Source organism: Thermobia domestica, chromosome 5, assembly GCF_964235325.1.
Source record: "Thermobia domestica chromosome 5, izTheDome1.hap1.1, whole genome shotgun sequence".
NCBI lineage: Eukaryota > Metazoa > Arthropoda > Insecta > Zygentoma > Lepismatidae > Thermobia > Thermobia domestica.
Window position 1 is genome coordinate 170,288,786 of NC_137458.1, and position 125,054 is coordinate 170,413,839.

At 36.4% G+C, this 125,054-nt stretch overlaps 2 protein-coding genes across 3 annotated transcripts; one reads left to right on the forward strand and one right to left on the reverse strand.

Moving 5' to 3' along the window:
- Nucleotides 1–12,980: 12,980 nt before the first annotated feature.
- LOC145686271 (uncharacterized) lies at nucleotides 12,981–24,474 on the reverse strand. The gene is made up of 3 exons (XM_081759401.1): nucleotides 24,185–24,474; nucleotides 15,594–15,784; nucleotides 12,981–13,344 (listed from the first exon to the last, which is right to left on the reverse strand). Exons 1-3 carry the CDS (start codon nucleotides 24,314–24,316, stop codon nucleotides 12,984–12,986), a joined length of 684 nt encoding a protein of 227 aa, XP_081615527.1. The 5' UTR covers nucleotides 24,317–24,474; the 3' UTR covers nucleotides 12,981–12,983.
- Nucleotides 24,475–31,558: 7,084 nt separating this feature from the next.
- Nucleotides 31,559–103,987, forward strand: LOC145686272 (uncharacterized). 2 transcript variants are annotated; one of them, XM_081759402.1, is made up of 5 exons: nucleotides 31,559–31,676; nucleotides 47,916–48,044; nucleotides 71,721–71,822; nucleotides 76,071–76,373; nucleotides 101,986–103,987. In XM_081759402.1, the coding sequence occupies exons 4-5, from the start codon at nucleotides 76,132–76,134 to the stop codon at nucleotides 103,772–103,774; spliced, it is 2,031 nt and encodes a 676-aa protein (XP_081615528.1). In that variant the 5' UTR covers nucleotides 31,559–31,676; nucleotides 47,916–48,044; nucleotides 71,721–71,822; nucleotides 76,071–76,131; the 3' UTR covers nucleotides 103,775–103,987. The 2 variants fall into 2 exon arrangements, 1 of the variants encoding a protein (XP_081615528.1); XR_014131573.1 differs by lacking the exons at nucleotides 71,721–71,822; nucleotides 76,071–76,373; nucleotides 101,986–103,987 and adding an exon at nucleotides 55,510–56,019.
- Nucleotides 103,988–125,054: the final 21,067 nt, after the last annotated feature.

Here is a 125,054-nt window from a genome sequence, read left to right on the forward strand (position 1 = left end):
AAGCAGCATTCATTAATAAAAATACTTGTTCGCAATAAGCATTACTACTTTGTATGGAAAGAATACCGGTATATGAATAGACTTTCTTCAAATTCTCAAAATTATTTTCCTTGGTGTTTCCGCACGTTCGAAAAGTTAGTACCTTTTTTGAAAAGTTGTAGAGTTCTTGAACATATCTGGGGTTGAAACGTCTTGAAACGCCTTGAATACAACTTTAAAAAAAAAAAAGGCACTGATAATAATTTGAAAATTCTGAAATGTCCGAGACAGAAGCCATGGAGCCATTATAATAATAGAAAGTTAAACACCTATAATGAAACAACTGAAAAGCAGGATAAATGGGCATCCGGCTCGACGACTAAGCCAGGACACGACCTCCAAAAGCCGGACGATCTGGCCAAAAGCAGGCATCTGACCAGGCTAAAGTAACCATGTCTTTGTCGCCAACCACAACGTAGCAAACGAACATTTTTGCTCTTGAGGTAGTAATGAACTGTTACTACTTACACCTGTTGTCACTAGAGTCAATCCATGTTCGCACTTCAAATTTCATATTCCTATACATACATAGAATTAAAAAAAAAAAATTCCTTTCATTTTTAGCATCTCATTCAGCCGCCGTGGATGTTCATTAATTTTAGTGACTAGGTTGTCGAATCACTGGGTTATTTGTGGTGCAGTCTGTTGAATTAGGTGAACAGACAAAGTAAGGGAATGTGTGGATAATGTTGAGATATGATTGTTAGTGTAAAAGTAAGTGCATTAGCGCCGTGGCCTATCATCTATTTTCATCCAGAGAGAATATGGTGTATATACAGGATGCATAATTTATTTATTGAAACGCTCTTGCAAATAATGACGTATTCTGTAACACTATCAGATCAACAATGCTGTTAATCCAACATAAAGTTGTATTTTTTTCAAATGGCACTACGTCAGGTTATTACATATTTCAAATCTACATATTTTTTTCTAATGGCACTACGTCAGGTTATTACATATTTCAAATCTACATATTAAATTGTTATACTACTAAATTTGTTATTCATTGTTTCACAGTAATGATGTCACATCATCAAAAAGCAGTTTAAATACTTCTACAGCAGTGATCACGCTGAGACGAACTGGGCAATACAGGTCTAAACTGCTTACTGTGGAATGCATGATCATGATAATGGTATTTCGGAGGAATACGACGGAACAAACTTAAAAAGAATCGCAAGAGTTTTCGTTCAATATGCAAATCTGAAGTATGTAATAACCAGACGTAGTGTCACTTAAAAAAATAAGTTGGCTGTTACTCTAGTGGAATGACAAACAATGTTCTGTCGATACTGGTGGTGTTCAAAATCTAATTTATTTTATAGTTCACATTCCCATGATTATGCTTCAAGGCTAAGGGAGTCCGGGATGATGAACGAAATAGTGTAATGAAAAAAAGTGGGAAGAAACAGGAAAACCTCAAGAAAACTCAAGAACACGATGTTGTCCACCTTAAACTCATATGGTCTGGGATTAAACTAAGGACCCCGTGTCTCCGTGGTTCTCTAAACTGACTATTCAGATATTTTCTGAAAGCTTAGCACTCACATTACTAGCCTCAAATATACATGATAAATGGTTTGTTGCTTCCAAGGCTTTATTCGATGCATAAGGTACCCAGTATTAAAAAGAACGAAGAATGCATCATTTACTCACGACTGTACGTAGAGATTCGACTATTAGTGCAATAGGTCTAAATAGTATCCTCCTTTCCATGGAAGCTGTGTGTGGTATATCCATTCTCTTCTACGGCGATGCTTCCTTTTAATCCTTCATCTTCTTTTGCGTAAAACTTTTTTAATTGAAAAATTTTGTGATGAAACGTTAACATTCGGTCATGTGACCATACCAGTACCTTTGAATCAAATTAGAGTACATAGTGGCTCTGGAAGTCTGATCACCTCTGACAAGGGATTCCTTGTCAGATACAACTAATTAGATCTTTTTTTTTTTTTTTTTTTTTTTAGTTTGTTCCACATTCGTGCTTCGAAACAACGGGAGAGAGGGTGATGGTAACAATGGTGCAATGAAGAAAGTGAAAGAAAATGGAACAACTCCCAGAAAACCCGCGCACACGGTGTTTGTCCATGACAAAGCAAACTGCGCGAGGTGGAATCGAACCAGGAACCCGTGATAAGAGGTGAACACTCCACAGCTGAGCCACCGCTGACCCGTTTTATGCATCAAGGTTTAGGAAGACCACCCTGCTATTGAGTCACAGCGAACCACATAAACGGAATAGTTTGATCTTGAGGAAACAGAAATAAATTTAAATAGGTAATAAATAAATCACAAAGTGCATTGCAGAGAAGAACACAACGCTACGGAATTCGATCTTCAAGTTGACTTCCTCACAAATATGGCATTCACCGTGTTCGTAGCCACTCTGAGAAAATCTGGGTCTTTGAATACTCACAACGAAATTAAAAAAAAAAAAAAAAAAAAAATCTTGATAGTTTTGAGAGGGCATCGAGTGCAATTTTCGTCCCAAACTTTTGTTCCTCTCTGTGCAACTCCCTTACCTTAGTGAATTTATTTGCCGTAGTACCTTACATACTGTATTTATCAAGGCTAATAAATTCCACAAGATGTTAAGAGGACAAAGGTTTTCAACAAACACCCAGAAGTTGTCAGAAGATATATTAGACAAAAAAATAAAAGGCACTTAGGCACGTGAATAGTTTATTTGTTGATTAGCTAAAATTGCAATAGCATACAGTCACTGAAGAAAATAGAAATGAAAAGTGATCCTAAAAACGAAATCATGTTCGCAAAAAAGTATACTGGTAGTGGGAAGGGGAAAGCATACAAGATAGCTTCTAATTCCTCTACTTTATAATATACAAGCTGAAATACCCATTCTTCGCATGGGTCAGATAAAATATATATTTAAAGAAACTGAACAACGAAAGGAAACAAATAGGTTATTTTCTACTACTTGTACATATCCCGATAAACGCCCCCTGAGACTCCCTGGTCCTAATTTTGAAGGAAGAAAAAAAAACGCCTCTGGGCCCCAACCGATGGGGGCTGTATTTGGAGCGAAAGACTTCGTCGTTTCACAATAAAGTTACATGCTCATGTTGCAAGTTTTTTGTTGCGGACTGTACCATGTAAGTAAACCATACGGAAACCATGATAAAGTATAATGGCCTCCGAACTTAGTGTGCTAAGTCAATATGTTATCATAAAAGTCGAGTACTTCCACACGTATAGCTTGCGATTTTATGCCATGAAGTTTTTTCTATTGTCTTTTCCATGTGTATTCGCTCCATCGACACGTCCACTGCCTACGGATGCAGTCCACTCCGTTCCTTCCAGTGTTGCCTCGGTTAGATATACATCGTCTTAGCAGCCACCTAGCACGTGTGTGTTTTTTACAGTATATATCATCATGCTGTAATTCTAACCATAACGGTTAAGTTCCTGAAGTGAATGTGCATCGAGGAATGCAACTCCTCCAGTAGGAAATAATCTTTAAAGTACATTTCCTCAATAAATAACTAAATATATGCTTATGCATTCTTCCGTTACCCGTATTCATTACTAATGCAGGTTTAGTCAATATTCAGCAACTTTGACCACCATAGCTTCTATTCTGTTTGAAAAGTCCATTGTCTACCTTACAGAACACCTCTGAACTGGATGTATGGGGTAAATACTGATTTCTCTATAGGTGTGAATTCAATTATATACGAAGGGTAAAAATACACAATTGGACCGAGAATCAAACTTGAGTGTAGAAACGTTAACTACTATGTTACTCTATTCACATGCCATGCATTCTTCCAATCTCGTTTGTTGAAATCTGGCGCCTCATCTCGGCACCAAAGTTATATGAAACGTGAAATCCGAACCGTGGAATTGTAGTCTCTTCAGGTCAGTAATCGGCACGCTCATACTGCATGGCATTTACTACAACTTCTTTCTTACTTGAACAAATCAGTATCTATAGATCAAAATACCCCTGACTTTGTTTCTTAGTTTCTCTTACAACTATGCACTGAGGCTGAGGGAGGGAGTTATAATGAACAAAATGGTAGAATGAAGAAAGTGGGAGAAAACCACACAAAATCCACGCACACGATGTTTGTCCACTAGAAAGCCCACTCGTCAAGAGCTGCAATCGAATCAAAAGCTCAACGCGCCAGAAGTTAACGCTCTACCATTAAGCCATCGTAATTCCACCTCTCAGTTGAATTATATGTATGACAAAGAAAGGATTTTTTTTTTTTTTTTTTTTTTTTTAAATATCACACTTCCTCCTCAGACAAGAATTCCAAAATATACAAGGAGTGTAAAGACACGATTGAACCGACAATCGAATTGAGGACTCAGCCTTACCGTGCAGATAACCTCTATGCTACGCCTCCTGTCTTCACCCTGCAGATATTGTTTTTTTGTATTCTATGTTTCATTGAAATTACACCTGCAGAGGAGTTAGTGTGATGTTTTTGAAAAGCTGTTATTTCCTACATTTTTCACATAATATTTTATAAAGAATAAAATCTAAATGTATGTATGTTTTCGATGTTCACTTTCCTTACAAGGAAGGGTCACGCAGTGGCTCCGCTGGGATCTGAACGAAACAACAGTGTTTGTATTTGATATAACTAGACGAATCCCAAAGTTATACGTGTCACCGAGCGGAATGTCGTGAGTTAGAACATATTTTGTAATATAAAAGCTACAAAGCTGGCAGAAGTTTCAACCGAATCATTTGTTCGGAAACGGTTGAGTAAATGGAAAACTCGGACAATACGTATCAGTCCGAGATAAAAAAAAAAAAAAAAAAGTTTGCCCCAGGGTTCCAGACGGGGTCAACTCAAAATTTTCAAATGGCAAGGGGTATTAATTAGCACATCGTTTGAAAGCTGTTGTAAAATGAAAGAAAATGCTGCAAGTCTCGACTCTCTACGACAACCTTGTGCAAAATGGCGGAGGGTCAAAATGTAAATAAAAACTTACTTGAGAAGTCCATGGTCACCCCTATAAATCGGAAACGGTGAGACAAATGTGAAAATAGGAAAGGAAGTGTGGCATTATTTTCAAAGTACAACAATTCAAGTTAAAACGTCTTGTCCCAGGATCCCCACATGGTTCCAGGTGGGGTCCAACTAAAATGTTTCAAATGGCAAGAGGGGTTAAGTAGCTCATCGTTTGCAAGATCTTGTTAAACAAAAGTATATGGAGCAAGTCTCGACTTTCTACGACAACCCTGTCCAAAATTGCGGCGGGTCAAAATAGAAACAAAAGTTTAATTGAAAAACTATGGCCACCTTGAATCCAAGATGGCCGCTTAAAACCCATGTCATTCATAACAATACAAATCTAAACCTCTATAATGAATTTAGAAACAATAGAAAGACTAAAGAACAATTGAATTTCGATTCACTTCAACTATTATTTCATTCGGTAACAACACACACATGTTTGTTCTTAATGCACGTTCGTCACGGTTCTCTCGACATAATTTACTTGAATATAACGAATATGCGAATATAACACAACTTTTGACTTCCTACTCATACTGCTAAACCAAAGTTAAATACCTTCGGGTATTTTTTTAATTTTGTCATAAGTTGTTCATGCGTAAAGGACTTGCTGCACCAGTAGGTTGGGGGTTCTATTGTAACATATACGAGATGGTTACATTTGTATTTCATTCCTTGGTTTGATCGCAATACTTCAAGCAATACCAAATATACAAAATGAAAAAAAAAAAAAATATAATTTCCAAGATTGGCTAGTAGTACCAAACCATGTGTAAGTCATTTCAGTACATCGAGCTGCGTCAAACTTTGTTGGTTTGGTCACAGTATTCCAAGAAATGACATATTTATATACAAACTCTTTTTTTCACGCTGGCAGCCATACTGAATTACAGATTATACTCTTTGATATTTTGTGGATATCTACTAATAACCATAGACGTAAACACACACACATCTCGCTTCTCCATCACCAGTGGTGTGTGCTGAAAATGCGTTCGATACATAGTGCGGCATTTTGAACTCAAGATGTCGCGTTTTTTAACATTTCGCATATTTTCGTCACCTACTAATTAACATTAATGCCAAATTTGGTTTTCCTAGCTTCAACAGTTTGGTATGCTTATCCTTTCCATATAGGTTTTAAGCGGTCATCTTGGATTAAAGGTGGCCAAAGATTTTCAATTAAGCATTTGTTTACATTTTGACCCGCCGCAATTTTGGACAGGATTGTCGTAGAAAGTCGAGACGTGCTCCATCTTCTTTCACTTAACAAGAGATTCAAACCATGTGCTACCTCTCTTGCCATTTGAAACTTTTTAGTTGGACCCCACCTGGTACCATGTGGAGACCCTCGCACAAGACGTTTTCACTTATATCGTTGTACTTTGAAAGTAATGCTACACTTCCTTTCCTGTTTTTCACATTTGTCTCACTGTTTCCGATTTATAGGGGCGACCATTAACTTTTCAATTAAGTTTTTGTTTACACTTGGACCCGTCGACATTTTGCACAGGGTTGTAGAGAGACAAAACTTGCTGCGCTTTCTTTCAGTTTACAACAGCTTTCAAATGATGTGCTACTTAATCCCCCTTGCCATTTGAAAATTTTGAGTTGGACCCCACCTGGGATCCTGGGACGAAGTTTTGTACCCTAAAAAGTTTGTCGTTGAAAATGATGGGATACGTGTTGGCAGAGTTTTCCACTTACCCAATCGTTTCCGAACAAATGACTCGGTTCAAACTATTCTGCCAGGTAATTTTTTTGTAGTTCTTACGTTACAAAATATGTTGTAACTTACGATATTCCGCCCGGTGGCACGTATAACTTTGGGATTCACCTAGTTATAACACATCAAATGCAAACAGAATTGTCTCGTTCGGATCTCAGCGGAGCCACTGCGTGACCCTTGCTTGTTAGGACTATGGACGCTGCAAATGTATTATTGACTGGTGGCCGCGACACCTACTGGGTCCTAGCAGATGTGCTAGCAAAAATCAATAACCCATTCGTTTGGCCATTTGTCCCCGGAAAACAAAACTCAAATTTAGCCCAAAGAAGATTTTCTATCACAATTCGAAGCTCGGCATCCAGGCCTGCAGTTTGTTATCTACAACCAATCATGAGAAAGATTGAAAACCACAAAGCACCGACACAGGATGTCAACCTCGCAGTTGAGTTGACAATGATGACTACTGAAACTGAATGTAACGGCCCAACCAGAAAAAAAAATCCGTAACTTCTAAACAGAATTTTAGCGCAACGAAAAAAAAAATCCAAACAGAATTTCGAAAACTAAGAGAATGAATTTTTCTTTAGGATACGGTTGTCTCTACTTCCGGTCGCACTAAGCTAGCTTCTGAATATTTCACAGCTGCAATATTTCATTATGAACTGAGAATATTTCATATAGTACTACTCTGTTTACGTCCTGTATCCCACATACATTTATAACCCTTAATATATCTTTGACTGCATAAACTATAGGTTGGATTTTCCAATTCTGCTTAAAAGAAAACATGTTCACGGCATGTATATTTTATTTTCAGAATAACTTATATCTTCGTATAAACGACCCCTAACATACATTACATATATGAGTACCAAATATCTTATGAATATTTCACATATTATTTTGGAGATCAGCGACCGTTTCCATGAGTAAGATATGGACCTAGATTTTAATATGAGTGCAAATAACATAGTCTCAATCACAAACCGAACACAATACAAACGCACAGAAATCAAGTGAACTATATTCCTACTTCCAGTCCTTTGTAGCCAACCGAAGCCCTTGATCAAATGGCTAGGGCGAACCTTTGGTGCATGGGATCCTGGGTTCGATTTTTGGGTGGAGATCCTTTAAATTAGAACTCATTAAATGGTTTGGATTCCAACTTAAACTGTAGCGTCTCATACCGCTTCGGTAACATTGATAACTTCTAAACTGTACAAGATAGAAAAAAAAAATTACACAACTAAATTCCTGAGCTCAAGCTAGTGTTATTTGATGTGTCATACACCCTCTTCCCATTTTAAAAAATTGACTTGAATCCAAAATGGCGGCCATGAATGACATACACTCCAAAAGTTGCGGCCCCTCATCAAACCTCTGTTCCCATCTTCACTTTTTACTTTTTCCCTCGATTTTCAAACTTATGCAGGTGTCCAAGGACTTTTGGCTCACCCTGTATATTAATGCATACAAATAGCGTCTTCCTTTGGAGAATGTGATGGGCTGGAAATCTATAAACAGAAGTATTACTTTACTAAAACCCAAAATAAATCACAATAAGTAAGTTTCTACACACACACAGAAATTACAAATCTTTTTAAGTCGATTCTGTAGTAGGCAAGCACCGTGTACTTAAGTTTGCTCGAGATTCTTCCGTTTCCTCTACTTTCTACTTTCAATCATTTGGTTCATTAGTATGGTCGTCTCCCTTAGACTCGGTGTATAATCATGGAACAACATCACATAAAAATAAAAAAAGCTTTGTACTTTCTAACGCTAAATTTATTCTCTTACCAATAATGAAATTTGTAGGTAATTAGCAACCTATTTACATACATTACAGGCTCTGTCATTATATTAAGATGCAATACAATGAAACAGTTGGTTAGACAGTTATCTTTCACATTGAAAAACCTGGTTGAAATTTATGCTGCTTCGATTTTCATAAATGCATTTACAACTAACTTATTAATTAACACCATGCTTTAATAGTTCTTTTTAAGTACATGTTATTATTGAACAGAACACCTGTAAGTTAATGAGATCATATGCTTTAGTGACATACTATTCAACAACACCAACTTTCCCGATATAACTCGCTGGTAGTTTTTATTTTTATGTATATGTGTAATAAATAAAATATTTCAAATGTACTGCAAAGAACCACAGACTTAAGCGTTTGAGTGATTTGTTATTGTCATTTATCTCTCTACACCAAAGATGAAACCTGAACCGTACATATTTCTACTGGGATCAAACCCAAGTCTACGACAATAAAGTTAGAACCCTTCCTAATTATTGTGAATATGAAATGTTTCTTGAGGAATAATAAGATACCTGCAAGTACTGATATTTATATAACTAATAACCTGAAAAGCACCTTTGAACGCATATCTCTAATAAACGATATTTATCCCGTGGTACAAAAATTTCGACACATGAGTCACTTTACAAAATATAGATTAAATAATACAAACAGAATATTTTCTAATTCAGCATGCTAACTTTTACTACTGACATTGACGGTACAAGCCTTGAAAACTGCACTCATACATTCTGTGTAATTAATAAATATTTAAATAACAAGTAGGTTTTGTTTCAAAGTGCGAAATTACAGTAGACTTTCAAACTATGCTAATTCAATACTCAAACTTTTGATTGCAACAAAGAAGTAGTCACAGATGAAACACATTCTTGCGGTGCAGATACCATATCAAAAAGCTGCTTGTCGCTTCTACTTCCGTTTCATCCATTATGAACTGTATTAACCGAAATATCGTTGACGTTTATCATTTCCGTCTTCAACAGACGGAAGTCAAGGCAAAACTCGTTCTCGGGGCACTGAATATGTGAAAAAATCTCTTATCGTCTTCGCTCTATGGAAATAAGCACTGGGAAAGGAAGTACTAGTAAATTTCAACAACTTTCGGTTTTAGCAGCGTGTTGCGGGTGGTGATGGTATGTTCTCTAGGTACGTTGAATCGATTGGAAGAAGCACTTGTCACAATGAATTACCCTTTCCGTTCCATGGATAAAAATTACGTAACAGTAGCTGACAATATTTAAGACTAAATTTTATTATTCTTAGGCTGCCCTTGCAAGATCTCTATATGAATTCATACACATTCTCCAACCCAAAAGAATCACTCTGCATCTTAACTTTTCATATAACGTAGAATTTTCAATGCATTAAATAATATAAGCTACACTACTACACAATATGGTTGCTTATTGAAATCGAAGTAACTCTTTGACTGGGCATTGAATACACCGAGAAACAGTGACTATTTGTATTCTATTTGATACCTATCTCTGCGATTTTCTTTCGCTTTTTACTTGCATCTTTTTCCTAATCTGTTTAAAAAGTCTGCCGTCGACAGATGAAATGTATGTGTCTATGAAATTGACTTTGAACTATACTACAGTGAATTATTTTGTCTCCTCCCATTCTCTTTACATACAGATAAGAGAAATTCAAACCGAAATTTAAAATCAACTTAAATAGTGAAATACATATCAATTGAAATCTACAAAACATTTATAAGATATAAAACACGATAACATATCTCAACGTGGAATTGTAAGACAAATCTTCACTACATTTCGGTAACCCAGCGACAACACTTATGAAAGATGTACAGGTTTCAGATCGACATCTGAAATTAAGTCAACTGAACGAGCTTTATAATTACCAGCAGCGCGTATACAATACGAATATATGTAAACCTACAATGTAAAATGAAGTCTATGGAACAGTTTTCTAGCCAACATTCGCTGACTTCTAATATTTTGCACTCAGTAACTTGCAGTCTATCTGCAACTTTGGTCGGAAACGCCTAGTTGCAGGATGGAACTAATTTAAGATCATTAATGAAATTCTTGTCATGTCCTCGTCCTAGTAGACAGCCTCTCAGTAGATTTGCAATGCGAAGTTTGTCGTTTGTTTTGTTTAGTGTAGCTACCTTACAACCCGTTTAAATTAATTACCTTGAATTGGCTACATTTTCGTAATTAGGCGTTATTTGCTACAGTCGTACAGAAACAGAATTCAGGTCCTGAACCATATGTGAAGTTTGTTTGTTTATTTATTTAGGTTACATTATATGATCATGCCATGTAAGGCCATTCATTAAATTTCTGAACCATCACTGAAGCGTGTTGAAACCAACATATCATTTCATAATTACTATTCAGGTATTACACTACAATTAAAACTAAGTTTACATCCATAATGAAATAATATTCATTTTATACACCACAAAATGCAAGTAAGTTTTTACTGTAAAAATGTAGCCTTGACTCAAATAATTATCTTAAAATATTCGTTATTATTTACAATCTATATATACAAAAATGCACCTAACTTTCGTACTACATTAGCAACATCAAACATATTACAGTAGATGAACGTTATTTATCAACTGAAAGAAACACAATCTGTATGTGAAACACTACTTACATTTTCTTTCTTTTCGTGCCACCAGGAGTCTTGTTTTCGTACACACTATCTTCCAAGTTATGAAGAGCTTTTCTTTTCCTTCGTGGTAGTGTCCCTAATGAGGTGTAATCGTGGTCGTGTCTTTGCAAATTGCCACTGACAGCACTCAACTGAGCAGGTCGTCCCGCGATCAGTTTTCTTTTACCTGAGAGGCATAACTTCCTCCTCCCAACTGAAGTTGGTTGCACTCCAATTTGTACTCCATGCCTTTTCTGCGGATTACTTCTGGTAGTGTTTAAACGAGGAAGACCACTATACTTCCCAAATGTATGAAGAGCAGAAATCAAACCGGACTCTGTTTTTGCATATTTGTCGAAATTAAACAACAATTTCCTCACTGCAGGAACAAAAGTGTTAGGATTACATTCGATTCCACTCTTTATAATACTAACAAACTTGTCGAATTTCTCTTCTTCCTCTCGTGTCAGCCTCTCATATTTTTCGCCAATATGTTGAACGGAAGTAGCTGTTACTTGTTTGTCACTGGTTGAAGCCATGTCGCATTCCCCACTTACCATTCCCCCAGATGTTTGATTTTCTTCCAGACATAAGGGTAACAGCCACTCAGGAGGAGGATTTCGGCCAGTTGCTACGAAAAAGAATAATTTCTTAGTTTTCATATTTACTAGATTGAACGAGGTATCTACGTCTTCGCCTAGTTTTACCAATATTGCCGCTGCATGCTTACATATTTTCCCCGATTGTCCTGTGTAACAAGTACACATGCCGTTCTCAATGTCAACTGTATAAACAACATCCTTATGTCGCTGACTTTTGACCCTGTAACAGGATGTATGATCTATCACCTTGAGTATGTCGCTATCTTTAATTAATTTATGACCAGTGTCCATATTCCTCAGCATATACTTTGGACACTTTCCACAAGAGAAGTCCACGAGGCGCTTTTCCATATATGCTTCATAGCGTATTACTATAAAATCCACAAGTTGTGTCAAATTGTATGCCATAACTCGATCAAAAATATGGTCTTTTAACAGTCGGAAAACAACTTCCACATAGTTTGTGGTATTATTTCCTCGAATGGGCATGTTGGCTCTAAAACAGGAAACCCAGCTCTTTCTACAATTCCACATATTTGTAATGTACTCTTGAAAGTTAGGATATTTCTTACAGTGTTCATTTTTCAGCAAGGAATCATAATTGCGTGTGGCCTCATCTTCTGTCTTCGAACTTAATATTCTCTTAAAAAGGAAATAAAATTCTTGTCGTTGTGTTGTCTCAATGCCATGTTTCTTATTGCAAAGCCAAACCCATACTGCCTTCATCACGTGAAACTGACACAAAAGTAGCGTAGATGAGGGAAATGCGTCATGTAATGGCCTCCTCTCTTTCAAATCATTGTCTGTTAGGAAAATACATGGGAACTTCTTACCGTAAAAAGAATAATCAGGTAACATATCTTTCAGAGTACATAACGCTTCAGAGAATGCTTCTTCACTCTCTGTGTCAGTAATAATAACATTAAGTGGAATTCCTCCTGCTGCTGTTGGAGTCACAAAGAAGTAAACTCTGTGTCTCTGCCTGTCCATACCACCTGCCGCATCCACCATCACTAATTCACTGGCTTGCTGAAGTTTTTCGTGTGCTCGCAGCATAATTGGGGTGCATATGACAATGAAAAAATTCTTACTACTTGACGTTTTAGCAAATTTAATTTTGCCAATATTATCCCTGTTATAGTTTTGAATAAATGTATTTAATCCTTCAAACATCTGTTCACCCGACAGGTTACCATATTCAGCACCAAACTCTTCATAAAAAAGAACTTTGACACTTTAGAAACACTTGGGACAAACCTACCGTCACCTGCATACAGATAATAGTCATCTCCCTTTTCCAGAAGAAGATCAGTCTTTAACGTGTGTAGTGCTGATGATGGACTATGCCCCTGTCGAAAAAGATATCGTAGTTTGTCTTTGGTATCTTCAGAGACGTCTCTATACCGAAGTGCAGCAGCGCTGGACAGAGTATGATTGTGCTTATTCTTTAATTTGACAATAGTCGGCCATTCTTGAGTCAATTCATCTATCACTTTGCCTCTTGATTTCGGGATATACCTGAAATGAGACGCCTGGCATCACAAACCGTTCAAACATTACATAACATGAAAAAGGTCATGAAACAAGTTTAGCATCAGTGGTATTTCATGTGATTAACCAAACTCAATTAACAAAACTGAATCAACATTAGGAAGGACACGGTGCTATAAATTTCAGTTTTACGGGCCTCACTTTAAAATGGCTACAGCCATTTTGATGAACACTGGAAGCAGGATTCATAAATCATGTATTAGAACCGCAATAAATAAATTTTTAAAAAATGGATAAAAGAAAACAGAAGTGGGATTTTCTAACCTTCATTGACGTATTCAGTAACAACAAAACTTATGATCAAGAGTAAAACACACTAGTATAGAAATCTAGTCAACATTATCTCATCATAGAACTCAGAAGTCACTAGCCATACGGCAGAAGTGTATGAATTGCGAGTTACATCAATAAGGAAAACCTCCTTATTATAAAACGACGCGTTCTTTCCTTAGTACGCAGCGGAAAACTACACAGGCAGCTAACCTAACTCACACTTCTATCGATCCCAAACGTCAAGTATGAAATTTGTAAGTATGGAACTTCTTGCAAATTATCTTGCATACCAAAAATTTTTGTGGTTCATTTTTCCTTTCTTGAGTAATCTAATGGGCGTTATTTGTGAAGGTTGAATTCGGTACAAATCTAGTGCACTGTTTGATATATGTACCCCCCCCCCCCCTCCAGTTTAGAGAATATCATATTGAAACATTATCCACATTATAGACATGAGATTGAATAAATTGCGACATCTCCAATTTGTTAATAACAAACAATTACCTTTGTATAATGCATCCGTCTACTTTTTATTAATAACAGCAAACCTTACGTGGTCTAAAACAAATAATTCTGATGTAAAACATGTTTTCAAATTAACAATCTCTAAACGAGGGAGGGGTTAAATGTTTGCGTATGTGAAAAAAAAAAAAAAAAATCCATTAGATGAAAACGTGTCGAGCTTGACATTTACAAATAATGTCCCTTGGATTATTGAGTAAAGAAAAAAGAAAGAGTAAGAAGAAAATGTGTAATGCATAAAATTTTTGTGTTGAACTTAACGTACCTCTAATCAAAACTCAAAAATCGAGCTTCACTATCATTACAGATCCCCTTTAAAGAGCGGGTTAAGTTCCAAAGTTGGTCGTCCGTTTCTAGCAGTTTACAAAAAAAATTGATAATTTGCTCACTTGTGTGCTCGATAATTATGTAAGAGCAGAATTTTTTTTTTTTTTTTAATAAGCAGTTATAAACATGGAATTATTTAGGAAGCGGAGGGAACTACTTCGCGCAAGGTTACAGCATGGTTGGATTGTAGGAAACTAACGAGTACTTCTATTCTGAACATGGCTACAGAGAGACTCCATTTTGTATCCTTACGCAGAGACGACAAATTACACTCCATTAATTTTAACAAAATGAGTGCAAACTTCCCTACCCTACTCATTCCTTCCTTACTCTACTCTACCCTATCCTACTCTTATTATACTGTTTTAAAGCCGTCCTAAAATTTTCGTAGCTGTTAGTACGCTTTTTGTCGAAAACCAGGCGGACGTCCAACTTCGGAATAAATACCCAAAGAGCCTTTGTATTATATGTTAGTGTGTATATACCATGGTGGTAAATAAAATAATTCGCCACCAACCTGGATGTAAATGTTTTAAAATAGAAAATGAATAGTGTAACCCATGAAAATTTAAAATAACAGCATTAAATGGTCCGACTAAAATGAACACAAAAAACGACATATGTATGTATGTATAAGTTTATAACAAATTGCCCTTTTACTCCCAACCAATCCATGCCAAAACTTCGAGGAAAGAAGGAAGGGGAGACAAGAAAAACATAACCATATTCCACATTAACAGGCCCAATTATCCACCAGTTATATCGCCCTCTAGTTAATGACAATTTAAATATATATAAGAAATGATATAGCTGAAAAAATATTTACCAGAAGGGCAATAATAAGATCGCAAGTAAATTTATTACTGAACTATAAAGTATCTAAGACATAAAACGACGTTCCGATTCAACTAAACTACTCATATAACAAAAATGCTTAAAATATTACATAAAATTTTAGTAATTGGTACTGGACCAGTGAACACCGATGAATTTAAATTCACTTTTAATTGTGCACCATTATACGTACTTTAAACCTGATCTCGTTCATCTACCATTTGAGTATTATGCTACTTTATTCAAGCACAATGCCTTACCTCTTAATTGTAACCTGCAACCTAGCAGGGCAATCAGTATTCTTTGATGGGCCAGTTCCTTCAGCTCGTCTGTCAGTTGCATGCTGACATCGCAAAAGGATCTTAAAAATGTTGAGTTTGCCAGAATTTGGAAATGTTGCAGCCACTCGCCATGTCACCTTTTGGAAATCGCAAACAGCATCAATCCATTCCTATATTACAAAATTAAAACTTGTAGCAAAACATAAACTATTGCACAATAATGAGTAATCGTTATTATAGTCTAATACCAACTATCAGTAGCGTACCCAGAAATTTATTTCGGGGGGGGGGTCCAAATATGAAGGTATTTTATATTAAAATTCCTAAAATTGCCCCAAAAATTAGTCAATTTCGGCGGGGGCCAGGTCCCCCCTGCGTACGTCCCTGCCAACTATCATTACTGGTGAACAACCACTATGCCACTTTCTCTGTTATTTATAACTAAACAAAGATGTTTCCATAATTATAAATTATTTTATTAGGCTAAGCCTACACTCATTCATGATCTCCTCCTAAACAGAAAGCACAACACAGTTTGAGCTATGACTGATTTATGTCTTTGGTACAATAAAGGTGATTCCTGTGGCAATAAAAATCATAGAACTTGTCTTGTCTTCATCACCATTAATAGTGTTTGTTTTAAACACCAACATCTACGGTTTTATGTGCTACAAATGTGCAAATAATGACACGTGTGTGTGTAGAAATGAATTCTTTATTTAGAATTGTATTAAAATTTTACAAATGGTAAATGCCGCCATTTGCAATTGTTGGCCGACTTGAGAGTCAAATTGCCTGTCATATATAGTTGAAAATTGAAATAAGTTAAAACATTAAATTCAGCAGAATCTTGAAAGAAATATATATTATTTCAAAATCGGGAGAAGTATAAAATTGTCATAGTAGTGAAGTATCAAAGTCAAAATCGAAAATGAGGTCCAGCGGGACGAAGAGGGCCAGCTACCCAGTTATCAGGGTGTAAAAGTTGATAAAAGTGAAAATAAATAAAATATAAATGAAAAGAATAGTTGTGGATGAAAGTGTATGTGTTTGTGAATAAATGTGAATGTGTATGATAAATGAACACTTGTCACTTTTATCACTTCCTCTTCTCCACGACACATCAAGAGATGTTATCACTATTCCACAGAACTCCTTGCAGCTATCAGCTGTAATACCCGCTTCGAAAAGAAGACAAAGTGCTCAAATAGAATTTTTAGTGCAGTTCTCACATGGAGAACCTTGATTAACACAAATCCTCTTCTATAACTTTTTACTTCGAACAAGTGAATGTTTACCTTTATAGCTTCTTTTCTTTATAGAGGGATGATGATTTAATACATTATTAGGTACGGTACTAGTGAATGTAGCATATTTGTATAAAGCATATTCCAGTAACAGCATGTAACGCATCTCTATCACCTCTACAGATTCCATGGCCTTATGGTTAACTAGTTAGCATACGCACATTCGGCGTGGGAGACCTGGGTTCGATTCCGGCGGAGATTATGTGGTTCGGATATCACGTTAAGCTGCTGGTCCACCGCTCATACGGTCTCGCTCCTGAAAGACACTGCAATCAAATAAAAGATTCCATGGAATTTTGTCTCCTTTTTGCCTATTGTTCTTTCATTTAACAGCCCAACGACATCTTTTAATTTCATGAAGTACGTATAATAATAAAGACAATAACAACAAAAGCAAAGAAGGGGAATCACATGTAATGATATGGGAAAATACGTGATGTTAATATGTAAAACTTGGGATATAGAATAGGGCAGTAACTCTATACTTTCAGAGTAAACAGAGATGAACTACTTCCTTTGTTTTGTACTACATACATTAGGGACACTAGTGGATCCAGAAGGATCGTTTGGGGGGTGCGCTTCGCTTCCTAGAAGATGAGCGTAGCCTCAAGGTGACCAGAATTTCAATTTGCAAGAAAGACACACACATGAATCCGGGGCTGGAAGGGGTGTAAATCTGATTCCCAGATTCCCTTTTGCGACCCGAATTTTATATTGTTTTCAAATAAAAGTATATTCTTTCTGTAGATTTAAATTAAATACGCACCTCGGAGGCGTGGCGGTGTCATGATTCACTTCACACAAAGCCACGACGATATATCAGATGCGCTGTCTTGCACAAAAGAAAATACTGTAATGGCGATGGCATTCACTTTAACGAAGTAGTATGTAATTTGCTCTACTCATTTATATCTCACAAGTAAGAATATATTTAAATTTTGGTTCACTCGTGCAGACGGTTTTACCAAAAACAAAATTTTTAGGTAAAATATGGTGTCAGACATTTTCGAGAAGAGATGCGAGTTTTAATGTAATTTCTGTCATTCCACAGCATACTGAAATTGAATTTGAATGGTAATGAAAGTACTGTATGTGTAACTATTTACTAAAGCGGAAGAATACAAGAATGCAAATAGGGTAGAAATAAATGACGGGAATATCCAGTTCATACGCCAGTCATGGACATGTGCAATGGATGTAATGCAAATATACGGTTTGCAGCTTCATGGTATGTTGAAGCGTATGGGAAATGTAGAAAACTAAAAATTCAGAACAGGGGCAACACATTCACTTTTTTCTGTTGTAAAGGTAAGAAAGGAAGAAAGTGTAACACTCGTGCATCAGCTGTGATTTTTTTTTTTTTTTTTGTTTGTTTTGTTTGAAGGATCGAAAGTAACTGTGGAGAAAATATTGTCATTTGTAATACATTGGTGCATTTTGCCATATGCATCAATCCATTTCAAATCGTCCAATTTTAAACAAAATTGTTGCTCAACATTTTTTATACAGGGTGGCCCAAATGTAGGTATGGAGTACCGTACTGATCAGTTCATTTCATTTTATATCATTTCTTATTGTTATCCATCAGGTAGACTTAGTTTCTTTATTATTTGTTCTTAATGTATTTTTACTTATATCTTAAGCAAATAAACCCATAAACTAGAATGTTATACTTGATCAATGCAGGGATGTATACCTACTTTTGGGACACTCTGTATTCCTGATTTTTTCATCATAAGTTCCCTACAGGTAGATAGTCACAAAACACTGTTTGAAAAAAAAAAAAATGCCGTAGTTTTTTCTGGCAGGCATTTTTACAATGGCCGAAAACCTTTTAACGTTTATTTTCTTAGGCCAATATCTAAAAACGGACTCGTAAAAACAACTGAAAACTTTACAGAATGTTCTTTGTACAGTCCGCAGCAAAAAACCTGCAACATCAGCATGTAAGTTGATTGCGAAGTCCAGCTATTCCAGCCTAACAGCACAGGGAATTAACATAACGTCTAAGTGGCACGAATCACGCCAGGAGAAACCTCAGCGTCCTCCCCTGCACACGTATTTTGGAGTAAAAAAATTCGTCGCTTCACAATAAACTTAGATGCTCATTTTACAGGTTTTTGGTGCGGACTGTACAAATGCGAATATCTCAAAAAAAAAAAAAAAAAAAAAAGTCTCAACTACATTTAGAGTAATAGAACAGTGAATTTTAGTAAAAAACTCTACCCTTCCACACGTTCGTGCACCGCCAAGGTAGCAAAGTAGGGCTTGTTTAAATCATTCCTTGAAGAAATAGTTTTCTCCAAAACAATTAATTTATATTTTGTTATTCAGGCCTATCTTATATTTATAATTAAAACTTATTTAAAACGAGAAATAATATTTAGGGAAACCGGGTCGGTGGAAAACAAACCAAATGCAAGCAGGCCTCGCATAGCCATATCCACTACTGTGTTGGCATTATTCACAAAAAGTCCCACGAGCATTACCCGTCGCCTAGCCCAAGAATGTGGTATATCTCGCACGTCCATTCTGAAAATCCCATCTGTGCATAAGTGCATACAGATACAGCTATTCCAGCATCTAACCGAGGAAGATCCAGACCGCCGAGTCGGCACAAATCAGACAGAATCCTCGATACGCATATGACGTACTGTACTCGGACGAGGATTTTTTTTGTGTGTGTGTGTCGGGCGAGGTGAACAAGCACAATCACTGATATTGGTGTGACAACAAATCCACATTGGTACCGGTACGACGATTCTAGGGTCGTTGGCTCTGGCAAAGTGATGCTGTGGTGCGGGGTGTAGGGTACCGTGTGGTGGGTCAATTCTTCATCCAGGGCAATTTAAATGCAATTACCTATCTTAACATGCTTGAGAAAGAGATCCTGCCGTCCGTCGCATTAGAGGATGGTCTTTCCCTTTGTTCTATCAACATGACGGGGCACCACCTGATTTCCGATAATGCGACCGTGAGTACCTCGATGAGAAACTCCCACAGAAATGGATAGGCCGGCGATGATCTGTGGAATAGCCACCGTGTTCCCCAGAACTCACTCCATTTGATTTTTTTTTTCTGCGGGGCTACGTGAAATTCGTTGTGTATTCTACCAAGATCAGGGACATTAACCACCTTCAATGCAGGATTATTGACGCGTGTGCAAGCATTCCTGAGGACAGTAGGCAGGGTAATGGATGACTGGCAGCAGCAGATACATTTAATGATTGCTAAGAAGGGACGACATACTGAACAACTGCTATAACATTGATCAGTGGGACACACATTGCCCGCAATGCTCTCTCTCTCCTCTCGTCTGTTATCACTTTTTTACTAATTCTAAAAGGTTTGGATTCTATTTGGGTGTTTCCATACTTTTCGACCACCCTATATTTTCTAGTTTTAATTATAAATAACAAAATATAAGTTAGGCCTAAATAAGAAAATATAAGTTAATTGTTCTGGAGAGAAAACTATTGTTCAAGTAATGATTTAGACAAGCCCTAGCTTGGTACTGCACGAGCGTGTAGAGGGTAGCGTTTTTACTGAAATTCACTGTTCTATTACTCTAAATGTAGCTTGAGTCAGTCAATTTTTTGAGATACTCCTATTTGTACAAAGAACATTCTGTAACATTTTCAGTTGTTTTCATTCAGTCCATTTGTAGATATCAGAATTGGCAAAACCCATGGTTTTTATTTAAAAAACCAAAAAAACAGTTTTTTGTTTAAACCAGGTTTTTTTTTTTTTGGTTTAAACCAGGTTTAATTGGTTTAAATAATTTGCTCTATATATTCATATCATATATGGACAGAAATAAGTGTTTCGCCTTGATGTTATTATGCAACAGCCGGGTTATGCTGGAAGGGGTCACATAAGCTTAAAGCGGAATAAAAGCTGCTTCTCGAGTTACATCCGAAAGAAATTGTCCTCCATTTGAACTTAGAACCAGGACTAATTGGCCACAAATGCGATACGTCTGCCGACTCACTCACGAAGGAATCCTGATAAAAAAAACGTTGTACTGATCTTTACATGCTTCTTAATATAACTGTCAAGAGTCATTTCAGAAGGACAAAAAGATACACAGATGCACAAGTGAAACCATTATACAAAATTACATATGGATAATTTCAAAGTACTACGGAGTACAGAACAACTATTTTAGTTCAAGTTAGTTAACAACGACTTTTATTGGTCGAAAATAAAGAAATACAACGACTTGATTTGCATATCAGTAAGAAAAGTGTATAAAGATACGAATTATTTGAGTCCACTTTGGCTCAGACTCATTTATACATAAATATATACCAAAGATACTTCTCATTTCACTAAATGCCTCTTGTGGGGTCTGTATGATCCCTCCCCCCCACACACAAAAGTACGATATTTCGATGTATTTTATCAATAGTAAACATTGAAACGAAACAATATTTAGAATTTTTCTTTGATTGCAATTACACAACAATAATAACTACAAAAAAATCACAGAACAAACATTTATAAACTTATATAAAGAAAAGTTGCTTTTATAGTATAATATTTTTGAGTAATGAATGGGGAATTTAGGTCTGAATATAATACGAATAATATACGGGAGTGAAACGTGATAACCCACAAATGTGTGTTCATCAAGATTTTACAAACACTTACACTTTTACGAACATCTTTCGTTTTTTGGTTTAAACCAGTTCGTTTTTTTGAAAAAACCAGCTGGTTTAAACTTGGTTTAAACCACCTAGGTTTAAACCAGCCAACCCTGGTAGATATTGACCTGAGAAACATGACGTTCAAAGGTTTTGGCCATTTTGGAAAAGCTCTAGAGAAAAAAAAAAAAAAAAAAAAAAAAAAAAAAAAGCTTGGCATTTTCAGGACTGAAACTTATACTGTAGGTATTTATATATGTATTCAACATTGAAGTAACATACGGTATCACTAGTGAGTCTCCTTTCCTCATAAAAATAAACGATAGATACATTCTCTCCGAATTTTTACAGGAAAGAGTTTGACTGACACCCTTACACGATAGTAAAATTAAAACAATGTATGTAAACCTGAAGTTCATTTCATGCTGAACTTAGTGGTTTTTGAAATATTCTGATATCTATAAAGATAGCTTGGCAATTAGTTTCCGAAAACCACGTTTTTTTATTAAAATTTGCCCAAGCACCATTTTAAAAATGGCTGCCAGAAAAAAACTGGCACATAATTTTTATTTAAACAGTGTTTTGTGACTATCTACGTATAGGGAACTCATGATTTAAAATGGATTAATCCGTATCCAAGATATGAAATAGTAGAAAATGAACTGAATATAACCGCATCAACTATTAGTGGCTGAAGCTCGTTTGACGGTAAAAGTTATTACGATTATTTCAAGTGTTTGCTAATAGTATACATGAGAACCCCTTGATCTGCGTTTCTTCTGTGTTCTATTACCACTTCTACATGAAATACCATAATTTTTCTGTACAATAGTAAGAAGTATCCATGTGCACAAGACATGCGATATGCGTTAAATGCCCCCCCCCACACACACACACACATACTCATAGATAAAGTACAAGGGCACTACACATGCAGATATAAAGTACAGGTACGTTCTTTTTTATTTTCCTATCAGTCGATAAATAAATAAAAGTTGCTTTGTTACCCCCTTTGTAAGTTCGTACATATTCAATGAATAATCCCTAAAAGTATGAGCGTCCTGCTCCTTCGGGAACTGATGCAGCTTCATGTATACTATATCCGTGTTTTTGAAGGTAAGAATCATTACGGATATTTCAAGGGTTATAGTTAAGGAGCCGTACTTCCCATTTAGGGAAGGACGAGAAACGCCATACTTTCAGGCATTATTCATTCACTGTCTAGGATGTTAAAAAGTAGGTAATAGACTGAGTTCTTGCCCTTGTACTTAGGGTGTTTAGGTAGTGCAACAGTAAGATGTATCCTCGTGCACGGGAGATGAGAAGTAGCTGTTCTTAACTATTACCATTTCAAGTATTGTTCCACTATCCTCGTTTATGCATATAACCTGTATGCGTAAGCTGACGCGCCTTCCCCCTATGGACGCATCTCCTAGCTACGGTTCGGGTCCCCTGCTGCGCTCCTGCCCTGAGTCAGTTAAATAGCATTCCTGCTTTTAGTGACAACCTGGTTAGAAATTTATGCACCAGTTCATCATTTCAGGCATATTCTGCAAACAGAAACCGGAAAATGCAAGAAATGTGTAGAACACAGGTCCCCCCCCCCCATATAGGTTAGAGTATGTTTAGCAGAAGCACGTAAAAAGCACACAATTTACAGGAGAAATGGACAATGCAAGTACTTAGACGTCACATAACGTAACCAATTCTAACCTAATAATAGTAGAAATGAGCGAAATTTTAGCATTTTTTGGAAAATTACTCTGGATCCCTACACTGACTTAACCTAACCTAATGTAAACAGAAATTACGAAAATTGTAATATTCTTTTTAGAAAAAAAGAGCTGGACCCCTTTTGCTAAACATAGGCCAAGGTTGGTAGCTAAGTTGGTGCTTTCCTGTACCAAATTTTAATATTTAATTCACATAGCATTGCCGAGCGAGCGTGAGCGAGTGAAGGCGGTTAGAGCCTCGCAGGGCACGTAGTTTTCTTTATTACAGCTGAATGGCAAGGGGGACCTGTGTTCAAGAACCTTGCCGTCAAAATTTGCTAAAACCGTCTGCTCGAGCAATGACTTACATTTTTACACACTAATCTATTAATATATTACTACAAATTAACGTAGTTTTATTATATGGATCCGTATCATAAAACTGCAACAAAAATAATTTGGTAGATTTTACACATCTGTGCATCCGTACAGTAAATTTGCACTAATTTAACCATCTCTTTATAGTATTCCAGAGAAAAATACGATACAAATTACTGCAAACTTTACATGCAATTACCTTAACCGTAACTTGTTGCTTTTACACGCAGAGGCCACAAATTTGGTTTTTAAAAAACAATATCCTAATCACGATGCTGTTTTCTGTAATTACAACTCAAAAGACGGCAAAATAATATGTTTCAAGTTTTGATTTGTTATATCCAATGTTCTCTCCAAAGTTTATGGCGCACTTTCAAGCACATTTCTGTTCTCCTCTCACCGCATGTTCTTATGTTAGAAAAATAACACAAATATTATAACATACTTCTTAAATCATAGAAAGCACATATTGTAATTTTAATGTATGACTTATATGGAATTTCTTCACTTATTTAAAATAAACTCACCTTTGCAGACTTTTCGTCAGTTACTTCTTTTATTCTGAATACTGTTTCCTTGTTTGTATTTTCAATGCTTAAATACGTGTAGTTTATTGGAAGATTAGCTTCTTCCACAAGTTCAGATGCGTTCTCACACATTCTACTAAAATATTCTCCAGAAATATGAAAACGAAAATGAAAGAATAAATAAATTATACAAATACGAAAAATCGCACTCGATCAGATATATGGCGTAGCACATGGGTCCAGAGGAAAACCAAAACACAATCGTTTTGTGAGTCATGATTCAGCCAAGGATTCTTATTCATGACGTCATATATACTTGGCCAATAAGATTACAGGATACCAATCTCATATGCTGAAACGTTTGGGATCCGCAAATATGCAGGCTGTGCCACAAGAAAACCTACTTAGTTTTAAGAATCGTCTGAGACCCCTACATCACCTCAGGATAAAAGAAATTGTATGGAAGTTTGAATTAAACAACACTGTTAAGTTGTAGCCTGGGTTGAGGCCTTAGTTCAGATCCGTGTGAGACGGACTTAATTATTTCGCAAAATTCTGCTATTATTTGAATTTACTCAACCCAGCAAGTTTTAGTGGGTGATTTTTTTTTTTTTAATATTAATTGGGAAAAAAAATTCCCTCGTCCCATGCTGAAATCACATTCGTTTAGTAATTAATACTGTACGTAGTTCCATTTTCATTATCTTAATATTCTAACTCTGTTGTTAACGTAATTGTTGTCTTGTAATATTATTTGATCTCTTAATATCCGTTCCTGCCCCTTCCTGGCTACGTTATTGGCTCTGAATATCTTTCATAAGAAAATTGTTCATTGATTTAGTTGTTTTTCAGAAATCCAGTTTTTCAATTTATAAATATGTTGTATCTTTCTGTTTTGTCTTCTTTAATATACCCTAATTTTAATAATCCCAGGGCTCATAGTGTTCTGATCTCTTGTAAATAATGGAAAAGTGCCAAAAAATGGCCAAAAGCACACGAAAAGTGACCAAAATCTCATCTTGCCCCTTTTTCCCTTTGTCAATTTCTCCATCACCGCTCTCTTTGTTTGTTCTTTTGTTCCTTCTTTACTTCTTTTTGAGCTTCCTCCTTTCTTAGGTTTTCAAAGTATGTTTTGTAGTTACGGTAAGCAGACTTAGCAGATGTAAACAGCTTCTGAGTAAGTGGAACCAGTTCTGGCCTATTTCCGAATTTCTTCATCCCAGACATTATATTAACTTCGCATTAAGAGTACTCAAAAAGGTGAAATATTCAAATTCATCACCTACTCTTAAGAAGAACATACAAGAAGCATAACACAAGACGAATATGATGAACCATACAAATACACATACACACAACGTTGAACAGAGCGTTAACTATTACGAGAGAAAACTAAAAGATTATAATGATAGAAGAAAGAATAGACACAGAAGGGTTCTCAACCCCACCTTGAGAGCTTAAGCATCCATCAACCGTCCACTGTGCTTTAGAAAGAATAAAAGCTAAGGTGAGAATAAAGCTGACTGTTTCACATGTGGCAGCAAGTACTGAAGCTTTCACAAGAGTAATGAGTAACAAATTTCTGCCCTTTTCTATTTGTTTTAATATTTTTCTTAGAAAACTGCCAATACAAAACATAAATCACACGAAAAAGTCACTTTACCTCTCAAAAAAAGTAACTTTTAGTGACAAATTTGAAAACAAAATGTAACTTTTAGTGACCAACTTGAAAAAAAAAGTAAATTTTAGTTAAAAAATGACTCGCTATGAGTCCTGTTCCGCTCAATGAATTTACGTGAATAAAAATATACTTTACAAAAATTAAGCTAGCGCCAAATGCGTTCCTGCATAACACTAGACTCAGTCTAAAAATATGTATAATTCTTACTTCGATCGATCTCTTCATTTCTAAAAACGTCTTGACTACACCCTTGTAACGTCCGTCCGTTGATATACCACTTGCAGAGCAGGCTCGAAACAAGCTACAGAACTTTGGGGTTCATGAATATGTTAGGAGGGGTCAAGTCATTAAAAATTCTCTTATAAATATCTAAATTGTGCATTTTGTATTGAGCTCTGGACTGGACATGAAAAATTTAGTAAGGGCCAGGCCCTCCTTTGCTCCCTTCTGGTTGAGAGCCTATTCCAGAGTAACACTTACCAACTGAATCTGGTGTAGGCTTATTATTACATTGTCACATTTATCCTTATTGAGGAGGAGTTAGGTGAATGACAGCTCAAGACGTTGCCAATTTCAGTAATCTGCATCTGTCCATCAATCTCTTTTCTCGGAAACGACCGCGGAGCTCAGGAGGGTAGGTATCAGCGGTCTGTTTTGTCAATTGTTTCGATCGAAACACTGCCCGAAACAATGAGTTCATGTGGTTCTCGAAGCCGTACATGAGAACGAGGTCGCTTCGTATTTTGAAGTGAAATAAATAAATAAGAATATTGCCTTCTTTCCTAAACGCTAAACCTTTTTTAACTTGATGTAATAAATAACCTATATGATACTGATTGATACAATTGGATTTGGGGGAGTATTCCATTTCCATCCAGGGGAGTGTGTAAAGAAATTTGGAGGGGTGTTAGGGGGGTGTTGGGGGGTGTAGATTACTCCCTGACCGCAAGTGACAGACCAGATCTCTTCTAATGAAGTGAAATTACGAAGGTGACGAGCGGAGAATCGGGGTGAAGCGAAGGGTGACGAAAGTGGTCCCTTCTAGAGGTTTTATACTCTGCTATTTGGATATCATTGACTTAAGCCTAATGTAAGAGTCCAGTATTCGTACATCACATGATTATGATACATGTCATTACCGTCTTTCTACAATAACATTTAACAAAGAAATTTAAGAACATTGCACCTCTTATCTCTGAGTACTTCACAATGTCTTCACATGCATCGGGCAATAATCTTAACCATACATATACATATCAGTAATTTATCTACACCCCCAGCACCCTCCTAAAATTATCGGACACCCTCCCGGAAATAAAGTTCCTTACATCCCCAACTAGGGGGATGCAATATTAAAGAGATTCATTTTCGCTCTGCTGAAGACCCTCCAGGAATTGGTAGAAAATACTTTAAATGATCTTATCTTTAGGCAGAATGGAAATTCCCGTTCTGCCTAACCTTTCGAGACATGGAATTCTATGTGAGGAGGAAATTTTTAGGGATATGCAGCACCGAAAAGTTTAACTCCTAGCGTGTTTGTATGCAGATCGAAACTCATGTATAAAATGGCTATAGTGATGAGGGTGGAAACTAAATCCAAGCGGTCAAAATGCAAGAAAAATTCTGAAAAGCACAAAATCCAAGGCACAAAATCACAGGAGTATATGTTGGATGTACCAGTCCACGCCTTATATGATTATTTTTTCACTTCAATTGTCATATTCTAAAATGTTATCTGTAGTTTTTCCTCTGAAATAACTTTGTCTTTCTTTTAAAATGCTGAAAACGGAATAAAACGTAAAAATGTTACAATAAAAGAACAAATTAGCTTAAATTACTTTCACATGTGCCCATATGAAAAGTTCTGGGTATTTCTATTTATTATACCTTTAATACATTTGAAATACGTTTAACATATTACTTTAATACTATTCATTTTAATTACCAAAAGTAACTGTGATGCTATTTAGTTTTTAAAAAGTCATTCTTGTATGGTAGCATATAACAGTCTTTTATTTTGAATAATGTATACATATTTATTTTAGCCCTTTTAGGATTTTTGGTAACTTTTGTTGCCATGGCGTAAAATGAAATCTTTTGAGTTTTACGTCTCAGGCTTATGCCAGCTAGGCTAAAGGAGACTGTAATGATGAGAAGTGAATGAATGAAATGGTGGAATGAAGAAAGTGGAAAGAAATGGGGGAACCACGAGGAAACCCACGCACTGTGTTTGTCCGCCACCAAGTTCACTTGGCGGAGCTGGGATCGAAACCGGGACCCTAAGCACTTACAATAGCGTAGTATCATCTTTGATAGCTTATTTAGGTTTTATAAAAGGTATTTAAGCCAGATTTTTATTTATTGGTCAAGTCAAGGATGGACTAAAGAACACCTCAGATGCGTTTCCGAACCGGAGGTCAACTTTGCGGGGCCAAGTAAGGGCGAAGGAGCATGACTTTCCTTAAGGCAAATTTCAAAACTTTTTCACGCCTTTAGTTTTCAAGATATCAGATTGAAACTTTGCATATGGATTGTGTGTACCTCTGGGTATTTCTCATTTATTTTTAAAGATCCCTACGCGAAACCGGGCCGGGCCCGAGGGACGCAGGTATTCCGAAGAGGCGATTTGTTTTTCAAAAAAAAAAAAAAGTTTTTGCCGATTTTTCCACTTCAGATGTACGATAGTGTTACCGTAGAAAAGAGCTTATTATATTGAAGGAAATGACGTTTACTCTAATTCATGAACCATGACTCTAGGTCAAATAGTAATGACGCAGTACACTTTTGAATTATTTTTATATATGTATATGTTTATATAGAGAGATGAAAAACATGGGTCACCCTCAGACTTTAAAATTTCTCCGGATCTTAGTTTCCAAGATACAAGATTGAAATTTTGCACACGTATTGTGTAAGTTTTATATCACAATGAACTTTTTTAAAAAAAAGAATTCAGATTCCTACCTGAACCCAGGCCTGGGCCAGAAGGCCGCAAAAATTTCGAAACATATTCTTTTTCGAAAAAATCTCTCGGTTTTAACCGATTTTCATGTTTCTGATGTATAATACGGACAAGCGAGTAATGCCGGTGGATAGTATGCTTGGGATAGTGTTCAAAATTAACCTAATACAAACAGTTTTTATTATTTTCAATGTTTCTAATTTTTCCGGAAAGAAATCGAAAAAAACGGTTTTTTACCAACAGGTTCAAAATTTCCGGAAATTTTACAACACTAGTTCAGACACACTTCTACTTGGCCAGGCATTAAACTCTGATGTTAGTTCCGACGCAGTTTGGTGCCTGTTCTGTTTTACCAGTCTGCTCAGCCTACAACGTCCGACATATGTAATGAGGTGAGGGGCGCCCAACACCTTGACGTTTGGACGTCGTTTCCCCCTGGTTTCGCCACTTGTTGAAGACACTCACCATAGCATTCCTCGAACAGCTGACAAGTCCTGCATTTCCGAAATTCTTGTGCCGAGTGTTCCTGAATGAGTAATTTCTTCAAAATAATATTAAAAATTATAGAAAGATCTTCGAGACATTCGAGTCGATATTTTTACGAGCTATCTCGACTCGACTCGAAAATTCGAGTCGAGAAATGCGTTCGTCTCGACTCGTCTCGAATTTTACAAAGTCGTCTCGACTTGAATCTCGGCTCAAATTCGAGTCGAGATTCGAGACATGTTTCGACTCGTGCGCATCCCTAGTTATGAGGACCTCCACCGACTTTCAAAATTTTGCACTCATTCTTCAGTATGCCACTCCGTAAGCATGAAATTGAAACAATTTCTTGTCGGAACCTTCCTCTTCCCCTCCATATCCGACAAAATAACCGACAGGTGTTATGGGGACCTCCACCAATTTTCAAAATTTTGTACTCATTCGACAGGATATAACTCCCTAAGCACGAAACTGAAACAATTTCTTGTCGGTACCTCCCCCTTCCCCTCCTTGGCCGACATAGAATAACTGACAGGTGTTATGGGGACTTCCAACGATTTTCAAAATTTTGTTTTCATTCGACAGCATGCCAACCCCTAAGCGCGGAGCTGAGGTCTCGATAACCCTTTTTAGTTATTTTACGTCGGTTATGGTGGGGAAGGGGAAGGTTCCGACAACAGATTGTTTCAGCTTCGTGCCTACGGAGTGGCATGCTGTCGAATGAGTGCAAAATTTTGAAAATTGGTTCCCATAACCCTTGTCTGTTATGAAAGGGAAGGGGATGGTTCCGACAAGAAACTGTTTGAGTTTCGTTTTTAAGTAGTGGCATTCTGTCGAATGAGTGCAAAATTTTGAAAATCAGTGGAGCTCGCCATAACCTTTGTCGGTTATTTTATGTTGGTAACGGAGGGGAAGGGGGAGATTCTGACAAGAAATTGTTTTAGTTTCGTGCTGTCGAATGAGTACAAAATTTTTTAATCAGTGGAGGTCCCAGTAACCCGGTCGGCTATTTTACGTCGGTTATGGAGGGGAAGGGCGAGGTTTCAACTTCGTTCTTAGGAAGTTGTATGCTGTCGAATGATTGGAAAATTTTGAAAATTGTTGGAGGTCCCCATAACCCTTGTCGGTTATTTTATGTCGTTAATGTAGGGGATGGGGAAGGTTCCGACAAGAAATTGTTTCAGTATCGTGCTTAGGAATTGGAATGCTGTCGAATGAGTGCAAAATTTTGAAAATTGTTGAAGGACCCCATAACACTAGTGGGTTATTTTATTTCGGTTATGGTGGGGAAGGGGAAGGTTCCGACAGGAAATTGTTTCAGTTTCGTGTTTAAGGGGTGGCATGCTATCGAATGAGCGCAAAATTTTAAAAATCGGTGGTGCTTAAAACCCTTGTCGGTTATGGAGGGAAAGGGGAAGATTCCGACAAGAAATTGTTTTAGTTTCTTGCTTAGGAAGTGGCATGGTGTCGAATAATTGCAAAATTTTGAAAATCGGTGGAGGTCCCTAAAACCTTTGTCGGTTATGGAGGGAAAGGTGAGGTTCGGACAAGAAATTGTTCTAGTTTCGTGTTTAGGGAGTGGCATGCTGTCTGATGAGTGCAAAATTTTGAAAATCTGTGGTGGTCCCCATAACCCTTGTCTGTTGTTTTAAGTCGGTAATGGAGGGGAAGGTATATGTTCCGACAGGAAATTGTTTTAGTTTCGCGCTTAGGGAGTAGCATGCTGTCGAATGAGTACAAAATTTTAAAAATCGGTGGAGGTACCCATAACCCCTGTCGGTTATGGAGGGGAAGGGGAAGGTTCCGACAAGAAATTGTTTTAGTTTCTTGCTAAGGGATTGGCATTCTGTCGAATGAGTGCAAAAGTTTGATAATTATAATCGGTGGCGATCCCCATAACCCTTGTCGGTTATGTGGGGAAGGGGAGGTTCCGACAAGAAATTGTTTCAATTTCGTGTCTGGGGAGTGGAATGCTGCCGAATGAGTGCAAAATTTTGAAAATCGGTGGAGGTCCCCATAACCACTCTCGGTTATTTTATGTCAGTTATGAAGAGATAGGGAGAGGTTCCGACAAGAAATTGTTCTAGTTTCGTGTTTAGGATGTGGCATGCTGTCGAATGACTGCAAAATTTTGAAAATCGGTGGAGGTCCCCGTAGCCGAAGTTGTCCCAAGATAAGAAATATTTTAATATTGAATTATATTAGCGATAAATTTAGAAATAATTTTAGTAATTTTAGCTTCATTCTGTAAATCATTTACCTACATTGTGAAACCATATGTTGGCAACACTGCAGCGGGCAAAATGATTCCTTCGCTAAGCAGTACAAATATATCCTTGCTGAGAAACGTACTTAATAGTAAGATGGTAAGCTATGAACCCCTTACAACAAATCAATGTAATTACTGGGAAATGACTATTGCTCAGTATATACTAACTATACTAACCTCCGTGCAATTTTACTATGAGAAGGAGTAATAGTAGTTGTAGGAACGGGTTTGGCCCTACGGGTTGGTCGGGTTCTGCTCTCGATATAATATAGGTATATTAAAGACTTGCCCGAATTTTACTGTACATTTAACAATCTGTGGATCAGTATTTTAAAGAGTTCGATTAACACTTTTCGTTCAGGAACAATGACAATTGATTTAACATTCATTCCTCCCAGTAATAGTTTTTTTCTTTAATCTTCAATTTTCCTACTGTAATAGGAAGAAGGCCAATTGAGAATTTTGGTGCAATAAGGGCATAACTCTCAAACATGCAGTTGGAGCAAAACGATGTTGAAAATTTAAGTAGTGTTTTTTTTTCTTACATGAAACAATGTAATATGCAGTATTTTATTCCGATATTGAATTGAAATGGTACCAGGAGGCTAAACAAGCATAGCAAAAGCTAGAAATGCGTTTGATGCAAAAAGGGCGTAAAATCGGTTACACCCTTATTACATCAAAAGCCTCAATTAACTTACGTTTGTACCTCTGGGCACGGCATTCACGGATGCCGAAATCGAATGAATGGAATAAGGGTGCTGTTGTACTTTTAGCGCACCACTTTTTTCTTTCTTCTTGAAGATCTACAGGTAAAGTTCTGTACTAGATTCTATTTCCCACAGTGTGCAGAATATGCATTTTATGTTTACAAGTGAAGCATTATTAGTGTGAAACCAATACAAGTCCTATTGTAATTTCTATCATTGTAAAAACCCACCTCTTTTCACTACCCTGGCTTACACGCATACCAAACATTGCTGATGTACCTGCTTCCGTCGGACACACTCCCCTGCCTCGCAACACCCACCAGCTTCGCCCTGCTGTGACTCGATTAAATAGCATTCTTGTTTTAATGTCCACCTAGCACAGATTGGTTTGTAATGTTTGCACTAGTTTTATGTCAACCGGAAGCCGTTTATGTGCAAATCGTAAAAGTGTTGTAAATTTTCAACAATTACTTCTGGTGGCCACCTTGAACTTTTACCTGTAACAAATGAGATATTTTCGTCACCGAGCGGAATTTTTTTAGGGGGCAATCGGGGGGAGATTAATAGAAGAATTGGAATTTTTCAACAATTCTTTCTAGTGGTGAGCCAAAAGTAAACCAGTATTCGAATGGGTTGTGAAATTTTCAAAATTTGAAAATATTATCAATGATATGTTTAATTTAGGTTACGAATTTGGGATTATGTATTATGTTATGGTATATTTATTTATTTCTGAACAACACAACCGGCATAAGCCTAATTAGTGTTAGCGTATTACAAAATAACTTTACAATTGCTTTCTTAAACATATTGTAGATCATATTACGAATTCAATTCCTTTGTGTTCGTTACATGTTCTGTTATAAGAAGAATATATTCTCCAGATTGGTGTCTTCAATAATACGTTGGTACTTTTTTTTTTTTCTTTCTTCAATAAAGCAGGCAAAGTTGTCAACACACTAAAAACAAGTTGTTTTTAGTATCGGAACACGAAAATTTGTCGATATCAGATCCGTACAGTAAGACTCGTATTATTTTATGGAGAAAAATCAGATCTGTAACATTTCCCCTTTGTTCAAATGTGGGGATACAGCAGTTGGCAATATTTTTGGATTTGGGAGAAAGAAATTTTTACTTAAAATTCGTACTTTCTTGCTATATTTTCTGCATTTTTTGACGTTTAAGTTTGGATTTGTGGACTTGGGAAGCCAGAATTCTTTTCTTAAAATTTGTACTTTCTTCTTATATTTTCTGGTTTTTTGATGGTTTAGGTTAGGTTAGGTTAGGTTAAGTTAATAAATAACCTACCTTATGTAACATCATCTTATTTCCCCCGTAAACGTGTTTTTTTTTTCTTTCTTTCTTTTTTTTTTTTTTTTTTAACTGATTTTGGTCCCCAGTTCCCTAGAAGTTGTTTAATTATGTATTAACGTAAGATGGGTAGATTCCAGTTCTCTTGTATACTAAGTATTTGATTAATTTAGATTGGATTTCTAATTCCTGTTGGTATTGCTGTTGCAATGGGATCCAAATCACAGCAATATATTCCACCAGATGTAGGAGTCAAGACATTTTTGCTATCTTTTAGTCCCTCCCCAATCTTGCACTTATAACATCTCCAGCGGTATTCACTTCACAAAAGCCCCGCAGGGTTCGTTCTTTTCTGCCTTGAGCACAATTTAGACAAATACAAGGTACTCGGTTCTGGAGCCATGAAAAGTGTTGGGGGAGATTCTAAATGTTATCCGACATTGTTAGTGTGGTGATGTTCTTAAATTCTTTTCCAGTTCTAATCAGGGTGGATTGATTTAAATCAGTCTGATTTAAATCACTTGATTTTTTAAATAAAAGTCATTGATTTCAAATCCCGAAATAATTTAAAGTGAAAATAAGTAAAGTCCCGTGTCTGTTCTGTTCTGTTATTTCGATTATGGAAGATGATAATCATAATACAATGAGGATCAAATGTACAGTGTGTACAGAATAGTATAAAAACAAGTGTCATGCAGAGGATTAGGGAAAATCCCATTTTGAACAGTAACAGGGTATTCCTGTTTTCTTCTCTTCGTAACATAGGGTTTATATTGTAAATCGTTAACTGTTCCAACGGGGAAATCACCATCGACATTTAAGACGAAGATTCTTTTGTGTGCGCGTCTATATATTTGTTCCCAGATAATAGGGCGTATTTAGAAGTGACCTATACACTCTCCGAAATTTTTTTAGATTTTATAACTTTAGGCAAAATTTATGTATTTCATGCCGCAAGCTAGTTGCAATTTCCTTTAAAATATGCCCCTGCCAAATATCAGGAACTTTTGTGGAAAATAAGTGCCACTTTGATAAACGTTGCTGTACTTTTTCCTTAACGCTTAACCTTTTAAATTTTATCACCCGTTTTTAGGTGATAGGATAAAATCTTCATTATTCGATTAAAAAGTACCAATAAAGCTTTTTACTTCGTTTTTTCAGGACTGAGGGTATTGTAGAGCACGTTACATATGCTTTCACGCCTCTCTGCGTCGAGAAATACGATGTAATGACGTCATAAATTTAAAAAGATATTTTTTGTTGTGTCTATTTTTATTATTTTTTGGCGGGCCTACATTTTGCATTCAGAAGACTGAAATTCTGCACACTCGTTCAGTGCACCCTTAGTTTTTTTAAGATGATTTCAGATCTCTGCGTGAAAACAGGGGGGTCCAGAGAGGCAAATATATATATATATATATATATATATATATATATATATATATATATATATATATATATATATATATATATATGAATACTTTTATAAAAAATAGCTTTTTTCTCTATTTTCCCGCCTAAGATGGAGACATATGAATGGTACCATCTGAAAGGCTGTTCTATTCTGAAGAGAATGATGTACGAACCATGATCTTAGGATAAATAGGGATGCCTCAGGAAACTGTTACCTGAGATCCTGTTTTATACGGGAATCTAGGGTATTTGGGGATATTATTTTTTGCGGGCTTACTTTTGCATCTAGAAGTTTGAAATTTTGGACACTCATTCACTGCACCCAGGGTTTGAAAAAACCCGGGTTTTTTTGAAAAAGCCCAACCCACCTGGGCCCATGTGGGTTTTTTCGGGTATTTTCGGGTTTAATCGGGTTTTTTCGGGTTTAATTGGGTTTTTTCGAAATATTTCAATGTCTTTGGGGTAAAAGTGTTAAAATGTGATTTATATTTCAAGATTATCATTGTCACAACTTGCAACAATTTTCTATTCACTGTTGTTTTGAAAAAATGGCCGCCATTTTGAAATTTTACGTTGGATCGCCGCCAAAACATATACAGCTAATTTAGAGTGTCTCGTGCTTATATTCTAAAAATTTCAACTTAAAAGACCGAAAATTGCACTTTGTAGCGTGGATACCCGCTATATTTTTTTAAAGCCACCATTTTGAAATTGTACGTTGGTATGCCGCCAAAATCTGTACAGGAAATTTAGTGTGTCTCGTGCTTGTACCCTGAAAATTTAAACTTAAAACATCGAAGGTGCTACCTTGTAGTATGTGTGGTACAGGCAGACGATCGAATCATTCCAGAAGCCTCACTGACGTTTGCCAAATATGAACACCAAATATATTAATTTAACAGCGTAAAATAAATGGTTTTATTTGAAGGTCACTTTCGATATTTTGTGCGTTCAATTAGGTGAAATTCCCGAGCATTTGTTGCAAGACGTTTCTTTCCAGAAAATTAATTTAAAACAATTAACAAAGATGTAATTCATATTTTATCTTCCAGCGTAAAATAAAATAGTTTTATTGTTGAAGTATTCAGTTCCGATGCTTTCTGCGTTCAATTGCGGGAATTTCCCGAGCATTTCTTTCGCGACTTTTTTTCCCTCGAAAATGCAGCTTTCTTTACTGTATATCGAAACTTCCACTAGTACGGAAGTTTGAATTCAGCACTTGAAGTAGTAGGTGTTACGTAGTTTTCGGAACTCTGAGCATTAAGCTTCTTAAATTTGACAAGAATGTTTACGCTATTGTTGGTGTTGATTCTAAAGAACGCTTATTTGAAGAGTAACAACAAATAACTGAACTAAACTGTTATTGTTGAACAACTAAATTTTACTGAAGAATACTTGTGCTACCATCAAAGGTAAGAAATAATACTAATAGTTTTACTAATGCACTACATATTTACTGGTAGTACCGGCACATATGGCTTTAAACTCGTCAAACGTAGGGGAGGCCGGGGCACATTGTCACAAGGGGCATGTTGTCAAAGTAGCAATTCTGAAAAAAGCGAAAACATTAGCGCGCCGGTGCTGCTTTCTTGTTTACTTACTAGATGTCACTACTAACTGTACTCGATTGGAGATAGGCGGCAACAACGGTGCTGCGTCAGTTGAACTTTGTTTTCAGTGCCGGAATGTAAATTTTCCGAGTCCTGAAATTGCTATTTTGTGTGTTCGTGAAAGCGGTAGAAACAAATATTTTTGTGTGTGTTATGTAGGTTACAAATAGAGCTTCATAATGTGCTACTTTGAATGCACCTAATCTTGTCGTTTGGTATAGATATTTTGTAAAAAGAGTAATGGCGACGCGTGGGGCATGTTGTCACTGTGACAATGTGCCCCACTGTGTGTTCTGTATAATACAGACGATAGGGCTATCTCTGTTCCTCAGACAGTGAGAATATACAAAAGAAAGACAGAGAGGAAAGCACCACCAATGGAAGATCTACCGGTTGCAGCAAGAGCTATGAAAAGAAATAATAACCCCATATCAATACGTAGGCCTAAAGCTGCTAAAGAATTTCATGTCCACTACAGAACATTGGCAAGATTTTGTGCACGTGTTACAGATGGCGAACTACAGTTCGGCCAATGCTCATTTATATTAGGTTACTCTTCGTAATACTAGGAAGAATTACTAGTATCATACCAAAACAAGCTTCGCACATATAATTTGGACTCACTACGAAAGAGGTTCGCGATTTGGCTTACAACTATGCAAAAGCGCTAAGATTGAAATGCCTAGAGTCGTGGAACGAAAAGGCCATTGCTGGCCCAGACTGGTATCCGGTATTTCTGAAAAGACATGGTGATCTTGCTATAAGAATTCCCCAAGCAAATAGTTTTGCACCTACAAACAATGTCAACGAAGGTCCAAAGAAGATGACGATTCTTCCTCAGAGGACGACGATACATTTGTTTAGTTTATGGCGATCCATACAGTGCGAACACATGTAGCGAGAAGTGGATTCAGTGCATTCGATGTACGGAATCGGCCTACGAAAACTGAGGGAAGCAGAACTAGTTTTACGTGTATATTAACTGTGACTCTGACGATGACCTCCAGGTATGGTGCTTTATAGAAGCAAAAGGATAAACATTTTCAAACTAGTTTGGGGTGCGTACTGATAGAACGCAACTAAACTTCGTAATAATATTTACTCCTCTTCTAGCTATACAGTAGTCCTATCAGAGAAATTCTTTGCAGTTCATAAACTACAATCAGAAACAACTTAAATGCAATTGGCTAATTTTGTGTTGGCCTATTGGAGATGTAGGCTATGACTTGATAATTTCGTCATTTTGTTATGACCTTTTAGTTTGTAGTTTTGATTCCTTAGCTATGAGTTAGTTCTGTTTTCATGGCAGTTTTAGTTTTCCTACAAAGCTTGATGTAACAATAAATCTTTTAGGTTGAGAAAATATAAGCTACAGGTCCTCCTACTTTCTTTGCTATTTAACTAATATAGTTTCCCCTTTCATTTAATTATGTTTTGATTCTCTTTCAGACGCTAAGTATTTAATGCTGGTAACATTTACAGTCTTTTTGCATTAGTAATAGTTGCATTAATAATATCTACCAATTTCTGGAAAGTGCCACAAGAATAACATGTGCCAATTTGCCCCATATATTGTGACAACTTACCCCGCATATGGGGTACATTGTCACAACTGTATTGGTCATAAAACATAGTACATAAGTCCAGTTCAGAGCGAGTTACATTGGACAGAGAAATATATGCTGTGCACAAGATAACAAAGTATGTGTATACTAAAAATTATAATTTTCGGCCTTACACGAGCATCACAAGAAAATAAAACGCGAAAATTGTGACAATGTGCCCCGGTCTCCCCTATGAGGGATAACGTCCTTCGGTATAGCCGAGTCGGCGAGCACACTATTTACGGAAAGTATTTTCTAAAATATAAAACTGCATTGTTTTCAAATAGGCTATAAGCATAATCAATACATTAATTTGTTATATAATTATCTCAAGCTAAGGTAAGGTTTTTTCATTTATTCAGTGCATTCAGAACTTTATAAAGGTCTTATGTAGAATGTTGTTGTATATCTTAACGTGAAAGCATTTAATTCGCCCGAGGAAAGTCCAAAATTTGATAAAAATCACTTTCAATGTGATCAACTTAGTTGTAGCAATAATATATTAACAAAAAGCTCAAAAACCCAGGTGGGTTTTTTCAGGTGGGTCCAACCCGAAAAAACCCGGTGGGTTTTTTCGGGCTGGGCCCACTTGGGCAAACCCTGACTGCACCCCTTTGTATTTTTCAGATTTGTTTAAGATCTTGCCTTTAAACAGAGGCGGTACAGAGGATAAAAAGTAAAAAAGGGGATATTTCTTTTTTTCGTGATTTTCCAGCTCCAGATAGCCTACACGATGGAGATATTTGAATGGTACCATTTGAAACTCTGTTTTATTCTGAAAAGAATAATGTACAAATCATGATTCTAGGATAAATAAGGATACCTGAGGAAATTTTTATATTAGATCCGGATCATCTGGGGTTCCCGCCCTTACTATTCAAGATACAAGCTTGAGATTTTGTACACACATTTAGTACACCCTTAGTATTTCCCAGTTGATTTTGAGATCTGTGCGTTAACATAAAGGAGTCCAGAGGAGATCAAAATAAAAAAAAAAGTCAGAAAAAATCCCGACTTTTCTCAAAATTTTCCGCTTCAGGGACATGATAGGGAAAACGTGAATGTTACCGTTTTATAGGCTGTTCTATTCTGAAGAGAATGAGGTTGAACCATGATCCTAGGATAAATAGGGATGATGCTTGACTGAAAGTCCTCCAAAAAAAGCCATAATTTAAAATTGTTAAGAAACATTCGGGTTGATATAGGTTAACGATTGGGGATTAATTCAAAATTCAACCATAATACTTTCACTTAAATGGCATAATTGGCATCTAATACTAATTCGTAATGCTGTTTCTTCAGTTCGCGACTTGTATTATAAGAGGAGAAAGATTTGATTTAAATCAAAAAAATCGATTTAAATAAAAAAAAATCACCAAAAATGATTTTTTAAAAAAAAATCATGATTTTTTTCCACCCTGGTTCTAATTATGACTCTTAACATCTTAACACATTCATTAACTATGTTCACGACATGGTTATTAAATGTTATTTTCGTATCAAACTTAACTCCAAGATCTTTAACTGAATTTAATCTATTTAATAAGATCTGATTTATTGAATAATTAAACTCTAAAAACTTTACTAGAAACTTTTTGTTTCTAGTAAACGATAGAATCCTACATTTGTTTATGTTTACACTAAGTTTATTAGGAGAATACCAATTAGCGTTACTTTGTAAGTCATGTTGCAAATTAAGACAGTCACGGTTGGTGTTTATCGTAGCGCATATATTGAGGTCATCTGCAAAGAGCAATTTGTCACTTAATGGTACATCGTCAGGGATATAGTTCTTTCTTGAGGAAATTTACTCTAACCATTGTTTCCTATGGAAGAAATTGCTTTCTTGGCTCATATTCACTTTGGAAGACTGAACTGTTTTAAGTAGCAATACGCCAGGGTGATATCCGCCAAAAAAAAAAAACAGTAAACACAGGTGGAAATAGGAAGGCGCGTTAACAATGGAGGTTATACGCAAAAGCAAAGATAGAAGAAAAAGCGCTTGATATGACATATAACATCATGCCTTACTTGTGGAACAACTTCTTCATTTCTGTGTTATGCAGTATTACTTAGTATATTGCTTGTATTTTGCAGTATGGTTTTGTATGCGTGTGTTTTCTGGGGGTTTTCCCCCTTTTTCATTCCATCATTTTATTTGTTTCTCATCATCACCGTCTTCCTTAGCCTACACGACATAACCATAGGACGTAAAACTAAAAGATTTCAGTTCACTTAATTTTCATTATTTTGACACTATCGTATAACATGTGTTAGAGGTGAGATACCCATACCAGTATCTTACCATAAGATACCCATTTATCTTATGCTAACATACTGATCTTTTAAAATAACATTACACATTTATTCTGTGAATTTTACAAATTTGAAGTCCCTGAGTCTTAATCAGCACTATATAATTTCCTACAATCACATTGCGAATATCCCAGCATCTATAGTATGGCTGCAGACTTCTACCGTCCAGATTAAATATCTAAGACCGCTACATGTTATTATTTTACATCGCTATTCAGAATTCAAATAATACTGTAGAGCTGCACAAAATCGATCTGATGTGGACAGAAGGTAACGAGTTCCCGAAAATATCGAGTTTTACGAAATACGACGTGGGTTATTAACAACCCCTAATATTTTACTGTATATTACTGTTATAAAAGTTCAGGTTAACTTTATAATGCTCGCCCCAGCTGGTGTCTGCACAAAGGCACAAGAAATTAGAGTTGATTCATTTCAACAAAATCCGTCCAAACTTCCCTACCTCTAAGATAACTCTATGCTGCTTTTCTCTACCCTACTCTTCTTTACAGTACCCTTTAATAGTGATCGTACTTATCGATATGCAGATACAGCGTGTATTATAAACTTTACCTGAAAGTTCCAGTACAGAACAAAGAAGTATAATGTACCCTAAAATAATTTTTAACAATAATATGAAAAAAAAATTAAGGCTAGTTTTAGACGAAAGCATTTATCGCAGCATTTCTCATAGCAGATGTGCTGCCAAAGATCTCGTATAATATTCTGTGGCATAAAAGTATATTGTGCTTTTACACGGAAGCATTTTGATAAGCATTTTCTGGTGACGTAGCAAACAAATCACTGGAGAAGAGCGCAATTATGGCAAAAAACTAAAAACAGATATTTCAGTCACTATTTCTTCTAAAGCCCTTTGTCGCATATGCTTATTACGATACAAAGGACTTTTAACGATGGAGTTATACTATACAGGCCCATAGATTTTAAAATTTACACAAGAAATTTCTAATATTTTAATAGAGAGTGTATAAGTAATGGAAATATGGTGTGCACTTACATCTGAGATGCGTATTTACGTGGAAATATAGAAATTAAAGTCGAGCCTGAAATGCACGTAATCTTCAGTAAGCTGCCATAAAATTTTGGCAGGTCTGTAATTTCCCCATTTTGTATCGAGAACAGAACCCAACCAATTCTTCTGGGACTTCAAACCCGTTCCCACTACTGCTACTACTACTCCTATTTCAACTACAACCCGTTCCTACTCCTATTCCTACTACTACTACTACTTTTACTGTTACTACACCTACTCCTACTACTACTACTTATACTATGGATCCGTATAGTAAAACTACACGTTGCCAGCTGTATTGCAGAAGACCTGTTAAACTGAACCTGCACCGGAGAATGCAAGAACACATCTCAAAAATGATTGCTGAAGGTACAATAAATGAAACGAGAAAGTTATTATTATTATTATTTTTTTTTAATGAATTTCTGTGTGGATCCGTATAGTGAAACTGCACGCTTTTAACTTTGTACAAGCAAGGATGTTCCTCATATTTTTAAATCAACATAGTAATAGTATCCCTACTCCAACTCATGGTGCCTTCCATTTCAACTCAGGCAAAAAAATATAAAATTGTACCATCACCATCTCAGATATTGTTGAAACTTTTTTTTTTATGGCAACTAGACATGTTTTTAAGAGACCCATATTTTTTTGTTTTGTCGAAAAAATTTTCCCACCAAGTAATGGGCCATCAAAGACGGAGAGTACAATTTATGGATTGTAGAAGACATGGAAAATGGTCAATTTCAGAGCCTCACCATTCGGCTATGGAGACAGGTAGAGTTATAATTCTTATTGTGGTATGTACATAAGGATATAAATAAACTATATTTTATTATAGTTCGGTTTGCACATGCGTATCTTTTTGTACATAAATTAACAAATGAACGTCAGTTTATCTAAAAAGTGGAAGTTTGCGAATTTTTTTCGAGCACTTCCGGTTCGAATTTTAAAATTCTGTTTTCGCGGTTGGTAAGACCTAGCTACCCGCTTTCCGAAAAAAAAAAAAAAATTGTATCGCTTCTATGTGCAACCGTTTTGTCGCAAAAAATTCGATAAATTGTAAAATAGCAACATTGGGAACAATAAAAGTGCAATGATTTGATAATGTTTGTGGTTCACATTCATTAAATGAAGAATAAAGGGTTTTCTTGACTTTTTTTTTTTTTTTTTTAATTTATTTTATTTTGATCAAGAAGGCTCTGAAATAGTAAAATGAGTCTCCCCGTACTCCTCCGTTTTCTTAAACCGAAATAATCTGAGGTGGAAATTACGATTACGAAGCGCATAAATTTCAAGTTCACTTAGAATGGTCTTCGGAAACAAAATTTCACTGATTATTATTATTGTTATTATTTTACATGGACCAATCATTTGCTTGGTTGGTGTCTTCTTCGCTAATAGCATTTAACCGTGCAGGTGCTCCAATAGGTGTTGGCTCACTCGCAACTCGTCCAGGAGTGGATCTAGGGGGAAGAAACTTTTTTAATTTTATATATAGATAAGACCGATCTCAGAATTTGGAGCTCGTAGCTCTAAGTAGCAGTATAACCCCCCCCCCTTTCAGAAGTCCGTCCTGGATCCGCCCCTGCGTAGCACATTGTCGATTGTCACAAATGCTGGAGGTCCATGTAGAATCATAAACAGCACTTCAACTTCACGTAATTCATGATTTATTCATAATATTTCTGCTACGCACCACTGGTTATCATACATATATGCATGTAACAAAAGTTCCTTTTTGCAGATTTCTTAAATCTACACTTTGAATTGCAGTAGTTTGATTTTGGGGGAAGCATGAAATTAGTTCATGGTGACCCGTTACTGCCATAAAAACTTCGCCATTTTCCGAAAGCCAAAGATTACTTCGTTGAATACCAGTTACCGGTCGTATACTTTCCCTTTTTTTCTTCCGGAAGTCGTCGAATTCAGTTCCAGGCAACAAAACGAGAGTAATACCCGGAGTTTGTACTTGCACTATACTCACGAATTCTTCTGCGGTTTTAGTGGGGGTGCGGTGGCTCAGTGGTAGAGCGTTTACCTCTGGTGCTTGGGGTCCCTGGTTCGATCGCGCCGTGTGGGCTTTGTGGTGGACAAACAAAGTGCTCGTGGGTTTTCTCGGGGTTATCCCGTTTCCTCCCACTTTCTGCATTCCACCATTTCATTCATTTCTCATAATCACCATCTTCTTTAGCCAACCGGCATAAGCGTGGGACGTAAAACTTAAAGATTTCATTTCTTTTTTTTTTTCTTCTGCGGTTTTAATACTGTATCTGTTTTTGCTTAAGGTTATGCCGGGTTGCCACATTCTTTACACCTCCCCCCTCAATACCGTCGCAGAGACCATTGCATGGCCGGTTTCACTGCAAAACCACTGCTTTATCGGACCTGTCTGCATTTCGAACATCTGAAAGCGATTTTTAAACTGGGATGCAGCACCATCAGAAATCACTGACATGGTTTGAGAAATTGTAGACACTTATTTTCACGTATTCAAACCTTTTTCTATAAAATATATTTTCGCTTTTCTTCGAGTATTTTTAGAATCTTGTGTATGGCTATGAGTACATAAGCCGAATTGTTGTTTATTACAACAAAACTGTCCGTTGTTTCATATTCCGGTGATAACTCTGAATTTCACTTTGCAGAATAACAGTCCAGTTTTCAGCGAAGTCCACATGAAGTAAAATAGAATTTGTATCTTGGAATTTTATACGGTGCTTTTCGGTAGCAATTAATTCTCTTTGGATTTTCTTGATGTAGTCATGAATTACAATTCTTACAGTTAAACCAGCAATGTACGATACGAAAACAGAAAGTGGCGCAGTTTTTTAACGAGATTATTGTTTTCCCATATGGCATACGTAACACTTTCATCAGGATCAATAATTAAAGACTCCACACTTATTCGTTCCACTCCAGGACATTCACCACATTCTTGAAAAAGACAGTTGTCATTTTCTACGGATCATAGTACTAAAGGAAATAGGTCACTCATGACAGCTTCAATATAGGCTGCACCTTTGGTTTGTAGCAACGCAGTAGCAGCTAACTTAAAATTTGCACAATACACTCACACACATACACACTTCCCTCGCAGGTTGCGAACTGACCCTCTTTAGTCGAATACTGTAAAATTCCGAGTGACCCATTCTTATGTTGAGATTGTTCTGTTTAAAAAGTCAGTAAATTTCTTTGGAACGCATAAGAAAACGTTTAGATTTTTTAAACTTTTTGTCCTTTTTCGATCACTGTAATGACATCGCACTTAATTGAGACTGTCTGGAACATTCCAAATCATCACTGAGGTAATAGTTCAGGTTTTTTGTAGATCATCAGAATTTATTGGATGGCCATTTCAAGTAAACTTAAAAATTTGTGTGTTTCGTAATCGTAATTTCCACCTCAGATTATTTCGGTTTAAGAAAACGGAGGAGTATGGGGAGGCTCATTTTACTATTTCAGAGAGCCTTCTTGATCAAAATAATAAAAAAAAAAGTCAAGAAAACCTATTATTCTTCATTTAATGAATGTGAACCACAGACATTATCAAATCATTGCACTTTTATTGTTCCCAGTGTTGCTAATTGTGACATCAAAGTTAACGAAACTTCGCTAACTTTAAAAGGCTGCAGTGAATTCATGAGGCATTGGTCGAGAATGGTATCTGGTGTGTTTATTATTTATGTAAAGTTGAACCATCTGACAAAATTTCAGAATTTTAAAAGATGGTGTTTTGAAGAAAATGGCACCCAAAAATTGCGATTTTTGAAAATTTTACAATTTATCGAATTTTTTGCAACAAAACGGTTGCACACAGAAGCGATACAAATTTTTTTCGGAAAGCGGGTAGCTAGGTCTTACCAACCGTGAAAACAGAATTTTAAAATTCGAACCGGAAGTGCTCGAAAAAAATTCGCAAACTTCGACTTTTCAGATAAATTGACGTTCATTTGTTAATTTATGTAAAAAAGATACGCATGCGCAAACCAAACTATAATAAAATATAGTTTATTTATATCCTTATGTACATACCACAACAAGAATTATAACTCTACCTGTCTCCATAGCCGAATGGTGAGGCTCCGAAGTTGACCATTTTCCATGTCTTCTACAATTCATAAATTGTACTCCCCGTCTTTGATGGCCCATTATTTGGCGGGAAAATTTTTTTCGACAAAACAAAAACAAAAAAAGTCTAATTGCTATAAAAAAAAAGTTTCAACAATATGTGAGATGGTGATGGTACATGCTCTGCCTGAATTGAAATCGAAGGCACCTTTTCTTTACTACAATTCAATTTCCGACACAAAACAAAGAGCATGGATATTTGACACAAAATCTTTCGCTTCCTTTTAACACACCACGGCGCTGCAATCAGAGCAGAAATGCTGAGGAAAATGCTACGAAATAGAGCAGGCTCTGTCAACAGGAAATGCCTGGCATGGGAAATGCTATACCATTTGCCACTTTACACGGTAGGATATCGATGATACGATTTTTGCTACGATAAATGTTTCCGTCTAAAACTAGCCTAAGAAATGATAAAATCTTTGTAGGAAAGATATATCGTGATGCTAGATTGTCACACTGATGTTTTTGTTTGCAGCGTATGGGCGATGTTAAAGTTACTACACTCGAGCTTTTAACGAACTAAAGCATTATTTCAAAAAGCTATAATATTTGTGCTTGACCACGAAAATCGTTTACGAATTTAAAAATTGTGATCACCTAGCTGTGCGAAATATCGAGTTATCCGAATTCTACTATGCTCTATTACGTTCTAGAATGTTATTTTCTTATTGCATGCCTAAATAATTGCGTACAGGCTGATTATATACATGCAAACTGAAATTCCATAAAATCTATGGGTGCTACGGTAAAGTTCGATATTTGATATCGCGCTGGAATAAATAAAATTTCAAACACTCATCTTAATAGTGAAACAGTTATGGTTTACTTCTATTTTTGAAAGAAAATCTTCAAAATTAAACGTAGAAAGTTAAGAAATAGTGTAAGAAGGAATGAACGATTTCCAAGTAGTTCAATCGAAAAAAGTAACGTGGCAGGGATATAATTCTTCCTAATTTCATTTTCATCGATTTTCTTCCAACATTACAAACAAAATATCATATTTCAATATTTAATAATTGTAACTCATGCAGATTAAGGATGAAACAACACATACATTAAGAAATGACCCATAACACTACAACATTCACCTCGGAAAAAGCACTGAAAGAAAAAAAATTACGAATAAAAAAAAAAGTGCTGACTGTATCCTGTGACCGAGTAGCACTGACAACCACTATACATATAACATCCTACAACACCAGCCAATCACAATGCTTAAAACTTATGAATCATTATTTAAAAAAAAAAAAAAAAAAAAAAAAGTAACACTACCACCTCCGAATCAAACCAAAACACATTATCTGGAATTACATGTTAACTTGCGATCAAAATTTTGTGTGCAATGACGGAAATAAAGCAATGGGTAAACACAAAACTAACCGTTATAGTGATCTTTTTTTTTACATAGACAAGTTGACGAAAGGGAAACTAGTAAAGCGTTACTCTCGGGATGTAACTGAACAACAAAATACTTCCACAAAATAGGAAGAGCAAGTGAAACACTTGAGATTGAAAACAAGGTAATACAAGACTTAATAAAAAGTAAGTAGTTTAAACATTGAGAGTGGCAAACCCTCCTAACTTCCCAACACAAACTGAAAAACAATAACATTCTTATTTTAATAAATATTTGACTATGTTAAACAATAAAAGAAGCAGCAGCACACTAGAGTCACCAAACTACTTTCGTAATAATCCGCCTCAGAATACCAACTAACGAACTAGAACAAAATTATTACTGATGCGAAAGACGCACCAATTTATGCTAGGTGATCACTACAAACAAGGTATAGGTGTTTTGTCTATTTATGTTCAGAGCAAGGCGAAACAGGTGCATCTGTATCAGTTTGTATATTTATGAATTTGTAGATTTTACTTTAATTCTTTTTCCCAAAAATGGCCTCGATAGTATTCTGAGCCAAGTATAATCCAAATGCCCTAAAAGGTTGTTATACAGCAATGACATAATATTTCCCTTTTCATTTTCAGTGGTCTGCTTCCAAAAATATAATTAAAACCCCACTTTCTAAATATTTAAATAACTTATACGCAGAAGACCTTCCCGCATTCCATTCACAAATACACAAGAACAAATACGATGTTCAGTGAAATGACAAATGACGTATAAACGAGAGCTCCGTTATGAATTAATTGATTGCAGTTACTACAATTTACGCAGTCTCATTACTGATTCACTCTTTGCAGGCTTAAAAATAAAGAACATTTCCTGAGATGAGTGAAACTGTCACCCTTCAGAGCGCATGCCGTTTCCATATGGAGGACTCCATCATACACAACGTTTATTTGTGTTGTGTGATTTCTTCGTGGTTACAGGTATGTTGCTTGCACTAAGTTAACCAATGTTGTTTCATCCTGACGTAAGGGTATTTGGCTTTATTTGTTATTAAACGTTGATTAGTAATTAAAAAGCCAAAATATGCTAAGGTATAAGATTTCATTTCCTTATTGTTTTACATAATTGTATTATACACAAATTAAAATTCTTCACTAATTTCACGTATAGATTTACCAAATATTGGTGTAGGCTATCTATTCTTGATCGTTACTCAAGGTTTGTTCTCACGGTTAGAATAAAATACCTGAAAACGAATGTTAACAGAAAACAATCAATAAGAGGAAGTGTTGTTGCAGTCGAGCAACTGTATACTGTTGTGAACTTACCAAAGATATTATTAGTGATAGTGGCTGCAATAGCGACCACCAATGCACTTTTGGTGCCTTGATCATATATGCTTACTCGCCTGCCTCCGCTTGCTCCATTTGCAATACTTGTAATGTTTTACGAAAGCAATTTTCTTGTGTAAACATAGTAAAAAATATTAAGTCGCTGTCAAACACGAATTTTTGAAAATATTAGAAGACAATATTTTCAGAATGTTCTCAATGTGCACGTTCTTTCGTGGCCCATTGAATGGAAGTCAAGAAATTAACGGGCCAAAGTCGGCATGAAACGCCAAGACATGGGTGCAGAGGCAGTGTTGTTTTAAAGTTACAAGCCTTGAAATAAATTGGCGAAATTCAGGATTCTCTAACAGAGGATTACATGGACTAACGCTTACATCATTAATGCTATTTCTACCTTATTCTTGAATTACACATTGCACCAGCATGTGACCCTAAAGTTTTTGCACTGGTGCGATATTCTCAATATTCGCCACTTCTTTAAATATGATTGCAGTATAAGGAAAAAATAGAGCAGAGCTAAGATTACTGTTACATGCGTCAAAGAGAGTTAACGAAAGTTCAGAAAGTAAATTTTTGTTACGTACAGAGATGAAATAGGGGTCATTCCATGTGAAATCAACCAAGCCCAAAACTTCATGGTGTCAGATTTCGATGATACTTGGTGTACATATAGGCCCCTATAAGAGATTATCATGCACCAAATTATAGCCCTGTACCGCGTGTGGTTTCCGAGTATAGGGTGGTAAAAAAATGGACAAATTTGATGCTTTTTGTAGAATCTTGTTCACTTCAATTGGTCATATCTACCGTAAATATTGAGCTAGAAAGAAAAATAATATACCATTTTGAATAGAAAAAAATAGGCTGCAAGATACGTCAGAACATTTATATGAAAATTAAACATCATTTTCCGGGAAAATTTTGGATCAGTGATATCTCGGAAAGTGTCCATTTGATGTCCTTGAAATTGGGTACCATGGTAGCCCCATATGTCCGGCATAAGTGTGCCAAATGTCAACTTGGGACTAGAATGAGCCTGGAGCCTACAATGATTTTCGTGTGACCATGTCGGGAGAGACACCTGGGGTTCCAATGTGGCAACTCGCCAGTTTGTCAATACTGATGACGTAAAATGTAAGAAATACTTAGCCGTTACTGACCTACTGGAAGTGATCAATTGTCAGTGGTGCCTGTGTTGAAGCAGTCAACTCTTGCTTCTTCCATCTCTTTGTTGCTGAGCGTGTATGTACGGCCAGTTGTAGTTATGGAGCTAACAAAAGAGATGATGTCACAAGCAGGCAGTGAGAGCACATCTGGTATATCTGGATATACAAAGGAAGGTGCTGGTCCCTCCAGTCTCAGGAAATACAACTTTGCTGTTTCATGAGTCTCGTCGATTTGCAGAACACGAACAAGCTACCATAGGTGCAAGTGACAAAGCCCCTGATTCTATCAATGGTAATGGCTCTTGTGAGCCATCTGTTTCAACTACTGTCTCTTCCTTAAAGTCTGGTGTAGAAGAATATTGCCTCATTGCAACCTTTCTTTGAAACATAGAAACCACGGAGTGAAATTTACGGGTTTCAGGAATCTGTCGAGCTGCATCGAATCTGTCCTTTAGAAAGTTGGCTTCCTCTTCATGTTTCATTTCTGTGCAGTACACATACACCATTTTAGAATTCTTGCTACACCAGAAAAACATTACTGTTAGGTCAGTTACACCTTACTTCACCAGTATTGACAAATTGGCAAGTTGGTACATTGGCACTCCAGGTGTCTCCCCCGACATGGTCACACGAAAAATCATTGTAGATTCCAGGCCCATTCTTGGCCCAAGTTGACATTTGGCACACTTATGCCGGACATATGGGGCTCCCTTGGTACCCAATGTGGAAATTTTCTGAGATACCATTGATCCAAAATTTTCCCGGAAAATGATATTTGATTTTCAAATAAATGTTCCTGACATAACTTGTAGCTTGTTCTTTCCTCTTCAAAATGGTATATTATTTTTCTCTCTAGCTCAATATTTACGGCAGATATGACCAATTAAAGTTAACAAGACTGTAATAAATAAATAAATAAAAAAAAAAATCAAATTTGTCAATTTTTACCACCCTGTACTCTGAAACTACAGGGGGTACAGGGCTAAAATTTGGTGCATGGTCATGTTTCAAAGGAGCCTACATATACACCAAGTTTCATCAAATTCTAAGACGATTTTTTTTTCTGAAAATGTGATTGATTTCACATGGAATGCCTCATAGTGTAGTTGTGGGCCAAAATTAGAGATGATGTAGGAATACTGTAAGCATGGGCGGCGATTAGGGGGGGAAAGAAGGGACAGTTGCCCCCCCACTTTTTTGAAGTGACCACTTAACTCTTAAATTATATCATCTATTTTTCGGTGATAGGCTAGAATCTTCATTATTCGATTTAAAAAAGTACCATAAAAGCTTTTTACTTCTGTTTTTTTATCTCAAGCCTGTAGGCATTGTAGAACACGTTGCATATGCTTTCACGCCTTTCTGTGTCGAGACGCAGAGTGTGATGACGTCATAACCAAAAAACTTTTTTATGACCTTTTTATTACTTTTAGCAGGGCTTACTTTTGCACCTAAAAGATTGAAATTTTGCACACATATTCAGTGCACCCCTTAATATTTTCTAGATTCTTTTCAGATTTCTGCGATAAAACAGGGGATCCAGAGAGAGAAAAAGGTAAAAAATAAAGGAAAGAAAAGAAAAAAGGACCTCTTTTTAACAAAGATCCCTTTTTTCGCGACTTTCCCTCCTCAGATACATGATGGAGACATGTGAATGGTACCGTTTGAAAGGCTATTCTGTTCTAAAAAGAATGATGTACGAACCATGATCCTAGTATAAATAGGGATTTCTCAGGGAATTTTTACCTGAGATCCTTTTTTATACGGGAATCTGGAGTATTGTAGAGATATTATTTTGACGGGCTTACTTTTGCACCTAGAAGATTGAAATTTTGTACACACATTTAGTACAACCCTTAGTATTTGGTCTAGGAATTAATTCGTGCGGTTGGACAAGAGATGGCGCAACGAACGGAGCGTCCCACAGTTCCGTGTATCCACACAAGTGTTGCAAACCCCTGTCATCGCGTATCGTTCGTAGTATAGGGCAGTGGATTAAAGCGTCAACAACACCAGTTTGTAGTTAAGTGAACATGGCGCAATTTGTGCCTGATAAAGTGTTTTTGCGGGGTGTCCTGCTGCATTACTTTAACATGCAGAAAAGTGCGACTGAAAGTCATCGTATTTTGGTGGAAGTGTATGGTGACCATGCTCTAGCTGAGCGAACGTGTCAGAAGTGGTTTGCACGGTTTAGAAGTGGTGGTTTCGGCTTGGCAGACCAAGAGCGAGCTGGACAGCCAAAAAAATTTCAAGACGAAGAATTGACAGCATTGCTCGAGCAGGATTCGTGTCAAACGCAGGAACAACTTGCAGCAGCATTAGGCGTTGATCAAACAACAGTCTCCAAACGCTTGAAAGCCATGGGAATGATTCAAAAGATGTCACATTGGGTTCCACATGAATTGAAAGACAGAGACGTTGAAAGACGAAAAACCATTTGCGAATTGCTGCTTCAACGACAGAGCAGAAAGGGGTTTCTGCATCGAATTATTACGGGTGATGAGAAGTGGATCCATTACGAGAACCCTAAACGAAAAAAGGCCTGGGTGAAACCAGGTGAACCAGGTCCATCACAACCAAAACGAGATATTCACTGTGCAAAGGTTATGCTGTGCATATGGTGGGATATGAAAGGTGTGGTGTACTATGAGCTGCTGCAACCGGGTGAAACTATGAATGGAGAACGTTATCGACGACAATTAATGCGTTTGAAGCAAGCTCTGGCCAGAACACGACCAGAATGGGAGAACAGACATGATAAACTTATTGTTCAACATGATAACGCTCGCCCACATGTCGCAAAACCGGTCAAAACCTATTTAGAAAATGTCGGATGGGAAGTTTTACCCCACCCGCCGTATTCACCAGACGTTGCTCCTTCGGACTACTACTTGTTCGATTGCATGAACAACGATTTGATTGGACAGCGGTTTACTTCTTCAGAAGATATCGAAACATGGGTCTCTGACAAGATCGCTTCCAAGGATGAGGACTTCTTTCGCCACGGAATCCGTACATTGCCTGACAGATGGGCGAAAGTGGTGGCTAGCGATGGACAATATTTTTCTTAAGGTATTTATGTATTTTGTGTTTGTACTACAGCTTCAATGTGTGCGTACCAACCGCATGAATTAATTCCTAGACCAAATATTTTTCAGATTGGTTTCAGATCTCTGCGTTAAAACAGAGAGGCAAAAAAGTACAAAGAAGGAATATTTTTAAAACAAATAATCCATTTTTTTTTCATGATTTTCCCACCTCAGGTATGTACATGATGGAGACATGTGAGTGGTACCGCTTGAAAGTATGTTCTATTCTGAAGGGAATGATGTACGAACAATGATCATAAGATAAATAAGGATGTCTCAGGAAAATTTTATATTACATTCGGGTCATCTGGGTCATTGTGGGAATGTTCTTAGCTCATTGGTAAACATTTTCTCGCACTTAGTTTTCAAGATAGAAGTTTGAATTTTTGTTATACACATTTAGTACACCCCTTCGTATTTTTCAGTTGATTTTGAGATCTGTGCATTAACAAAGGGGATCAAAGTTTGAAAAAAAAAAAATAAGAAAAAATCCAGATTTCCCTCAAAATTTCCCGCCTTAGGGACATGATAGGAAAACGTAAATAGAACCGTTTCAAAGATTGTTCTGTTCTGAAGAGAATGAGTACTAACCATGATCCTAGGATAAATAGGGATGATGCTGTAGCTGATTGACTGAAATTCAATAATTTACTTTTTAAAAAGTCATAATTTAAAATGGTTAATGTATATAGTTTCATTTGGAAATGTAAAGTTTTTGCATATATTGCTGGTTCATAGAAAAAATGGCACCATGTAATTTTTGTCGTTGCGTAAGTGTGTATTGGTTATTTGTCTTTCCCCTGGAGTTAGGACAGCTACAGGAATTGCGTTTTAATTGCAATTCAAAGGAATTAATATTACAATTGCGTCGTAGCATATGCTTGTAGTATTTACTGTCTTTCATTTTCTAAGAGTAATAACATACATTTAATGGCAAGTGTGGAATTAAAAATATAAGTTGTTCATTAATCTCCAGTTTCAATATAACTTCTAAAAAACAAGCCTCATTATTCATTAGTTTGATTAATAATATCCTTTTTATTTATTGTTTTATAAATATGTTGTTAAATAATCTGATCACACAATTATCCAGACAGAATTTTAAGATGTTCATGAGCAAGGAATCAAGGGTTAGTACCTATGTGTGTTGCTCTTGTCAATTTACTCAATTAAATATGAAACATGATATACAGTATTTTAACTAAAAAATATAGTATCCTATTAGTTATAGAACCTTTCGTCAAACAAAGTGTTAGAAACAATAAGAAACACTAACATTGATATACACATATTCAGATCATATCTTGCCCCCCTCCCACTTTTAACGTCCAATCGCCGCCACTGACTGTAAGCATGCGAATACTGACAATTGTATAGTTGTAACTTATAACTCCAAGTGGTAGCATAATGACTTGTTTCTTCAAACTTGAGTTAATCAAATTGTAGTTCATGCATGCGCAAGGATAATAACTACTAATAAACTGCTTCTTTATATTAAAGAAATATTGAGTTTTTGTCTAAAGGTTCTTTGCTAAGATTACCCGCCATTGTTTCGAATTTTAGTGAATAGCTTAAGGGCATTTAAGAATACCAAAAATGTAGAAAGTTAGATAGATATCTACAAAATGCTATTGAATTAAGTAATAACTGTTTCCAGATCGTTTAAAAGCGACGAAAAAGCAGATGAAATACCAAATATCTCACGAACAGGAAAGATATCATTATCATACCAGAAGATTACACAGAAAGTTCTACCCGGCAAAGTAAGAGGAATCGGTCATATTACCAAACCAGGAGGTGCTATTACCCATGATCAACCAATACATGCAAAAGGACTAATAATATACTGGTATGCCGCAAGGAACGTGTAACCATTGTTGCCAGTCGCAAATACGAAACGTGTCCTCCAAATAGGCGCAAACACATAAATGGGATTACAAGCAATGCGGCTACGAATGTCCAGCATGGTAAGACATGGGACGTGGCGCTGTACAGCGACAACTGATTGGAAGATTGCCGGGGTACAGGTGTTAAGCAGATCACTTCACCTCAATACGCTCGTGAGCGGACAGTCAGAATCGACATAATGGTAATGGAAATCGACATATGTTATGGAGGCTGTTGAATAGAAGAGGTAACGTTTGTATGTAAGGAAATAGGCCGACAAGGCGCACAAACTACTCATGTATGGACATGCTAAGATATTGGGGAAGCAGCAGGGTTTGCCAAGTGTACCCAGCCCGAAAAAATCAAGTGGCATTATATCCATTCAGGAAAGGAGGTTACTGTGATAACCTTAGATGTCGTTGAATTAAAAGATGTTAAAACTCAGGTCAAAGTAAGAAACACTTTTTTCTTCCTCCATAAAAATACCTGGCCTGAGGTTTAGGCCGCTAAAATTGGTGCCTCGGACTCCATTTCCCACGTGCAATTTTCGGCAACATAATAATCTCTGGAATGGTTCAAGATATTTTGTTGCCCTTTGATTTTTATTTGAAAGATGATTTAATTTTTTAAATCGTATCCTTCATTTTGAAATATGTGTCTAAGTTTTTGTGCTGTAGCCTTCTGAATTTTTTCTTGAAAAATAAAAATATACATATATTTTTTTAAAAAGTTATCAATCTAAAAAAAATCGATTTTTATTTACTGTTGGGGACTACATTCCCTGAAAAAGAGAGTTATTACTTTTGAGTTGAACAGCTTTGTATGTATAAAAAAATGTTCATGTTTTAACTGCCGTAGCTAATATCTTGATTGATTTTTTTTTTTACTTTTATTTTTATTTATTTATTTATTTATTTATTTATTTATTTATTTATTTATTTTTCGTTTCAGAAACATCAATTACAAATATTATGAGAATTGTATAGGAGTTGTATCTTTAAGCGTACTACACATCCCGAAAAGGACATCACTTTGGTTCTAAAATTTTTCATGTTTTTGCAAAAAGTCTACTCTTGGACCTTGGACTAATGTGCTCAATGTGATAGAATAAATACAATAAATTAAGCAAAGTTGGAATTGATATTTAAAAAAAAAAAAAAAAAAAACATCTTCTGAATGTTCTTTACATTGTAATGAACTATCGTTTCACTGATGTTTTCTTGTTGTGCCCGTGAATATTCAAATTAATGTTTTATTTTTATTATTTTTTATCTGTCTTATGCCGAACATTTGGTGTTAACTCGTATCTATGCACTGTAAATTGTTCTTCGCCAGACACTGTGTCGGACTGAAACCGGTGTAATCCCAGATAGAAGAAGAAGAATTAAAATATAAAAATATATTATTATGAAATGAAGTAATATATAAGTTAGTTGGTGTATTAACATACAGTTTACCAAGTTTGTAAAGTATACAATATATGTATAACTTCAAACTTCAAAATGTAAACATTTATTCACCTGAACTGTTTAAGGGGATCTTATACATTTTGCCACTGGTTTCTCAGTCTCCATAAGTTAACATGTAAATTTTACTTCATGAATATCTAAGGAAATATGATACGTAACAACTTAAAATCTTCCATATGAATAGCGAAAATCAATAGAAATTAAATAGTTGTTTCAATTTCTCGCTTAATGACGTAGATCGCGAGTAATGAACATTTTTTGGTAACATTGTAGTGGACTATATATTACATAGTGGTTGAATGTATCTGCTCCAGTTTGGTCTTCACGAAGAGATGTGCTACTGACAGGCAGGGATTTCCCTCCCCCTCTCAAGTCCTTTACCAATGGGTGTGGTACAACGCCCCGGGGTGCCACCCTCATCCTATTTGTTTCCTTCGTTTCTGCAGAGCAGATAGATTTTCTTGTAAACGCCAGAGAGAAAGAACAAGACAATTTGAACTCTTTACTTCTTACGATTTCCTGCTGCTGCATTAGCTAGTTCCAACTTTATAATAGCACTGCCTCAACTGTAAAAAATATACTGTGGGTATATTTTCGATACTGTTGGATCAACAGTTCGATATAAATCATGGCTGAAATTTAGCGTTCCTTTGCAGCACTAAGTTTGCATGAGACATTTACATGAATACAAAATACATAATTCCCTCTAGTGACTGGGATTTGAAATTCGTAGCGGGTAGTTGCTTCGACTTCCTGGCAACATTATTCAAATTTTCAAGAAGTAGTGAAAAAATCAACTTTACTTCAAGATCCATTCAACAGAAACGATGGACTGAAACCCATGAAACAAATTGCCTGTGATTAAACATATGTAAGTAACATTTCAAAAATACAGCAGCACTTCCGGTTGGTATAGTGTCTAGCTCGCTCATTTTGGAGCACGGATCTCGGGTTCGATACCCGGTGGAAGAGCCTTGAAATTTTAATGCGTTACTAAGGATACGGATCCTACTGAAGGCTCCATAATCACCAGTCTCTTACAACACTGGTGCAGAAAGGGAAGCTAAATTCTAAACCCACAAAGCCAACCAAACTAATAAAGGACGGACGCAGTAATGTCACCATAATTTAGACTACGTGGGCGATTTTATGTTTCAGACTATGGTCATAAATATAAGTAGAACTAGGGCTTCGAACATTTCTAGTTCTTGTTACTCGAAAGTAAGTAAGTGTACACATGGTGTTAGGAAATAACTTTGGGAAGTGAATCTTCACACGTAAATGTGAAAAAGCCTATAGACCAATCTTGGTGCACAAATGCGTTATTTCAGAGATCTAGTTCGCAGAAAGTTGGTTGTAATGGTACAAAAAAGAAATAACTAGAGAGCGAAATGTTGGATAAGTGATTATTTTCAGCCTAGATTCTAGTGGATATAGGAAGTGTGTCAGCTTTCCAGGATTTTCCAGGAAAGGGGTTGCATTTTCTTGTACCTCTAAAAATAATAGTTTCCTGAAGGATGAAAATTAGGGGGATTTCTCGGAAACGTCTCCAACATATTTTGTTTATGTTTCATACATCAATATTGTATTTACAACCCTATACTGTGTTATAAGTTTTTAGAAAAAAAAAAAAAAAAACAAGAAGTATTTAAGTCTTGGGCTGAGTTCTTTTCTGACGATTAAAAAAAAAAAAAAAGAGACCCTGGCCATTCTGTTTGTAACCTGACATAGTGTAACTTATTTGTCCTACAAAGAATCCACGGGGTAGTTTACTCTTGGAAATAAGTTTTGATTTTCTAAAAATCATGACCCAGACAACTTTGTTAAATAAATATTTTATTAATAACCGCAATCCGGTTCAACTCGAGGTCAAAGGTCAACTAGCTCTTTTCGCTCAGAATCAAGACTTCCTTTACAAAAATGTGTAAGCGCTTACGAATTTTATTGAAGATTATGTAACCTAATTGGTTGTCATAGAATAACATAATGAAAAGTTTTATACTTCCAGCTTTATCCTAACTTAGCTCTAACCCAATCTATCTTAGGCTCTTAACTGTAACTGTATGAACCAAATAATCTCTCAGATGTTTACAATTTCTTATCCCTTATGACAAATCTAAAGTAGATTTCCTTGTTCAGACGCGCTACTCGGTTTGGCTTAGTCAATCTTGAACAGTGCTGAATGGGCAGACTAGTAAATAATATGTGCTCTACTGGCAACTAGTTTATGTATGACATCGAGTTTGACTTATTTTATGGTTTAAAAAATAGAGGCCACGATTATCCATAAGGTAAAGAAAATGGTTCAAAAACAAGTAGCAGTGCTACGTGTACACCATGCAAAGGAGTTTGGTTTCTGGGGTACGATATTTTCACAATTAATATTGAAACTGGAAATTGTACTAATTTCTACCACTTCCGGTTTTAGTAGAGAGTCTAGACTAGAGACGAAATAGATTCTTGCGACGCCTAATTGATTGCAGAAAACCGCTCTTGTTGTCTATTACAGTTTTTATTCTATAGCTATCACCGTTTAAACCGGAAGTGGTTGATTTCCATCTCTTTTGGTTTGAATAGAGGCTTAAGACTGAAGATAGTAGTTGTTTTTAGAACGCTGAATAGAAAGTAAAAAACCGCTTCTCGCTTTTACCATTCCTGTTCTATGGAAATCACTATTGAAATAGATAATTTCTATGACTTCATGTTTCAATTGAAGATCAAAAGAGAAGATGAAAGGTAGATTTGAGACGCTTGAGAGCTACTCGATTGGAGGAAACCGCTTTCATATATTTTTTACCGTTTTTGCTCTACATAGATCAATATTTATTGAAACCAGAAATTATAGTTAATTTGAATCATTTTCGGTTTTAGTAGAGAGTTAATAATAGAGATTAAATGTGTTCTTACGAAGCACAAAACCGGATTTCACAACATATTACCATTTTCGATTTTTGGTGATCAATGATCAAACCGAAACTTTATTTAAACCACTTCCGGTTTGAGTACATGGTTTTAATAACAAACTCAATTCCTGACTCTTGACTCTATATTTTGACCAAATTTGGTGATGTTCTAGGAAGTGGTGCTTTAGTTTTTTTTTTCTTTCTTTTTGTCGCACACGAACAGACATGCATGTACGGGTATGGTAAATATATAAAGGAGTTTTGGTAAACCAAACTAGTTATTTAGAAAAAGGAAAACTTGGTTTTTGCCACCCCTGTATACAATTAATTCGTTCTAACCGCAGAAACATCATACTGTGGTTTTCTGTGATGAATAATATAAAACGAAAGAAATCTATCCTTCCAGACAAGCAAATAACAAACATTTAGAATTTCTTTGGTTGTATAGTACTATAGTTGTCAGTGGCAGAGGTGAAAGTCGTTTGGAGAATCCGTCCGCTTGAAGCAACAAAAGATGTAGAAAAGCAATCGGAAACATATGTTCGATACTGAGGTTTCAAAGATCATTATCTTTGTTCTATAGTTGTCGTTGTAAAGTTGTAGGAACTCGTTGTAAAGTTGTAGGGAAGTAGGGGTAGGGGTGGGAAGGAAAATGGAGGTGGTAGACACGAGTTTCGCTCCTCAAATTGCCACAATGCATTCCTCCCCAGCATGTGTTCTTCAAAGAATGTCACCCGTAATAATTTATGAAGTATGAAAGTGGTCTTTTGACCCTTTTCCTGAAGTAGTGATTCCGTCATTACGGAAGTAATTATTACAATTAATCTGAGTCATTAAGTTTAAAATTGAGATAACCATCTCCTTTGTATTGCTCTTTGGCATTCGTATAGAAAATTGCAAGTTTCTAGGTGCAGTATTTTGTAAGATATTTATGAATTAAATTTTACATGTTACCTTATGGAGATTTTGAAGCCTGTGATGATGGGTAGACATCCCTTTAATTATTAGACTTCCAATCTATGCTATGTGTAAGTGTCGGAAGTCTAATAGAACGCCTTCGTCCGTCCGTCCGTCTGGCGACAGGTATCAGCAGAAACGATAAGAGATATCGAGACACGGTGGATTTTTGCAGTCGGTTTAGCATCTTAAGGATACCCTCAATTTCTTTCATGAAGTCTCTACTCAAACTGGAAGTGGTTCAAATTACTCATTTCCGGTTTCAACGTTTATCACCATAGAACGGAAACGGTAACAGATAGCTAGAAGCGATTTTTCGCAAACGGTTCAAGTCCTAGTGCAATGTACCATGACTAAGCCGAACACTCTACCAAAACCAAAAGTGGTTCAGATTTGGTATTTCCGGTTTCAATACTGATTTCTACAGAGCCAAAACGGTAAAAGATGCCGAGATGCGGTTTTCTGCAGTCTATTAAGCGTCCTAAGAATAAGTTACATCTTTTCATTTAACCCTCTATTCAAACTGGAAGTGGTTCATATTAGCCGTTCTAATTTAACGTTTATCGCCATAGAACGAAAACGATAACAGATGGCGAGAAGCTGTTTTTTTGCAAACAATTTAGCGTCTCAAGGCAACGTATCGTGACTATCCCAAACGTATTACCAAAACCGGGAGTGGTTGAAATTTGTTAATACTTCCGGTTTCAAAACTGATTTTCATAGAGTAAAACTGGTAAGTGATATCAAGAAGCGATTTTTTTGCAATTAATTCAGAGTACCAAGAATAGGTTCCCTTTGCTCCGTTAACCCTCTATTGAAACCGAAAGTAGTTAAAAGAAACCATTTCCAGTTACAACATTTATCTCCATAGAACATACTTGTATTAGAATAGTGGTATAGTGATAAGCGGTTCTCTGGAAACAATCTAGGCTGTAAAGAGAACACACCATCACAACCCGCAACAGCCTACCAACCAAACCAGAAGTGGTTGTAATTTGTTTCAGTACTGGTTACTGTAGAGCTAAAACTGTGAGACATTTCAAGATTTCTTTTTTTTCAATCAATTCAGCTCCCTACCAGTAGGTTTTATCTTCTCCCTTAACCTTCTGTTGAGTGCGGAAGTAATTAAAATTTACCATTTCCAGTTTCAACATTTATCGGCATAGAACAAAACTGGTAATGGAGCGACAAGCTGTTTCTTGCAATGTATTCAGGGCGTCAAGGGAACATATCATCAACCGGCAACACTCTACCAAAACCAGAAGTGGTTGAAATTTCTACTACATCGGGTTTGAATACTGAAAGGCGATATCGAGATGCAATATTTTTTTTTTTTCAATCAATTCAGCTTCCCAAGAGTAGGTTCTATCTTCTTCCTTAACCATCTATTCAAGCTGGAAATGGTTCAAATTAATGATTTCCGGATTCAACCTTTATTACCATAGAACAAAAACAGTAAGCGGTAGCGAGTAATGGGTTTCTAATATGGATTCAGCGTCCGAGGGACAGGTTCTATCTTCGATCTTATTAATTTATTGCAACCAGTAATTATGGACGTACCTTTTCAAGTTTGAGTATTGAATTACTATAATTTGGAAGTCTACCATAGTTTCACTCTTTGAAACCAAAGGCACTTGTTTGCTGTGAAATTTATACAGTTTAGTAATTTGGTGACGTTATGAGCAGTTGAGATGGATATAATGCGTAACAAAGCGTCTTAATTTTAGCTTCCTGAAAACCTTACACTATGTGATACTTCCTTCATCACAAATAACCCAGGTTCCAGTTGTACAGCAATGAAATCTCAGATATTTGTTATGGCTGCCAGAAGGTGTGAAAAATTATCTATAATGATTTAAGTAAATGTTTTCATCATAAAATGTCATGGGGAATAACATGTTTTCACTGTAGAAGTTTTCTTGTTAGTAGGACAGAAGTTAGCTAATGAATTGTCTAGCCTGATAGTTAAGTGCACTCTATAATGCCATATGGAATAGTATAAGGAAGGAGCCTATACTGTAGTAAATAGATGACATGGGGCTTAACGATAGGGAGGAGGATGTTATTTGACCGTTACATACGTTATGCTACTAACTATCTACTGTTTTTGTTTGAGGCTTACTGTGTGTATGGTATTAACCCTAAGTCACATACAGTACCAGAATACTCACCTGGAGACATGTGTACTTTTATTGGGCACGGTACATAAGCATGCTATCCAAGATAGTAACCATATTTAACTTCTGGCATTTGCTAATCTAAAACTGACCTGAATGTATAATAGAACCTAATCCAGCAGAAATATTTCTACTGTTTTCATATAGTTCCAACGAACCTAAGCTATCATTGTTTCTTTAACTTTCAAGATCACGCTCTACTTATCCCCATCGTGGAATAATGTGTTGTTATCCCAGGATTTTGATTTTCTTCTCAAGTAAAAAATAAACGTGCGCACTGTTAATTTATTTTATATTTATAGTTAAAGTATATATAAGCTATGTTGTTTAATAGATATCGAATAATGTACATTGAATATACGACCTGCATTCAAATAGGAGTTATGCATTCAGCCATAAGTATTACTCTGGATGGAATAAATGTTGCTAAACTTACCAGGAGATTAATTACCACGGTAACGAATGGTTGATCCAAAAAGAGCATTACAAAATGCCGACTGCCATTTATGGAAACGGAAGGTGATGAGTCGGATGGTTACAACATAGAACCTTCCAAGTCATGAAAGATCTTCTGGACAATGTGAAAACAACCAGGTTATTCCAGAAGTAGTAGAAGCTTCTAGAACAATCTGGAATCATCCAGACGATTCCAGAATGTAACAGAACTTTCTGAATGTTCCTGAATCGTCCATATAATTTCAAAATGTCACAGAATCTTCTAGAACAATCTGGAACTGTCCAGATTATTCCAGAGTGTAATAGAATATTCTGGAACCATTCATATAGCTCTGTGTGTTTGTCCTAGCATATAAAAGGCAGGACGCATGATTTCACGGTTCAATGTCATCAGACGAACAGAGAGAGCAGTTTACCAAATTTGCGGGCTAACAGTACCTATAAACTTTTGTAAGGATTCTACTGATCGATTGAGTTGCAGAGTGTTTTGTGGAAACGACTGAGTTTGAAATGTCTTCTGACAGAGGCCGCAAAAGAGGGGAGTGTGCTGACTATAACATGTCCATAAATGAGTGATATATAAAACTAGACTAGGCATGCTTTTTTCAGGTTGAGAATAAGAATGCTGATTTCAAGACTTTCAAAGTCAAGATGTTTCTAGTGATGACTTTTTGTGTTTTGAATGCTTTAACATTAACTAACTAACTAACTCTATGGCCTATGGAACCCGGAGGTTCAGTGCCGCGTTCACAAAAGCTCTCCACTGACTTCTATCCTTAGCTAATTGCATCCAGTTTCTACTTTGTATTCCTATCTCTGCGAGATCCATCTTAATATTGTCCTCCCATCTGCGCCTAGGTCTTCCTAATGGTCGTTTTCCTATGGGTCTACCAGTCAAGACTTTGAAAGCGTTTCTACTTTCTTCCATTCTAGCTACATGACCTGCCCACCTAAGCCTCCTAGACTTGACGACCCTAACAATATTGGGTAAACCGTATAAACTATGTAGTTCCTCGTTATGAAGCTTCCGCCATTCCCCATTCTCGTTCCTCTTGGGTCCGAATATTCTTCTCAGGATCCTGTTCTCAAATACTTTCAGTCTATGTTCTTCCCTCAAAGTAAGCGACCATGTTTCACAACCATACAGAACAACAGGCATGATTATCGTTTTATATATTTTAAGCTTCGAATTCCTCGACAGAATTCGCGACGACAAGAGATTTTGAACCGAATAGTAACACGAATTCCCTGCTTTGAGTCGACATTTAATTTCTTCGTGAATATGATTTTCGTCTGTTAATATTGATCCTAAATATTTGAAAGTATCCACTTTATCAAAAGCATTATTTAATATTTTAACGCCTCCACAATTTGCCGTATTACGGTCCCGACGCACTTCCATGTATTTAGTTTTCTCTGCATTTACTTCTAAACCCATGTCCCTGCAAGCGTTTAATAAGATCTCTGCATTTATTTCTACTGTTCTCCTATCATCCCCTATTAAATTTACATCATCAGCATATGCCATAACCTGGTGAATGCCGTTCAACTCTAGGCCCTGGTTGCTATCTTTGATTTTCCTTATGGCGTATTCCAGCACAAAGTTAAATAATAATGGCGACAACGCATCTCCTTGTTTCAGGCCATTTTCGACGTGGAAGCTCGTGGACAAAAATTTTCCTACCCGGACTTTACTTTGGGATTCACTTAAACATATCTTAATTAATCTAATTAGCTTTCTCGGTATTCCAAGTTCTGTAAGAACGTTGTATAATGTTTCTCTCCTAACCGAGTCGTAAGCCTTTCTAAAATCAATAAATAGTTGATGTACCGGGGTATTGTATTCCCACTTCTTTCCGAGTATTTGGCGAATGGTAAATATTTGGTCGATAGTTGATCGATTTCGTCTAAATCCGCACTGATAATCTCCAATAATTTCATCTGCGTATGGGGTCAATCTTGCTAACAGAATATTTGAAAGGATTTTATAGGATGTTGACAGAAGAGAAATGCCTCGATAATTATTACAGTCAGTTTTGTCGCCTTTCTTGTGAATTGGAACAATGATTGATTCTTTCCACTCTTGTGGCAATTCTTCCTTGTTCCAGATAAGGAGAATGAGTTTGTGTATCTTGTTCCACAATTTTTCGCCTCCAGCTAAAATTAACTCAGCCGGAATTTCATCTACACCCGGAGATTTGTGTTTCTTCAATTTCTTTATAGCGGCTTCCACCTCTATTCGATTGGGTTCTGGAATATACGGTTCTGCGGTGTGTATCTCCTTTTCTCCACGCACATTAGTTTTTGGCTGCGTGTTCAGCAAATCGTCAAAGAAATCTTTCCATCTATTTAAGAGGCTATCCGTATCGGTGAGAACTGTTCCGTCAGATTTCTTTAATATATAAGCACGAGGTTGATAGCCTTTCTTAAATTCGCTGATCCCCTTATACATGTCCCGAATATTTTTATTTTTACTATTATCTTCAAGTTCCTTAATTTTAGCTTTCAAAAAATCCCGTTTCTTTGTTCTAAAAGTTTTGGAAGTTTCCCGCCTGATATTTGCGAAATTTTGTGTAGTTGTTTCATTCGGATTTTGTAGCCACCGTAATTTTGCCTGTTTTCTCTTCTCTGCTAGTTTAATGCATTCTTGGTCGAACCATGGTTTCTTCCTATGTATTTCCGCGCGTCCCAATTTTTCTATTGCTGAACTTTTAATGCTATCTCTAATTTCAATCCAAGTATCCTCAACACTAGTGCACTCCGAGTCTTCTAAAACCGCGAATCTATTCGAAACTTCAATCTGGTATTCCTCTCTTACCTGGCTCTCTTCTAATTTCTTTAAATTAAATCTCTCCGTTTTCGGACATTGAATATTACCTTTATTCAACGATAATCTCTCCCGTATTATCGCTACTACCAGGTAGTGATCAGTGTCACAATCAGCCCCTCTAAACGATCGGACGTCAATTATGCTAGATTGTCTTCTTCTATCTACTAAAACGTGATCAATTTGATTATGTGTTTTTCCGTCTGGTGATGTCCAAGTGTATTTATGAACGTCGCGATGTGGGAATTTTGTACTCTTCACGATTAGGTTTTTGGATGTTGCAAAGTTCACGAGTCTAACACCGTTGTCATTACTTTCCTTATGCAAACTTTCGTTCCCTATAATCGGTTTGAAAATATCCTCTCGTCCTACCTTCGCATTGAAATCCCCTAATAGAATCTTCATATGGTATCGCGGGAGTTGATCAAATATCCGTTCCACTTCTTCGTAAAAACTATCTTTTATATCGTCACCCTTATCTTCAGTTGGAGCATGTACATTTAAAACAATAATATCACACCAACGTCCCTTAAGAGTAATAAAAGAAAGTCTGTCAGTAACAAATTCAACCCGTTTAATTGCTGGTAATATTCGTTTGTGAACGAAAAACCCTGTTCCTAACTGGTGATTTTTATTTCCTTCCCCGTAAAAGAACATAAAATTTCCGGAATTCTCAGATCCATTTCCTTCCCACCTAACTTCCTGAACTCCTACTAAGTCCATCCTGTATTTCTCTAACTCACTCGTTACAGATTTTAACGCGCCTGCCCTATAAAGACTTCTAATATTCCATGTTCCAAATCTCATGTCCATTTTCTTTTGCTGATGTCGTGCCAAGTTATCAGTCCTTGTCCGAGGCTTTTGTGAATGTTTCTGAACAAGTACCTTTTTTTACAGGATGAGGGTGTTAGCCTTACCCAAACCCCCAAGCTGGAGGACCACTCCTAGTCGTCTGTCCGCGACTGCTTATTCAGTATATTCGCAGCTAACCTCTATATCTAGAGGCCTTCTCCTCGATCCGCAACCTGAGGACGCGCCATGCCGTGGTGACAGGAACCCACGTTACACGGTTGAATGCTTTAACATAGTATCAACAATGACACGAACTGAACAAGAAGTCTTTCGTGTAGCGTGTTAATTCTGTGAAGAAACCGTGGTCAGAGAAATCAAGTCGTAAGCTATATGCATCAGGAAAGCACATTAAAATTACTGCATCTATGGGTGAATGTACCAAATCACTTCTGACCAAACACTTCGCAGTAAAAATAATCTATTGTCAGAAGAAAATGAACCGAAAGAAGTTTGTGGAACTTGCTGGGAATTTGTCAAACTTCAATTCAGCTGTTCAATTCTGTAAATCCTAGAATGAAAAGGGGCAAGTTCTGACAATTACCCCAGTGTCCCTTTCAAAGGTACAAATTTTGCACCACATTCCATCTGCAACAAAATACATAGTGGACGAAACAAGAAATGTGAGATCTGCAAAAATAGTGTTTATAAACCAGATCTTTATTATAGTTATCCTGTGAATAAAGCAGGGTTCAAATTGCACGGTCATTTTATCTGGAAGTTAAATGGGACTTTTCTTGCCAGAACGAAAAAAAAAAAAAAAAAAGCCTCTATAAAATTGCAGAAGTGGTGAAAGTTAATATAGAGCCATTCCATGTGAAATCAACCAAATTTTCAAGGGAAAAAAAGTCATCTCAGAATTTGATGAAACTTGGTGTACATGTAGGCCTCTGCGAGAGATTCTCATGCACCAAATTTTAGCCCTGTACCCCCTATAGTTTCGCACTACAGGATGGTAAAAAATGGACTTTTTTTTTTTTTTTTTTGTGGAACCTTGTTAGCTTCAATTGATCATATCCCCCTCAAATATTGAGCTAGAGAGAAAAATAATATACCATTTTGAAGAGGAAAGAATAGGCTATATGTCAGGAACATTTGTTTGAAAATCAAATATCTTTTCCGGGAAATCCCAGGAAAATTTTGGAGCAGTGATATCTCAAAAAATGCCCATTTGATTTCCTTGAAATTGGGTACCATGGTAGCCCCACATGTCCGACATAAGTGTGTCAAATGTCAACTTGGGCCAAGAATGGGCCTGGAATATACACAGTGATTTTCGTGTGACTATGTCGGGAGAGAGACCTGGGTGCCAATGTGGCAACTTGCCAATATGTCAGTACTGGTGAAGTAAGGTGTAACTGACCTAGCAGTCATGTTTTTCTGGTGCAATCTGTAATTCAGTAATCCTGTGAGGATCTTTGTAACATTCCATTATCAATCGTAGTACATTGTATTGACCTAAATATTTAAACATTCTGGAAGTTTCTCGAATTATCTGAAAGTTCTAGAACCGTTTGGAACATTCTGGAAGGTTCGTTACCTGTATAAAAGCAGAGGATATGGACACTGCATGCCTGTAAGCTCTTAGCTCTAGACTGGACAACAAGTCTGCAAGTGTCTATATAGTATTCAAGCATAGCTAGTGAGTTCACAGTGGCTATACAGGTAACACCATTCCAAGTGTCAATAGTGAATAGTCCCGTGATTCAGGTGCAGCATTTTCTGTAACTATGTACATTCAAAAGCTGCATTGCGGATTAGGTGATTCCACTGTTACTTTCACCTATGGTGTCTTCTGGTGGTTTGTTGTGTTCTGCAAGTCGACGAGACACATGAAACAGTAAAGTTGTGTTTTCTGAGACCTCATGGACCAGCATTTTCCTTTGTATATTCAGATATACCAGATGTGTTCTCACTGGCTGTTTGTGATGTCATCTCTCTTGTTAATCCTGTAACTGCAACTGACCGTACCTATACGCTCAGCAACAGAGATGGAAGAAGCCAGTCGATTGCTTCAACATAGACACAATTGATCACTTCCAGAGGTCAGTAATAGCTAAATATTTCTTACACATTACTTCACCAGTATTGACAAGTTGCCACATTGGCACCCCAGATCTCTCTCCCGACATGGTCACACGAAAATCATTGTAGACTCCATGCCCATTCTTGGCCCAAGTTGACATTTGGCACATTTATGCCGGACATATGGGGCTACCTTTGAATTTCAAGGAAATCAAATGGGTACTTTCTGAGACATCACTGACAGTGTTCGAAGTGGGGGAAAAAACAAAACAGAGGTGGTATGTTTTATTACAATTTTGTCTAGACATTTTTACTGGCTACGTAAACATTGAAATACAGTGAGGGTATGTTCCCTAAAATATTGCATTTCTATTTACATAATGACTAGAAACCATGGGAGAGCTTCTCCACAGTTACGGGGAAAGGCAGCATAGAGAGGCTTTGCTCCCCGCCCCCAGCTTTCTGAGAAAAAATAAAAAATATCCCCTTATATTGTATTATAGAGAATTATACACGAAAATGTTCAAAAACCGAGTTTTTATATGAACATTTTTAAAAGTTTCTCGCGGGACAACTCCCAGACCTCCACTCGACTGAGGGATATTCCAGACCCCCGGAAGGAAAATTGGCCTCCCATTGTGCTCTACTAAGATAATCAGGAAATGTAACGAAATTTATGTCATAAGGATTAACTTCTTAATAAATGAAGTTATTGGGGAAGCATGTAAGAGAGTTGCTTGTAATTTTTACTTTGAAAAAATTTAACTTCCATTAAGTAACAATATCAAGTTGAATAATCTAAAAGTAATCGCCAAACAGATCTAAATATTAGGGACACACGCACGCACCCACTTACAACATAAGTATTCACAGTGTTATCCAGTGTTATTGGTAAGACGCAAAAATACTTTTTAATGAAAACAACAGATTTTTTGGTTGCATAAACTGTATTCTTTCCCTCGTAAATATCGAACTCAGTCATATATTTCTTTATCATTATTGGCACAAAAGAAGTCCCGACAAACTCACAACAATACTTTCCGATTTCAGTTTAAACGAGTCGCCTCAATACACTACTTTTTGTTTGAATTTGGTCCATAATTAATTCCTTTCTGTCATGGGACCCTCAACCAACACGAGTCCTTGCATAGGAGCAAGGGGTGAACTTTGTAGACACCTCATTTTACAAACAAAAGGTAGCAAAAATAACAATAATGTCTGCGTTGGCAACGTAGAAATTATTTCTAAATAACAAATTAAATCTTTAAGGCAAAGCTATTCGTTAATTACTATGCATAAAAATGGATTTATTAAAGGTATATTAGCATCCACTTTCCAGTGACAGTATGTCTTGATTATTGAAAAACCAGAGACAATATGTCTTTATCACTGAAAAACCAGAGGGTGTATGGCACACCACCGCATACCGTCTCACTTCGACCACTGATCACTGATCTAAAATTTTCCCGGAAAAGATACTTGATTTTCAAATAAATGTTCCTGGCGTATCTTGTAATCTATTCTTTGCTCTTCAAAATGGTATATTATTTTTCTCTCTAGCTCAATATTTATGGGAGATATGACCAATCGAAACTGACAAGATTCTACAAAAACATCAAATTTGTCCATTTTTTACTACCCTATACTGTAAAACTACAGGGGGTACAGGGCTAAAATTTGGTGCATGATCATCTCTCATAGGGGCCTACATATACACCAAGTTCCATCGAAATCTGACACCATGGGGTTTTGGGCTTGATTGATTTCACATGGAATGACCCTATATATATTGAACAACGGTACTAAAGATACTTTCGCCATATATAATAAGGAACATCCAGTTTTCCACGGTGAAAGATGAAAAGTTTATGCACTACAACCTAAGTAGGTGTTTCCACATCGACAGTGAGATGTCTGTCCGTATTGCATTTTGCCAATCATGAACTTTGCGGGGTAACTTGGAAAAACTTACTTGAAGGCGTGACATATGACACCTTGGTTAGATATGTGAAGTCGTTGGTAATCTGTGATGTACAATGAAAGACCTGTTTGTTTCAGGAATGTAGTATCTGCCCTGGAAAGGAAGGACTCGCCTTACAGATACATGGTCTGAAATACATAGCTGATAATTCTCCTGAGGTTACAAGTGCAACGGGAGGAAAATAAACTCATTAAGAAAACTGTTGCCATTTATACCTTCAATGACGATTTTTGGGAAATGGACAGTAAAAGTAGTAACACACCAACATCTGAAGAAATTGCAACAATAATACATCGCAGAAGTGAAAGGACATGTAAAGGCTCAACTGTTGTGTTTAGTGCTTCAGTGTGATTTTGCTGTGAACTGGTCTGTGATTCTGTCACAAAGTACTAAGGTATCACTGGAATAATGACGAAGTTTCAGTTTTTTCAGGAGCCACATATTTTTAGCCCAAGATCACAAGTGTTGCAGTCATAAGTGATGACAGAGGACATGAGTCAGAACATGCATTGCTGGCAATACTAAAATTTCTCAATAGCAGCGGTCACAGCTCAATCAAGATCATTATTATTTCTGACGGTGTCTCTAGCCACTTCAAACATCGTTACCAACTGTTTACATTGATGAAGTTGCTTGTGTCAATGGAGTGGATATACAGTGCTCCTGGTCATGGGAAGGGTGCCTTGTGAATGGTGTAGGGAACCTGCTGAAGCACTATACTACAAATCATAATCTTCTTGCCCAGTAAGCCGCAGTTCAAAATGCCGAGGATTTTACAACACTGGTGAATTCATAGACATCAACAACCTTCATTCTGTTGCCCAAAGAGAAAGTTGAAGAATTCCACCAGTAGATAACAGAAGAATAGTCCAACGAAACTACCCCTGGAAAGGAATTTGGAAGTCACATGTCTGGACTTAATGAGCGAACTTTATTGTACGAACTTGAAGCAGCAAGAAAGAAGAACTTTTTTCGTTACAGACTGTGTGTATAACTGTAGCTTGCAGAGGTTATAGATACTATTTGTAAGTTTAATACAGTTGTCCTGAACTTTATGTTACCACATGAGACGGCTGCCAGGTATAGGTTTTCATCTGCAAGGCAGCAGCACCATCACCACGGTGCTCACTTCTTATTAGCGATGTTTTTAAAGATTGTGAGTTCCCCAGGAAGGCATCACTCAGTATGAAGAAGATACTGATGAAGTTGAACACATTTGTAGTTGATTGAATTGCTAATTTCAGTTCTAAGCAGAGTGCACAGAAGTAGTATCCTTTAAAACTTTTAACATATATTGGAAATTGCGCTTACTTTTTTGGAATCTTTTAATATGTTTGAAAGCTGAATCTCTTATTTGTCTTTATCCATAATTAAGATGCCATGTCAAAGGAGACGAGATTTTGATTTCATGAGACCAATATATGAGAATGTGGTAAGAGAGGCTGGTTTAATGTAGCGTAAAATTTTCAATTGTGTATATACTCAGTTCAACTCAAAAATTGAAGTTGTCCTTTTCAGGCAGGGTTGTGAAAAACCATCGTCTTTTTGCAATAATGGAGTTATGAAGAACGGAACCCACAGCTTAAATAGGATTGGGCTGCCAGATCTTACGTTTTTCCCGTAAGTTTTAAGTTTTTTCTGTCACGTTATAGCTTTATTTTCCCCATAAAACGATTTCTTCCAGTTTTCTTTTAAATAAGAGAAATCATAGTCCTAAACATCTTAAAAATGTTTTATACGATTTTGTTAGTGTGATTTTATTTTATTCTATTTTTATTTTCATTTATTTTTAATTACTAGAATTGCTTTCTCACTCATTGTTAACAACGCAACCCAGCGATGTAATTTAGTATTCAGAGAGCAAATACAACAGGTTGCGTTTTACTTACCAGCTTATGATGTAGAATAATTTGTTTTTAGTATTTGTCAACATCGTCTCGATCATATCACAATATCGATCGATCGTGATATACTGATGTGAGTAACAGGAGTTACTTTGAAGTAATACAAACAAAACTATAAATGCTTGTTGTGAATTTTGTAAATATGTCGTGTAAGTAGTTTTGAACGTATAAAAAGGATGCGGAACTGTTAGTGATTTAGTCTAATTAAAGTAGGGGTGTTGCTGGAAGCCTGGTAGGTCAGCGGTTACAGGTTAAGTTGAATTTGTCCCTTGGACTTTTGTTTCAGAACTACGAATGTTTTTGTTGTATCTCATTTTGATTATATGAGAGTAATTGTGAGAGGCATGCTCAAATCTGTCTCTGTACCTTAGTATGTTAAGTTTTAAAAAAAGCTGTATTCTGTAGTTTAGGTAGTCTTATTATCTTGTTTCTTAGTAACTTTCAAAGTTGTAGACCTACATTATTTTGTTGAAAATAACCTAGGCTGCATATCAATATACTAAAACATAAAGAAATAGAATTAGCCTAAGTTGGTTTTTAGTGAACAATCTAGAAATTAGTCTAAATTTGTTTCATAAGCCTGTTTTGTAACCCTGATGTAACAACCCGTTTTAACGGTTGTTTACATTTATGTTGAGGTTGGCCCCCGTATGGTGCTACTGTACCAATCATATTGTTTTGTTATTCGTGTTATGTTGTTTGTTATATTCTTCAGTAATGTTGATTCGTTCTCTTTGTTACTAATAATGGCACAGATGCAATAAATCTACTCAAGCTGGTTTATGATATGAAAAGAAGCACATACCACAATTTTATCCCAAGCGAATATTTCTCTAAAGTAGGCTATTATAGAATTAATTCAAGTTAGGGCAAGAGTTTTTACTCTTATTATATATATGTGATAATTAAACCTGATTTAAAATTTATATTACCTGATATATATATTTGATCCGGAAACCACACTTCTAAATACAACTGCAACTGCCACTTCGTTGCATTGCTTCACGTCGTTCTTTTGTTAGTAGTATAGCGGTAGTTCTTGCTATTACCGCAAGAGGGCGTTTGAATCGCTATTTGATGCATACATGAGGCTGATTTTGAAACATGGCGCTTGATGAAATACTGGAAGTTTTTGTTGCCAAGATAACCAGTCAATATTAACACGGAGTGAGTAGGTGAGTTTTAAAATGTTCGTTATGTGGTAATTTCCAGTAATTGGAGAATGTCATTCAATAGATAAAATGACTGTTTAAGCGGCTAGGTTCTTGTATTGCGATGTAATGGATATAAAATTGTTTTAGTTCGTAGTCGAGTATATGATATTGAAAACGCGCTTATCGAGGCCTGGTTCCGAGAGAGGGACGACGCAGTTAATCATTATGTATTATTGTGGATAGACGGTGGCCGTGTCAGTGCTCCTAAATTTTTGAAATTTTGTAACAAAAACGTTTAATTTGGATATTAATCTTGTTGAAATCATCGTTTAGGTCAACCTATTTTATTGTTTTGGAAAAAGAAACGAGGAGCCTGACTCAAAATTTATAAATAACCTCCTTTTGGCAGAAGGCCACCGAATATCACCTCCGCCATTACTATGAATATAAAGTAATGGGGCAGGAGGTGTAGCTGTCGAAATCCGTTCCTTCCGTCTACAAGGACTGCCTTCTATGAGTTTTATAGAGTGTTGAACTGGTGGCCTGGAGAAGTGGAATTCGACGTGTCAAGTTGCAGGTGGGAAAAATAATAGCCTTTTCCTGCAGTTAAAGATTGAAGGAGCCTGTTTGTGTAAAGGTGTCAAAGAACTGGTAATATCAAACCTTTCCTTTCCTTCTAATTCTAGACAGTATGATAATCTATGGAATGGAAGTCTTCATGGCTAATATGTGCAACTAAGTAAGCGTGCGTTACGCGTCCCTGTAGCTCACCACATTTTGTCCACTCATAAATATAACTCACCAGTATATGTGATAAAATTGAAATGTGATCGAATTATTAAATTTGTTACTTTTAATCCGTCCATTTGAAAATTGTCTTGAGAAAGTGAGAAAGTATTGAAATTTCTGTAACAGGCACTCTTGTTGAAACAGAAGGGAATGCATGAAGCAGTGAACTAGCTCAAAACCAGCAGTAGGGCCATTTTTATACAAAAGTACCCGTTATCAAAACTAATACAAAACATGTTGTTTCAAAGTACACCGAATGTGTGGATAGTATTAACTTATTAGGATAGTATTGACTCCTCGCCGGATTTAGTTAGACCTCGATTGAAAAGTAAGATGGTCATGGTGGAATCTATTTGCAAATGTCTTGGACACCCAGTAGTGACAAGTGGTTGCTATAACAAAGATAGCAATAAGGCGACACACCTTGAGTTCCTCAGGACAGTTACATTAGATCTGAATATTTAATAATAATAACCATTTTCTGGTATCAGGAAAGTATTTTTGTTGCTAGTTTAATACAGTTAAATATTGTAAAATGTATGTGGAAAGATTACGTCGAACCTATTTTCCTTTATATGATGGGAAAAGTGTGTATAAAGTGGTAACGTATGCAATAACATTTATTTATTAACTCATGCACCTCGTTCTTTTTCCATTTTTAAGTATATTGGATTTCCAATTTACATAGAGAAAACAATCTGTCGAATATTTCAGTTCAGTACGACAAAAGTAAAATGTCCTTATTTTATAAATGCAATAAACAAATGCTATGCCAATAAACTGTAAAATGTGTTAAAATTCAAGCAAACTTACTTAGCACGTATTTCTAGACAATTTCGATACATTTGTAAAGTATATTGCGAATAAAGCAGGTATACTGATCTTGAGATCAGTTTTCAAAAACTCAATGCAAAATATACTGAAACAAGCTAATATTCCATTAATGGAATATGCTTAAAGCACACTTTCCGGGGTAATGTTCTACTTCAGATGTCGTTAAATATAGTTTAAATGTGGGGCATCTAAATATCAACTCAACATTACAATCATAAATCGGCCATTAAAAGGATAAAGTTAGATTTGAACCACTACTTAATTCTTTTTAGGTATAGTACCGCGACCGAAGATCGTATTCAGCACTCGTATACGGTTTATAACGACTTGGTTAATAAAGATGTACGAACTATGACAATTCTAGGTGAAGAAATGCAGTGGAAAGATAAAAATTGAGGAACCGACATATAAGATTAGACAACTTATATATAATTACATATAATTTATATTGAGAGTATTGAGACTGACATAAATCTGTAGGCGGAAATTCTGTGTAACCTTGTCTCATCTCTATTCCATCGCTAGTGCTTCTCCATTTCCTGTATCTTCATTGATCAATTCAATTGCCTTTTGCCTAAAGGACATAATTGCTGAAGTTCGGTATAATTTTCAAATGGTGCCACTTCTCACTTAGAACTTGATTTAACATTTATTTACTTTTTTTTTAATTTTTTTTTAACTTTTAATGTATTAGGACTGAATTTCTGATGAAGGTTGTTGACACGGATATAAACCAGAATAGTGGTTCAGATCTCACTTCAAGCAGTATATCGCGTCTCATAGTTTTTATGGTGGACAGAAACGTTAAACTAGACACTCAGTAGTGTTCTAAGTGTTCCACAGCGAAGTTTCCATGTCCATTTAATTATGTTATTTACTAATGAATGTTTACTTGAAAGTTCATTCGTGAAATAACAATAATTGGAAAGAGGGTCTTAGATCCCTTTGTTATTAAATATTCCCTTGCCTACTGGAAGAACGGAATATTATCATTTTCTTGTATTATTTTTTCTTTCAAACTTAATAATAAAACTCTTAGCTATATATCCTGTATTAAGATTTACTATGCGTATAAAAGTTTGTCTTATTATTCAAAAGTAAAAATTTGTAATTGGTAACAGTTGTATATACTATGTACTCAAGTTATTGTTGACTTAATGTTTGTATGTATTTTTTATATATTGCAGGACTTAACTAAGTGATTACAGTAAATCTTTTGAATCAATACTTCTTAAATTAGAAACAAATATGTTGCCTTTTAAGATCGATGTTTCACCGCCTAGCCCTACTACAGATCCTTTGTCGACCACCTACAAAAGTGAAAACTTCCCTTCGGAGGAAGATATTAAAGGAAGTATTAGCAAGGATATGAACCTAACTGGAGAACTAACTTCTGCGTTTAATGGTATATTGAGTGCCGTCTTAGATAAGGCGAAGCCAGAAAATGAAATGAAAATAGATGCCACATATAAAAATGGAAAAGATTTCAGGTAATACATTTTAATGTCGAAAATGAAATTAACTTTCTCCTCCTCATTCATATTAAAAATCATTTTTATTATTTGATATTGCATTAAAAGTAAAATGAATATCAATGGTTGTTGAACATAAGAAATAATTTTTGATAAATTTTCATGTTGATATACTTACAACATACTTGAAAATACACTGAGGGAAGTTGTTAACCCCTTCACAAAAGGAGTTTCTCCTTTCGATTCTTGACGTCCTAATTGCTTTATCCTCTGAATATATGGCTATTCTATCATTTCATTTAGCATATTAGGGCAGTGTTCTGGGTTTAGACCTAAGGTGAAAGAACTTACGGAAATGCTTAAGAAGATAGAAATAAGAGCAAACGTTAAAAAAAGTCAAATATGTATTTATAAAACCCTATCTGCCAATATCATCTATTTGCATTCTACTGTGTAGAGTGTAATATCAAGTACGGAATGAGTGATAAAATATAGTACATGAGAACCACTTTTTAAAGTTTTATAGATGTTTCCATGTATTTCTTTGACTACTGTATTATGACTAAATAACTTTAAAAATTTAAAAATAATGACGTATAGCTATAAAAGCATATGTTCCAACTAGAGTTGTAAATAGAAATATATTTTTTTTTTTTTTTTCAATTTTTGAGAAACTTAAAAACACCTAAAAACAAGTATTTTTATTTCAGACAAATGTGAAAAATGTCTCTGAACGCAAATAGAAAACAAAATTGTGCTTGGAATGTTATGAGATTAGCTTTAAAACGATAATTTATTTTTGTTTTAGCCCTAGTTCGTTAATATATAGTAACTCTAGATCAATAAGCTATAATATTAAACGTATTAACTAATAATTACTGACCATGATTGTTCCTTTTGTCCCCTTTTTTTGTTATAAGAATCGTGTCTAGAGATCACTTGTTTATTCTTCTATACATACTTTTTACATATTAACAGCCATTTTTTTCATGACAACCTATTAACTCTTTTTTTCTCTTTTAAATGTATATCTGCGCAGTTATTTCGCTTCTGATCATGTCGATAAAAACAGGTAGATTGATAATACCGTTACAATAATAATATATCGTTGTATAAAATGTCGCCCAGAACGGGAATTCCGTAACAGTACTACAGTGAAGGAAAGAACCATGGATGAAATATTTTCGAACATCCACCTTTTGAATAGCCCTCGTATTAAATTATTATTACATTAATACAAGTATTTTTCTTCTCTTTTCTTTTTCTGTATATATTAATTCATTTATAACAACATTTTTATTTTATTACTAATCACATATCAAAAAAAAAAAAAATATATATATATATCGTTTATGGGTCTATTCAAAATTATATCTAACTGATGACTTACGCAGAGTTACTAGTTAATTGTTCCTTTTTTACGTTGAGCGATAACATCCATATACAAGTAACATTATTTACAATTAAAGATTGTCATCATATCAAATGTCAACAAGATCAGAAGGCAATTAGTTATACAACGTAATTTTATATATATCCTATTTAGAAACTTCAATTTAAGATCAATGCCATGAATTTCAATTAAACACAATCAAACCTCTTTTGAACACGTAAGATGAATAAAGATAAACATAACACTCAAAGTTATTACAAAGACGAAATAAATTAACAACACAAAATATTTAAAACAACAGGTATATCATATTCATATCATGACGTGTTGCACACATATAAAGTTCAAATGAAGTACTCATAACACAACTCGTAACATCCAAGAGAATAGATTAAGAATTGTTATTCAAACTTAGTTTAGTTAACACATCAGGGTTGACCAAAGTTTTAACTAGCTTTAGCCATTTGTTTCTTGTGATTTCCGAAGGTTGCCATACCTTCAGTTCACCAATATTGCAAAATCCTATAGATTTGCCTGTTTTAGCATCAATCAATTCAAACACTTTAGGATTAATTTCTTTAATACATAGGTAAGGGCCAGCATAGACGTCACAAAACTTATAAATTCGCTTTAAATTAGCACTGCTTTGTGGATGAAGCTTCAGAAATACCATGTCACCAACTTTAATCTGATATTTATTTTCCTGTTCCTGCTCTACCTTTTCGTTACATCGTTGAAATTTCTGAGATCGACGAGCTCGAACCATACTTATCAAATTTGAGGGTTCCAAATCCTCTGAGTCCCTTAATTTTATATCAAAATGATGTTCAATAGGGTACAATGTATCAGTTCCATTATGTATATTGGCCGGAGCCACACCCAGCGAATCAGAGATCGAATAATTTAAGAAGTAAGTAATTTGAGCGACATATTTTATCCAATCGGAATGTTTGTCTTATGTTTATCATCACTGTTATTCTCAAATAAATTATTAGACGAATTTTGTGACGAATAACCGTGGGAACCTTCGGCTGATATGGGATTAACCCGGATATTAGCGCATATCAGCGGATATTAGTTTAAATTAGGATTAATGAATGAGTCGATTAGAGTGCATTGAACACCACAATCCTGATTACTTTCTCTTGATTCACTTCTTGTTCCATTTACTGCTTCAATCCCATTTTGATAATTCCTGCCATCTCGAGATCTACAATTAAATCCATTTTGAGATGTATTAGCACGGGTTACGTTGCTACCGTAATTGCGTCTCCCGCGGAAATTCCTTCGGCTGAACCATCTATTTCCTGTATTACCATAATTTGTTTCAGTTCCATTGCCGGTATTGAATCTTCCCTTATTTCCAGTGCGTGTATTAAATCTTCCATTAGTTCCAGTGCCGGTATTATTACAGAATCTTTCATCATTCTGGACATCTTCCGTGTTTCCATTACATATATTTATGTTTCTGACGGGGATCTGATTCGATAGATTACGATTATTACCATTAGGACTATGGCTTTGTGCCGGAAACTGGTTCTCGAAGTTTTGAACTAACATTATTAAATGGTTAAAATTTACACATTGTGCTGACAACAAGATCTGTTGCAGTTTATAAGGCAATAAAATACGCATGGAAGCGATCATTCTCGATTCAGGTTGCAAAGGATTAACAAGTTTAAGCTCATTATACATACTGATTGTGAAATCTCTAAGAGATTTATCAACTCGAGGGGAATAATGTCGAGTTCTCACTATCGCATCTCGATTTGCTAATAAAAAGTCATTTTCATAGTTAGCCAACAGTGCTCGTTTGAATTCTTCATAAGTTTTTATGTGGCCGCGAATCGCCTTGAACCATAAAGAACAAGGAGGAAGCAACAAGTGTGGTAACAACTTCATAAACTTAGATTTGCTTACAACCATAATCTCACACTCGTCTTCGAACTTCTCAAGAAATGAACTCGCGGTTTCATCATACTTGCCACTGAATTTTGTCATAGCCTTGATCTCGCTAACTTTAACATTTACTTGACCATCATTATGGTTTTGCTGACGTTGAGAACGGTATGGGCCTCCTTCATGCATTGTTAGTTCCTTTCTTCTTTTACGATTATGGTTTTGGAATCGCATTCTGGGGACTTCCGCAACCAAATCATCGTCTGTAGAATATTTAGGTGAAGATGTTAAATCGCTTTCTATTAACGGTGTTCCCGGTCGATGATGCGGTATTTCCCGTTGATTAGAAGTTTCCAAAGTATTATTACACATAGGATTATTGTCGGTATTTTCCTTTTCTTGCAACGACGACCTAATTTCCTCTTGTATACTAGATATCATTACGCTATGTGAGTTAATCTGGGCAGTAATGTTTATCACTTGATTATTTCGTTGATCTGCTGTCAACTCCAAGACTTCAACAGCTTTCTTTACCGAATCAACTTCTTGAATTAGTTGATCCTGTCTATCTTGCCATTTGTTGCTGAATTGTCGAAACCTTGTATCAACTTCTCGCGTCATATCATTTGTTATTTTAATGGTAACCTCTTCAGCCAATACTTGCAAGTTCTCTTTCAAATTGTGTTGCAAACGATCAAAATTTTCTTGTATACCTTGTACTTTATCTGCGAGAGATTTATGCTGCGTCAGTATTTGTTCTAACTTTTCATCATTTGATTTTTGTTGTTGCTCGAATTTAGCAGTTAGTATCTGTTCTAGCTTTTCATCGTTTGATTTCTGTTGTTGTTGTTCGAATTTAGCAGTCAGTAGTCGTCTAATCATATCAACAAGACTAGAATAGAAATGTTCGGACACGGTTTCATCTAATGTACTTGGTACCTCCTCAATCTCTGAATCCGGCATATTGTTAATTCTTTGGATTTTTTTCCCACTTTTCAAAATAGTGAAACTCATAAAAGATATATATGTATACACACAAACTCCGTTCTTACTTTCATTCGGAACTAAAGGTCTTAGTCCCGGGTTTCGGCACCAGATAAAACGATTCTCGTTTTAGCCCTAGTTCGTTAATATATAGTAACTCTAGATCAATAAGCTATAATATTAAACATATTAATTAATAATTACTGACCATATTGTTCCTTTTGTCCTCTTTTTTTTATTACTATTATTATAAGAATCGTGTCTAGAGACCACTTGTTTATTCTTCTATACATACTTTTTACATATTAACAACCATTTTTTCATGACAACCTATTAACTCTTTTTTTTCTCTTTTAAATATATATCTGCTCAGTTATTTCGCCTGTGATCATGTCGATAAAAACAGGTACAGATTGATAATACCGTTACAATAATAATATATCGTTGTAGCTTCTAATGTAGATTTACAGAAAAAGAGCCATAAAATTTCAACTTGCGTCCCCATATTTAATGTAATTATGAGATTTGCTTCTAATGTAGATTTACAGAAAAAGAGCAACAAAATTTCAACTTGCGGACGCCATATTTAGTGTAATTAAATTAATGAAAACGTATTGTTTAAAGTGCATTGCTACCTACCGTCTCCCTTTGGTACTGGCTCCTGAAATAGCCCCTAAAGAAACTAACTCACTCACTCTATGGCCTATGGAACCCGGAGGTTCAATGCCGCGTTCATAAAAGCTCTCCACTGATTTCTATCCTTAGCTAACTGCATCCAGTTTCTACTTTGTATTCCTATCTCTGCGAGATCCATCTTAATATTGTCCTTCCATCTGCGCCTAGGTCTTCCTAATGGCCGTTTTCCGATTGGTCTTCCAGTCAGCACTTTGAAAGCGTTTCTACTTTCTTCCATTCTAGCTACATGACCCGCCCACCTAAGCCTCCTAGACTTGACGGCCGTAACAATGTTGGGTAAACCATATAAATTATGTAGTTCCTTGTTATGAAGTTTCCGCCATTCCCCATTCCCGTTCCTCTTGGGTCCAAATATTCGTCTCAGGATCTTGTTCTCAAATACTTTCAGTCTATGTTCTTCCCTCAGAGTAAGTGACCATGTTTCGCAGCCATACAGAACAACAGGCATAATTATCGTTTCGTATACTTTAAGCTTCAAATTCCTCGACAGAATTCGCGACGACAAGAGATTTTGAACCGAATAGTAACACGAATTCCCTGCTTTGAGTCGACATTTAATTTCTTCGTGAATATGATTTTCCTCTGTTAATATTGATCCTAGATATTTGAAACTATCCACTTTATCAAAAGTATTATTTAATATTTTAACGCATCCATAATTTGCTGTATTCCGGTCCCGACGCACTTCCATGTATTTAGTTTCCTCTGCATTTACTTCTAAACCCATGTCCCTACAAGGGTTTAATAAGATCTCTGCATTTCTTTCTATTGTTCTTCTATCATCCCCTATTAAATTTACATCGTCAGCATATGCCATAACCTGGTGAATACCGTTCAACTGTAGGCCTGGTTGCTATCTTTGATTTTCCTTATAGCGTATTCTAGAACGAAGTTAAATAATAATGGCGACAACGCATCTCCTAAAGAAACAGTTGATAATAACCTGATTCAGAATTCATGTCTTGTTCAAGTTCAAATTCATAACAATAGAAAATAAGTGATACGACATGGTTAGTCTCAGTGGTTCGAAAATCAAGGTTTGACTATATTTTACTTTTGCACACATGTATGCATATATACGACTGGCAAGCTGATAATTACATAAGTATTTACACACACATAAATAAAAAAAGAAAAAAATACCTTGTGACTAAGCGGTTAACGTACGGGCCTTTGGCGTGGGAGGCCCGGGTTCGATTCCCGGCGGGAGCTCATGTGGTTCGGATTCCACGTTAATCAGTAGGTCCACGTCTCATATAGCCTCGCTGCTGAAAAGGGACGTTAAACTCAAAATCAACTCAACTCAACTATTTATTGGATGTATACGTATATATATGTAGTGAAGGAAAGGATACTGATAACACACAAATTCATATTTACTAAAACACAAATGCTTGAGCGAACAACACTACACACACACTTCAGAAATATGAAACACTTAGTACGACAAAGAAGGATAAAACACAACCTATATAGACCAAGGGCCAGGTGGTGAAAACTCCCCCCACTTCGGAACTTTTGCCACTATATTTTTTTGCCCCCACTTCGGAACTTTTGCCACGATAAAAGGGACTTTTTTAGGAAAATTTTCTTAAATAGCCCTCAATTAATTTTCCTTTGTGCACAGAAATGTCCAGTTCATTACGTAAACTGAAAGCCTACACTCTTACAAATCGATCTAGGTATAACTTGTTCCAGTGTTGCACTAACTGTCTGATCTACAGCCATTTAAAGAAATGCCATCGATGTCTGTAAATATACACGGGTGCTAAAGGGTTAAGGGCCCCAGTACCCAGGTGTTGCACTTATATGTTGACCATCAACTATTTTTTGATTCTAAAGACCCTAAGGAACATTTCTAATATAGTGGCAAAAGCTCCGAAGTGGGAGGAGGGAGTTATCACCCTCTTGGCCCTTGGTCTAATATGTATGGCAAATGAAAGAACTTAGAATATAGCTCTTATGGTTATTCTTTTTATCACATGCACTAAAACACTGTTGACTTCGACGTTGGGCTTTCACTGCAGAACAGGGGCTGTAAGTATGGGGGGTTGCGTCAATACTAATTTCCAGGGAGGTCTTGTTACTTCAAGAACGACGCACTTTATAAAATTATAAACAATACATTTTGTTCACTTCCTCTGTTATATGGTGTGGCTGTACTCGTACAAAGTTATTTAATACTTAATCGAGGCCATAAGTGAACTAGAATATAAATAAGTTCGTTCGAAGGAGGCTTTTACATGCCTCACCTTGTGAACAGCAAGCGCGAACTCTTCGCATCTGCCAACGTGCGTGTAAATCCCGATAGAATGTCTGGTTGGCAGTGTCTTTTAGGATTAGCTATGGAAGATTCACAAGTTCTATATTCATAATCAATGCAAATATACTCATGGTATATTGCGTAGTCCTAGCAACACATCTACAGATTGGTAATTGTGGAGATCGGCAGTTCTGTCTACGATTCACACAGATTATAAGCACAGTTCCCACTGTAGTTGAGATAATAAAGCGTCAGTATGCTGACCGTAGCACCTGGTCTGCAATGTAACAATTTCGTATTTAAAAAGGTTTCCAAGCGTTGATAATCATTTATATGAAAAGTATACACAAAATAGTCTTAGTAGCCAAAATCACGAGTTGGTAACTTCATTCAAGAAAAGAAAACAAGGTTTCCTGTTTCTAAGCACTCTGCTAATGAAATAAATATTTAGTTCAATAAAGAGTTGTTTCTTTGTATTATTGACGGTGCTAGTCTGTCTGAGAAACACCTGTGTGCAAAGAAAAGAAGTATTTTCTCACTCGCTGTAAAGCGTTCAGAGCAAAGCAAGAAAATATTTTTTTTTCACTTGAATAAAATATTAATTTTGCATGGTGATTTAAAATCGGCGAAAATATACAGTTTGTCCAAAAAGTGAGTTGTTGTGGCCGACCTGACGGTTATAACAATTTGCAGTTCTTAAAATTATAATAAAACAATATTGAGAAACACAAGCACATACTTACATTTTTTGATGTTTCAAAAATTATGTGCAGTGAGGAAAACAAGAACTCATTTTAATATCGAGGTACATTTTTGAAGTTTTAAAATTTAAAGGAAAGATTAAATACAATAATTCATTATTATCTCTAGATTGGTTTTCTAGAAATTTTATAACTGAAATAAAAAGATAGTTTAAGCATGGAACTTATCGTTCTGGGGCTAGCAAGAGATTGACAACACATAACGATCGGATCATGTCGCAGAGTGTTGAAAAGAAAGAAAAATAAGATAACAGGATACCTCTTTTTTTCGTTCCATTCCTTGCTGGTGAACACACATTAACAGCTTTTTCCAAGTACACAACAGGGTCACTTACGGTATTTCACTACTAAGAGGAGTGAGACAGTTCAGAAGCTTTGAGTATTTCGTGGAAGTGAATCTACCTTATCTAGGCCTACCGTCACAGGTAGAAGAAGGAAAAGGATAAAGATTATGGCCTATCGTTTTGTAACTAATTACTAAGCCGAAGTAACAAAATTTGAAACATAGTGCGCGAATGACAAACCAATATCCGTATTCAGGGTGTCTATCGGTCATGAAAGTCACGAAAAAGTCACGAAATTTAGCTTTTGGGTCACTTTTTTTTTTAACTGCAAAAGTAAGTACAGATTAGAAATTTTTGTTCTATAAAACGTCAAAATTCACCACCAAAAATGTCTATGGTCGGCTTTAGACGCTACCAAATGGCAAGCAAAGTAAGTTTATATCGCATGAATGAAAATTCGGCCTAATTCGCACCCAAATTCGCTCTTGAAAATGTTAGAAAATTTTATGTTTTGGTAAAGAAAAGGTCACGAAAGAGTCACGAAATTTCATCGTGGAATTTTAGTAAACACCGTGATATTGTAATGTCTGTTTGGTAGAGGCAATACGAGGAAAGGCTGGAAAGTTCATGAAATCACCAAGAAGAAATTTACCTGGAAGAACCATTTTAATACATTATTCAACGTATTCTCCCCGAAGCTCAATACACTTTTCACAACGATGTTGCAACATTTCGAACCCTTGCAAATAGAAGGTCTTGTCCTGCTGTGCAAACCAGCCCTCCACCTCCGTAATGAGTACTTCATCGGATGGAAAATGTTTGCCTTTGAAATGTTTTTTGAGATGTGGGAGGACGTGATAGTCGGAGGAGGCCAGATCAGGTGAGTAGGGTGGGCGAGGTACACAGATGAAGCCCAGATCCACCAGCAATTGCATGGTTTGATGAGCCTTGTGAGAGGGTGGATTGTCCTGGAGAAACTAAACATCTCTGCTCACTTTTCCCCGGCGTTTTTTCTTCAGAGCCTCCATCAGCTCAATCAAATAGTTGGAATAAACCCCAGCAGTGATGGTTTAATCCTTTTTAAGATATTTGATAAGGATGACACCGTCCGTATCCCAAAACACCGATGCAAGCACCTTTCCAGCTGATCTTTTGCTTCGGAACTTCTTTGGTCGAGGAGATCCACTGTGACGCCAGTCCATGGATTACTGTTTAGTCTCTGGATCATAGTAGTGCAGCCATGTTTCATCTTCTGTCACCAGACTGCGCAAGAACACACCAGGGTTTTGAAACTTTTGTAAAATTTCCTGTGACATCTGCACCCGTGTTCTCTTCTGGTCTGCATGCAAACATTTTGGGATCCATTTGACACAGATCTTCCACATGTCCAAATATTCTGCTATCCACACGCTCACGCGATATTCCCACACACGCAGCAATGTTTTTGATCGATATGCGCCTATCCTCCATGATCATGTCATGCACTTTGTCGATGTTTTCTGTGGTCACTGCACTTGAAGGCCTGCCTGAGCGTGGTTCATCTTCAGTCTCACGATGACCAGTCTTAAAACGCCTCACCCATTTCGCTACTGTTGTATATCCAGGAGCGTGTTCCCCCAAAGTATCGTGCAAAGTTTTATGAATTTCCATAGAGGATTTATCTTACAGCACAAAAAATGATGACAGTGCGAAGCTCATTCTTCTCGAATTTCCTTAGATCTCCGCCATATTTTCTTACAGAACCTGTAATAAAGAAAGTAACAATGATAAAATGGACATATACGGGATGAGAGGTTCAGAATATATGACCTTTCTAATGACTACAATGATATGTTTCAATTTTTCTTTCTTCTTCGTGATTTCATGAATTTTCCAGTCCCCCTCGTAATAATCCGGGAGTTTCCCTTGACCATTTTGTTTTTATAAAATGATTTTCTATAAAAATATCAAGCTCTTGTAATATAAATAGATGTTTCCGATAATGGACCTCAGTGCATGTAAAGTGCCTCGGTTTTGATGAAGGTACAGATTAGGTTTGTACGGACATCCCTTTGCCCAATGCAGCCTCCAGGGTGTTATAAAAGATTATCCTCCTAAAGGAGCTGAATCACGAGGACACCCCCTTCTTAGGAGTAGGTTGTAGCTAGGAATCTTCTTCGCCCAATGCAGTTATCAGAGATTAAGTGAGGTGGGATCTTCATTGTCCAATGCGACCTCGGGAGCAGGTGTTGTAGGTTATTTGATCAGTGCTCCGCTGATAATTTGGTTCTCTTCTGGCCTTCTTTTGTAGATGATTTCTGAGTGGCTCGTTCCTCATCGGGTTCCGTCTTCCTGTTTTACTCCTTGTGTTGTCTGCTTAAATTGATGGCTATAAACAATAGCAGTGTTCTATGGTTGTGACATGTGCTTGAAGGAATAATACGCACTGAATGGTTGGGGTCCTTACACCCACACACTAGAAAAAAATAATCCACAAGATTATTTTTGAAAAGCACACATACAATGCACTATCGTGTTGTAACACATAATACTGATACATTACGGAAGCACTAAAAATAGTTTAATACACTTGAAAACACTTGTAACGATATAATAAAAGATGAAAATCGTAATAACACTATAGTTCTGTTCCGGCTAAGCAGGATCAAAATGTTATCATCATCTTCAAAGCGGTCAGAAAATGCTATCACTGCATTCAGTATATATACACTAAATCACTGATCGTTGATATAGTCCGAGTTTCTTGATGGCTAGGTTCGGTGTAAATTTTAGTGTCATGTCCGAAAGGATCTATATGTATCAGAGATATGTACGTGTGAAGCGCTGACGAAGTGATCCTTTCTAATGGTAGCGAAATGTTCGGGCGCAGTGATGATTCTTTGTCGTTATAACGGGACTTACAAATTATGTGGCACAAACAGGTAATTATGATCGTGAGAATAAAGAATAGAATAATAGTTGGGATCAGGACTTGAAGCATCTTTCTGTAAAGAAGAAAATAATGTGAATATTTGGTCACTATGTATAAAGAAAGAAGCAGCTTGATTTACGAACATCCTGTATAAGGAAAAAGAAAAATACGTAATAGGCAATCATGTAATTCGCAGTATAGAAGCGATGTTGGAAACAAGGAAAGTATTGTATTTCGTTCTTGCGTAGATTATTGACACTTTTGAAACAAAAGGAAGAAAAATGTGTAAAGTCTGCAGATTACTGACTGAACGGAAATACAATGATGCAGCCAAGTTAAATAACCCTATGAGAAGAATTGTATAAGTGAATAAAGAAAGGCAATTTAGCCGTGGTAGTGCAACTCTTGTGTAGTTTTTTTTTTATTTTTCTGCTTGTGCTTTACTTGTGCTGCTGCTGGTAAGTACTCCTACTTTTTGTTTTCTTTTATTTATGCTCTTGTAAAGTCTGTGTCTAGTAGTGTCATACTAAAATCGATAGAAATGCTGCTGTTTCTTCTGGGTAAAAAGGCTTGACTCAATCTATAGAAATACCCTGACCATTTTCTTAAATGTTGGAGTTAGTTCTACGCGGTACAAATTCGGATTCAATTTTTCTAGTACCTTTGCAGGTCCCTGGTAGGAGCTTGTAAAGACTTCTGGTTGATCCTGTTTTCTTGTAGGGTAATAGATTAGTATAACGCAGGCCCGTGCTGGGATACTAGCGACGGCGGTGGACAGGTCAACCAAAAGGGCACCCATACAAACTTGAATACGTTTTATATATATATAGTGTGTGTGGTGTAACTTAATTAATGTAGTAAACTGGAGGTGGTTCCTTTCCCCAAGATAAAAAGAAAAGTATACACCAACCTGGGTGTAAAAATACTTCTTTTCGGCGCCTTGATCAGAAAAAAGTAAAAACAGCCATAACTCAAGAACAAAATGTCGAATCGAAATCGGGAGAAATAGAATGTCCATTATTTTTAGTCGTAGATTCGATTAGTGTACATCGGATGTAGTGCAGTCGCAGTTTAACGGTAACTGCCAAGAAAATTGGAGTATTCCTTTGAGTATTTTATCAAACGTTGAATGAGGGAAATGAACAACAATCAAATACTAGATTTCAACTATCAAAAGTAATTTTACATTGTTCAAATTAGAACACTTAGAATTCGAAAGAAAGAGAGATGATTGATGAGAAAGAAAGATGGTGTGAGATTCACTTATTTTGTCTCAATACAGAATAAACTCTCGGAAGAATAATTAAAATGAAAAGAAGTCTTTAAATTTTCACAATTATTTATATCTTGTATGCTTATGATAAGGGATGATGAATGAACGGCTTCCTGTCCAAGTTACAAGTGTGTGAAAATAATAATAATAAAAAAAAATGACTGATGAAGATTAGGTTTATAACGACTGCGCATAAGACAGTCAGGCGGCAAACATCATGTATAATAAACGGGAGTATAACGGATTCTTCATGTGACAACAGTGATTCCCACAAATATGTGAATACAATTTGGGTGAACGTAAACTGCATTAAAGGGTTTTCTCCTCGTAAAACGTAATTCCGTGGAAGATAATAATTCCCAGCACAGAAGCAATGAAACTTGGACGAATCACAAGCTGTTGCGCGTGTTGCACAATAATAATAATAATAATAAAAAAAGTTTCAAACTACCGATTTACTCTCGTACAAAGTAGGATAACTGCGAAATACTCACAGGTACCTTGTACAGTATTTGTGCAATGCAGTATGTGTACACGAGACAGGTGTGAACAATAACAGTTCACAGTCTGATATTGTCCATCGTTGACCGCATTGCAAAGATGACATCGGCGAAGCAAATTTTTCCGCGTGCGGTCGAACACACCCGAAATTTCGGAGATGACTGTCGCAGCTATATTAACTCGAACAAGTTCTTCGGCCGTCGTGGCTTGTGTCACATATAAAAGGCGTTTCATTCCCCCCCCCCCTAAAAAAAAGGAAATCAAGGGTCGTGAGGTAGGGTGAATGAGGTGCTTATAACACATGTCCTTCTCTCCCAATCCAACGATCTGGGAATGTTTCATTTAGGTAGGTCTCCATATTTCTGTCAAAATGTGCAGGTGCATTGTCATGCTGGGATTACTAGTTTCAGGACAGCCCCTCATCATTTCTAGTACGCTTTCTTCAAATTCAACTGTCCACATGGTGCGATTTCTTCCGATTTCACGTAGGAGAAATTGAAGAGACCCTATCTCTCGAAGGTGAATATAGAGGTGTGGAAAAATATAGGGAAAGTTACTCTCCTTTAAGGGCAACGGTTACGATATAAACGCCTCGCCTCTGGGCTATTTCCCTATGCCTCTCCATAAATGAGGTGCATATCTGCCAGCTCGTGGACAGAGTAATCTGCTATTGCGCAGGCACGTACAGATTAATACAATCAATTTTACTCAACCATCAACGTCTACACGTATACACGACCGTGAAGATCTGAACACAACCCTCTACCGTTTAACGCAACACATCCTACCCTGTTATACAGCAATTCAACACAAAACACCAGAGCATCGGACTATGTATATCACTCACAAGTTGTTTAGATGCCTACTACAACACAGCCATGCTAATTGACGCCATTCCATAACAAAACTGCTAGACAGCCTTCTGTGAGCCACTCGCAATTGGCGATAGTTCCGTAGTGTGCGGCCAAAGCATCATGCCTTTAGTGAAAGTACTATGAGCTACGTACATGCCGCTACTTCTAATGTAGTGTAGCAATGTAGGTTTTCGTAGCTCAGGAGTAAGGGGTGGTTTGCCAACTCCAAGGGAGAGGAAAGTATCCCTGGAAGATCACCTAACGAATAAATCAAGTATATGTCCCAGCGCATTTCTTCGTATCGTTATGCAACGTGTACATCTCGTGTTCCGTCCACTTTTGTTACTTCTACGCATAGAAGTATCTAAATTAGAATATGCATCAGTTATCTGGAATCCGTACTTAAAATCTGAATGCCAGAAAGATGAGCAATTACAAAGTAATTTCTTGAGATATTTTACCTACAAAAAGACCGGTCTTTATCCAAAATTTGAGCACTATACCAATCTTATTGATAATTTTAAATTCAGAACGTTAGAACAAAGAAGAACACTAACTGACTTAATTTTTCTCTTTCGACTTCTGCATAATAAAATTGACTGTCCAGCGCTGTTACAAAATCTATTTATTCAAGCCCCGTCCCTCAAAACGCGTGCAAAAAATAATAACATATTCTTTTGCCGGAAAGCAAGGACAAATATACTGTATATGTCACCTACTTGGAGAATTAGTGCTGCTTACAATGCAATAAGTAAAGAGAATGTGTTTTTGGATATATTCAGTAACAAAGAGCGTCACTTCAGGAACCAAGTTTTGGAAATCCTATGAGTTATGGCTTATTTGTACATTTAATGTATTTTATTTGTCTTGTCTTGTTATTATGTATTTATTTATGTATGTATTTAAACTTATTTATCATCATTACTCTCACTGGTTAACTGGACATAAACACTAATGTTCACTTCTGTAACTGGAGTTTTATACTCTGTTGAGGATACAAATACAAATAAACATATTCCACAGAATTACATATTACGAAGAGGAAACCTTTTAATATGCTGCAGCTTACTTTTGTCCAATATGTATTCATGCAATATTTGGGAATCCTTGTGTCATGTGGAGATCTCTTGTACACTCATTCATCACATATGATTTTTGCATTTTTGGATACTACAGGTTATGTTTCTTTACATGCCACCTGACTGTCTTATGCACAGTTGTTTTAAACCTATTCTGGTTCCATTTTCACACACTTGTAACTTGGACAGAAAGCCGTTCGCTTATCACCCTTCACCATTACCCTAGAAGATATAATTGTGATACGTTAAAAACTTCTTTTAAATTCTTCTTCCGAGAGTTCATTCTGTACTGAGACTAAATAGATCAATCAGTTTTGTATTTTTCTTTCAAATTCTAAGTGTTCTTCTGATTGAACGATGTATTATTAGTTTTGATTGTTGAAATCTTGTACATGATTGTTGTTTATTTTCCCTCATTCAACGTTTGATAGAATACTCAAAGGAATGCTCCAGTTTCTTTGGGAGTCACCCTTGCGTCGCCACTGCACTATATTCGATTGTACTAATGGAACCTACGACTGAAACTGATGGACATTCTCTTTTACCCAACTTGGATCCAACGTTTTGTTCTTGAGTTGTGGCTGCTTTTACATTTTTCTAACCAATTTTCAGATGATCAAGGCGTCGAAAGGAGGCATTTTTACAACCAGGTTGGTGTATACTTTTCTTTTTATCTCGGTGTCAGGAATCACCTCCCGACTTTGTCATATTAATTAAGTTACACCTTGTATATATACGAGCGCCATTTCATGTATAAAAACCACCAAATTTATTTAGTAACCTAAGTAGCTAAAATGTAAAAACACCTTCACTAGAGAAACACTTTTTAGTTCTTGTTGTAATAGTAATAATATATATATATATATATATATATATATATATATATATATATATATATATATATATATATATATATATATATATATATATATATATATATATATATATATATATATATATATGGGTTGGAGAAAAAGATCTAAAACGTTTGCAAAAGTGTGAAAATCATACCTCGTATGGTGTGGGGCCTCCTTTTGCGTCCAAAACAGCTTGGATCCAACGTGGAATAGACGTATACAGCTCCTGGATCGTGGTGTGTGGAATTCTGTACCATTGTTCCTCCAAAACATGCTCCAGCTCCTTAAGGGATGCTGGTGGAAGGTAATGAGACCCATCACGCCTTTCTAACTCAGACCACAATGGCTCAATGATGTTCAGATCTTGTGATTGTAGGACCCAGGGGAGGTGTGATACCTCCTGGTCATGCTCCTCAAACCATGATTTCACCGTTTTTGCAAGGTGACAGGGTGCCAAATCATCTTGGTAGATGCCATCACCATCAGGGAACAATATTTGGGCGATGGGTAGAACCTGATAACCCAAAATGGCTTCATACGCCTTAACATTCATCATTTCATGCAGGTCTATGATGGGACCTGCAGAAAACCACGATATCACTGCCCATACTGTAACAGAACCACCCCCATGTTTTACAGTTGGGAGCAGACAGTCAGTATCATAGGCCTGTGACGGTGTTCTCCATACGTAAACACGACCGGTTGTTGGAAACAAGGTGAAGGTCGATTCATCGGACCACATTACGTGTTTCCACTGCTCATGAGTCCACTCCTTGTGATCCTTGCACCACTGGATACGCCTTTTCGCATTTATTGCTGTTACCAGGGGTTTGGCAATAGCAGCCCTGCCATGAATTTTCATTTTATGAAATTCCCGTCGCACTGTTTTCGATAAAACCGCGTTCTGTAGGCCGGAATTCAGTTCAGACGTAATTTTTATTACAGTGGTCTTCTTTTTAGCTGCTACAATCCGTTTTAATGCTCTCCGGTCCCTATCTGACAGGATTGTCTTTCGACCACTGTTGTGCTTTGCAGACGTCGCTTGCCCATGAATTGTGTATGCCTCGTAACATTGGACACAGTGCCTTTCGATACCCCCACAATGTTCGTCAGTGTTGCCACTGAAGCTCCAACCAGACGGGCACCAACGATCATGCCTATTTGGAAGTCTGTCAGGTTGCCCACTTTTCCGCACCACATTCACACCACGACACTTACAGGTGAACTGGTTACTGCTGACGGAAGAGGAAGGTTCACATGATACATTGAAAACAAAAAAACGATCGGCAACCGCAACTCGTGCTGTACAGTGGAGGGCCAAACTTACGTATCCTGTATGAAATGTTTTTTAGATTTTTTGTCCATTCCCTATATATATATATATATATATATATATATATATATATATATATATATATATATATATATATATATATATATTGACATTTTTTTTTTACAGAAAGATAAACAGTAAATTCTGAACATTTAGTTATAAAAGGAAAACTTCTAATAATTTTCCAGGAGGTAATGTACCTAAAATGGAAGCCACATTTCCTCGCTGAACTGCTATGCTGATACGTTGTATCAGAAAAGTAGTAGTCTGCTTGTTACCAGTAAGGTGTGCAATACGTTGGCCTATTTCTTTGATAAAATTGAGCCCTTCGAGGCCCCAAATGCCGCTTGATTCAATGGCTACGGGCACAAACATGTATCTATCGAGCAGATCTTTATAATTTCTTCTTTTCACGCATTCTCTACGGGCTGCAATAGCTCCTTCTCGAGATGAAGAAAGAGTGAGATTAGATGACGCGAAAGTGTCGGATCAGGTGAATTCCCAGAGAAGAATCCTCCCCCTCTTCCATGGTACCAGCGTCATGCCATCTGGTCTTTTGCCATCAGATCTGTTACACCCCACAGGTTCACGAACAGATGGAACTTCCGCCGATGTGAGTGCTCTCCAGATAATGTCATTCACGTTTGAATGCCTCGCATGTCTTCCGGAGCTACTTATACAAGACAGACCGTGTAGAGCATTCTGCTTGACTGATGCACCACATTTAGAGCAGTTGTGTGATTCACAGATGTCTACTCCTAGGCGAAGTGCAACTGAAACGAAAACTTTCGTTGGGAAGGTGCAGTCCTAGGGTGTGTGAAGGTAATGCCTGTAGCCAAACACCTGAAATTGGTGATGAGGAGGCGAGAAGTCTAGCCTTATCCTCTTGACTGTCTGCTTCTTGTAATAACACTGGTTGATATAATTTGATGATATATATTGTCAAACAAAATAAAGCTAAATATATATCAATAAATCAATATACCTATATTTTAGAAATACAATACGTACTGATCATTCGAACACTGCTCTAAAACACACAGAAACAATCAAATTTGTAAATAAAGAACTTAAAAAACTTGAATATTTAAACTGCACTATATCTATTGCACTTAGGTTCTGAAAGTTTTTTATTTTGGCGATAATGAGCAGCAGCACCGGAAACTCCTATATTATCTTACCAAATAGACCTACATGTTAATTGCTTCACTGGCTTTATGCATATTCTTGAAAAGTGACTGTACTCTTTAATTGTTCACTGCCGATAACTGTATGAATGTGTAATACAAAACTGGTATACAGAAAAATTTTAAAAATATTCATAATGTGATATTTCACAGGTCGCCTTTTGGAAGGGCGCACTGTACCCTTCACAGGATCTTTACTAACAGCCACTATGTGAATTTATTATGCAAAACTGGTATACAGAAGAACAACTAGAACCACTTATCTACTATAATGTGATGTTTCGCAGGGCACCTTACGGAAAGGGCGCACTGTATCCTTCACGGATTCTTTACCAATAACAACTGTAAGAATTTATTATTAAAAAAAAAAAACTTTATTTATAATGTGATGTTTCGGAGGGCGCACCGGGACATGTCCCGGTGAACCGGTGGGCCAGCACGGGCCTGGTATAACGTCTCCTGCCTGGAAAGATGTTTGTCTATCTAGTTTCTCATATTGTTTTTTCTGTTTCATGTAAGTTTGTTCCAAGTTGGTTTTGACTATTCTTGATTGTTATTAATTCATTTTTGTCGACTTGTATAGTATCCTTTCATCCAAACGTGCATTCTGATGGTGTACAGGGTTCGTACCCGAATAGTAGAAAACTAGAGGAATATTGTATGAAAGTGTTGATCGCGAAAATGACTATGGTAGCCATTTTCCCCAATAGATGTGGTGTTCTTGAACGAAGAATTTGAGACAGCCCTGTATAGCTTTATTCATTTGGCAAACAAGTCAAATCGAGGCATGGTTGTACGCTGAAGAGAATTTGTAAGTTAAATTGTATTTCTAAGTAAAATGCTGGAAACGTGTGGCACTATACACCGGATGTTGATCTACATACGATGTATTAAATGCGCCAAAACGTAGAATAATTTCCTGGTCTAAGAAGCTCTCTGTTTCCGGCAGTTATAGAATCGGTTATTCTTGCTACAACGTGACGTGTAGCTAATTCTATCGCCACTAATATGTGTTTAGCCCGCCCATTTTCGCTCGGAAATGGACCAAGCGTGTCAAAGATCCATGCTGATCCAATTTCTCCAACAGGATGGTGCAGTAATTCGGCATGTTTCTTTTCAGGTAATCTCTTCAGTCTTTGGTAGTCGGGACATGTCCTTATTTTATGCACTAGATTATTTTTGAGATGTGGCATATAGAATTTCCGTATAGCAGTTTTGTAGAATTTTGTGAAACCAAAATGTGGTGCGGTTGGCTGTTTGTGGAAGGTTGTGAACCACAGATTGGCAAGATATTTTGGTATACACAAAAAGTACAGAAGGCTGTAGTGCGGGTGATTCTGCTTCCTGTAGAGTATGTTATCTCTGATATACTTTAAAAAAATCTAGCAGAACTGTTGAGATTTATCTGGTTCTTTCCTTTCTAACACGGAAATGATGTCCTTATAGTTGTCATCCTTACGCTACTCCGTCGCTATGTTTGGTAGGAGGTCGCGATCCAGGGTTTGTAAAATAAATAAACTCTCATGAAACAAGAAGGAACTGAGCACTGTCATAACTCGATTAAGGGAAAGAATTTGTTATTTGACTTCTTATTCTATTCTTTCGTGAACCAGATCGTCCGTCTTTCGACCTGCTGCCGATCGGTTGAACAGCGTAAAATCCCTGTGACGTGAAGGAACGGAAATCAGGAAGTATTTGTGTGTTTCCTTTGTCCTCCTTTTAACCATTTCTTGTTTTTTCTTAGTGCATTCTGAATGTGGTGTCATAGTTTATTGTAGTGTATATTAAAATATTAAGAAGAATTTATGTTATGAAGATTGAAATAAGAAGGACAACTTCAGATTCTGGAAGTGCCCCGATGACTAACGTGTGGATTCATACCGGGAGAAGAGTATCCTTTACTTTTCAGTAAATGAATATGATAAGAAAACACATGACTGGAGTATTTATTCCATGATAAAACATATTTCTAAAATACTTATGAATATCTACAGAATTAGTATTAATATGAATCAGATAATATAACAAATCGTAGGAATAGGTGTAATGATAACTAAAAAATATTAATTGCTTCTCTTGAGTGAAATGTTAGATTTTGTATACTGTTCTTTTCCTTACGTTTTATATAACAACGATTTTGCAAATAAAAATTTATTTTTATTTCATGCTTCTTTTATAAATGTAGCTATTTGGCATAAATAAATAATACAAAAATGATTATTTTGTCAAATGAAATATTTTTTCATAGGAAAAATCCTTTTTTTAAAAAAAAACAATTTTAACCAAAACGGCTACATTTATGTAAAAGATGCTAATAACATAACGTGTAGAACGTACTTAGACCTTTCTTTAAAAATAAAAATTAAAAAATTCAAATGATTAGGAGCGAAGTTATAATAGACTAGTGCAATTTTCACAAAAGTTAACACCCGTAGGCATTTGACAGTCAAAGCGGGCAGATGTTTTTTTCTAAAGGATTTTAGCATGCTAAGTTCATTTTTATCGGTTGGCAGACTTGATCTGTCCTCTATTTCGCGCTATGGCACTATTCTTCAAAATGGCTGCCATGAGCATTAAAAATTCAAAATCCATGAAAATTAATGATCTTTACGTCAATGTTTTTGAGGCTGGAAAATTCAAATCTGCCGTCTATTTTTGCATAGTAGTGACCAGGTTTTAGGCTCAGCCATATTCCAGTATGGCTGCCATGATCATTCGAAATTTAAAATTAATGAAAATTAGTCATCTTTATATGTATATTAGTCATCTCTATCCACGCTTCCTGAAGTCAAGATGATTGAACATGCTTTCCAATTACCTCAAGGAATATCACAGATCTGTGGAGACCCCCTAGTTTTGGTAGTAGTCGTTTTTTTCCCATTTAAGTTCCATGAGCCTCCAGTACAGTGCCTGATCAACAGTTATCACAACGTGGTGTTGTCCGAGTTGCCTTGAAACTTGTTTGCACCTCAGAACAACAGTATGCAGTCTATTAAGTTCATGTGCTCGTGCTTGAACAATTGGCAAGTAACCAATACTTATCAGTTCTGGAAATGAGGTGCTCTGAACCCAATTAAAATGTGTCCACCCCTTTTCACTACAATCAGCTTCTTGGCGCTGAACAAACAAACAAAACAAAACAAAAAAAAAAAAGAGCAAAGTCCTTTGCAATACTCTGTCGTGATTGTTTACAGTTGCTTGCTGACCCTTCAAACCACTTCTTTTCAGCAATTGTTTTCGGTTTTGCTTTGCCCTCAATTACCCCTGCAGGAAAAATTTCTTCAAGAATTGCAGGAACATTAAGACTTGATTTTATTGAGGGTTCCAATGCATCCATACCCATGTCTGCTTCAGGTCCTTTCTGCCATGCTGCAACTTGTGTAGCATGAAAACTGATTTTCCATCAAAGTTAGAGTCATTAATATCAATATTGTCGGAGGTGAAGTGTACAAATCTTTCCGATACAAAATTAAGTGGCACTACTGCACCCGTTTCAGGATCCATTGATGTTAGGGTGCTCTCAGCTAATGCAGTGTCAACTTGCAAAATATTCTTGTAGCTTGTGATATGGCCTGCATTGTGGAAGAGGTTGACAAGCTTCTTTGATCGTGTTGCTTGATGCAAGGCACTACCAAGTCCCAAATGTTTAGGGGTCCAGTGTTTGACACGTGAAACATTATACACCATATCTTATCCAATACTTAGAATTCTGGCTTGGATTCTTGCTTCCATCTGGCCCAGTTCTTCATAGTCTTCATCTTCTTCTTCAGTATCCTTTTCAAGGAGGGCCTGACCCCTGAACATCAAATGCAGGAAAAGAAAGACACCGTCAGGAACTGATGATATCATTTGGTTCTCACTGACTACAAAACCTTTGTATTTAGGGTGGTTAAGGATATCAGACCGTAATTTCAGAGCAACGTGGACCATTTCAAGGAATTCATCAGTGGCTTGGTATTTTGGAATTAGTGTTGATGCATGTTCTTCACCTGATCTAAGTTGAGAAAGGGGCATATGTACAAACTGTGTAGGAACAAGCAGGACCTGCCTTTTTGGGAGTTGTAGAGCGAAACATTCATAAAACTCACGAATTCGAGGCTGGAGCTTGGATTTGAAAGTGCCTCTACGAGTAAGAAAGGACTGAGGCATCACCTCTCCTATCTCCTGCACCAGCTTACAGAAGTATTCCCAGACTGCTGTAAGGTCAAGTATTTGTCCTTTTTTGGTTGTTTCCTTCAGTTCCATTGTCAGCCATTCCAGTGCAATACCAGCCTCTTCACATGCATGCTTTTCTGTTCTAGATGTTGTCCTAAGGAATTTTTGATAGCAGATGTTGTGATACTTTCCTTCAGCGGCAATGAGATTATGCACTCCAGATAAGCGCACGTTAATGACTGGATCACATTTTGAGGCTTCCAAAATAGTATTACTCTTGTTGAATGTGATGACAGATGAGAGTTTTTTTTACTGTTGCTTCTTGACAGAAATACATTCTTTCCAATTCATGGATACCACTGAACTTCTCAAAACACTTCCCTTCTTACTTTGTGTCCTGACACATCCTTTAGAGGTGGATGCTTCTTTCGATGAGGATACTTTTGGTTTACAAAGTCTCGACAATTAATATTTACTTATAACTGAACAATAACAGCCCTTATGGTAATATAGTTTTCCACCAGAATACGAAGCCAGCAGAAAATCAAGATGATCCAACATATATCTTGTATCAATATCTCGCAGTTTTTTTCTTGTTTCCGATGCTGTTTTTAGAGCTGTTTTTCCTTTTCACCAAGTTCAGTGGTTGGTTCACCTGTATCTTCTGCACATAAAATACACAGTTCTGGGGCCACAGGCCTGTCTCTTTTAAGACTACATATGGATTCTATTTTTTAACATCTCAATTAAAACTCAATTTTCATAGAAGTTGCCTGAAACAAAAAACACCACTATTAGTAAATTCACAACACAGCTATTCTCAGTGACTGCAATGATTATATTATGATTCAAAATCACAGATTTCAGAGGCATGAAAATGACGCATGGGACGTACTGATAATTTAAATCAAGTAATATACCAACTAAATTTTTCTAAAAACTACTTCTCTATTTTAAGTATTTTGTTTGTTTGCTTGCTTGTTTAAAAAGGAGTAAAAGTATGCTCATGATTTCATGTGAGCCACACATTTTCACTAGCTATCATAGTCAACATGGGCCATGTAAACATAAGTCGGGACAGCAAATTTTCAAGTTTCTGAAGATATACCAATTGCTAACTTTGATGATCAAAATGCGTACAGGTTTTAACCTTCGTGAAAATTGACCGGTAGCCTCATAAATATATAGTTTTATATAGAGATCATAATAATTTTGATGGGCTTTCTGAAATTTTAATAATGATGGCAGCTACATTGGAAAATGGTAATGTCAAAACTAGTAACTTTTAAACATAACTTTCTTACAAGGCTGTCTGTATTCTTTATTATAAATTAACGAGAAATGTAACAGTTTCGGAAGTATATCACTTCCTTCTTCAGACTACTATTTCAACTGAAATCATAGATAACATAACATAATTTGTTATCTCTACCAATCAAGAATCAAATCTTGATTCTTGATTCTTGATTGGTAGAGATAACAAATTATGTTATGTTATCTATGATTTCAGTTGAAATAGTAGTCTGAAGAAGGAAGTGATATACTTCCGAAACTGTTACATTTCTCGTTAATTTATAATAAAGAATACAGACAGCCTTGTAAGAAAGTTATGTTTAATTTATGTTTAAGATGGACACAAGGCCTTTTTATAAAAATATCTATGTTAGTAACTTTTATGCAGAAATGGAAGGCAGTTTCAAAACATAAGGTTTAAGATAATGATGATGAATTTTCATTGATTTTAAATTTCAATAATTATGGCAGCCATATTGAAATATGACTGAACGTAAAATCCAGTCACTTTTATGTAAGAATGGACAGCAGATTTGCATTTTTCAGTCTTAAAAACATAAGGTTTAACATAAAGATGATGAATTTTCATTGATTTTAAATTTGAAATAATATTATTTGAATTTTTTAGCCACAAAAACATATGTTTTGACATAAGGATGATAAATTTTCATGAATTTTAAAGTTTTGATAATTGTAGCGGCCATATTGGAAAATGGCACCGTAGTGCAAAAACGAGGACAGATCAAGCCTGGCAACCGGTGAAAATGAATTTAGCATGGCCAAATCCTTTAGAAAACATCATATGCGTGCTTTGACTATGATTTGCCTATGACACTTTAAAAAGCATGAAATCTGTGATTTTGAAACAGTCTATAAGGGGTTAAGCAAGCGATGACTCATCATTTTTCCCAATTCCTCCACCCTCCCAGTCGCGGGTCTGACATGTCCACCATCACTTTTCTCATTCCCTATCTTATAAGAAACAAAATGATACCATCCACAATACTCTACCATTAAATTGCACACGGGATGAAAAAATTGACCACTAGAAAACTGACTATTATGTAAAATTTTCATTCCGAAATTCTTAGTTCCATAGTACATCATTATTATTCCACTAAAAATGATACTTTTTTCCTCTTGTACGTTCAGTACATTTTTCCTTGATACTCTTAGGTTAGTTTTCTTCGAGTTTTGCAACACACACAGACACACACACACTTTGCATAAATCCTTTGCGATCATTAAAACACTTAAAATACTTGTTTCCCATAAAAGGATTACACACATTACGTGAAACGATTACGAGAGATGATAATGCGAGTTCCTGAATCCCCGAAATGTAACATCGGTTTTACGATACTGTACTACAAGTTTCTCGAGTATAGTATTTTCATGCTTTGTGTTTATTTTTTTTTTTAATTAATTTCTTTAGTGTTATCTTCTTTTTGATATACGAATTAAAAAAAAATCGAACAGATGTGTTCGAGTTTCATTGTTTCGATACACTTATTGTTTAATGTTCCGGATCTTACTTCAAAGAGCAGCAATTATAGCGAATAAGTTCTAATTAACTCTCCCTGTCTTCTCTGTTAAATTTCATTTCAGATAAAATAACAAGCAAATACCTCGTAAAGTTAGTTTTCAACCTAGCTGAACCTTATTGAGTACAGTGATTAAATTCTATTATAAATACATTTAGTCCACTAATGAAATTATCTGTTACTAATTTTTACTACTAAAAATATTTGAAATAATACATGATAATTTGATATTACTGGAGCCACACCTATCTGAGCCAGTGGTATACATCACCGTATAGATTGATTTAGTAATAAAAGAATAATTCTGATTCGTTTTCGACATAACCATGATATACTTTTGATAATGTATCTTCTTGCTTGCAGGAACGATGTAGATGTGCAAATTGTACAAGAAACCATGATTGAAGATTACTCTGAATTTCGTCTTTACGAAGATTGTCGCAAAATAAATTTGAAGGCAGAGACAAGTTCTGAATTTGTGCACGATTCCAATATTACTTTGCATATTCACTTACTGTCCAAGGATATAAAACATTTTTACACCTGTTCATATTGTAAGAATGCTTTTTCTCCTGAAGTTAGACTGAATAGATCCTTAGTGCTCAAAGCTAGTAAAGTAGAATGTTTAGAGGAATGTACTGAATTTCAATCTGATTCGGGATTTTCTCCAAGTGGTCACAAACAAAATACAAATTTATGTAAGCCTAAATTAATTACAAATTCTAAAACGTATTATAGTTGTTCTCAATGTGAAAAGTCGTTTGCATCAAAAGATTATTTGACAGTACACTTCCGTAAACATACTGGTGAGAAACCTTTTGTTTGTCATGTATGTTCAAAATCTTTTCATCGCGAATTCATTTTAAAAGAACATTTAAATATTCACTTTGGTGTAAAGTGTTTTAGCTGTTCCACATGTGAGAAAAAATTTAATACCAAGTCTAAACTTAAAGTCCACGTGAAGAAAGTTCACACTCAGAAGTTCGAATGTCGTGACTGTGGTAGATTATTTTCATCATTGCAAATATTACAGAAACATTTACAGCTAGATCTAAACGATGTGTCAACACAGTGTGCTGACATTTTGAATAAACAAATTAATCAAATTAATTCTACATCTATAATTAGTTGGCCTTACACGTGTAAAATATGTGAAAAGATATTTGATAAGATATGTGCATTTCGATCTCATTTGAAGTCACATGTAAAGATTAAAACTTGGGAGTGTACAGTTTGTGGAAATTGTTTTTCATCCTCATTTAGGTTGAAAATACATGTTATGTGTCACAAAAACGAGCCACTATTCAATTGTGCCTACTGTGGTAAAGAATTTTCGTTCAAAAGGAACTTGATTGCTCATATCAGAACACATACATTAGATAAACCTTATGCATGTAGATTTTGTACAAGACAATTTACTCAATTTTCAGATCGTACCAGGCATGAAAGAATTCACACTGGTCTTAAACCTTTTATATGTAAAATTTGTCAGAAATCATTCGCTCGTAAGTATCACCTCATAAGTCATAGGTCAGTGCATGACGAATTACTACCCATTTATCCATGTAACAAATGCACCAAAATTTTCAAAAAGCGCGATAATTTGTCGCAGCATGTGCGGAAAGTTCATGTTCCAAGGGAAAGAAAATATAAATGTTCCAAGTGTAACAAAATGTACTTTACAAGAAGTGAATTGTCTAAACATGAGGACAGTCATGTTAACTCAACATTTTTCGAATGTAAAACTTGTGGATTACAGTACAAGAGCAGGGAGGGACTTCATTTCCATTTGTTTTCTCACAATGGTGATGCGAGGAATTTTGTTTGTGATATTTGCGGAGCTAAATTTTTTCGCAAATTTATCTTAAAATCTCATATAGCAACACATTTTCATGAAAGGTTATTCGCTTGTGAAATTTGTCAGAAAGCATTTTATTCAAGAAAGAACCTTATTAGTCATGCAGAAATTCACAGAAATAATCTGTATGAATGTGCCCACTGTGGAAAACATTTCTCTCGTAAAAATCGTTTACGTCGTCATTTAATGACTCATGTACATTCCTATACGTGTGCGCTTTGTTATAAAGAATTTTCTCGCGAGAAATTTCTGGTGGACCATATAGTAAATAATGAATGTACGCAAACAGTGTAAGAAAATTCTAACGTTGTAACAGTTCTAGAAAGTGATATGTGCAATAAATTTGTTACATCTATATGTATTAATCACAAAAGTAGTTAGGAATTTGAAAATTGATCCGTAGAATTTAGTATGGTTCAGGTTTTCAAAGCAAGTAAAATAATTGACATGTACCATGCAAATTTAAGTTATGTAATTGATATATTATAGCATATTTGCATACTCAGATGACTTTCTTTTCATTTTTCGAGTTGCATATTTAAATAATTTTCCGTTTACTTCTATTTATTTATTTATTTATTTTATTTCATTTTTTTTTTAATTTTTGCTTTGTAGATCCATCTACGAATTACATTACCAGTTTTTCTTAATTTTTTTTTCCTTAACCAAGGGTGGTCTAACGTGACTTTTGCTTGTCTTTTTTGTCGGTTCTCTGAACTTCTTTTTTGTAGCGTAATGTAGAAATTTTAATTTCAATAAATTTTCAAATTTTTCTTTCTCGAAGAGGAACAGTACCCTTGGTTTGGCCTGTGGCCATTTACGTGCATTCTTTCTGTGCTCATGTGTAACAGCGTCGATCTTCTGTGTTTGATCCTAGTACTGGTTCGTATTTCAAGCATTACATCCTGTCGTATATATCATCAGTGCTGAGAAACAGAAGTTCAATTAGGACCCGTACGAAAATTAAACCTCAAAGCAACGATTGATTTGAGACATTGGAAACTTTGTGTGATCGAAAGTAATTCCCAGAAAATTGGCTCCTGATGTTAATGTAGTAGAGTGAAGAATGCATCAGGCTCACACCTATAGTAATATAGAAGAATAATAGCGTAGATACGTTTCGTCGTACATTACGAGAAAATCCACGAGGAGAAAAAATTCCTTTGAATCTTGAACTGGTATTACGCTACATAAACCAGACAAATGGTCTTGTTCGATTGCTATATCAGCATATTTTGAGTGACAGGTACTCAGTTGATTCAATAACAGGAAAACTAAACGGGCACTTAGTCACAGTGAAATATAAAAGGGCTTTCCATTTAATTCCTAGATTTTAAAAAAAGTATTGATTATAGCTCGGAAACCTCATTGTAGATACATGTGGTAACATCTCATGACGACATCAAGCTTTATTGCTCAGCTGAGCCGAGACATTGTTAAGTAAAACACGATTTTGTGTGATACACTGTGCGATCCGTATCGGATTGTGAAATAGGTAATCGAAATATATTTTTTTTTTCACTGCTAAGGTTGCATGTGACATTCGGTGATGCGTCAGTTAGTCGCCAAACGAACTTTGCTTTGCTGGTTTCCAGAACAAAAGAACGTCAGTGGAAGGTGATCCTGTCCATGAGTACGAACGAAGAGAAAATTTCCCCGGTCAGTGGACTTGTGAGATATAGTCGTTGATTGATTATACGTTAAATTGCGGGGAACATTTCCATTGGTTCTTATCACCAAATATTACACGAAGACCTAGTGGGAGTACGGTAGCTCAATGGTATAGCGCTCACCTCTGATGCAAGGGGCCCCTAGTGGGATCCCATGCCATGTGGATTTGTGATGCACAACATCATATCCGTAGTTTTTCTCGGACTTTCCCATTTCCATCCGCCTTATTCTACCACTTATTTAATGACTATTCACTTTCATTATGTCTTCAGGAGCCTAAAGACCATAAGCATGAGACGTAAAAGTTAAAAAAATAAAAGAATCTAGGGGATCTGGTTCATATTGGCGAAATTCATGTCTAGATCCTCACACAGGACCAGAAGAATTCTCGTGTTACCGTCAGCAGAGAACTGGAAAAAAGATCGGCCGACATTTTTGGCCAATACCATCATAGAGAATGAATAAGGAATTTATGGGTCTTTACTAAACCAAAATAATTCGTCCTAGTGGAAGTCACCTGAGTCCTCGAGACCCAAAATGGCCAGATATGTCCGATCCCAAGGAAAAGTGTTAGTTTTTTTTTTTTTTTTTTTTTTAAACATGTTTGGGATAGTGCATCACAAACTTGTTCCACGTGGCCAAATTGTAATCAAAAATGTCAACATAGCTGTGTTACAACGATTACGCGATTCTGTTTATCGTAAACGGCCTCTTGAACAGTGACGTTGGCACCATGACAATGAAGAATTGTTCCAGAGTTCTAGCCAAAAACAACACCCCTGTCATACACCAGCCCTTTGTCGGATCTAACACTTTCCTCTCCCATATACTGAAATCTACCTTAAAAGAGAACGATTTGACACCATCTAGAATAACACGACGAGGGAACTCCAGTGCATTCTACCACAGGCATTCCAGAAAGTGTTTTCATCTCCTCAGTGACTATATGGTTAGCGTACGCATCTTCGACACAGGAAGCCCGGGTTCGAATCTTACGTTAAGCTATAGTCCCAGTCTTACATAGCCTCGCTTCTGAACGGGACGCTAAACCACAACTCAAACAACCAACTCCAGAAAGTACTTTGTAGGCGACAAACACGAATAGGTGGTAAGTCGTCCTAATGATTTTTAACAGGGTCAGTCTGGGAGTTAAGTGACCAGCCCTTGTATGCAGCTGTGTAGTTCAAAACCTTTTGTCACTAATTGTATAGCGTAATGTATGTGATAGTTTGCATCAGTAAATGTAGATTGAGAATGAAACAGTTGTCCAAACATAGTGTTTGTGCAGTTACTCTAAAGACACAAAGATCGGAACATTTTTTGCAATTATCACTGATTCGTCCAAAGAACGTTGAATTGATGTAGCCCTAGAGGCTGCCTCTGATGTCTCATTATCACATGTTCTCCATATTTGAGAAATGTCTATCGTATTAGTAGCTTTAACGTATTACCTTGCAACTGGCTGTGCGTGAAATATTATGATTTTGAAAGGTTTTCGGGCCGAATATTGTGCTCGCTTTCATATAGTGTAAATTATATCATGTATGTATCAAACCTTGGTATGAACGAAAAAGTAGAGAATAAAATGGCTGATGACAATCGTGTAACCAAGGATAATGAGCTCGATATATAAAGCTACATTGTGTGGAACATTAATGTTGATAAGAAACTTGTGCTTATTTATCGTCACCAACGAGAAACAGGTAGTCTTTCATTTTCAGATAAATTAGGCCAAATTAAATTATTATGAAAGTTAGTAATCATGTCTATTCACTTTATGTGCTGCAAAAGATTGCCCCAGTGCTGGATACCTAAGCATTTTTCATTATTCTCAAAAATTCTCTCAACAAATAAGAACAAAAATGAAAGTGATACAAAGGAGAGAATAATAATAACATACTCTAAGAACTTCAAGGCTGGTTTCTTTGCTAAATTATTCTTGAATTTTTAAAAGTATCTTATATAATGATGATGAAAATACTGTTCCAGTTCCGAACACAGAATTTTCAGTGTAAAAGAAGTAAGTAGGATAAAATTCGTCATGTTCATCTTGTGGTGGTGGTGATGATGATGTAAGCCTAGCTATAGCATAGGTTTAGGAATAATATTCCTATAGTTTATTTTGTAAACTCTCTTGTAAGACTTAACACTGCTAGAATAAAATAAAATGGAAGTTGTTGCGCATTTCAGCCCAGAAAATTTCAGCTTTAAATTCAATAGAAACAAATGACAATCGAGGTAGGCCTACTAAAGAAAATGATAAATGTGAGTGTACTTCATCTGAAATTTTGAGTATATTGTATGAAGAGTTGTGTGCCTTAAAAAGTGAAGTGGATTATTTGAAAACCGAAAATGCTGAACTACGATATAATGTAAAAAAGTAAGTGAACAGGTTAAGTTTGCAGTGCAAGGTGTTACTCAAGAAGTTAAGTTGCAGGCAGCATGTAGTAGCAGTAGTGTAAATAAAACTAAAAGGTTGAAAAATAGTGAGGCCAAAACAAAGGATGCGTTGAAAACCAAATACTCAATTCCAGTGAAAAACCGGTATGAGCTACTGGACATCGAAGTGACAACAAACCAAAATCGAAAAGTAAAAAGTGTGCAAGGCAAACAAGAAACGGTAAACATACCTACGAAAACAATGCATGAGGAAAAGCGTCACCCTAGACAGAAGAATAGCAAACAAAGTGGAAATAAGAAAATATTAATTCTAGGGGACAGTCACGCCAGAAACACAGCAGTTCTGTTAAAAGACGTATTAAGCAACAGTTATGAAGTGTCATGTATCACGAGGCCGGGTGCCACCATGAGTGAAACAATGAGAGACTGTGGTTCACTGTGCAAGGATATGAGTATGAAAGACACACTAATAATCATTGGCGGGGGGAACGATGTTGCACGTGGTGAGGGTAACAAAGCTGTGGTAAATCTGTACAAGTGTCTAAATATGTTAAATAACACTAACGTAATTGTAGCAGGTATTCCACATAGACATGACTTAGACGGTAACTCCTGTGTTAATGTACATTTAAAACAAACAAACAGCAAAATTTCCAAAATATGCAAAGGTTATTGTAAGGTACGTTGATTTGGGCTTTATGGACAGGGATAATTTTACTAAACACGGACTACATTTAAACAACACTGGAAAACGTTCAATGTGTAATAAATTTGCTGAACTTGTAGAATCATCATCTGTAGTCTCGACAAACGTCATCCCTTTGCCATGGCAAGCATCGTTAGACAATAATGAAAGTCTAGCACCTGTAGTAAGAGACAGTAGCAATAACGTATGCAAGACACTTGACACATACTCCAATATTAACGTAGAGTGTGGTAGTGTAGGAGTAGATCGTATTGATAGGATTAGCTTAATAGTCGAGTCAAACTGCGGTTTGACCTGGGCAAAATTGCAACCTTTAGTTTTACACCTGTATTTTGTTTAGGTACCTCACCTGATGAAAATATCCAAAATCCGACAAAATCGGACCACGGGAACACCCCCAAAAACGGTTTCAAAATGGCCGACCATGTTTTTTGAAAAAATCGTAGACCTTTACGTTGGCGGCTCTAGTAGCCCTCTTAATTGACACAGAGACATGAATGATACCTCGTTAGAACGCTCATAGACCACAAATTCCAACGAAGTGACTTTTGTACTCATCATGCCCAATCCGTAGAAGAAAAAGAAGAAGAAAGTTGATTTTTGTTTTTTAATTAATATTTCTTAGACCCTGGCAACACTGTACGTCCTCATACGCCGGCAGAAAAATTCCCACGCGTAGACCAGACATTGGTAACAATAATATAAAAAAATGAAGGACGTAGGTTCAACAGTAAGGGAGATAAAAATTCGGAACCGCGGACAAAGAAGGGTCACTGTGTATATTTTTTTACTGTGGTCTAACTTCTGTTCCTTAGATCTAGCATCCTCCCTAATTGTCACAGAGACATGAAGCATACCGCGTTGGAAAGCTTATGGAACCCCCTTGCCAGTGACGTATCGTTTGTGCTCCCTGTGCTCAACCTGTAGAAAAAGAAGAAATCTTTAAAAATTGGGAAAATCTACACTTTTACCTTTCTTGGGCTCTGGCAACCCTGATAATCGTTCTACGCATGAAAAAATCTTGTTTCTTTCTTTAAATCAAAGGTCGCTTTAATATAAGTACTATACATAAAACAAAAATATTCTTAAGCAAAAGAATGGGAATAACGAAAGACTTTAGGAGGCAAATTACACATCGACATCGTCATTGCCTACGCTAACCCTGTCCTCACCATTTTCATTTAAACAGTTAAGACATTCAGTTTCTTGGCATACGCCACAAGCAATAGCAAATAGAAGGTCATACCATAATACAGTGTACAAGACAACTCGTTTTATAGAAACATAACACCTATATATAAAGCAAAAATATTCTAAGGCAAAAGAATGGGAAGACGAAATACTTTGGGAGGCAAATTATACATCTACATCGTAATCGCCTACGCTAACACTGTCCTCACCATATTCATTTAAAGAGTTAGAACATTCAGTTTCTTTGCACACACCACTAGCAATAGTACATGAAAGGGCATGCTTTCTGCAAGTATAATACGTTCTTGCACACCCGGAAGCACAGTTGCAATGAACAATGGTGAGCAAATTCCATACCCATCAAACTCGATGGTTGATGTGCCATATTTACGAACCGTATACTCAGCAAATGATGCAGCGATATTGTCGTACGAACTGCCTTTACAGCATGGTAGTCTATGAAACAGATCATCCATCTAAGACATCCAGAATATTGTCTGGCTCCGTTCACTCAAACTGCTTGCTGAACTCTCGTATCGCATAGGCCAGTGGAGCTTTGTCTGCCTTATGCATCATGCTGGGTGACTCAAATAAAGCCGGTGGGTAGGCACATAATTCATGCGCTAAGGTCTCCTCTAAAGATGTGCTGCTTGCATTAGTGACAACTAACAGTGTTTGAAACAAAAGATTCGAATCGACGGAGATATCGTTGCTGATTTTAACACTACTCGGGGATGCTAGAGTTTTGACTTTATCTGCACGTTTCCCCTTCACAGTGAACAGGTCTTTACCAGATAGTTTCTTCGCATGGTCTGCCCTAACTGAAAATAAATTATGAACGTTGACCGAGGAATCCGGTGTGACGCCAGTGGCAATGTTTCTCAACGATTTGTCTCCGTCAAATGGTGAAATGGGCTGCAGTCGTGCAAGCATGCGACGTGTGTCACTGATATCACGTGACATTCTTGACGTTTCGGCTCCTTTATGTTGTTCGCTAGTGACATATCTGTGTGAGTAAGAGTTTGCATCGCCAGATTGTACTCGGAGCATGCTGGCATTGAGAGCACCCACAAAGATCGTTGCATCTCCGACATTCCACTCCCATGGGTTAGACCTCCAGTGGATTTTAGCGATATCATCAGAACCTGCTCTCTGACTAGATCAGAGGACAACCCAGCCCAATAATGGTTGCTTCTTCTAATAACTCCGAACCCATTTTGAAAGCTTTCGTGAACGTTGGATTAACCGATGGCAGCGTTAACATTGTTTGCAGGTACAAGCAAGTCGACTTCAAATAATTGAAGTGTCCTGCTGCAGCGAAAATGGGAATGCACTCTGCTATAGCATCAAGGTGATCCTCCCAGCTTCCTATTCGGTCTGCTGCCACAAGTTTCCTTGCTGTAGTCAACATGCGCCGGTATGCAAGAAACAACTGACTGTTTTTTGATGTGTTAATAAGTTCTGACTTTCGTGCTTCTATTTTTTCTCGGGCTTCTTGAAGAAGATGTGAAGAACTAGCTCCAGTTACAGTAATCTCACCCGACATCAGACTCTGATAGAAAGAGTAAGCATCGTTGATAGTTCTGTGTGTTCCGTTATCGGTCTCCAGAAAAACATTCTCCACAAGCAATGCACTTAATGCGAGGTCAACCATCATTTGCGCACGGAAGGCTCTTGCTACGGACTTGCCACTTAACATATGTACAACCGAATTTTCTCCATAAAACCTCATGCAAGCTTTCACGTAAGCCTGAACCATCTATCAGGGAACCAATTGCTCCTAGAAGGTTCATGAGAGTATGAAATAAGCCCAACAGGACAACCGTGTCCTTAATACTGGTGTTATGTGCTCTGTCATGCAGGATACGTGAAGCTTTCCTAAACAGTGGTTGGTCTAAGGTGATGATTGGTGTGACTTTATATTTTCTCGCAAGATTATTCAGGTACACTAAAGTGGAATAGATGCATGGCATATAAGATGGATGGAGGTCAATAATCGGTAAGCAGAGAACAGTGGATTTCCCTGGATGATGAAGAGATGGATCTGCGTGAATGGCCTGCATCGTTCCTGACCAGTTTGGTGTGCGTGACGGAAAGTGCCAGGAAAGTTTCCACAAAATATCCAGGGAGCTTCCGTTCGGTGATGGTGCTGTTACCAGTTCACAGTTGACCTTTTCAAGAATAGCCCTGGCTTCAGTGTATGCGTGAATGGGAACACTGGCAAGGGACTTCACATCAGCATCAGAGACGGGCTTCCGAAGAATGGTTAGACTGGTAGTAGTGGATGGAGTAATGGCCGCCAACATTTCTATACCATGGAATGTGCCTAAACCACTCAGCGTTTGGAGATTATGGTCTACATTATCCGCTGCAAAGAGGAGAGTCTGGTCTGCTGGCATTTCGATCACAAGATTACCAAATGTACTTGCAGCACAGCGTTCAAACCGCTGCACTTCCGCACATGAAAAGCAAAATCCCAGGTGATGCAGCCTGTCAATCAGGTGTTTCGATCGATAGTGGTGGTGCAAGTGCACAACAACACCTAACTGCAGAGGAGCTAACATATCTCTTGGTCTGGCTGCTTGCATCAAACACTGGCCAATCGATGTTATTTTGGTTTCATTGCCCTTTCCGGCAAAAAGTATGGCATAGAATAGTTTAAGGCTAGGTGGAATTCTGAAGAAATTCCTGAATGCTCAAGTCGCTGGGTGAAGGATATGTAGTTTGGATTTTATGTCGCTTTTGATCAGTCGAGCTACGGTTTCTATTATTCTATTTTTTCCTTTTCTTCATCATACTCGTGGTAAATCACGATATGCCCGTAGAATGTGATTGGCAGTTTCTCGAAGTGTAATGAAGTCGTTTTTTCCACTGTCAATAGAAATTATATTTTTTTCACCGAATTACTCCATTAGTTGACGCTTCATGTGCCGTCCGTCAAATGCAATGTGATCAGTCCCTAGAAGAAATGTGCCCATTTCTGTAACAAGTTCTCCCACAGTTAGTTGCTCATCATCGTGCTCTTCCAAATAACTACAAATGCGCTGAAATGCTCGGATTCTCTCATCATTTGTAGGTCGGCCAGCCCGGAATTTTTTTGATGCTGACTGATTGTCGGTGCAGTATTGAGGAATTGATATATCTGTTCGAAAGTTGATACTACATGATCTGTGATAGACACAATCTCCAGCATGAAGATCAGATGAGAAGTACTCAATTCGACCTCGGACAGTTTATAACCCGGTATCGTTTCGTTCATTGCAACACTTTAAAATGTTGTGCGGCAATGCTTGTGTTTTCACTCGGACATTTTCTGATTTCAACACGTGACGGTCATCAAATAAGACAGGCGTTCCGCAAAACAGGCAGTCACTGTTGCTGTTGAAGGACCCATCCGACGAGCGAGTAACTCGTTTTTGCATCGGCGATGACTTTTTTCTTTTTAGGGCAATCGCAATATCTTTTTTATCAATGTAACGTTTGCGACAAGAGACATGAACCACCATACTTGTAGCGGCGAGAATGTTACTACTGCGAGCCTTACTGGCATTGTTCACTCCTTCAGCTCCCTTTTCTTGAAGTGTGATGAGGTTATCGTCAGGATCTAGGCTTCTGCAGATGATACATAAACGTGTAAGGGAATCAGCCATGGTTCTTCAGTGCCTAGGTTCATGCAAGACTATGATATGTAGAAAAGCTTATGGAACCCCATTTCAAACGACGTATCGTTTGTGCTACCTATACCCAACGATTATCAGGGTTGCCAGAGCCCCAGAAAGGTAAAAGTGTAGATTTTCCCAATTTTTTCAAGGTTTCTTCTTTTTCTACAGGTTGGGCACGGGGAGCACAAACGATACGTATCTGGCAAGGAGGTTCCATAAGCTTTCCAACGCGGTATGCTTCATGTCTCTGTGACAATTAGGGAGGATGCTAGATCTAAGGAACAGAAGTTAGACCACAGTAAAAAATATACACAGTGACCCTTCTTTGTCCGCGGTTCCGAATTTTTATTTCCCTTACTGTTGAACCTACGTCCTTCATTTTTTTATATTATTGTTACCGATGTCTGGTCTACGCGTGGGAATTTTTCTGCCGATGTATGAGGACGTACAGTGTTACCAGGGTCCAAGAAATATCAATTAAAAAACAAAAATCAACTTTCTTTTTCTTCTACGGATTGGGCATGATGAGTACAAAAGTTACTTCGTTGGAATTTGTGGTCTATGAGCGTTCTAACGAGGTATCATTCATGTCTCCGTGTCAATTAAGAGGGCTACTAGAGCCGCCAACGTAAAAGTCTACGATTTTTTCAAAAAAAACATGGTCGGCCATTTTGAAACCGTTTTTGGGGGTGTTCCCGTGGTCCGATTTTGTCGGATTTTGGATATTTTCATAAGGTGAGGTACCTAAACAAAATACAGGTGTAAAACTAAAGGTTGCAATTTTGCCCAGGTTGAGGGTAAAATTGCTCTAGATTTCCTGGACTATAATACAAAGGCCAAGTAGTTCAGTCCATAAAGCAGAAGATTGTAATAACATAACTGAAAATGCTCAAAAGATAGAACGACGGAAGAGAATGCGTAAGATGTTATCCAATGATTTTTTAGGGTAGGAAATACTGATTCTTTACACCTTCTTTTTCATAATGTGCAAGGTTTAGGGAACAAAATTGATCTTCTGGAGGTATTGTTGGAAAGCGACTTCTCAAATGTACAGCTTCTTTGTATATGTGAGCACTGGTTAGATGCAAATATCGTTAATATGGTTAGTTTAAACGGTTTTAATATTATTACTCACTACTCTCGTACAGTCAAAAGTCGAGGTGGTGTCGCAATTTTTACTCGCTCTTATATACATGCAACTGAGATTGACGTTCGGAATTTTTGCGTTGAAATGCATTGTGAGGTAGTCGCATCAAAACTTCAAGAGTTAAATATTTGTATTGTGTGTATCTATAGGACCCCTTCTGGTGATTTAGGAATTTTCTTTAAAAATTTTGAGAAACTTCTAGCGAACTTACGTAGAAAATTTAGTAGTGTAGTTATCTGTGGGGATATAAACATAGATTGGTTAAAGAATTCAACTGATAAATCTAAATTTCAAGATATGTTAAATTTATATGAACTACAAACTATTATTAACGTACCTACTCGTCAAGGAAAGACAGCTATCGACCAAATTATTATTCCAAAAAGTAATCTTAAATGTTTCTTTGAAGTTACTGAACTTGGATTTTCTGATCATGAAGCCATTTATTGTAGAATACCTACCGAGAAACTGGTGAAGGGAAGTCCAAACCCGATAACGAGAACAACCAGATTATTTTCAACGGAAAATATAAATTATTTTTGTTTTCTATTATCTCGTGAATCTTGGAATCCCTTGTACGACTTACCTAGTGCTAATGACAAATTCAATTATTTTGTTGATGTTTTCTTACATAATTTTAACATAGCATTTCCATTACAGTTACGGAAAGATCTTAATAAGATGAAAAAGTGGGTCACGCAAGGAATAAAAATTTCAAAGCAAAAGCTTGTATATTATCATAAACTTATGAAAACCTGTGTTAATTTACCAGATAAAGTTATTTCCCATATAAAAACATACAAAAGAATATATCAGAATGTTATTCTAACAGCCAAAAGAATCCACAATGACACTATAATACACGGATATAAAAACAAAATGAAAGGTGCGTGGAACGTAATAAACAATTCATCAAAGACTGTTCCAATGCGCGAAATATCACAAGTTAATTATAGAAACAATTCTTTCGCTGATCCTGCTGCCATTACTGAAGTCTTTAATCAGTATTTTCTTGATACGAATTTATCACCTGGAAAGTCGGATCTCGCTGTAGAGCCAAATATTGCATGCAACAAACATAGTATGTATGTAACTCCGGTAACTGAAGAAGAATTGTTGGACTGTATCAAAAGGCTTTCTAGTACCCGTTCTGCAGGTATAGATGAAGTCCCATCCCTAATTATAAAAAAGAGTGCGCATTTAATAGTAAAACAACTATGCTTTTTTGTAAATGTATCATTTGAATCAGGCATTTTCCCCGACAGATTGAAGACTGCAAAAGTTATACCTTTGCACAAAAAAGGAAATACTTATGATGTTCAAAACTATAGGCCTGTTTCTATTTTGTCTGTTTTCTCGAAGATTTTTGAATCACTAATGTTATCGCGCTTGAGAAATTTTATATCCTGCCATAACCTAATCTCGTCTTCTCAACATGGTTTCCAAAAAAACAAATGAATTGATACAGCGTTGTTTAACTTTATTAAAGTGGTTTCTACAGTACTTGATAAGGGAAAATATGCAGTAGGTTTATTTGTTGATTTCTCCAAGGCATTCGACAGTGTTCAACATTCTCTTCTACTGGCAAAACTCCAGAAATATGGTATTAGGGGTGTAGTACATGAATGGTTTCGCTCGTACCTGACAAACAGAAAACAAGTAGTAAAAATACAAAAAATAATTAACAATAAGCAAGTCACATTTTCATCCAAAACTGCTACTATCTCTGCTGGTGTTCCTCAAGGCTCAATTCTTGGGCCAATTCTTTTTTTTATTTTACATAAATGATCTTGTTCAATATATGTATCCCCAACATATTGTACTATATGCTGACGATGTAAATGTCCTTGTAACAGCGGACAATACAGTTGAACTAGAAAGTAAATTAAAACAAACTGTGGAGCGTTTGATAAAATGGACATCTCAGAATCAACTGCTGATAAATGCAAAGAAAACAAAAGCACTAAATTTTCATTACTCATGTACACCTCGAACAGTACCTCCCATTGTGATAAATTCAACTGATGTAGACTATTCAAAATCCACTAAATTTTTAGGTGTAACAATAAGCAATAGGCTTACATGGGATGCACATATTACTGAGCTAAACAGCAAATTAAGCCGTATCTGTTTTGTCATTTATAGACTACGTGGTTCAGTGTCAAAAGAAACTTTGCTGTTATTGTACTATTGTAAGTTTCAATCCTTGTTAAATTACGGAATAACTTTCTGGGGAGCCTCCTATTCCAGTGTTACTACTTTTTGTCTACAGAAAAAGGCAATAAGATCTATTTTTAATCTATCACCAAGGTCCTCATGCAAAAGGATCTTTCAGTCAAATAAAATTTTAACTGTGCCTTGTCTGTACATATACAAAAGTATCATATATGTAAAGAGAAATGAAAGTAGTTTTCTTCATGTTGACGATGTACATTCATACAACACACGACAAAAGAACAACATATTCATAGCATACCAAAACTATGCGTGCACCAAAAGAAGTGTTCTTCCTATGTCCGCTAAGTTGTTTAATAAGCTCCCAAGTTATTTAAAGGATATCAAAAACACACGAAACTTCAAAAATGAACTATTTAATTTTTTGTGTAACAAAATGTATTATCATATTAATGAATACTTGGATGATAGTTTGTAAAATAATGTAGTATCAATTATATTGAAATGTCTTCTTATTATTTGACAAGTCCTATGTACTGGTCTCTGACCAATAATGTACGACATGGATGAATAAAGAATGAATGAATGAATGAATGACAAGTTAAGTTAATTAAGGGATACATTCCGTCATGGCTTATAGTATTCACAGACAAAATAAGCAACAGTACCGTTGTTAACTCATGTAATGTGAGCTCAACCACAACAAATACAACATTGGACCCAATCATATTCAAATATTTCCCCACAGGTAAGGCATTTTCCTTAGATTTGTAATTTCACTTTCTTCTACCCTTCTTTCATACAACGATCTTACTCTGAGTATCACTAGCTACGCGGAGATCTGTGCTATGGGATTTTGGAAGACTTTCGACGAAGGAATAGCTGGATTAAATTGAGTGAATTTCTCAAGCACAGTAGAAGTTGCTAGAGGGTTCATTCCATCATTTGGTTGAAAATCCATTACCAATTCAGCTTTCTTCTGATACTGTTCGGTGTTTGATGCTGGGCGAAAATCTATTTCTGGGAAATATCTTTATTGAAAGAATTATTCCTGTACATGCAAATCCGGATTTTACTTAATTCATCCTAGAAATTTTGAAGAAGGCACTTACGACGAAACTGCAAATATCGTTGCCAGTTAATTAAAAACCTAATGTTCATATTTTACCATCCATACTTCAAATGCTGGATTGAATGAATTTCATGATTGCTCTATCCAAAGGTTGAGTCATGAGTAGTGTTGGCTGGCAAGCACATGTCAATATGTTGTTTCGCATACATAATGACAAGATTTTGTGCGTCCTATGACCATTTAAGATTAAAAGAATCAGACTTTGTTTAGATGGATTGACTTTTTCAGCAAATGCCTTTAACATTTTCAGGAACACTGACATCCAACGACTCTCTTGAAAATCGACTATGTTCCCGTCTGGTGCAGCTTTCGTTAACTGTAAATTTATATGAATCTGAGAAATACGAAGTGGAATGAACTGATCTTCTGTAGCATTTGTGCAAAGAATCACTGTAATGTCCACGTTCACCTGATGTGAGCTTATTAGCCTGTTTATTTGCCTTCAAGCATAATACTTTTAAAGAGTTGGAATGGACAACACTAACACCAATTTCGTCACAGTTAAAGGTTTTGTTTGTAGAAAATAAATAATTCTGATTTAGAGAATAAATTGTCCATTTTTTACTTGTTGAATTATTATGCTTTTTGTAGACACGTAAACTGAGCTAGGCGCAAAGAAAATTGTGGATGCCATTTGATGAATCCATGATAAAACTTATTTCCAACCATCTTTGATCTGATATGGTAACTTCACATGGTTAGGAAGATTGTAGGCTAGAGTTAAAATTCTCTATTTTTCACAGGTAAGAAGCAGCTCTTCAGATGTTTTAAGATGTGCAACTGGTTCTCTTCCAAAGTGTCGTAGCATTCTCCATGTCGGTTTCATCCCATTTTCTTTCTTGCCTTCTGCCATTCTGGTGGTGCAACCTGAAAACACTCAATGGCTTTAGCATACTTCATATCACTTAGCAAAGTTTGTCCGGTATTGGGAACGGAGGTGCTCTCCGGCATTGGAAGCACGTCAGACATACGAAAAATAATGCATTCTTAAAACTCAGGAAATTATTAATTTAAAAATTTTATTCTACTATTTACACATATTAAATCTTTACTAAGAACAATAAGTTTTTTTTTCAACTTACCGTATAAAGTAAGAATACTTTGCACCGTACTTTTGAAATAAATGTGATTTCTCACTCGGTTTTCGTTATTATAGAGTAAAAACAAATTAGTTCCGTTTCCCAGTGTGAAACTATGGCAAACTTCGAAATTATGCGACTTCAGTACTCAAACTTGAAATAGTACAAGATCTGTTCAGAAAGTGTCATCAAATTTACAAGTATGAAAAAAAAGAAACATTTGTTCACATAATAATAAAAATAATAATACCTATACATTAAAATTCTTCAAAATATTATCTTCCTGCGTCGATGCATCTTTGTTAACTGGATTTCCAATCTGCGAAGGCATCCTGGAAGGCCTGTTCAGGAAGTACGTTTAAAGCCATTTCACAAGCTGCTTTCACGTTTCAATTGTTCTGTAACGATGTGCTTTCAGGTGGATTTCAAACATGTAAGCAATATGTATATATATTCAGGAGCCAAGTTGGGACTGCAGGGTGGCTGGGGCAGCGTTGCCAGCTAGGTGTTCACAACGAAGGCTTTGGAGGCTTGCGGGTTGTCATGATGAAGTTTCCAATTGCCGTTGAGGTCTGATCTGACGCACCGGATCCTTGCGCTCAGTATCTTGAGAAGTTCTACGTGAAATTTAGGGTTGACGGTTGTTCCGGGAGATTTAAACTCACGATGGACGATTTCCTTCATGTCAAAAACACAATAGAGTATGGTCTTGATCTTTAATTTGCACAATCGAGCCATTCAAGAGGACGCCGAAGTGTGCCACTCGGTACTTTGCCTCTTCGTTTCAGGGTCACACTGAAATATCAACGTTTCACCACCCATGATAACATTGTCCGAAAAATGATGACCATTTTCGCACATTTCCAAAACGTCTTGACAAATTTCCACTCGGCGAGATTTTTGGTCATCAGTCAAGATTCTTGTGACAGGCTTCGCATACACTTTTATCATGTGCAAATCCTTGGTTACAATTTCGTGGGTGATAGTGTTTGGAATATTTAACATGCCTGCCATGAAACAAACACTCATTGGACGGTTCTCATTTTCGTCGTTTGTGGAGGTTGACGGGCGTCCAGTGCGGGCTTTGCCATCGACCTCATCATGGCCTTTCAAAAATGCCTTGTGCTATCTCTAGACTTGCCTTTGTGATGAACACTCATGCCCGAAGGCCTGTTGAACGCAGGGTTGGAAAAAAAAGTTAAAAAAAAATAAAACGTGTTTAAAACATGAAAAAGATGTTTTAAATGTTTTAAACATGTTTTGAAACACATACGAAAAAATGTTTTAAACATTTTGAACAGTTTGAACATGATTTTAAACATATATTTCAAAATCGTGTAGTAACTTATTTGTTAAGATTTATTGTCCTTTATTAGCAACCAGTGATATTATTCTCATTTTTTAACAACCGGTTCTGTATATATACATACATATCATTTATATATATATATATATTAGGGTGGTCCATAAATATCAATTTTCACATCGGGCTGGTCTCACCCCCTAAAATGTTTCCATATGGGACTAAACTAAGCCAGGAGAAAAATTAGCTTCATTGAATAATATTAAATGGTGCCCCAAGCGACCTAAAATTTTGAATCCGATTACAGTACATAGTATATGGGAAAAATCTGGAATAAACTCATGTAATTTAGAAACGGCTAAAGGTAATGCAAAGACAACCTGGATAATAGAAATAGAGGAAGAAGCATATCTAATTTTGTATAGTACTGCCATTGCGGCCATCTTGGATTCAGGTCAAAATTTTTAAATAGAAAGAGGGTCATGTGACATCGTTTTGAGGTATCGTTTTACCAAAAGCACAAATCTGGCACTATTTTAAAGATAGCTTTAGTCATATAAGAATTATTACCTGTGAAAAGATTTCTCCTTTTCAGATTAATAATTCTTACACGACTAAAAGTAAAGACATGAGTTTGGCGTGAAAAGAACGAAAGGAATATACACGGCTTCAAACGAAAGAAGAACGCGAAAGAAAATGCACTTCTGAAAATAATTTGCTTGAACTTTACACGCCAAAAGACATGGAGCAGTTCAAGTAATGAAGAGGAAAACCCAGTTGAGAATGTTAGAGAAAATGTAAATACGAATGCGTATGTGCCCGGACCGTCCAAGAGATGTAAAAGGGGGAAACACTAATTTTATTACTCAAAGACTAGTGTTGCTCTTAATCGATAAAAGATCACTCATAGAGCAGCAATACATATTCTGACAGCGACAGCAGAGGCATTAGGCCATAATGTAGAGGAACTAGCAATAAATGGGTCTTCCATTCACCGATGCTGAGAGAACCTGTAGTGAAGTTGCACAGAACTACAAGAAACAATTTCAGAGTGCATCAAGTGCGTTAGTTGTGCATTGGAACGGAAAACTACTGCTGAATTTGACTAACAGACTGCCGGCAGGTTATCAATAATTATTACAGGAGATGGCCATGAGAGGCTAATTGGTGTTCCCATTTTGTCGTCATCAAGAGAAGAACATATTGATTCTACTATAGTACATTCACTTGAAGAATGGAACTTGGTAAAGTTCGTGCAGGCAGTTTATTGTGACACTACTCCTTGCAATGTGGATCTTGTCAACGGTGCTTGCATTCTGCTAGAGCAGTAGCTCCAAAATAACTTTCTATACCTTCCTTATAGACACCACATTTATAAATTAGTTTTAAAATGTGTATTTGATAACTGTTGTGTTTCGTTTGCATCTGGACGGGACATTCTCCTATTGAAGTGTTTTCAGAACGAGTGGTCTAGAATAAATTGCACTAACTTTATTCCAGGAATTGATGATGATGTAACAAACAATATTTCCGATGTAAGAAATGAAGTGTTGAATTTTGCTATCAAACTTGTAGAAGCAGGACACTACAGAGAAGATTACAGGGAATTTTTAGAACTGACCATCATATTCTTGGGTGGCATACCTCCTTGAGGTGTTTTCTTTCGTTTGCCTGGAGCAATTCACCATGTAAGGTGGATGGGAAAAGCAAGCTACTATTTAAAACATTTCTCTTTCGCCAACAATTTCGTTTAACGAAGCAAATAAAAACGGGTCTTCGGAGAGTATGCACTTTCTGATCCGACTATATGTTCACAGCTGGCTTAAATGTGATCAAACATCCCATTCACCATTAGAAGATCTACAATTTTTACAGATGTACAGTTAAAGACAAATAGATGCTGAATTATCTGAAGTGTTTTTTTCTAAATTTTCACGCCGACTCTGGTACTTGACGGAGGAACACCTAGCATTGGGTTTTTTTGATGATGGAGTTACCATAATGGAAAAGCAAAAAATGGTTGAAAGAATTAAAACTATAAGGGGAAACCGTGAAGCAACAAAGAGGCTTGACGCAAGAGATGATACCATAAAAATTCTTGTGAAACGAGAAATCAGTGATTTTGTTACAACAAACAAATTTTCCTCGAGAGATTTAAAATACCCAAAAGGTTTCTTAAGTGTGATCCGACTTCATGGCCAAATAACAATGACTATCTTCAAGGAAAGACAATAGTTTAATTCATCCACGTAACAAACGGTGTGCAGAAAGGGGAGTGTAACTAACAGATTACAGCAACGTTCTTACGAAAAATGAGGAGCACAAACAGTTTCGTTTGCAGATAATAAAGGCCCACAGATAATCTTTTCCTATATGCGACAAAGTGAACTATGTAGCAAATAAGATTCATAACTTACCAAAAAGATACTACATAAATAAGGGATATTTCAATTTCTTCCAAGTTATAACTTTTCTTTTTCCTCATAATGGTCTATGAATCATCTTGATGGAAAAAAAACTTATTTGTAGTTCAAAGCGAAACAAGCAGTTTGTTTTAGTTTATGTAAAAGACTTCCAAAATTCTTACATATCTGTCTTCCATAACTGCAATAAAATAACATTACATGAAGCATTTTGTTTTTCATACGTAATAACTCTTACATGAATATAGGTAACTTGAAAATAATACCAGATTTGTGCATCTGGTGAAATGCTACCTCAAAAAGATATGTCACATGACTCTCCTCCTATTTAAAAATTTTGACCTGAATTCAAGATGGCGGACTTCAAGACGGCCGTCATGATAACGTATACAAGATTAGGTTGATCTCTTCCTCTAGTTCCATTATCCAAGACATCTTTTCATTCCCTTGAGCCGTTTCTAAATTACGAGAGTTTATTCCAGCTTTCCCCATACACTATGTATTGTAAACGCATTCAAAATTTTAGGTCGTTTGGGGCACCATTTAAAATTATTCAATGGATCTAATTTTTCTCCTGGCTTAATTTGGTCCCATATGGAACCATTTTAGGGGGTGAGTCCAAAGAAATTCCTAAATTTATTTTTCCCCATATAAATTTGGACCACCCTAATAGATATAACTCTCTTATGGGGCGTTTACACTTAGTCGATTTGCGCTCGATTCAGTTGAATTGACGTCACTTTCAACTTAATCGACCGTGTAAACGGGAATTCAACTTAATCGCTTGTTGATCGAAAGCGACTAATCGACTGGCAACTGAATTGAAAGACGTTCTATTTTCTGTGGTTGAAATAATTGAACACATCCATCGATCTGATTCGGCCTAGTTGCTTCGATTTAGTGGCAAATGCAGCGAGTCGATTTAGTCGTGCGACTAAATCGACCAAATGTAAACGCCCCATTAGGAAACAAACCGTACAAGGTAGACAAAAGCAATTTTTTTACTGGATACCACAAATGACAAGAAGTTGATTGATTTTGAGTTTAACGTCCCGTTTCAGCAGCGAGGCTATATAAGACGTGGACCTACTGATTAACGTGGAATCCGAACCACATAAGCTCCTGCCGGGAATCGAACCCGGGTCTCCCGCGCCAAAGGCGCGTACGCTAACCGCTTAGCCACGGAGGAGCTCATGACAAGAAGTGATCTACACAGCATTCTAATACAAGGTGATGTGTACCCAACATAGATGGTTGTCAAAAACTATTGGAAAGACCTTAATATAGCAATGGATCAGCAAGTGTTGATAATATGTATGCATTTCAAATATACGTAAATCGCTCTCATCACTACACTCATGTGATCCTAGTTTTCATTCTTGATATCTGAGCATTTGAGATTAAGGAATAAACCGCTTATACTTTGTTCTACGGAATCATTTGTTTAACCCTTTAGCTGTGAGAATTTTTAAAAACAAAGATAGTTAAACTAAAATTTACTGTTCCTGGGTATAACGGGGTAAAATTTACTATTATGTCTAGTTATAACAAACGGTTCTGCGAACTCGAAATATTTAACAATCGGTTCTAGCAAACCGGTCGGAACCGGCTGAATAGCACCACTACTTGCAAACTACTTTTTCATTTATTTTATCCGGGTTAAGACTACACTGTGTTGGGTACAGAATATTTCAGTATAGATTAGTAATTCTCAACTTTCTTCATATTACGACACCCTTTTATTACATTCTCTTGCCAATAATTCTCATAAGTACTTACTTGTAATAAGCTTTTTAGGTAGATTTTAAAATCTATTTAGTATGGAGATTTCACACAGTCTATCGATATACATAGTGAACTAAGTCCTCAGCATCCTTGTGTGTTGAGAACGGGTTGGGGGAGGAGGATGAAACTTGAAAGTGGTCTGATCAGTGATGAAAATTTTCCAGAAAATTTTCCGATTCATAAAAACGTACTCCACTTATTCCTACATCGTTGTATAGCCGTGATGTGAGGTGGAAAATTTTCTGCTATATTTTGCGGAAAATTTTCCGTTCTTAACAAATATCAGTGATCAAGTAACAATTCCTCAGTATTCATAAATTTAATTGAATTTATGTATAGAAATGTTAAAAAGTGAAAGATCGTTTCAAGAATCTGAAAATTTTCATGGCTCAGACAATTTTCAGTACTGTGTAGAAACAAGTGAAACACTTTTTTATGAATCGAAGAATTGTTTGTCCTGTACAGTGATGAAAATTTTCCGAAAAATTTTGAAACGGAAAATTTTCCGATCCATAAAAACATACTCCACTTATTCCTACATCGTTGTATAGTCGTGATGTGAAGTGGAAAATTTTCTTCTATATTTTCCGGAAAATTTTCCGTTCTTAACAAATATCAGTGATCAAGTAACAATTCTTCAGTATTCATAAATTCAATTGAATTCATATATAGAAATGTTAAAAATTGAAAGATTGTTTAAAGAATCGTCCCGCCCCTCTCTCTCTTTCTTCACGTTTCCCTATCCTCTCTTTGCATCTTTCACTTCTTCCCCTCTCTCCCTCTCACACATGCACTTCATGTTTCAAAGTTAAAACGGAACAAGAGGCCGATATACCTGCTCTGGAGAATCTAATTAACTGTTAACTTCGGCATCGTGTTTTTCGTGCTATGGGGATATCT

Bases quoted from the DNA above. Each gene is read 5' to 3' on its own strand.
- LOC145686271 (XM_081759401.1), bottom strand. From the start codon at position 24,316: ATGTGTGAGAACGCATCTGAACTTGTGGAAGAAGCTAATCTTCCAATA. The intron at 15,785-24,184 runs GTGAGTTTATTT...TTTGTAATATAG, and splicing joins CTGACGAAAAGTCTGCAAAG to GAATGGATTGATGCTGTTTG. The intron at 13,345-15,593 runs GTAAGGCATTGT...GTCTCATTTCAG, and splicing joins TTGCAGGTTACAATTAAGAG to GTATATCCCGAAATCAAGAG.
- LOC145686272 (XM_081759402.1), top strand. From the start codon at position 76,132: ATGTTGCCTTTTAAGATCGATGTTTCACCGCCTAGCCCTACTACAGAT. The intron at 76,374-101,985 runs GTAATACATTTT...TCTTGCTTGCAG, and splicing joins AAAAATGGAAAAGATTTCAG to GAACGATGTAGATGTGCAAA.